Source organism: Trichosurus vulpecula, chromosome 9, assembly GCF_011100635.1.
Source record: "Trichosurus vulpecula isolate mTriVul1 chromosome 9, mTriVul1.pri, whole genome shotgun sequence".
Taxonomy (NCBI): Eukaryota; Metazoa; Chordata; class Mammalia; order Diprotodontia; family Phalangeridae; genus Trichosurus; species Trichosurus vulpecula.
Window position 1 is genome coordinate 169,318,551 of NC_050581.1, and position 144,179 is coordinate 169,462,729.

The 144,179-nt window shown below is 39.4% G+C and overlaps 1 protein-coding gene across 1 annotated transcript; it reads left to right on the top strand.

Annotated features, from left to right (window-relative positions):
- Positions 1–27,258: 27,258 nt before the first annotated feature.
- LOC118831474 (RING1 and YY1 binding protein) lies at positions 27,259–109,958 on the top strand. The gene is made up of 5 exons (XM_036738843.1): positions 27,259–27,307; positions 27,899–28,024; positions 107,197–107,373; positions 107,493–107,591; positions 109,396–109,958. The coding sequence occupies exons 1-5, from the start codon at positions 27,276–27,278 to the stop codon at positions 109,646–109,648; spliced, it is 687 nt and encodes a 228-aa protein (XP_036594738.1). The 5' UTR covers positions 27,259–27,275; the 3' UTR covers positions 109,649–109,958.
- Positions 109,959–144,179: the final 34,221 nt, after the last annotated feature.

The window sequence follows — 144,179 nt, forward strand, 5'->3', positions numbered from 1 at the left end:
GATCGATGGATTCTTTCAATTTCTATTTTGTCCTGTGGCTCTAGAATATCAGGGAAGTTCTCCTTGATAATTTCTTGAAAGATGATATCTAGGCTCTTTTTTTGATCATGGCTTTCAGGCAGTCCAATAATTTTTAAATTATCTCTCCTGGATCTATTTTCCAGGTCAGTGGTTTTTCCAATGAGATATTTCACATTGTCTTCCATTTTTTCATTCCTTTGGTTCTGTTTTATAATATCTTGATTTCTCATAAAGTCACTAGCTTTCACTTGCTCCAATCTAATTTTTAAGGTAGTATTTTCTCCAGTGGTCTGTTGGACCTCCTTTTCCATTTGGCTAATTCTGCCTTTCAAGGTATTCTTCCCCTCATTGGCTTTTTGGAGCTCTTTTGCCATTTGAGTTAGTCTATTTTTTAAGCTGTTGTTTTCTTCAGTGTATTTTTCAGTATTTTTTTGGGTCTCCTTTAGCAAGTCATTGCCTTGTTTTTCATGGTTTTCTCGCATCCTTCTCATTTCTCTTCCCTATTTTTCCTCTACTTCTCTAACTTGCTTTTCCAAATCCTTTTTGAGCTCTTCCATGGCCTGGGACCAGTTCATGTTTTTCTTGGAGGCTTTTGTTGTAGGCTCTTTGACTTTGTTGACTTCTTCTGTCTGTATGTTTTGGTCTTCTTTGTCACCAAAGAAAGAATCAAAGTCTGAGACTGAATCTGGGTGTGTTTTCGCTGCCTGGTCATATTCCCAACCAACTAACTTGACCCTTGAGTTTTTCAGTGGGGTATGACTACTTGTAGACTAAAGAGTTCTATATTCCACGTTTGGGGGGGATGTGCCAGCTCTGCCACACCAGCACTCCTCTTTCCCCAAGAACCCCCAACCTGGACTGGGCTTAGATCTTCAGCAGGCTGTGCAAGGAGTGAACACTTTTAATTGGAGGCATCAGAAAAGGTTTAATCTGTATTATTAACATTTTATCCATCACTTTATTAAGTCTAGACAATCAACAAAAACAATACATCAAGCCCTGATTTGTAGCCTTTGCCAATTTCCGAAGTGCAAAAGGTCACACTGAAAATTTAACAATCAGCTGTCTAGATTCAGTATTAATAAAATCCCGAACACTCCTGGGATTTTCATGGGTGAAGATGAGAATGGGGTTTATTCAGGAATGAGTTATGGCTTATATGAATGCAACAAGGTAGGAGATAATGCAAAGAATTCTTAGAACATGTAGCCCAATTTGGCCTGAAAAAAAGATTATGAAAAATCATAATGGTAAATGAGGCTGGACGGGTCAGTTGGAGTTAGAATGCAAAAACCAAACTAAGGAGAATGTATTTTATCTTACGGGCAATAGGGAGCCATTGATGGTTTCTGAGTGGGGGTTGGTGGCCAAAACTAGTCAATATAGCATAGACTGCTACAGATTTTACGGATGTGTTTCAGCCTAGCTTCAGACAGTGCTTTCAGGAAAAGGAAGGCTGACTGTTTTAACCATCTGACAATGTGGGTTTGGCTATTTCTTAAAGTCTATTAGTGCTAAGTGAATCTGACTTTTTAACTTAGCAGGAACCAGGTTTTGTGACAAAATAGGGGCCTTGGGTCCTGGAACCTTCGCCATCTCAACCCTTCATTATCCTGTTTTCCTGCAATTCATAATGTCATCAGTAACAGCAGGAAGGAACTTGGACCTTGTATCTGGGTGGCAGGAATCTGAGCTACCAAATGCTGAGTGGAAGGGAAAGGGCAGTGTCCTGGGCCCCAGCTTTGGTCAGAAGCTTAATTAACAAAGACAGAGGCAAAATTGGACAATTTCCAGTTCTAGTCTTTCAGTGGAGGCTGGCTGAGCATACCAGTCTCCTAGGCTGAAAGTTTAGGGACTAGTACTAAGATGCTAATGGATTACATATTCCAGGTGATATATTTGCATTTGTGTAAGGCATTGCCTTCCAGGGACAATGCCTTAACATTCAAAGGAATATTGCTTTCCTGGAGTGCCTGACAGCCTTAGAGAAGAGGAAGGGAGGATATCAGCCTTTTCTCTGCTTCAGTATGGTGTTTCTGAAAGACTGCTTTTTTTTTTTTTTCCAATTGCCCTGGCTTCTGGTGGAATTAATTTCACATTGACTTTTTCCAATTAAATTTTTTAATATGTCACTTTCAGTTCCTACAAATCTCCTCCTGACTTTAAATATCTGCTGGGTACCTGCTGAAGAAGCCCAAACCTAAAAGAATGTAAAAGCTCCTTGAAGGTAGGGGCTATTTCCTTTCTGTTTGGTTGATTTTTTTGGCCTATGCACCTCTAATACTTAAAATAACAGTACATCTTTTTAATACTAATGTTGTCGTATGGTTTTTGCAACACGGAGTACTGGAGTTTCTTAAGAGCTGAAATTAAGGATGATCTTAAGAATAACAGAGAAGAAGCATTTATATGGTAAGCATCATTAAGATGCAAAATGTTACAAATGAAAAATTATGTTGAAGTAGTGCGAAAGATCAATGAACCTAATCAATCAAGAAATACTTATTAAGAGCCTACTATGTGCCACCCCCTCTGCTAGGCATTAAGGATACAAGTAGAAAGAATGAAACAATCTCTAGTCTCAAGGAATTTACATGCTAGTATGACAGCAGAAAAGCACATATGAAAATAATGTATCCAGCTTTAAAAAAAAATGTGAATAAATACCTACGCACAGAAAAGAGTGAAAAAACCAAGGTAATTTGGAAGGGAGTTAAGGAATCCTGAAATCTTCATGCAGAAAATGGTGCATGAGCTGCCTCTTAAAGGAAGAAATATATCCTATAAGAGGTAAGGAGAGAGTATGTGCCAGGTAATAGGGATGGTCAGTGCCAAGGCAGAGAGATTGGAGATGGAGGATTGGGTGTTAGGAACAGAAAGAAGTCCAATGTGACCGGGTTGTAGAATTTTGGGGGAGGGGAGAGAGGAATATTTGATGGGGTTGGAAAGGCAGATTGGGGCCAGGTGAAGAACTTTAGAAGCTAAACAGAGGAATTTATATTTTGTCCCATAGAGAACAAAGGAAGGCAAAGGAGTTGGCGAAGTAGGTGAGGTCACAGAGAATGTATGATCAGGAAAAATGATGATCTGGTTACTTACCTAGAGGAAGGAACAATAAGACAGAAAGAATAGCCGATGGTTCTGCCGATATTCACAAAACGTGAATAAAAAACAAAGAATGTCCCTAAATATTGGGTGCCCCCTCCTCTTCCTCCGAAGATATGCCTAGAATATTTGTCCTTCCCCATCCATCTTTAGGATGGATTCATATTCCTATCAGCTCTGACAGGGACCCTTTCCTGTCCCCTGTCAAGGCAAGGGCCAATAGGAGTGTTCCCCCATCAACACACCAAGCCCATGCTCTTGGTAGGTCTCATGTTGAATACACACACACACATACACACACACATACTTACTGCCTAGTACAGCGGCTTACACAAGCAATCACTTTATGAATACTTTCTGAATTGAACTAAACCTATACCCTCACGAAGGCTTCCCACTAAATGGCTTAACTATTTATTAACACAATGCTTTTCACTGCAGGATCGCATGACTGCAGGCCATGAGGCAAAGCCATGGGATGGTCAGAAGCCCCGGATGCAGACGGGCTTAGCTGGGCAATAGCCATCTGAGCTGGGAAAGTTCAGTCTGAACCATCCTTCCCTGATTCTCTCCTTCAACTGTAATCACTAACATTCATGTGGTCATTAACATTGATTATTTCATTTGATCCTCATAACGATCTCATGGGGTTGGTACAACATAGTAGTCATACTACTAGCATACTGGAGCTAGGATTTGCGTATAAGTCTTCCTGATTCCTGTATCCACAAGGCCAACTGCCTCCCACTGTCCACTTTAGATTACATAGAAGATATACCCGGGATGGGGAACGTTGCTCAGAGTGTCAAATTATTTGTATATGTTGGTTACTTTTACAGAGTATTTTTATTTTCTTTTTTAGTATAAGGGATGGCTCTCCAAGTTGGGGAAAGGGGAAAGATACATTGTGAAATGTAGGTGATAAAAAAAAATCAATAAAATTTATTTTAAAAACCAAACATATGAGAGGCTTAAATCTACCATTCTAATGCTAATGATGCTCACTAACATGAAGAATAGCTCAAGATAGTGTTGGGAGGTAAGTGGGGAAAGAGAGAAAACCAGTTATTCTTCCCTGTATAAGCTCTCAGCCATCTCCTGGGATCTTCAACCTTAACAATTAATACCTTATTGTGAATTCATTGATCAGATTAGACCTAACCAGTCACCAAGTCAGCTAGGAGGGACACAGAAAAGGTAGGTTTTGAAATGAAGGGGAAAAGTCTAGAGTTTGGGAGGAGGGGTGCTTGTCTGGGTAGAAACATTTGGGGAAGGAGGGAGGACAGCAACATTTTTCTTTTTCAAAATTGAATCTAGGACAGAGCTCACATTCAAGGAGATCTTCTGAGGGTGTGTGATGAACAAGGGATTTTCAGTTTTCTTTCAAGGTTATTTTGTAGATAAATATCCAAGGTACAGACAGGGGGTTTTGCGGACTCGTCCTCAATCCTCCGATCAATAAGGGAGAGACCTGGGAGCAGAACTCAAATTCTTTGCATCATGAGCCTGGTGCCTTTCTCACTCAACTGTGACTTTCACTTCGAAAGTCTGTGAGCTTCCAGTGCCAGAATTTGTCCCCATCTGGTCCCTTTCACTTGGTATCTTCAGGAATCCCATGTTACTACATACAGGGTAAATTTCTGAAAGGAAAGATTTATGTCTTGGATTTTGAGAGTTTGTCAGCCTTAGTAGTTTAAATTCTGAAAATACAGCTTCACTAATGGAGTATTTTCAGGGGGATACTTTTGGAACAGACATAGGAAAAACCAGCACCTTGAATTCCTCAGAAGGAGAGGCATGATAGAAAAAAAACCAAGAGATAATCATAAATAAACTGGATGGCTAAATGGTTTCATGAAAATTCTTTCTGAGGCTGTAAAACCAAAAGAAGGTCATTAAACAAAAGACTATCCTGAGTGGGAATGTTATTTTCAAGTATTACGACCTGATGTTAAAATAAACTGCAATAAGGCTTATCATTTTATTAATCACCAAATGAGCTATGGAATTTTCATTTTCTATATTTCTTTTTTAAAAAATCATTTATTTATTTTTAACACTCATTTTTTAAAAATGCTGAGCTCCAAATTTTCTTGCCCTTCCCCCCCGCCCCATTAAGAAGGCAAACAATATTCTATCAGGCATATATAAAATCATGCAAAATATATTTCCATATTAGCCATGCTGCCAAAAAAAAGCAAGAAATACAAAGAAAGTGAAAAAAGTATGCTTCAATTTATATTCAGACTGCAGTTCTCTCATTAGAGGTAGAACACATTTTTATGATGGGTCCTTTGGAATTGTTTTGGATCATTGAGACTTATGTTTTAAGAGCACATGAACTGATGTGTTTATGCAACTTATTCATATTGGTTGACTGAATGTTATAATGGTTGACTGAAGTACAAACTCTGTCTCATTTCTGAATTTTCTCTCTCATCTTAACAACAGTTAGGAGATGTTAACTTAGGAGTCAGCAATTTGGGAAATTGCTGTTTATTCTTTCAAAGTTAACATTGGCAAGCTAGTGTTTAAGCTAGTTAGAGTTTGAGTGTGCAAATATACGTGTTCACACCAGCTGGCACGGGATCTACGGTCAATGACAGAATTCTCAATTACTTTGTGGTTTATAACACACTTGGTTTAAGCTTCTTAACAATACATGATCTACTGAGAAATTGTAACCCTAGATAGAATCCTTTGCCAGTACGCTGATATGCCCGGCTATACCAATGGTATGATTTTCATTTTCCTTCTGCTCTCTTCTTGCTGGCTTCCATCAAGTGTATTTTGTTTAGTTGCTTGAATAAAAATGCAGAGTTTCCCCAGGGCTTCATCATCCTCTCCTGCTTTTCAGTATTTTTATGATATTTATTGTTTTTCAACACTTTGCTAGGAGGTATCATTGCTATGCAGATGTTACCCAGCACTATCTATCATTTTCCACTTACCCCATTGTAGCAATCCATCCCCATATCATAGCGCCTATCCAAATTGCAGTTTGAGCTTTCCACAAATTGTTTAAAGGCTCTCTGGTAAAGATTCTTCTTGGTGGTTTGGCATCTTGCTGGTTGTTTCTGTGGATGATAATCAATATGTCCTATTAGGAAGACAACGCCATATATCACTAAATTTTGACCTTTGCTCCCCAGAGCAGTCCCAAGACGCTTATTCATGCACAGGCGACACCCGTATTATGTAACTGCAGTTCTATTTGCTAGGCTTCTTTGAATTAAATTTCCTGGGTTCCAGCAATGACAGAATAATGCAGCTAATGTACAGGCAGGCCTTTGATCTTAACAGAGTGTGTTTCCCTGGTTGGAATGAAAGCAATTACTCTTCCTCTTGATTGATGTCTTTTGTTTTTTTACACAGCAATCATTTCCCAATATGCCTGCCCCCACATCTGAATCTTCCCTTATAACAAAGAAAAAAGTTAAGCAAGCCTCTGAAGACCAATTGACCTCATCTGAGCCACCCCCTACACAACATTCTGTACCTGTAGCTCTCTCACGTCTCTACTAAGAAGACAGAAGTAAATTTTATCATCAATTTTCCCAGATCAAGTTCAGAGAGAGCAATTGATCTGAGTGCTGATGCGTTTTAGCATTGCTTTTGTTTACGGTGTTGTAGTCATTATACACACTGTTTTTGTGGTTCTCCTTTCTTCCCTCTTCATTTTATACAAGTCTTCCCATGCTTCTCTACGTTCCTCATAAGCATTATTTCTTATGATGTACTAATATTCTATTACTCTCATCTATCACAATTTGTTTGACTTTTTCCCAATTGATAACTACTCCTTTTCTTTTTTTAATTTAAAAATATTTTACTTATTTATTTTTAGTTTTCAACATTCACTTCTTTAAGATTTTGAGTTCTAAATTTTCTCCCCTTCCTAGTTACCTCCTTTTCTTTTTTTAATTTAAAAATATTTTACTTATTTATTTTTAGTTTTCAACATTCACTTCTTTAAGATTTTGAGTTCTAAATTTTCTCCCCTTCCTAGTTACCTCCTTTTCTTTTTCTAACTTAAAAATATTTTATTTATTTATTTTTGGTTTTCAACATTCATGTCTATAAGATTTTGAGTTCTAAATTTTCTCCCCTTCCTAGTTACCTCCTTTTCTTTTTTTAATTTAAAAATATTTTGTTTATTTATGTTTAGTTTTCAACATTCACTTCTATAAGATTTTGAGTTCTAAATTTTCTCCCCTTCCTAGTTACCTCCTTTTCTTTTTCTAACTTAAAAAATATTTTATTTATTTATTTTTGGTTTTCAACATTCACTTCTATAAGATTAAGTTCTAAATTTTCTCCCCTTCCTAGTTACCTCCTTTTCTTTTTTTAATTTAAAAATATTTTGTTTATTTATTTTTAGTTTTCAACATTCACGTCTATAAGATTTTGAGTTCTAAATTTTCTCCCCTTCCTAGTTACGCCCTGCCTTTTTTTCTAATTTTTTTGTTCCTACAGAGAGTACGTCTATGAATATACTAATATTCTTTTCTTTCTGTCACTGGCCTGCTTGGGACTATGCCCAGGCTTATAGGGCCTTTCTTCTTTACTTTTAAGATCCTTCAGCTATTTTAGATTAGGGTTGGTATGTTTTCATCCATTTATACAGGAACCATATATAATAGATCTGCTATATGCAAAGCACTGTGCTTTGTACTGGGAGAGTTACAAATAAAAGCATTGGGGCTCTTGGGGAGAACCCCTGACTTTATGCAATTAGTTGAAATAGGTAGCTTTACCTTCCTATACTGATGTGAATTAATGATGGGGATGGGAGTTGGAGTCAGTCCTTAATAACTCTTAGGGTAGGCCATAAAACAAGCACTTGCTTATATGCTAAAGTCTCAAAGAAACTATGTGGGTTTTTAGCACCTAGCAGTGAGCTGACAGGAGGCAGTTGCGTGCTACAGTGGATGGAGTGCCAGAGAGTGCCAGACCTGGAGTTACAAAGACTCATCTTTCTGAGTTCAAATCTGGCCTCAGATACCTACTAGCTGTGTGATCCTGGACAAGTCACTCAAGCTTGTTTGCCTCAGTTTCCTCATCTGTAAAAGCAGATGGAGAAGAAAAAGGCAAACCACTCCAGTAGCTTTGCCAAGAAAACCCCGAATGGGGTCATGAAGAGTTGGACACCACTAAAGTGACTGAACATGACCACAGCAGTGACATGCAGTAGAAGCTTACCAAACGATTATTGGTTGATTGCCTGGGCCTTCTAGAATCAGGCAGAGGCCTAAGGGAACTGCAATTAGCCCTAGCTCTTTCTTCCCATACAATTTTTATTTTTTAGTCATAGAAATTGATATTTGTTAAGGGGCTCATTAGTGCACATCGTGTTCTGCATTTTTGTATCACGTTGAAATACTTTAAGAAAAATACAGGAATTCTTCTCTTGAGCAAATGTTTAGTTCTAGCAATTGCCAGCTAATCATCTGGGGAGCCAAATGGTAAATCCTATCAGATAGTTGGGACAGCTAAAATAAAATAAGCATAATGGGTCCAATTGTTTTAGTTATAGCACTTCCAGTTCCTTGGTTGATTCCTGACTTGACTCTAATGACAACCAAATCTTACCCTTCGAGCTTCAATCAGTCAGAAAGCAATTGTGGCCTTGCATAAGTCACTTAACCTCTAGGGGCCTCAGCTTCCTCATCTATAGAATGGATGTGGAGGAGGGGAGAGTGGACTCCGTGATCCCAAAATTCTTTCCAACTCTAACAGTCTGTGAATCAATATAGTCATGTCAATGATACTATCCAAACACCATTTGTTGGCTAATATCTTTCCTCTGCTTTGTTGACTCTTCTTCATCTTCCAGTTAGCCGGTCAGTTGATAAGCACTTATTAAATACCTACTATGTGCCAAAAATTGTGCCAAGGGTTGGAGATACAAAGAAAGGAAAAAAAAAACCAGCCACTATTCTCAAGGTGCTCACAATGAGCCAACACGCACACAATTATATAAAAACAAGCTATAGACAGAATAAATGAGAGCTATTGCATTAAGTGGGATCAGGAAAGGCTTCTGGTAGAATCCAGGTGTCAAACGGCTGTCCTCTGGCTACTGGCCATGTAGAGCCTTATGCACTGCACTGCAGCCTGAACCAGATTAAAATATAATTGAGAAATGTTTAATAAAATAAATAAAAATAAAATATGACACAGATAATGTCAATTTGTGGTTTTCCAAGTCAATTGTGTTCAATACCACTATCTTAGAAACTAGGATTTTAGCCAGGATTTGGAGGAAGCCAGGAAAGCTAAGAGGTAGAGATGAGTAGAGAAAGTATTCCAGGCATGGGGGAATAGCCAGAGAAAATGCCCAGAATGTGGAAATAGAGTTTCTTGTTCAAGGAGTAGCATGGGGGTCAGTGTCACTGGATGGAAGAGAACTTTGAGAGGAGTAAGGTGTAGGGAGACTGGAAAGGTAGGTGGGAGCCAAACCAAAGCCCATTTTCCTCTTGAAGTTTTCTGTGACCTTTCCAGCTGCCAAACTAACTCTCCCCATAGGAGCTTCTATAGCAATTATTGTTTGCATGCCTCCTTTGGCACTTAAAACCATGCTTCATTATGTTTACATGTAATGTCCCCTGATAGATTGTAAACCCCTTGAATACAGGGACAACATCTCATATCTCTTTGTATCATCTGCAATCTTAGCATAGAATATTTAATAAATATGTGTTCATAAATTGATTGATGTTGAGTTTTCTCTTAGCCTCACAACTTGAAGAGGAAAAAAAAAAGAATAAGAATGGTCCTCCCAATTTCTGCTCATACCCCTAGACTTCACCATGCTTTCTCCTGATGTTGTTCCCAAGACTAGGACAACCAGGAGTGCACATACAACACAAAATAATTAGGACATGCTCAGGGCCCAACTTCTCGGTCCTTTTTGCCCTTCCACACCCATTACCTTATCGGGCCTTGGTCTACAAAATCAAAAAATCTCAGAGTTGAAAGCTATCTAGGTGGGCATCCGGTCCAACTTATACCCAAATAAGAATCTTCCCTCCAACATACTTGATTGGTGGTCAACCAGCCTTGGCCTGAAGAACTCAAGTGAGAAGCAGCTTACTCATTCTTAAGGCAGCCAATTCTATTTTGGGGCAGTTCTAAATAAGAGGAGGTTTTTTTGTTTGTCTTAGACTGAGCCTAAATTTGCTTCTTTGCAACTTTCATTCACCGATCCTGGTTCTGCCTCCTGGCCAGAACACATCTAATTGCTCTTTCAGGTGATAGCCCTTAAATACTTGAAGACAACAACCACACATCCTTCCAAGTTTTCTCTTCTCTGGGCAGAACCAACTCTTTCAAGTAATCATCATATGTCATCATCTCAAAGGCTCTTCTATGCCCATAATCATCCTGGTTGCCCTCCCTTGGTTATCCTCCAGCTTATCAATATCTACCCTAAGACATTGATGCCCATAGCAGCCCTCTCCCCTCCCTTGTGGCAGCCAAACATTGTATAAGATTTATTTTGCCATTACATACTACAAATTTCTATTATGCTTACAGTCAGCCCCTCTGGCTCACCCATCTTCCACTGAAACTGATTTCTTTGAATCCATATGTAAGACTTACACTTATCTCTATTAACTTTTTCCTATTCAGCCCAAAGATTTAGCCTATTGAAGTATTTTGGGATTGTGAGCTCCTCCATTATATTCTGAGCCCTAGAGTGCAGGAGAAGGCTCTTGGCTTTTCTTTGTAGCCTCAGTACTAAGCACAGTTCCTGGCCAGTAGTAGTTGATTAATTAATGTTTACTGACTCACTCAATCAATCATCCAACTTGTTAACTAGCCCTCAGCCTCATTAGGAGGTAAGTTCCACCACCACCACCATTATCAATATTGCTAGTATTTATATACCACTTTAAAGTTTGCAAACTGCTTTACAAACATTATCTCATTTTGTCATCACAACCAGAGGAGGTAGGTGCCATTTATTATCCCGCTTTTACAGATAGGAAACTGAGGCAGATAGAAGTTAAGTGACTTGCCCAAGGTCACACAACTAAGTGAAGTGTTTGAGTTGGGATTTGAACTCAGATCTTCCTGACTCCAGACCTAGTATTCTACCTACTGCACTACCTACCTACCAATTCCCCTGCGTAGGGATTGTTCCATTGTTTGTATTTATATTCCCAGAGCTTAACACATAGTAAGAACTTAATGAATTCTTGAAGATTGACTGAGCTCTCCTTGCTTTACATCATCTACAGATCTCAGAAGTATGCCATTTGGGGGTACCTAGCTGGTCCATGGTGTCTAGCTGGTTCTGGAGTCAGGAAGACCTGAGTTCAAATGTGACCTTGGACAATTACTAGCTCTGTGAACCTGGGCAAGTCACTTACCCTCTGTTTGTCTCAGTTTCCCCATCTGTAAAATGGGAATAAATAATAGCATACTGCCTCGTGGGGTTGTGAGGACTGAATGAGATATTTGTCAAAAGGTGCCTAGCAGAGAGAAGGCGCCCCATAAATGGTAGCTATTATTATGATAATGATGTTTAATATCTGGGTTATCGACAAAAATGCCAAGTCCAGATTCCTGGTGGACTCTGTCAGAGACCTCTTTTCAAGTAGGCACTGAACCATTAATTAACTCTTTAGGGATAGCTAGCTATTCATTGAGTTGTGAATATACTTAACTGTTAGATAAGCTAGTTTAAATCTTTCCATTTAATTTCATAAGAATAGCACAAGAGATTTTACTAAAATATAGATAAATTTATCTACATTATTTCCTTGATCTATTAGACTTTTTTTTTAAGCCCAGATCTGTAATTTCATTCACAATGGGAACTGGGAATGAGGGGACTCCACTTACCAATGTCATGGTCACCTGTTCCAAAATTTATAAACTTAGAGATTCCTGGGACATGGAAAGGTTAAATGATTTATCCAGTCTCATATAGCCAGGAAGTATCAGTCACAACTTGAATCCTGACTCAGAGGCCAGTCTTCCATGTTCCCTGACTACCACCAGCCTCATAAACTTACGGAGGTAAATGAGGAAATGGGGTAAGACTGGCTTGATCTGGCATTTGGGGATCCCTACAAGCTTTCCTAAAAGTTCACTAATGATCTCTAGTACTCTCTGCTTGGAGAGATCAGTTCAGTCAATGGTACACCAGCTCTGCTCCCTCTGCCTGACTCCACCAAATACCTCAGCTAACTATAGGCTACATGGAACCCCCTGTTGACGTCAGTAAACAAGTTATTTATTAAGAGCTTATACTGTGGAATCCTAACTTCACCACAACTGCAGGGAGTGCCTCCCCACCCCAGGTAACTATCCCAAACTGCAAATTGCATAAGAATTGGCAATATGCATCAGTGAAAGGAATTTCTCTGCCAGGAGCTCACTATAGAATCAGAGCACAGTAGATTTCAAGAGAGGTACCATTTCTCTTAGTTTCTTGCCTCCTTGGGTAAGCATCAATAGCGTTAGCTTTGAGAGAAGCGATATGATCAGTATTCTGGAATATATGCCTCTTTTTTTTTTTCAGGAGCCAAAATAAGACTTCAAAGAAACTGGAGTTGTGTGGTGAGCTTCAGAACCCCCCTGCAGGGTCAATTAGCACCTGTAAATGTTGATCTAAGCAATCACTTGATGGCTACTTCATTAAGTATGTACTTAAATTCTCCTGAGAACTTATTAGTTCTCTGAACAAGTTTTTCTTTTAATTGTTTCTTTTCTTCCTTTATACTTCTACCCTGAGGAAGGGTGTGGAAGTTTCCGTGAAGGCTATCCCAATGGAACCCATGGCTCTGGCCAACAATTCTAAGATCGAAAACAGTCTACTCTGCCCCCTCCCCCCAACTCCAACAATCTCTGCCTCTCCTCCCTTTCCCCAAGCTCATGGCTCCTGAGCTCAGCTCTGAGAAGCTCATCACAGTAATTGATTTTTCTCTTTCTTTCTTTCCTTCCTTTCTTTCTTTTTTTCTCTTCCATCCTTTCATTTTTCTTCCTTTTCTTTCTTTCTTCCTTCCTTCCTTCCTTCCTTCCTTCCTTCCTTCCTTCCTTCCTTCCTTCCTTCCTTCCTTTTTAGTTATAGCAATCTGACCATCTGCTTCGAGAGGAGTCATGATCTGAACTTGCTGGGGAGAACTTATACCAGTAATACTACAGAGCCTTAAAACTATGATCCTGGACAAGTAATATAGTGGATAGAGTGCTATACCTGGAGTTAGGGAGACCCTAGTTCAAATCCAGCCTCAGATCCTTCTTAGGGGTGTGTGTGTGTGTGTGTGTGTGTGTGTGTGTGTGTGTGTGTGTTTGTGTGTGTGTGCGCGCGTGCTCGAGAGAGAGAGAGAGAGAGAGAGAGAGAGAGAGAGAGAGAGAGAGAACGATGATGTTGGACAAGTCACTTAAGCTCTTACTGTCTGAGTTTCCTCAATTGCCAATACGGACCATAACAGCACCTAATTCTCAGAGTTGTTGGAAGGATCAAAAGACGATATTTGTTTAAAAATGAAAAGTGCTTACCCAAGTGACTGACACATAGTAGGTGCTATTTAAATTCTTATTCCCTTCCTTCCTAAAGCACTTGGCAAACCTTAAAGCACTATATAAATGCTAACTATTATTATATTAGTGGGATCCAATCATTGCAGGAGTAGAGGTCACCTAATCAGCCCAAAACACCTCCATGTGACTGACCGTTCTGTCTCAAAAGGTCAGCTGAATACCTGAAGCAAGAGGATAGAAAGGGAGGAGTTTAAGGAATTCTCATTGTGCCAGGGGGAGCTGCCAATAAAATGGGGGTTAACAGTGTGGCATCATTTAATATATGTGCACTTTTTAATGAGTATTCAAAGCTTATGGGGATTGAGCGTCCATTCCATTCCTTCACTTCTCTTGCAGGGGCTCTACGAAAGAATGAAGTACCCTTCACCATCAATCTACACAGGTGAAATCCTTCATGGAGTGAATATTTGCCTTCCATGTGATTTTTCCTATCTGCTGGGGGATGGAGCAGATGAAGATCCCAGATCCAGTCAAAGTCATCATTCTCTCAGATCATTCCCAACAGCTTCTTCTCATTTGCCTGAAAGTTCAGATTTTTCTTGCAAAGCTTTACCTGATTCTACATACAGTCTCTAGGGGTTGCCTCTACAGAGCCAGCATTGAATGAATGAAAGAAATATCATTCATTAAGTACTTATGATATGCCAGGCATTGCCTTGAGCAGTCCTAAAGAAGGTCCTCCTATCATGCTTGTAGTAAACCACGGCATTGTTTCTCTTCTCAGAGTGGGCAGCTGCCCCTTCCTAGCCAAAGTATCAGGAGGTTCATTTCTCCTTCCACACTGGAAAAGGAGCACCTTTTGGTGGTAGTAGTAATACTAATAATAATACTAATAATGCCTGCTTGATATAGTAGATAGAGAGCTGACCTCATAGACAGGAAGACGCGGGTTGAAGACCTGCTTCAGGCATTCACTGGCTTTTTGATTCTCTGTACATCATTTAACATCTCACTTGTCCCAGGCAACTCTCCAAGATCATAAATTGCAGAAAAGGTACTGATGTGCACTGGGAGAATGAATGTTTCAACTTTACCGGGTACCCCTTATACAGATGAAATTACAAGTCCAGCCCAAAATGATGATGATGAGGACAGTGCTTAAAAGCTTATGAGCCACTTTACATCTTTTATCTCATTTGATTTTTCAGTCCAGCTACTATAAAGAGCAACCTGATTCTGATTATCTGTGATCTTGGCATGTGGGCACCCCCATCCCACCATTACCACCCACACCTCATCTTGGCTAATCCATATCCCTGTCCTTCCATAAATGCCCTATGGGGAGTCCATTCGACATGTCCTAGGTCCCTTTCTTGTGCTCTTTTGACACTCTATGAAGACCAATAAATAATAAGAACCATCTAATTCAGTTATCCCTTGCTAGTCCTGCCTAATCAGCTCATAGTGAATACTGTGTATTTTTATCTTCACCTCTCCCTTTCCTGACTGTCCGCAGCATTTATTGTCCGTGTAATAATAACTCATGCCACTATAGTGTCAACATTTACAAACAGCCCTCCTCACACAACCCTGTGGGAGTAGTTATGCCATATTATCCCCATTTTACAGATGAGAATACTGGTCTGGCCAGGATTTAACTCAACTCAATTCAGTAAGCCTTTACTAAGCAGTTACTATATTTGAGGTACATTGGTTATGGGGATCAGATAGAACTGAATCTCTACTTTATTTTTTGTGGGGGAGTGCTGGGGTTTTTTTTTTTTTGGAGGGGGAAGGCAGGGCAATTAGGGTTAAGTGACAGCTAGTGTGTTAAGTGTCTGAGGCCACATTTGAACTCAGGTCCTCCTGACTCCAGGACTGATGCTCTACTCACTGCGCCACCTAGCTGCCCCATGGATCTCTACTTTCATTGGTATAGGGAACATAAAAGGAAAAACTCTATTAATGTAGATGGCATCTTCTCCATAATTTATAGTCTTAGGACAGTTGCTTGAGAAGTTAAGTGACATGCGCAGTATCACACAGCCAGTATGTGGCAGAGGTAGTATCTGTTCAGGTCTTCCTGGGCTACACCTCACTCTTCGATCAGGCACTGGTATACAAAGATTAAAAAAAAAAAAGACACAGTCCCTGCCCTCAAGGATTTTACCTTCTACTGAGGAGTGTGGCATGCATAGAGTTAGGTAAATACAAAGCGTGTGCTCAGCTAATATTTGAGGCAGAATGTAAACCCAAGTGTCCTTGACTCCAGGGCCAGGGAAAACCACAGTATCCCTTTGTTTCTCAATGTAATCAAGTCTTCCTTCAGTTTGGCTTCAGATTTTATCATACAGGGACCTGCTTTGTTCTCTAATTGTTTCATGCCCGTATTTTCTCACCAATGAGAAGGCAAGCTGCTCGAAGGCAGGGGCCACATTGTCCCCATTTGTTTATTCTCTGGAGCATCAACTAACCCAGTGCTGTCTATAGGACCCTCAATACAAGCTTTTCATGTATTTATTTGTCTATTTATTTATTTATTAGCTCTAGAGGAAAGCTCCTACATAGTTAACTTAGATTTTTGTGGCATCACTCAGGACTTTCCGTACCACTCTCCAAACACTTCCCTCCCCCCAAATCCTCCAGTTTCCTTTCTCCATTAGAATATAAGCTCCTTGGTGGGCAGGGACTGTCTTTCTTTTCTGCTTGTATTTTTATTCCCAGCACTTAGCAAGGGGCCTGGCACACAGTAAATGCTTAGTAAATGCTAGCTGATTGCTTTGTTCTCAAGTATCATCTTCCCTTAAATGATAGGCTTCCGGCAGCTTCTCCTTCAATTCTTATACTTCTAACCTGGAAGTTCGGCTGACTTCAGTGGGAACACTCACCACCAAAAGCCCTACAGGAGGCCTAGAAGGGATGAGAATCTGATGCCAGGCTTCCACATCAGGACACCGGTTTGACTTCCCTTTCCCCTGGCTGGGCTCACAGCCCAGTCCTGCATTTCAAGAGGCGTTAATAGCCTGGGGTGCTAGCTGACACTTTCCTCCCAAGGACCTGTGCCACTCCTATCTTTGCCCTTTTCCCACCACCTGAAGCCTTGAAGGACCAGAGGGCTGGAGCTGGCTCCTAACTCCCAAATAATATAAAAAAAAACAAACATTTAAAGAAAAACCTTTCAAAGATCTAACCAGGATGCTTAGGAGAGAGGAGCTGTCTTTGTACTGGACAGAAGTAGGGTAGGTTTTTTATGCACAGTAGATGGTTAATATGCATTCTTTAGTCATAGAGTCCCGTGGGGATAAGATGTTGAAGTTAATATTTATATTTGGCATCCAACATGGTGCATAAATAATGGCTTTGATTCCTAGTGCTTTGTTGTAGCTCAATTCAAGTACAGATCCATTCTGTGGACCTTTGCTCCCCAGGGTGGTGCAATCCAGATGTTCTGCAGGGGTGATGAACCTGGGTCAAGTTGGGGGGGGGCGGGGCAGGGTGCAAGTTGCTCCATGTTGAGAGCTGTTCCCTACCCTCTGTTCCAGAGAGAACCATGGACAGTATACTTGGACTTGATCCCATCTTCATAGCCAGAGTCCAGGAACAGTAGCAGCTGCAATTGCTACTAGGGATGAGGGACCATTCAGTTGGGAATTAAGTGGTTGGGGGGTGGGCAATGGGAAAAAGGAGGGTAGGGTTTGAATATGCTTAGCAGTCCATGCTTGGATTACACTGAGGGATTCTGCAGCATGAAAAAAATTAGTCTATTAATGGAAGCCCTGACTAACGTGGCATGTGTGACCAAATGAGCCACAAAAGTGACTGCTACATTTTATTAAAGACTTTGTAGAATTGGATTGTAGAAACAGGTTGTTCAAATCCTACACTCTTGCTTCAAAATGTACATATAGGAAGGTTGTAGTTTGTGTATTTGATACAAAGGACATATGTTCATTTTGTTCAAAATATGTTAGGGGGGAAAATGTCCAAATAGAAATAAGATGCTTGCATATGAACAAATACTCCAAAACCGCATTACACATTTCCAATTTAAAGAATCTCACTTTAGCATCACCCGTCAACGATGAAGAGAAAGTTTTTTTCTTTCACAGATTGTGGAATACTACTGATTGTTATTTCAATGGGAATTAAAAGAAACTATTTAAATGGAAATTTTTAAGAAGATATAATGTTTAATTGAAGGTCTTAGGACCCCTTTACATTCTCAAAATGAGGCAGTTAGGTGGCACAATGGATAAGGTCCAGAAGTCAGGAAGACTTGAGTTAAAGTCTAGCTTCAGACACTAGATATGTGACACAGTAGACACTCAATAAATGTTTATTCCCTTTCCACCCCTTAAAAATGATTGAGGACCCCAAGGAGCTTTTGTTTATGCAGGTTATGTATATAAAGATTTACAATATTAGAATCAAAGCTGATGCTTAAAATATTTATTTGTTTAAATAACAATAATAAATTCAGTATGTTAACATAAAAACTTATTTTTTATGAAAAAATAACTTTTCCCAACAAAGAAAGTTAGTGAGAAGAGTGGCATTGTTTTCCATATTTTTGCAAATCTCTTTAATGTTTAGCTTAATAGAAGACAGCTAGACTTTCTTATCTGTTGTGATACATTGTTTTACTTAAAATATATGAAGGAAATCCAGTCTCATACATATCAGTATTTGGGAAAGGGCAGGGTGTGTTAGTAGATAAATAATGTCTTAGTACTGTAGTGAAGCTAAATTTCACCTTGGACACTCAGTTAAAGGGTCATGGGAATCAAACTTTGAGATCTAATGGTCTAGTAGAAAGACCTCTCTACTGGGAGTCTAGAGGCTGGGGTCTTGCCCTAGATGTTCCACTAACTCGCTGTGTAACCTTGGGTAAATGACTTAAATTCTGTGGACCTCCATTTCTTCTTCTATAAAATGAAGAAGGTTGTATAATCATAGAATTGTAGACAGGGTTGGAAGGAATCTCTACCCAAAGCAAGAATCTCATTGACAACAGCCCGACGAAGAGTCAAGTGATCTGATTGAAGACCTCCAGTGACTGGAAATTTACTACCCCATCAAGGACACCCATTCTATTCCGAGAAAGCTGGACTTTTTAGGACATTTTAAAATCTGTTGAGCAAAAATCTACCTGCCTGTATTGTGTCTACTATTGTGTCTGAGTTCTGCCCTTCCTAGGTTGGATTTGATGACCTTTAGGGCAAATTTCTGCTCTAAAATTCTATAATTAAACTTTGTTCGGTCTAGCATTTATAATTAAATGACAAAAGACAAACATCAGTATTCTGAAATTATTATCCTCACTCTATTAGTGCCAGGATTGTGAGATGGAGGTCAAACCCTGGTACTGTCTGCTACCTGTTAAATGGTGGATCTCTCTGAGCTTCACTTTTACTCATCTATAAAAGAAGGGGGTTGACCTGGATGGCCTTAAGGTCCTTTTTTAGGTCTGATTCTATAAACCTATGACTAGATGAGTGAACACTCCAGTTTTGAATCTATGATAAAAACTTGCTAGTGAATGTTGGAGAAGTATGACAGATTTATGTTGAAATAAGCAACCCATCTTTTAGAAATCCCTAACTTAAAAAAAAAAACCAACTAAATGAAACCCTTTAAAACAGGAAATTGAAAAGAGATGAGCAAAGATGAGGGAGGCATCTAAGGAGAGAAGAAAGTTTGTATTCTCCAGTTGCTGAAGGTTAACTATTTTTGGTTTTAATTATACTAATAAAAATCACATGTACTCAACAATCTCTGGAGCTCCATTATTTATTTCATCCTTACAACAGCTCTGTGGGATAGGCAGGACAAGTATATTATGTTCATTTTATAGACAAGTAAGTTGAGGCTTGGGGAACACCCTTGACTTTAAGTGTTAGAGCCTGAATCCAAATCCAGGTTAGTGCTGTTACCACCACCCCCTCACCCTCCCAGCAAAGGCACCGCCTTCAATCTGGAATTGAAGTAATGGCTAAAATTCTCTAGAGACAAAGGCATGGCCATCTATGCTTGAGTTCCCTCCTGAGTCCAAAAGAATGGTCCCAGTTTCCAAAAAATGGAAGTGTGCATCAGAAGGTAGTGAAGACACTGAATAAATCTCTTGGGATATTTTTCCATTGTCATGAAAGTCAAAATTTTAAATGTACTCTAAATTGGGTAGGACCTATTGAAAGAATATTCTTCAGAATCAGTCATCAAATTTCTAAGTTAAAAATGACTTTCAGAAGTTGTTTACTTCCATATCTGGGAAAAAAAAATTTCATCTACAACATGCCCCTGAAGTGGCTATCCAGTCTTTGCATGAGGACCTTCAACAAAGGGAAACCGACAACCTCCTAAAGCAAGAAAACTTGAAATCAGTTTTTTTTTTCAATATCATGGACTCCTTTGGCAGTCTGGGGAAGCCTATGGACTCTTTGAATAAGGTTTCTAAATGCATAAAATAAAATACATAAGGTCACAAAGGAAAATAGTTGCATCGAAACACAATTATTAATTTTTTTAAAGTATATAAACCCTAGTTAAGAAACCTGGCTCTAACTGGTAGAAATTTTTCCTTCTGTAAGGAGAGTCGATCAGGGGAGTAAGCTCCCCAATCAATTGCATGAATTTACAGGGTGACGAGCCTTTGGGGTATCTGAGGGGCAAGGAATGTTCATTGGTAACTTGTTGAGAGGTCAGTTCTACTTGCTGGCTTTTGAGGACTGGGGCTGCCTCAAAATGATTAGCTTTGGTTCTGAGGAGCCTGAACTCCTGGAGGAGCTGTTCTTTCTTGGCTTGTAAAAAGTCATTCGAAGGCACTGCTCTTTCTTTTTCTTTCCATTTCTAGAGGTTGTAACAGTACAATGGAGTGGATCTGTGATTTGGGTGGGGGAAGGTTTTGGCATACAGTGGGAGCACCAGTTATCCTGCAGGGGATCTTCTCGGAGGGAATTTGATGAGTTATTTGTCCTATACCCAGGTCAGAGGGCTGACTTGTACAGCAGGACAGCTGGGAACCTTCACCAGACTTCTTCTCTTGGGATTCACCCTTCCCTGACATACATAGTTCACTATTTTTTAGGTCATTACATGTTTTCTCCTTCACTTGGTAGCATGGTAGGCTAAATGGGCTGGTGGTTGTTGTGGTTGAGTTGTGTCTGACTCTTTGTGACTCTGTAGGGAGTTTTCTTGGCAAAGACACTAGAGTGGTTTCCCATTTCCTCCTCCAGTGGATTAAGATAAATAGAGGTTAAGTGATTTGCCCAGGGTCACACAGCCAAGTGAGTGTCTGAGGCTGGATTTGAACTTGGGTCTTCCTAACTCCAGTCCTGGCACTTTATTTACTCAATCACCTAGTTGCCTCCAGCTGGGCTGGTGGTACATTATAGCAAATAGGGAAAAGGAAGGCAAAAGACTAATGCAACTATCTCAAAGGCAATTAATAAATGCTTCTTGGCTGACTAATTAGTATCTTCATTCTGATAGGAAAGATAGACAGCTAGGTGGCTCAGTGGATAGAGTGCTGGGCCTGAAGTCAGGAAGACTCATCTTCCTGAGTTCAAATCTGGTGTGACTCTGGGTAAGTCACTTAACTCTGTTTGCCTCAGTTTTCTCATCTGTAAAACGAGCTGGACAAGGAATGGCAAAGCACTCCAGTATCTTTGCCAAGAAAATCACAAATGGGGAAGAGTCAGACATGACTGAAACAATTGACTACATAACAACGACCATAGGAAAGACACTGTTCTCACTCCTAGGACACAGATCTTCTTCTTAATGCAACCCCATAAAGGTCCATTCTGCTTAGTTCCTAACAGGGGATGAAGCAGAAAAGAGACTTAGTTCATTTTAATAGGCAACTGGAAAGGGACAGCTCCTCCCACGAGTTTAGCCAATCATTTTGGGGGCGGTCCCAGTCCCCCAAAGACAATCACCCTCTTGACAAAGTAACAATTGGGCACATCCACATTCTCAGTAGGAACCTGCCTATCAGATGCCCCAAAGAAGCCCCACCTTATAAACTCAGTTGCTTGAGGAGCTCATCAAACTGATCAGGAGACATCACTCATTGACCCCTCCTTCACTTTTATCAAATCTAAATCTTGCTCTTTGCACCTGAAATTTCAGTCCTTGCTCATACTTGTGCCTTCTGAGGTCAAACAGAACAAATCTTCCTAGGGAAGAGATAGCTATCCTGCCTCCCCCAAGCCTTCTCTTCTCCAGGCTCAACATTCCTCTACAGACACCCCCCACCTTTTTTTTTAAACAATTACTGACCTCCCCACTCTAATCCTCCACTCAGTTGCCAAAGTGAATTTCCTAAAGAACAAGTCTGATCATGTCCCTTCCTCTACCCCCAAAATAAACTCCAGTGACTCCTCATTACCTCCAGAATCAAATATAAAATGCCTTTTGGCATTTAAAGCCCTTTGCAACTGGTCCCTTTGATTCCTTTCCAGCCTTTTAATCCACACACTCTAGGGTACTGGTGGATGTCACCCATCTTCCTACTGTTCATCTCATGAGACACTCCATCTGGCTGTCCTCCCTACCTGGGGCTCTCTCCCTCTTATCTCAAACCTCCTCACTTCTGGGGTCTTCTTCAATGGTCAGGTCAAATCCCAGCTTCCACTGCTCTGGTCCTATTGCTTCTTCCCTCCTTCCCCACCCCAGCTCTTTTCTCTCTGATGTTACCTTTGATTGGCACTTTAGTATGTATATAGCTACATATTTGCATGTTATGTCCCTTATTAGAATGTTAGCTTCTTGAGGGCAGAGACCCTCTTTTTGCCTTCCTTTATATCAGGAATGCTTTAGCACAGCATCTGGTGAACTATAAATGCCTGTTAACTGGCTGATTGATCTTTATATATTTAAGGACTGCAAAAGGCATGACATGCATTATCTCCTCTGAGACTCACAACAGTCTTGTGAAAGAGATACTACAAATGTTATTAGCCCCATCTTACAGATGAGGAAACTGAGGTTCATGCCTAGTACATGTCACACTGGAACCTAGGTCTCTTCTAATTCCATGTCCAGTGTCCCTTCTGGTGAAATGAAATTTGTGCTTCGAAAACTCTCAATGATCATCCCATCAGTTACAGCAGGATTGATGGAGGAAACTACTCACACAGTGGAAACCACAGATCCTTGTGGCACTGAAGTTTAGGTTTGCTGCCTGTATGCACAGTTTATATAGTACCTCACCTCAAAAAAAGCTGCTAAGTATGAAAGCCAGGTAGTAGTTGAAGCAGCACCAAGAATTCAGCCGGACTTTCCTCCAGTTAATTTGCTCATCTGAATCATCTCAAGATTATCCCTAAGAGAAATGAGCCCAAATCTCTCTGGTACTTAGTTGCCCAGGGAGATATTTCCCCCTTTTAAGCCATCAGAGAAACATTTGATGCAAAATAAGTACTAAGTCTTAGCAACTAGAATTGAATTCTTAACCTTTTCACATTCATTCATTCATTCATTCATTCATTCATTCAATCACTGCTAGCCACACCAGGGCATTTCAGGATATTGTCTCATCAGTTTCCCAGCACAAATACCCAGACCTCCCCTTCCCCTCCATCCCAAGATTACTCAAACTTTTGTGATACATCTATGTCTGTATCTATATCTATCTATCTAAAAATCTTAATTCCAATCAGTGTAAAAATCCTTGAACGGGGCCCTGTTTATTTTTTAAATGACATTTTCTTGTCAGTGGCTGATGATACCATTCTTAACATGGGTGGGGTATGGGGCCAGCCTGTGATATTTGGGTAAAGACTCTCACCTTCTCCCCTGTTGGTAATATTTTTGTTAGTTAATCCCAAGGTTTCAAGTCCAAGATCCAGGATATTCAGAATTTTATTCCTTTGTGGAGTGCTTTCAAATGTAAAGTAGAGAAGATGCTTCTGCAATTTGACAGTTTGTCTTCTGCAGTTACCTCCCCTTGCTTCCTTGCTCCTGCCTAGGCAGGGCTGTTCCTGGGCAGAAGAGCTTGAGGGAGGGCTTGGGCTCCTGGCATACTGCTCAGGCTGCCTGGATCATCTTCCCTTTCCTCCTTTCTGTGTGTGTGTGTGTGTTTTAAAGAGTGTTTTCCCTTCATCTTGTCTTCAGTGTGAGCTTTGTGCTACACAACGATGGTGGCAAGTCCTCCCTTTGGAGTTGAATATGGTGATCTCTATCCCCCTCCCTAAACTTGGTTAGCTCGATAACTAAAAGGGATCCCAATAGGTCACTCACTCTATCTGGCTCATTTTTAGCATTCCTAAGCTTGGACATGCCTCCACAGCAATAGCGATGTACTCCCAAACTAAACAGTACCCACCGCCATGATGGAACACACCTCCCCCAGCTCAGTGAAACTAAAATCTGGAGAGCCCTCTGAGTTAGAAGACCACCCCACCATCTTATATTCTATCCAATATGTTTGGATTCAATCCAACAGACTTTTACTGAACTCCTACTATGTGCAAGCCATGGTACTAGGTCAAAGGGATAGAAAGACAAAAAATAACCCTGACAAGGTATTCTGGTGCCAAAAGTTTCTTGAGGCTAATTTTAATTAGTATCCACAATTGAGATAAAGGTAGATAAATTACTCACCGACAAAGCCATGTGCAACAATGAATGGTTAACTACTGACACAGTAGTGTCCGGTTTTTTTTTTAAAGTCTATGATTATTTTAGACACTGTAGTTAAAATGACTGTTCATGTTTGGTGTGGGGACTCTTTTTGTGAAAATTTCAGGACAATATCATCTTTCCAGGACCGTTTTAGACACAAAATGTCCACACTGCCACTCCCTTCCCCCCCTTACTTATCTCTGTATTCTCCTCCTCCTCCTAATCCCTTTGTTCCTCTCTCACTCTCTCTTTTTTTATTCTTTGGCATCTAGAGGCAGGAAGGGTCACAACCCTGGTAGTTCTCTGGACTAAAGAGGTTGCCGACCCGTGCTCTGAACAGGGATGGTATTTCTCCGGCCTGGTGCAGGGTGTGCCTAGTTAGAGTACATCATGTGCTGAATAAGCTTATCTTTGACACACTCCCTCCCGCCTCCATTTATTTCTTCCTTTGCCAGCCCCCCTACTTCCTCCTCCCTTATAGCTCCTGCTTCAGATGGATGGATGGGGAGTCTTCACTCTTGTCCTGATTGGGTTATCCTTCTGCTGAATACTAATTATAATAATAACACCCTGTGCATAAACAGGGTCTAATCTCTAAGACACTCCAGAGTGCACCCAGCAGGCAGGTCCCAGCTTCCCAGTCTCCCAAATCTCTACTTTTCTTCCTAGTCTTTCTAGTACAATTGCCTAAGGAAACGCATCACCTAATCTTTTGGCTTTCCTGAAGGAAGGGTATTTATGGAAGCTAGAGGGTATTTATATTTCTTTAACTCATTTATAATTCTATTAGTAATGGGTTATAAACTTCACCACGGGCCCCCCAGAATTAAGGTGGTAGCAATTCAAGGGGATTGGGTCAAGCATTGTTTATGTATTAGTGGGTTACAGTATAGGACCATAGATTCAGAGTGGGAGGGGATTGCCAGATGCCATCTAATTATATAGTGCAAGGTTTATGTGCGTGATCTTACTTGAACCCCACAATCACCCTGCCAGGGTGTTGGTATTGCAGGTATTATTAGTCCCAAATTTAGAGCTCAGAGGTTGTGTTTTGCTCAAGGTCACACAGTTGGGCTGTGATTCAAACCCAGGGCCTTGGCCTACAAATCCAGCGTTCTTTCCATTTATCGCACCCCCATATCAGAAGCGGAATTTGAATCCAAATCTTCCTAAAGATGGATTCCAGCCAGAAATTTCCCCCTTCCCCCTTTACAAAATAATTCAGCCCCACCCTGCCCTTAAGGAGAAGGTTTTCATAGAAAATGTGAAAAATACTGAAGACAGTGCAGTAAAGCACAAAACTGAGTATTGCCCATGGTCCAAATGGATCGGGCAGAAAATGCCGAAGGGGTCGGGAAGGGGCCCAGAGAGGGAGGGATTCCAACGGGCTGAAGTTGTAGAGAAGGTAACCCTTGAGGGAGGCGTGTTGGCTTCACTCCTTCTTTTCCCTCCAAACGAGGGCACCCTCGTCTGCACCAGGCTTGGAATATGCCCCCCTCGCTCATTCCCCCCGGGCGTGCCCACACCTCCAGGCGTGCACACACCTCCGGCCCTCCCTCCGATCTGCTCCCGCAGCGGGCTGCTGGCTCTGTGGCAGGGTGGGCAAAGAGGTTTCCAGCCGGGGCTGCTCTTCTGCAGCAGTTGTTCAGCCTGGCTACTCGCCAGGCAGGAGTCCGGCCAGGTACAGAGCAAGGGTCACACGCGCACCGCCCTGCAGGTATCCCCTTTGTCGCGGTGAGCTCGAGGGGCAGAGCTGTGTCCGTACCAGGGTGGAGCACAGCCACGACCCAACCCTCCGTCCAAGGGGCGTTCGCTTGACCATTCCTCCAGAACGTGCGAGCGCAAGGATCGGGCGCGGACCCCCATGCGTGTCCTCCTCTCCCTCCCCAGCAAAGTGCTGCGGTGAACTATTCCCTTTCTCTGACCCTGGGTGGTGGTCCCCTGACAGCCCACCGTAGGGATGTAGGCACATGCCTCAGAAGCCATGCAGGCTCCTTTCTTTCCAATCTCTTGCCCTCCCTCCCTCCCTTCGTCTTCTCCCTAAGTCTTGCGGAGTCCGGGCTTGGTCATACAAGGGGCGCCTCCTCAAAGCCCCGGTACGTCCTCTTCCCCACCAAGTCCCGCTTGCGGATCCTCGGTTAGACGAGAATAAGAGAATGGCCACCTACAAAACAGCTTCCTGGGTTCCAAGTGTGGGCCGGGAACGCAGCCCAGGAGCTGAGTTGGGGGGGAGGGCGGGGATCACACACAGACGTCCCCCTACACAGATGTACACACAAATCTGCGTCCAGAGACGCACAGACACGTGCACAGACACATGCACACACAGACGGACATACATACATATACACACGCACACGCACACGCACAGCAATAGAGCCAGGCGCCGGTGCAAGCGCACACAAAACACACACACACACAACACAGAAGCAGGCTGAACCCTAAGAAACACACATGCACACGCATGCACACACAAGCAAAGGGGCCCATGCATGCATGCAGACATGCATGCATGCATGCACGCACGCACCCACGAGCCCCCCCCCCACCACCACCACCGCGCACACGTCCGCAGCTCTCTCCCCCCTCCCGCTTCTTCCCGGTCCCTCCTCTTTCCCTCCCCCTCCGCTGGAGCCTCCCCCTCCCCTCGTCGGAGAGGCCGCGCGCCGCCATTGGTCCGCCGGGCTGGTGACGCGCGGCGCTCGGCCCCGCCCCCAGTCAGTCACTCGGCGGAGGCGGCGCTGGCGGGGACTAGTCTCGTCCGGAGACTGGCAGCGGCGGCGGCGGCGGCGGCGGCGGCGGCAGCGGTAGCGGCAGCGGCGGCGGCGGCGGCAGCGGCAGCAACAGCGGCGGCGGCCGGAGCTCGAGCCCGGGCGGCTTGGGAGGGGGGAGGCGAGGAGGACGGCGGCGGCGAGGACGGCGGAGGCGGTGGCGGCCGCGGCGGCGACGCGGCGGCGGGCGGTGTTTCGTTTCTCCTCAGCGCGGCCCCTGTTTTGCGGAGGGGGGGGCGGGGGGAGAGCCCATCCATGACCATGGGCGACAAGAAGAGCCCGACCAGGTACCTGCTCCCGCCGCTCGGGGCCGGGGGGAGGGGCGGGGGCGCGGGCAGCGGCGGGGGGAGGAGGAGGAGGAGGCGGAGGAGGCGCCCACGACTAGGCCCCGCCGCCGAGCCCGGGCCGCGGCGGCGGCGGCGCGCGCGCGGTGGGGGGGGCCCGGAGGAGGAGGCGTCGCTAAGATGGACGTCGGCCCGGGGCGGGCGGCGGGGAGGCGGTGTCTGCCGGCCTCCCTGCCGGCAGAGCCGAGCACCGCCTCCTCTGCTGCCGCCGCTGCCGCCTCGGCCGCAGCCATGGCGGCGGCTCCTAGTCCCCGACCCTCCCAGACAAAGGGAACGGCTTCCCCAGGTGGGGAGGGAGCCAGGGCCGAGGAGGACGCCCGGGGGGGGCGCTCCGCCCCGGGCCCCCCCACCGCTGTCCGCCCAGCCAGGCCGGGGTGGGGGCGTCCCCGCCCTTGTCGGGCCTGGGCCACGCTCCCGAAGCGGGCCGCGGAGCAACTTCGGGGGGTGGGGGCGCCCGCTCCCTGAATTGGGATCTCACCCGCGCGTGTGTTTGTTGTTCTCTCCTCCCTTCCCCCCTCGCCCCGCTCCGCCCAGGCCAAAAAGACAAGCGAAGCCCGCGGCCGACGAGGGATTTTGGGATTGTAGCGTGTGCACCTTCAGGAACAGCGCGGAAGCCTTTAAATGCAGCATCTGCGACGTGAGGAAAGGCACCTCCACCAGGTACCCCCGGAGCTGCGGGAGCTGGGGGGGGGGGGGGCGCCCGGGAGGCGAGGACACCCCAACACACACACTTGTTGATCCGTCGTGGCTCTCACCTGTGTTTGGCTCGAGGGTGTCGGGGTGGAGAGCGTGGGGGCGCGCTCCGCCTCTCATTTTATCCGTTTTCTGAGAGCAGAGTGTGGCCCAATAGTGTCACAATTCAGGGTCGGACCGAGGGGCAGGACCTAGTTCCGCTTTTTTTTTTTCATCTCATTTCATAAATTGAGAACAAACGCGGTGGACTCGAGCCGCTGACTTCGCAGAAGCAAGCGCCCCTTTTTTCCCGCGCGTCCGTGGCGAGTTCCACGGAATTCTGTTTTTCCGTGGGCGAAATGGGTTCGTTTGTCCTGTTTGCAAACCCCAAGGACGTTTTAAGCGAGGATCCCAAAGCAGCTCTGTTTCCCTCCCTTGCAAATGCCGTAGAACTTGGAAAAGCTACAGCTTGATAGAGAATTGAATCTGGGCTAAAAAGGCTGAACTGGATCAGCCTTGGTGCTTGTTATTTCAAAATGGTGAAACTGATAACACCAAAATCTGGTGATGAGGTGTAATGCTGGGTTTTTGTAAGTCATAGAACGTTTACGAAGAAGTGCTTACAACAGTCCTGAGAACTGAGTCAAGAGTCAATATTAGCTGGATCTTTCTAGGTTTAACTGTGTGTGTGTGTGTGTGTGTGTGTGAGATAAAATTTGGAGAAACTCTCCGTGGTTACTTCGGAGTTTCTTGTTTCCTTCTCTGTCTTTGAACAGAACTTGTTCCAGTGTTATCATGATTTGGAGTTTGAGTTCCAACTGTTGTGGTTATCGTCTGATGCCCAGATGTTTGTGTGTATTCTGGGTTGCTACTTGGAGTTGATTGCCAAAATGTGTGTCTTATCAGGTGTCTCTTTTGTTTGGGTGGTAGTCCAGTGTGACCCTGTGTAGCATTTCAAATGCATAGTATTCGGTAACTGGCACGGTTTCATGATTAAAGACTTCTTTGTGCAATGCTTGTAATGTTGCGCTTTGATTTTTATACTTGAAGTTAAACATAAGCAGTTGGGCATACTTTAAGCTTATAACTTAAGGCTTAGTTTAGATTTGAGTGGTATACGTGAAAAAAATCACCTTTTAAAAAAAAGAAAAGGGACCATTGAAATTGTTATTTTAAGAGCTAATTTTCCCCTGCATAGTTTTTGATTGTTGTTAATTATAACTTTAGAAATATCTTGCTCTAGGTTGAATTTATATACGTATACTTTTTTTTCACTTAAATGTAGAATTCTGTCAAATGGCATCGAATTTTGTATGTTATTATAAGCAACAGCATGTGGATAATGAATTTTTTTTTACGTATAAAAACCTCTTTATTGTGGTTTTACTTTGAGGGTTACCGTAAATGATGTGTGTAGTACAACTCAGTGACTGGGAAACTCTTGAACTTTTTAAAAAATAGATTACTATTGTATTGAAACTTTTAACTAATTAGTTTACGTATCTGATTTATCATTGAATGAAAATATCTCCTACTAAAGCACATTTTTATTTCATTTTCTTGGATAAAATTTGAATGTCAGCCTTTTCCTCCCAAAGTTACATATAGTGACAGTGCAAATTATGGTTATTGTTTTTTGCCAATGTTGTGTGTACTTACAATGCTTGTTGATTTGAGTGATTTAATGCTCAATATGTTCAGACAGTAAATCTTTTAAGGGATCATAATGAAGAATTTGAATATTGTAGTTATGAACTTTGGGGTGATATCTTATATTTTGTAGCATTTGTGTCTACGCAAATTTAGTTTCGTAGTATAGTGTCTAGTGTTAGTATTTTTATGTAATTTCAATAACAAACCACTTGAGTTAATCTTAAGTCTCTTTCAAGTCATGACATTATTATATGACTTGTGATGTAACTACCCTGGTTCTAGTCAGGCTTATTGCCTATCCATTGATGGTGTTTCCAGGTCAGAATTATCTTGATGTTTTTGTAGGTTAGAGCTACTCTAGAAATTACAGTTAATTGGAATGCAAATAATATTTTGACAGTATGTTGTAAATGTTTCTCCATGTGGAGGAGGGGGCAAGTTTTACTTGATTTCAGCTCTCCAGTGTTTTAATGCTTGCTTATTTTCTTTGTGATAATAGTGGTAGTTGTGTTTGTTCCATTTCTACCTTTTTGCCTTGTTATTTTTGGGGACTTAGGATGATGATGTGTGAGCATGGAACTTTCTAATGTATATTCATCATCACAATTGAAAGTGATGTACTGTTTTTTCCCCTGTTTCTTGATGTTGCCTAATCATTCAACAAGCAATGTGTGCAATAATCCATTTAAAATCCTCAGAATGGTTTTTGGCTTTGTTAGCTAAGTAGGTTTTTCTGCCCTACTGACCATATAGAAATTGATGGAATTTTATTCTGCTGCGTTTTACAGGTAGACACCTGACAAATTGTATTCCCAAAAGTCACTTTAGAATTTATTAAGCACCTACTATGTACCAGGCACTGTTAAGCACTGGGGATGCAAAGATGGGCAAAAAAGGCTGTCTCTGTTCTGAAGCAGCTCCCAGGCTGTAGTTTTTAAAACTAGGAAAGTTGTAAGCTATAGTTAAGATACCTTTTGGAGGGGCAGCTAGGTGGAGCAGTGAGTAGAGCACCAGCCCTGGAGTCAGGAGGACTTGAGTTCAAATGCTGCCTCAGACACTTGACACATGGACTAGCTGTGTGACCTTGGGCAAGTCACTTAACCCCAATTGCCCTGCCCCTCCACCCCATACCTTTTGGAGAGAATGAGGATACATTCATTTCTTTGACTTGAAAATTAGAAAGATTCCTTGAAGGAATGCTGTCTCTGGCCATGCAGAATTGATTTCCACAAAATGGAGCTGGCTTTACAAATTTTTAAATGATATATCTTGTTTACCTGCCATCCATTTTTACCACTGGAATGAGACAGGTGACTTGGTCTGAAGTTTGAATTAACCTTTGTAAAAAAAATACTAAGAGCACCAACAAAATAAAGAGGGGATCAAAGAGTAAGAAAGATGTATTTGTAAAGGGAAGGATCATACCCTGGCAGGCAACCTAAGGATGTGAGAGCAAGGAAAAATTAACAGGCATCAGTCAGTCACCTAGAAGCTTTATTTTAATTTGTAAGACCTGGTATGCTGCTGCATGTTACTACCATATGTATATGCTCTCTGGGATTTTCTAGGTAAAAGAAAAGGGCATTGATTGGATATGGCTTTCCTCAGTATTAGCCCAAGACCTACAGGGTCACCTGACCCAACTTTCCTGCGCTTTTAAGCTATTATGTCTTATAGGTTGAAACTATAGGAAGACTTGGATACCCCATGTTTCCTGGTTTACATTCTCAGATACAAGGAAAATACTATTTGAAAAAATATAACAATGCCCCACCCCCAACTCATGTATTTAATCTTTTTGGTTGATTCTAATAAGTTGATGTTATCCAGTTTTGTGAATAATTGTGAATGAAATAGTACTGAATTTGTTCTGATCTCCTTTCATGGATACCAGTGTTATCTTCCTACTGAGAATGTGGATAGAAATGCTGTGACAGCTATCACTCAGTGCTATTCTTTTTATAAAGAAGCAGGCTCTTGAACCTAGACTGTTCACATAAAAATCTTCAGTCTGAAGGCTTTTTTGAGTAATTAACACATTATAAGCTTTTATGATAATATTGTTGTTTGAATTTTTAAATTTAATGTTGTGACATTCTATCCTTGTCACTTAAATGGTCTTATAGCTTTATTTATAAATTGAACTAAGAAAAGTACTCATAAAAACATTGCTATTATAACCCATAGATTTCTTCAGACCTTAAAATAGCAAACTAAAAATCAACTAAAACTTTCAACTTATTCTAAACATAGTTTAAAAAAATCTTTTATTCCTGTGGAAACCAGGACAACGCTATATTGTAAGGACAGGAAATTTTTTAAAATCACAAATAACTCCATTTACTTTCTTGGGTGCTCCTTTTCTGAATCAGTAGCTTAGATCTGCCTTTGGATCTTGTTTAAAAACAGTTTGGAACCATCCTTAGAAAATCAGAATACTCCCAAGTTGGAATCAAATATCTTCATGTAGTTTCAAACACAAATTTTTGTTGTTTCTCAGGAGCTTTAAGGGATTCATATGTATGTTGTGTATATGTATATACACACACATATATATATTCTTGTGAAAAAGATTGATTTTATAGATAACAAAATTCTCTAGGGAGAATGGAACTTTAATAAGATGTGGAGCTCAACTTTTATTTGTAGATAACCCACTTGGCTGCTTTTTTCTTATTAATTAAGCAAATTTGCATATAATAGAAAAATCTTTTTTCCATACAGAAGATTTTAAATTAAAGACCCTGGGAGCAGTTAGTGTTTAAAGCATAGTTCTTAAACTACGAAAGATGGTTCGTTTCCTACATCTTCACTTGGAAGTATATTACAAATTTCACATTGGTCATTTCAACCTTTGCTAATTATGACCGTTGTATATGTTGTTACTAACCTGAGGTAAATTTAATGTTAACTTTAAACATGTATGGTGACAAATTTTCAGAATTCATGAGATTAATCAAAGTAATCTTTTCTTCATTGACAGTATGATGAACTTAACACTATGTGGGATTACTGTCTAATTATTTTCGCAAATACTTAGCCACATGGATGGAGAGTTTGGTTAGGCTGACATAAATCCATCACCACTTACAAAAAGGAACTCAAAAGCCAATAATACTTAAAGGATCTTTGGTTTTATCAGTCTTAAAGTCTGAAGAAGATAACTTTCTCCACCTACACAGTCCCAAAATCCTGGTGCGTGGTCTTTGGAATGCCCACAGAAAGGCCCAAAAAAGTCATCGTTCTACTGCCAACTAACAACTAACCTAGTGATAAGACTGAATACTTATCTAGGCTGGTCCTCAGGACAAGTTCCTTGATATTTGGTAGGACTGGTCAAGAGTTTGTGTTCTTCTGGTCTGGCCATCACAATCTAGTAGTGTTACCTTACCTTCATGCCATAATGAGGTATTAGACTAACACTTTAGTGGAGGTATAGTTAAAGTAATACATACTTTTTGGGGGGGGGGAAGTATATTTTACCATTTTCTTATTTTTGTTAACTCATTTGTCTAAAGTTTATCCCTGCCATGTATTCACAGAATTTGAGTTAAAGGGATCTCAGCAGCCATCTGATCCAATCTGTACATGAACGCAATCCTTACTATAATATCCTCAAAAAGTGGACTTCTGGTCTCTGCTTGAATTCCTTTGGCAGATCTTAGTTTATTAGATCTGCTCATCTCTAAATGTAAGTTGTAGTGCTATCATAAAGGAAATACTTTTTTTAATGAGAAGAAATAAATTTTGGGGTCTTTAAAACTATTGATTTTAATTTGTTGTTGCTAGGAAAGAATGTTTTCTCCCTAAAGGAAGTTTTATTTCCTTCGAAAGAAAATTAGCCAAATATAGTATGATTTAAGAAAAAAATACTTATGGGATCTCTCCAGAATGCACAATGCACAATTTTTGTTCTTTGTGGACTATAGATAGATTCCTTTCTAAAGCATTATTTGATTTGATTCTGAAGCATTATTAAGGCTCTTTTTCCTCTTCAAATTACCTCATTTACTTACATGCACATTAAGTGTCTCTCTAGTAGAATGTAAGCTCTTTTAGGAGAGGGCCTGTTTCCTTTCCCTTCTTTATCAAAAGTGTTGGGGGCTCTATTTGAAAAATCTTCTAAAATATTTTGGCTTTTTGTACTGTAGAAGTCTGAATTTTTTCTTTTTCTTTTATGAGGTGTTTACAATAACTTATTGTAAAATTTGGATTAAGTATTTGGTCATAGGCTCTGTGTCATCTGTGGCTTCCACAAAACTCCCCCAAAATTCCCATTTAATCTCTTAGGTGGATCTGAGATATGAAACTGAGATGGGGAAACTCACGATGTGGAAGAGATAACTGTAGTCAATTATCAGTTCAACTATTTAATAATGTCAGCTATTTCAACTAGAATATTCTCTAGTTGAAAATGCCTTGCTTATGAATTTAAGTTTCTGGTATGTGAAATGCTGTGACAATCAAGAAACTTGAGGTGGGGAGAAGAATGTTTTGCTTCTTACTTCTTTATAAATCTTGTGTCTGCCTGTATTTTTGGATGGGGAGAGTGGACGAAGACCTGAGTGCTTGCATAAGAACTGTGACTTCTTTTCCTTCTGTTGTGGAGACCTACACAGACCTGGGAAAACCCTTGCTGCTGACAAAATTAGCTGAAAAGAGAGGCTTTTAAATTTTTTTTTTTAATTTTGTTTTTTGGAGGGGAGAAGGCAGGGCAATTGGGATTAAGTGACATGCCCAAGATCACACAGCTAGTACGTGTGTCAAGTGTCTGAGGCCAGATTTGAATTCAGGTCCTCCTGACTCCACAGCCAGTGCTCTACTCCGTGCACCACCTAGCTGCCCTAATTTTTGTTTTTCTAACAAGAGCCTCTTCAGCAAACTGAATTTTGGGGGCAATCCAAAGCTTTAGTACTAGGCCTCATGGATTTGCTTTGTTGTGCTCTGGATATTATAGAAGATTGGAGAATGGTATAGGAGATCTGCTACTGTTCTGCCTTGGTTGATTTAGATCTAATTTTAGAGAATTATCTATGAAGTGACTTGCCCAAGACCACATAAATAGTGTGGCAAAGGAGGCATTTGAGCTTGAAGCCAGCTCTGTTGACTTCATAGTATATCTGTAATGGAAAAGCATGGATCATGAGAGAGAACTTAAGAAGTAAAATACACAGCAATATGTATTTCAGACTCCTTGAGAATGCTACCTAATAAGTTTCATGATTTATTTTTCCTTTTCAAGTTGTTTCTTTTTATCATACTGTTTTTTATTCAGTGCTGTTTCATCCAAAAATAATCTGTCAAATTTACAAATGTGGTGGTCTGTCCCTTTCTAAATTTTTTTATGCCTCTTTTCCTTAACCCTTGTTAAGTGTATATTTTGCTCTCTAGAAACTCTTTGTGAATCAGGAAAGATTGGAAGTTTGGGGAAAAAAAAACAATTTTCTTTACTCACACTAAAGTAACTAGAATGGTGTTTGTGACCTCTAATCTCTCCTACTTCTTGTCTTTTCCATTCTGGATGTACTTGCCTCCTCTATACCCAGTCTCCAGGGTCCTTATGTAAGCACTGGGTTAGGTGCTAGATATACAGAGGCAAAAATAAAGTTGTCCCTGTCTTTCAAGGTTACCTTCCAAGGGTGGTGGTGGTGGAGTCAGAACATGCCACATTTTCATCAGTATAATCAAGGTAGAGGGTTAAGGGACTTAGAAGTAGGGATCGAACCTGTGATTTCACTGATAGAAGGAACTCCTGGGGGAGGAGGTTCCTTATACCAATTTAGCTTGGCACCTTTTCTGCTTTAGAGCATTGAGAAGTGGTGACTTGCCTAGGGAAATGCATAGTTAAAAAACATCAGAGGTGGAAATTGATGGCTTCTAGGCCAGTTCTCTGTCCAGTACTTTTTGAAGGACTATAGTATGCCAGGCGCTTCTATCCTTCGCTAGCATACAAGTTCATGTTCATTGTTTCCATGACACTATAAGAGCAAGAACCAAAAAGGCACAAAAGGGTTTGGGGGAGAAGGAATGCATTCCCAGCTTTGGGGAAGACATGAATGAATGGAGATGGGAGAAGACATCTTTAAGTTGGAAACAATTAATAGTCCATTTTGACTGGAATGTTGAATGCATGAAAAAGGGGTAATAGAAAAGGAACTTGGAAAGGTGGATTGGGGTCAGATTGTAGATGGTTTCAAATACCAGGTCGAAGACTTGATAAACTATCACAAGAAGCAGTATAAAGAGTAGAGGAAGGTTTTTAACATGGGAATTTTTGAACATAGGTTATGGTTAGTTATTTTTGGCAATAGTGTGAAGGATGTATTGAAGTGGGGAAGAGGTGGAAGAAGCGATATCCAGTTTGGAGGCCTTTATAAGCCTGAATTAGGATAGTAAACATTCAAGTTTTCAAGTATTTTGGGAGTGATTTTGAACTTGGGTGACAGAAATAGGCAAATTTGGAGGAGAGAGAGATTCAGAAAGGAAAATGAATCCAGTATTGGACGTAGTGAATTTAATTTAAATAGAGATGTCCAGCAGGCTAGGTGGAATCATAGGAGAGATTGAGCTAGATTACATTAGCTGATATTTATATAATGCTTTAAAGTTTATAAAGAACTTTAGTACATCTTTTTTGATTCTCAAAACAACCTTCTGAAGTAAGTACTTTACTGGTATTAAAGCCATTTTAAAGATGAGAAAACCTAGGCTATTAGTTTTGAATCCAGGTTTCCACTTAATAATGTCCTTTCTACTACAACAGGTACTGCTTTATAGATTTAGGAGTTTTATTTACATAGAACTGATAATTGAATGTGTGAGAGTAAAGGATGGAGGAGAGAAAGTAGCCCAGGAAGGAGACTTGGATAACTAGATAGGTGATGTTCCATCGAAGCAGCAGACAGGTAGGAGGAGAACCAGGAAGGATCAATATAATGTCACGTAATTTAAGGATGTGTGAGTAATTAGAAGGAGGGTAGTCAGCAGTATTGAGCTACAGAGAGATTAAGGACAGAGCAATAACGTGAGTATAGAAATTAAGGGATCAATTATAGGTGATGTCTGCTAAGGTATGAATTTCCCCTCCTCCCATTTCATGTTTAAGGAAGAGTTAGGTAGGCGATGGAAGTTGAGGAGGGGTGAGGTGTTGAAGATCTGGGAGACCAGGATATTGAAAAAGATAAAATGAATACTTTATAGTTCTCCAAGTAAGAGGGCAGAGTGCTTCATGTAGAGAGGAATACTCTGAGCTCATGGTTCTGAACTTGAGAAAGGAGGAAGAATGACCGGAGGCCATGACTTCCATAAAGATCTGGATAAAAATGTTAGGAAAAGAGCTTGTGGAGAGATTTTATCGAAGGAAATTTCTGGATGTTTTGCAGCAAGGAATATGCCAATACCCTGTTGTATCTACTGTCCTGGTAATACCCAGCTCCTGATCCTGGTCCTGGCCCTGGCTCTGGCTCACTCCCTGGACCATGAGGGCTTCTTTGCCATCCCCAGCTCTGGGTTTAAGCCAGTTTCTCTACCCATGTGGTATACTGCGATTTCCTCTCTCTTTGGTGGGAGAGGAGGAGCCAGCTTCAGCATAATTTTTTTTGCATTGTTTTGATTTGTGTTCTTCCCATTTGCTTTATTGTAGTCATTGTCTTGTGTCTTGTAGCTGCTTATTTCACTCTTCTTCAGTTCATGTTTTCCTATGGTTTTTTGAATTAATCATTTTCATAATTTCTTATTGTACTGCAGTAAATTACTGTTGGGCACCTAGGTGGTACAGTGGTTAGAGCACCTGGCCTGGAGTCAGAAAGACCTGAATTCAAATCTGCTTTTGGACATTAATTAGCTGTGTGGGCAGGTCACTTAACCTTGTTTGTCTCAGTTTCCTTATCTGTAAAATGAGCTGGAGAAAGAAACGGCAAACCACTCCAGTATCTTTGCCAAGAAAACCCCAAATGGGGTCATGAAGAATCAGACATAACTGAACAACAACAAATACTCTATCAACAAGCATTTAAAAGATGTTTACTATGTGCCAAGCACTGTGCTAAGTCCTTCTACCCAAGATTATAAAAAAAAGTTTGGGAATTATTGGCCTTGGTAGTATTTTTCTTAGAAAATAAAAGAAAAAAGTTTGGATATCCTTGGTGGGTGCCCCCCCCCCTTATTTTTTACAATGTTTTCACTCTAGGATCCGCTAAAATACTTAGATTCTTAGCATGCACCATAAAATCAGGCACTGCTGAACTCTCTATTAAAAACAAGCCAAAAAAAAAGCCCCAAAACCCAAACAATTAAGCAAACAAGAAAATCTAGACTCTTCATTGTTTACTTTGAACTTGTTTGGCCCTTACCTCAATTTGTTTTCCTGAAGGGAAGCCATATCCCCTACTTAAGTCTGGTTAGCGTACACATTTTTTATATTGATACTCAAAATAAACTTGACAGAAATTCATGCTGTTATTTTCACATGTTATGAACAAACGATATTTAGAAATCTTTAGACTTGACATTTTGGGGATTATTATTTGAGTAAGATTCCCTGTTGTAACTCAATTGGTTAATATTTTAGTGTACATGTAACTTCGGATTTTGGCAATGAAAGGAATTATTTTAACAACTTTTAATACACTAGTTCTTTAAGATATAAAACAAATAGCTTTATTTTAGTAGTAATCTTATTGTCTTATAGTACCAAATTGGAAGTATTAGTTAAATATGAAAAGTATTTTTCTAGGTCTAGTTTTGCATTTAAAATTATGTCTTACACAATTTATGATATAAGATGAAATATTTCAGTTTGTAGGTGTTGGATCATGCCAAGGTGTATAACTTTTTTTTTTCAAATTTATGGAAAGTTATAATGGTTTAGAGTCTGAAGCATATTATTTTATTGAACCAAAGACCTATTGTAATGTATTGAAGTTAGAGAGGACCACATTTTGGTCCTAAACATGTGCAAAAGTAGAATTAGTTCTCTCAAGATAAGTGATTTTTTTCCATCATTGAAAGTGTTCAAGCAGAGACAGGATGAATACATATTTATGGTTGGATTAGATGATCTACCATGACTTATAAGTTAAGAGTAACAGTACTTGAACTTTTTGGTCTCAAGACCTCTTTACATTTTTAAAAATGATTGAGGACCCTACCCTAGAGATTTTTTGTATGTGGATTATTGATGTTTACCATATTAGAAATCAAAAGTAGTAGTATGATAACGGGCAGCCGGGTTGATGGGGGGCCATGCTTGGAGAGAAGAAATCCTGAGTTCACATGTGACCTCAAACACTAGCTGTGGGACCCTCAGCAAGTCACTTAACCTTGTTGCCTCAGTTTCCTCATCTGTAAAATGAGTTGCAGAAGGAAACGGCAAACCACTTTAGTATCTCTACTAAGAAACCCCCAAATGGGGTCCCAAAGAGTCTGATATGACTGAAAACTTGACTTAAATAGCAACAACAAGAGTATGATGAACATAGTTTTGACCTCAGGGCCACCCCCATCCCCCCTGGAGTCCTCAGACCACATCTTGAGAATTACTGATTACTTCAGATCATTGAATTAAGTTAGTGCTGGCAGGGTACCCAGGCCACACCTTTCCTTTTGGAGATAAGAACTAGGTGAAATGACTTAACCTTTGTTCCAGTCATCTCCTATAAACTGGAAATGATGACAATCCTTGCCTCCCTGACTTGTTGGAAAGTTGAGATAATGTAAAGTGTTTTGCTCTTTAAATGTTAGTGATTGTCCTTTAGCTTCTTGAATTTACATTTTGGGCCTATAGTTTTTTTTTTTTTGGTGGTTCCCTTTATTTATTTATTTATTTTAATTTAAATTTATTTATTTAACATATTTAGTTTTCAGCATTGATTTTCACAACAGTTTGAATTACAAATTTTCTCCCCATTTCTACTCTCCCCCCCACTCCAAGATGGCATATATTCTGGTTGCCCTGTTCCCCAGTCAGCCCTCCCCTCTATCACCCCCCTCCCCTCTCATCCCCTTTTCCCTTCCTTTCTTGTAGGGCAAGATAAATTTCTAGGCCCCATTGCCTGTGTATCTTATTTTTTAGTTGCATGCAAAAACTTTTTTTTTGTTGTTTTTGAACATCTGTTTTTAAAACTTTGAGTTCCAAATTCTCTCCCCTCTTCCCTTCCCACCCACCCTCCCTAAGAAGTCAAGCAATTCAACCTAGGCCACACATGTATCATTATGTATAACCCTTCCACAATACTCATGTTGTGAAAGACTAACTACATTTTGCTCCTTCCCAACCCATCCCGCTTTATTAAATTTTCTCCCTTGACCCTGTCCCCTTTCCAAAGTGTTTGTTTTGATCACCTCTACCCCCATCTGCCCTCCCCTCCATCATCCCCCCCCTTTTATTTTTTTTTTTATCTTCCTCCCTCTTCTTTCCTGTGGGGTAAGATACCCAACTGAGTATGTATGGTATTCCCTCCTCAGGCCAAATCTGATGAGAGCAAGGTTCACTCATTCCCCCCTCACCTGCCCTCTCCCCTCCTCCCACAGAACTGCTTCCTCTTGCCACCTTTATGCGAGATAATCCACCCCATTCTACCTCTCCCTATCTCCCTCTCTCAGTATGTTGCTCTCTCATCCCTTAATTTCCTTTTATTTCTTTTAGATATCTTCCCTTCATCTTCAACTCATCCTGTGTCTGCTCTCTCTCTTTTACATATATATATGTATATATATAATATATATATGTATATATACACATACATACATACACATACATACATATACACATAGATATATACATACATACACATTCACTTATATGTATACATAAACATATATATGCATATTCCCTTCAGCTACCCTAATACTGAGGTCTCATGAATCATACACATCATCTTTCCATGTAGGAATGTAAACAAAACAGTTCAACTTCAGTAAGTCCCTTGAAATTTCTGTTTCTTGATTACCTTTTCATGCTTCTCTTGATTCTTGTGTTTGAAAGTCAAATTTTCTATTCGGCTCTGGTCTTTTCACTGAGAAAGCTTGAAAGTCCTCTATTTTATTGAAAGTCCATATTTTGCCTTGGAGCATGATACTCAGTTTTGCTGGGTAGGTGATTCTAGGTTTTAATCCTAGCTCCATTGACCTCCGGAATATCGCATTCCAAGCCCTTCGATCTCTTAATGTAGAAGCTGCCAGATCTTGGATTATTCTGATTATGTTTCCACAGTACTCAAATTGTTTCTTTCTGGCTGCTTGCAGTATTTTCTCCTTGATCTGGGAGCTCTGGAATTTGGCGACAATATTCCTAGGAGATTTCTTTTTGGGATCTATTTGAGGAGGCGATCAATGGATTCTTTCAATTTCTATTTTGCCCTGTGGCTCTAGAATATCAGGGAAGTTCTCCTTGATAATTTCTTGAAAGATGGTATCTAGGCTCTTTTTTTGATCATGGCTTTCAGGTAGTCCAATAATTTTTAAATTATCTCTCCTGGATCTATTTTCCAGGTCAGTGGTTTTTCCAATGAGATATTTCACATTGTCTTCCATTTTTTCATTCCTTTGGTTCTGTTTTATAATATCCTGATTTCTCATAAAGTCACTAGCTTCCACTTGCTCCAATCTAATTTTTAAAGTAGTCTTTTCTTCAGTGGTCTTTTGGACCTCCTTTTCCATTTGGCTAATTCTGCTTTTCAAGGCATTCTTCTCCTCATTGGCTTTTTGGAGCTCTTTTGCCATTTGAGTTAGTCTATTTTTTAAGCTGTTGTTTTCTTCAGTGTATTTTTCAGTATTTTTTTGGGTCTCCTTTAGCAAGTCATTGCCTTGTTTTTCATGGTTTTCTCGCATCCTTCTCATTTCTCTTCCCAATTTTTCCTCTACTTCTCTAACTTGCTTTTCCAAATCCTTTTTGAGTTCTTCTATGGCCTGGGGCCAGTTCATGTTTTTCTTGGAGGCTTTTGTTGTAGGCTCTATGACTTTGTTGTCTTCTTTAGGCTGTATGTTTTGGTCTTCTTTGTCACCAAAGAAAGAATCCAAAGTCTGAGACTGAATCTGGGTGTGTTTTTGCTGCCTGGCCATATTCCCAACCAACTAACTTGACCCTTGAGTTTTTCAGTGGGGTATGACTGCTTGTAGACTAACGAGTTCTATGTTCCACGTTTGGGGGGGAGGTGCCAGCTCTGTCACACCAGCACTACTCCTTCCCCAAGAACCCCCAGCCAGGGCTGGGCTTAGATCTTTAGCAGGCTGTGCACTCCTGCTCTGATCCACCACTTAATTCCTCCCACCAGGTGGGCCTGGAGCCGGAAGTAACAACAGCTGTAGCTGCCCCACCTCCGCTGCCCCCAGGGCTGGAAGCCGAACCTCGAACTCCTTCCACTCCCGGGCAGCTTTTCCCACTAACCTTCTCCGCAGTCTTTGGTGTTTGTGGGTTGAGGAGTCTGGTAACTGCCGCAGCTCACATATTCAGGGCGCTAGGGGCCCCATCCGCCCGACTCCAAGTTTGGTTGTTCCACGCCGCTCAGGTTGGGCTCTGCTCCACTCCGTTCCCAGCTCCTTGTGGGATAGACCTCACCCAGAGACCATCCAGGCTGTCCTGGGCTGGAGCCCTGCTTCCCTCTGCTGTTCTGTGGGTTCTGCCGTTCTAGAATTGGTTCAGAGCCATTTTTTATAGGTTTTTGGAGGGACTCGGTATGGAGCTCACACTAGTCCCTGCTTACCAGCTGCCATCTTGGCTCCGCCCCCGGGCCTATAGTTTTAAAACAATGTTTAGAATGAATTCAGTGTTGTCTCTCTCCTGTTAGAACATATTAAGAACAAAAAAGGATATTTTTGGTTAAACATAATGGAGCCAAAATGTTTTACATTTGTATTCTTCCTCCGGTTCTGTTTTCCTACTTATGTAGTTAAGGGAGAAGCCCAGGGTTTAACGACTCAGGGCCTAGGCTATTAATTGCTGTTTAAATGATTAACTATACTCCTGAATTATTTCTATAATCAGATGACCTATAACTTAAAAGTTAATAAAACAATATAGAAATATAGCACTAGATAATTTATTTTGCTTATAATGCCCTTATTTATCTATGCCCAATTTTTAAAAACTCTTGTTTATTAATATTAAAAAATACTGAGGACATACACTATTGCATCTCTTAGGTGGAACAGTATATTTGGTAACTACCTAATTGGTCTGGAATCAGATGGATTTGAAGTGCTTTCTTAACTAAGTGTTGGATTAACTAAGAAAATGTTTACACAGCTCTCTAAAAGCATATTTAATATATTACAATTAAAATAAAAGAATCAGAACAATGCCCCGAGTGGAATGGGCTACCCCTGAAGGTATCTCAATGAGTTCCCTTTCTCTCTTTGCAAGTTTTCTAGCAGACTGAATATCCATTTTGGGGGGGGGGGATGTTGAAAGGTCAGGTTTTGGTTCGGGTATGGGTTAGACTAGATGGTTTCTGCCATCCCTTTCACCTCTTACATATTTTTAAAAAATCATTTTTTCAATCAGCAAAAATATGCTTTCTTCCCACTCTAGACACTCCCCTCCCCCAAATGAAAATGAAAGAAAAACAAATCGCCTTTTATAAACATGTATAGTTAAGCAAAGATATGGACTTCCCTGCTTCCCTCCTCTCCCCCCCCCAAAAAAAAATTTGACTTTATACTCTTAAACCTATTACCTATCAATTAGAAGGTAGATGATAACCTGAGTAGGAGTCTTCTGGAATGATAGTTGGTCATTATTCTGATAAGTCCCTAATTCTTTAAAAACTTTATACCATATTGCTGTCATTATAGAATCAGATGGTTCTGTTTACTTTACTCTGCATTGCTTTATATATGTCCAGGTTTCTCTGAAACTATCTCCTTTATCGTTCTTTCCATCACATTATATACCATAACTTGTTCAGCTATTTCTCAATTTAGGTACCCTCCCTCAGATTCCCAATCTTTGCCACTTCACAAAGAGTTATAAATATTTTTGTGCATCCTGTTTAGTTTGCTTAAGACTAATCCTTCGCTTAATCTACTGTCCCTCTTATTGAGGGCTGCACAACCTGCAGCCCAAAGGATTTCAGGCAACCTGAGAAAAATGTAGAGGAAAACAAAATCTTCTACCTTTTTTTGCCAGCCACCTGATATTTGAAAGGCTTTCTCTCAGTAGAGAGAACTGCTTGGCCCTAAAGAGGGCAGAACTAGAAGCAATAGGTTGACGCTGTGGAAAAAGCAAATTTAAGCTTGGCATAAGGGAAAACTAATGGTGATAGCTATCCAAACATGGAGTTGCCCACTTTGTTAAGTAGTGGGTTTCCCCTCCCTAGAGGTCTTTTTGTTTTGGGGTGGGGGGCAGGGGAGGAGTGAGAGTCTTGTCACTGGGAGTTTTAGAGCTTCTCAGCTGTGATACAGTTATAACTGGACAGCATTTCTAGTGCCATGTGCCATTTCAATTTTTGTTACCAGTGCATTACCCATTATACCTACCAAAGAAGAGGGAAAAAATTACTTTTTTTTTTTGAGCTCTGGGCTGAGACTGAAACTTTTCTAAACAAGAGGAATCTTCCTCAAACCAGTGAATAGCTTTGGAAATTAGCTTTTGCTGCAAACTTGATAAGTTTTTAAAAAATGAATTCAACCTAAAATACAAGGCTAAATAGCGCTTATATGTGAAGCTTATAACTTGAGTAAAGTCAGTTCTATACCAACTAGTTGCTTGAGTCATTAAGCTGCTGTACATACTTGGTGAGCTATCAAAAGTTAAAAGAAGATACAAGATCTCCATTCTCACACGAATTTACAGAGGATGGTTTTTCTAGCTCAAACTACAGTTCCAGCAGTTTTCCAGACCTTGATGCAAGGGCAAAAGAAACATCCATATTTCAAAATTAATATAGCTGTGTAATTGAGGAGCTTCCACTTAATATTCAATTGGAAGTGATTAATCTGCAATGTAATGACATGATAAAAGGCAACTATTAAGAGAGGAATTTAATAGAATTCTACAAATGCCTTTAAAGTGATGAATTTGCTCAATTAAAATCATGTGCTCATGGATTGATACCAATATGTGGTAGTACCTATTTGTGTGAAAAGACATTTTCAAAGATGAAATACATAAAATCTCATTATAAATCAGCATTACACTAACATGAACATTTACAATCAATTTTGATGATAGATACAAAATCAGTATTCCCTCAATTAAGTGAAATTCTGTTCTTCTGTGTATACTTATATTACAAAAACATATACTCCATTGTTACTGTTATCATATTTTGAATTTCATCAGTAAAGATTTTGTGGAGGGTTTTTTCTCTCATAAGTAGTATCTATATAATGTCCTCAATTTTGCAAGGCATTCAGGCTTAAGTGACTTCCTCAGGGTCATACAGCTAGTAAATGTTAAGTGTCTGAGGATGGATTTGAACTCAGGTTCTCCCAACTCCAGGGCTCTATCCACTGTGCCACCTTGCTGCTTCATGTCCTCAACTTTTTGTCTCTTGGCCCTCAGACTAAAATATTTACTATCTAGCACTTTATGGAAAAATAGTGTACCAACCTTTGCTCTAATAAGCCTTTGCTTATTAGCAGCCTACTTGGATTATGAACCAGATAGTAGGATGCTTGGGTTAAAAGGGATCTTTTCTTAAATGATTCCAAATTACTTGATTTCTTTTTCTATTTCTTTTTTTCAAAAAAAAAAAAAACCTGAATGTTTAGATTCAGTTTTGTTCTCCTACTTTCCACAGTTGAGAAAAGCAAGGAAAACGAAATCCCTGTTTTGTATTCTGTAACATGTATCAGTCAAGCAAAACAAACTCATATATTAGCTCTGTCAAAAAAAAAGTCTCAGTGTCCTAGAGTCCATCACCTCTCTATTGAGAGGTAGACAACACGTTTCATATTGAGTTCTATGGAATTGTGGTTGATCGTTATGTTCATAGTTCTTCAGCCTTTTTTCCTTTTTTACATTAATTTTTAAAAATTTTGAGTTGCAAATTCTCTCCTTTCACTCATTGAGAAGACAAGCAATATGATATCAATGATACGTGTCAAGTCACGTAAAACATACTTGAAGTCTTTCTGTTGCAGTTGTATAAAACAGTGGTAGGGAGTCTGTGTCCTTGAGGCCACGTGCACGTTGGGTGCAGCCTTTTGACTTAATCCAAGTTTTACAGAACAAATCCTTTTTATATTAAGGGGATTTGTTCTGTGAAGTTTAGATTCAAAGGGCTGTACTTGAGACCACATGTGGCCTCGAGGCTGTAGGTTCCCCACCCCTGGTATAAATTGTTCTGGTTCTGCTCTCTTCGCTCCGCATCAATTCATACAAGTCTTCCCAGGTTTCTTTGAAACCATCCCTGTTCATCATTTATTACTGCACAATAGTATTTCATTACATACATATACAGACAGTTCTTGCTTTACATAAACTCCCATTATACATATTCAACTTTACTAATTATTCTGAAAAAAATCTGGCCTCTCATCTCCCCCATCAAAAATACCTTCCAAGTGAAAGCAGAAGATTGTAGAGAGATTGCTACCTCTTTTAAGACCACCTTTCTCACCCACCCCCCCAGCCAATCTGTCTTTCATCCATCTGTGTTGGGGTACTGTGTATTTGTCGATAGCTCCCACCTTTTGTCCTCCATCCTCTCCTGTCTGTCGGTAGACATGCCTGGCTCCTTTCTCACACTCCTTTAGGTTCTAGCTAGCCCCCGAGTGGCCCCTTGTGTTCCTTCTCCTTCAATCACTTCTGTCCCCGCTCCCCACATGCCCTTAAACCATGTGCCGGTCCCCATCCTCCAGTGGCATGCAGGCCCCTTTGCTTCCTCCTTACCTCCCTTTCCCACATCAGGGCAAATTCACATTGTGTTGCTTTACTCTTTTGCCACTACAGAAAACTACAATAAACATTTTTGTACGTATGGCCAAATTGTTTTTAAAGTGGTTCTACCAATTAAGAATTAAACTACCTTGAATTAGTGCACCTGTTGTTTCCATCATCTCCCATCTCAGCCAATTTTGAAATTTTCACTCCTTCCTAATTGCATAGGTATTAGGCAAGCTCTGTTTATCTGCAGTTTTTGAGCATTTTAAAAATTGATCATTTGAGCTTTTGAGAACCACTTGTTTGGGAAATGCTCTTGGGATATTATAGATTTTGGATGTCAGACTTTGAATAAGGCACAGTGTACATCAAGATTAATGGATGTATATCTAAATTGAACAGTTACATGTCATTTGGATTTCTTCTGTTTTCCCAACAGATTTCTTGCATGCTTTTTCATAATTAGAAAACTTTGTTTTGTTGTCCAGTTTTTATCTTATCAATAATGCCTGTTGGCATAAAAATATGTATAAAAAAACCAGTCATGAATGTTAATAGCTATTGCTCATTTATTATTTATTCTTTGGGGACATAGATCAACAGTCAACTGGATTAAGTGATATACAGTTAATCCCTTCCACGTCTCAACTTTTCCCATCACTGTTTCCATATGTCACAGGTCAGCATAAGCAATTAAATGGGAATTTTGGAGTAATTTTGTGGAAGCTGTAGACATGCGAAGGCCAGCAGATGACACAGAAAAAGTTTAGAAACCCAGAAATGCATAAAATATGTGTAATATTGTAAAATATCACGCACATTTTAAAAACCATAATAATTCAGACTTATTTGGTACAAAGGGAGAGCCAAAAATTTTTATATGGATTTTCCAGATCACTGGGGTGCTTCACCCCCAACCCCTGTGATGTGGTGGGAATAACTTAAGAATTAAGAAATTAATAAATCATTAAGAATCTTAATGATTTGATGCTTAGACCATTCTCAAATTATATTGCATCCCAAATTATACTCTATCTCAAATTATACTACAGTTTCTTTAGGAATAAATCCTTAGGAGGCAGAGAGCTTGGGATGGAGAGAAATAGGATAGATGCAGGGAAAGGAGAGAAGGAAGAGTAAACTTTTTAAAGAGTTTATATAATTTTTTATAAGTTTTGGACTTTGGATAGTAAAAGTTGTGAGGTGGTAAAAATGTGCCTGGGGAAACACTATTCCAGACCAAATAGGAACCAGTTTTGCGTGTGGGATTAATTTTCATTATCTCTGATGCTTCTCCCCATCAGCTGAAAGAGTATGTTTTGCATGACTGACACAGCTGTGTGTGTGTGTGTGAGTGTGAGTGTGTGATTAATTACAGTATTATAGTATTTGACTAAATGGAACCTTTCTGCTTCCTAGAAACTTTGGATTATATGAAACACTTTGACAAATATTGAACAGAGTGTTGTTTGAAGACACTTTGTCAAATCTTATGATGTTGATGTATATTGCTCCTGGTGAGGAAATTTCCCTCCACTATTGAAAATTTGCAACTGTTCCTCAACTTTGCTAGAGTTTGCTAGAGCACTAAGAGGACTTGCCATTATTTTCCAAAGGGGATTGACTTGAGTCCAGCTGGCTAATTAACTTCATTTTCCCAACAAGTCTGTGTGACAGTTTCCAATTCTTTGGCCATCTCAATGCCCAAGACTAAAAGTGATAGAGTTGCTAATTAAGTCTAAAATTATCTTAAGATTCTAGAATGCTTATATGTTCATAAGAGGTGCCATTTTGGAAGAGAGCTTGACTTTTTTCTTGTCACAGTAAATGAGACACAAAGGGGGCGAGATCTTGTATTCTCTCTACCTTTCAATTGTATGACTATAAGGATGTGACCATTCACTAAAGATAAACTCCAAATGGATATATAGGTATAGATCACGTCATAAACAAATTTGAGGAGCAAGAAAGAAATTACATTCCAGATCTATGGATAAAAGTAAGAGTTCAGGACTAAACAAGTGATCATATATGTGTACCCATATATACATATATTATGCGTGTGTGTGTGTGTATATATAGGTTATGTTATATATATATATATATGTTATATATATGTATACACACACAGACCCCATATGTATCTATATGACATGTTTTAATTTGGAGGACTTTGCCAGATTCTTAATATGATTTCTCTACTACTTTATTTCGTGTAACTGATTTTGGCACATAAGCTACAATATTTTCGTGGTGATCCTTTTGTAAATGTTTAATCGTAAGTACTACAATGTAAGGTGACCAAATGTCCCCTGAAATAATACTTTTTTCTTTTTTCCTTTTGATTCATGATAAAACCAATTTCAACTACACCTTTTGCTTTTTTTTTTTAGAAGAACTTGTGAGCTATCCTTTGATTTATTTTTTAATTTAAAAAATATGTAGTTGATTTCCCTATCACTTAACCCTCTTAAAAAGGGGGGGAAGGGGGGAAAGTTGTAACAGATGCATAGTCAAAGTAAATTCCTGTATTAATAACCATGTCCAAAAATCTAATTCTGCATCTTGAGTTCATCACTGAACTTTCTTTATTGGTCCTCTGAAATCAGTTGGTCATTGCATTAATCAAGAGTTCTTGATTTTTCAAAATTGTTTCTCTTTACAATGTAATAATTGTTCTATAAATTATTCTCTCTTTTCACTTTGCATCAATTCATACAAGGCTTCCCATGTTTACTCTAAACCAATTCTTTTCATTATTCCTTTTTTGGGGGTGTCAGAGGCAATTGGAATCAAGTTACATGCCCAGGTCCTGACTCTAGGGCCGCTGGTGCTTTATCCACTGTGCCTTATAGTATAAGCAGTATTCCATTATATTCAGCCCTTCCCTAAATGATGGGTAACCTCTTATTTTCCAGTTCCTTGCCATTACTGTAAGAGCTAGTCTAAATGTTTTGGTTTATATGGGTTATCCTTTTCTTTTTTCTTTGATTTCCTTGGAATGTGGTATTGGCATTACTACGTCAGAGCAGGGACAGTTCAGTGATATATAGCATATTTCCATATTTTTTTTTCCAGCATGGCTGTATCAATTCATGGTTTCCCCAACAGTGCGTTAATGTGCCCATTTTGCTTTAATATTAATTTCCTTAAGTATTAATAATTTGGGATATTTTTTCACGTGGCTGTTGCTAACTTGCCAGCTTTGTGCTTAACTGCAAATTTCTTTTGTCTTGTGATTTCGTTTATAGTGAGAAGGTCAATATTAGTAGGACTCTTATAGTAGACTTTTCACTTGTTAGTTCCTGGACAAGGATTTTACATTTATTTTTCAGTTTTTCTGTGAGTGTAGAAAATGTAAAAACTGTGTGTGTGTGTGTGTGTGTGTGTGTGTGTGTGTGTGTGTGTGTATGTGTAAAACTTAGGAACAAATGACACCAATTTCTCCTGTCTATATCTTGTTTGTACACAGTTGTTTGTATGTTGTCTCTTTGATTTGATTGTGAGCTCTTTTGGGGGACATGGACTGTTGTTGCCTTTTTTCCTATCCCCAGCGCTTAGCACAGGGCCTGACATAGAATAGTTGCTTAATAAATGCCTGCTGACTACAAGTAGGTCTCTTCTCATTTACCTAGCCTACATAGATTCATATTCAATTGGAATGAAGAGATTAGTATATACTTTGTGATTAGTATCTCCTATTTAATGTTCTTTTTAGTTTAGCTCATGCCATTAAATTTTTTTTTTTTTTGGGCAGAGGAAGGCATTTTATTACGCTCCTCGAGAGAGCAGGTGTAGTGCTCATGGGAACACTCACACTGATACAGCTGCAGGAGCAGGGGTAACCATTCCCTCCACTCCTGCTAGAGTCATGGTTAGTTTACAGTTTGTTTTTTTACATAGTTTTCCTACGTTATACAGTTTATATAAATAGGATAATAAGGATACAGAAGCAAAAGTGAAGTTAATTAGATTTTCCTTGTCTTAGTTTAGGATTAAACTATATTCTTTTACATCCCCTACTTTCCCTCTTTAACATATGCAAATTATGCAAATCAGTAGGCCTGAATTCTTGACCAAGACCAGACCCTAGATAAGCTTGAACAGGTTCAAGTGGGTTTGGCCTAATTCCCTAGACTGCCTTCTCAAAAAGTATGCACATGCTTACAAGCCTCTGACCTCTCACCTGACCGACCTGGTTTCCACTAAAGCTGGGGTGGGGGAGGGTGGGGAAGCACACCTTTAGTTCTGTGGAAACAAAACTCCTCCTCCCATTTCTTACAATTTCCCCCTCTTCTTTTATTCAAATTTTTGTTTCCACATTTTAAATATTGCCTTACTCTCTTTCTCATCTGAATTTTTCTCCTTAATCATCACCCCCTTAAATATGGGAAGGATTGATCGACACATTGACAAATCAAAGGGGGCAGTCCCCTTTGTAAATACAGATACAGAGACCCAAAAGAAAACGACAATGCAATCGTCCCTTTAAGATTCAAAAGTCTTTTCCCATAAGCTGTCTGGCAGGGAACATCAGTGAAGTCTTCTGGTCCTTGGTATTTGTTCCAGCCATCTCCAGCATCTTCTTCTTGCCTTCTTGTAGGAACCAGCTTTCTTTCCATTCTCCTAAAAAAGTTACCTTGGCACAATTTTCTAATCCTTATACCCTGATCATTTTTACAAATTCAAAATTGGAACTTTGGCCAGTTGCCATGTTTAAGAAATTTTACATCAGAACCCAATTCCTCATACTTTACATTAACTCTTTACATACTTTACTTAACATACTTTACATTAACATTTCCTCACCAGGAGGATGATGTTTCACTAAGGAATTAACAGCAGACTCCAGCACATACATAAATACATTAGATAACCAATTCTTAACACAGTACATATAACATCATAAACTTTTAGTCATGCCATGTTTCTTTGATGGCATTTACAAAATAAACCACAAGCCATTCTTCTTTTAACATTACTAATTGTAACAAAGCTTTAGACAAGCATGATATTAACCAAATAACAAAATATTCTCACAAGCCCTTGACCTAAAAAGTTTTTGGAGAGGCATGTCAGAGTTAATCCGCTTGGCCAGAGTCACACCAGCTAGTAAGTGTCAAGTGTCTGAGGCCAGATTTGAACTTGGGTCCTCCTGATTCCAGGCCTGGTGCTTTATCCAGTGAGCCACCCAGCTACCTCAGTTCACTTAAAAGTGTTAATTCTTAAAAGTGTAAAGATAGGGGGGTGGAGCCAAGATGGCTGCTGGAAAGCAGGGATTAGCGTGAGCTCCCCGCTGAGTCCCTCCAAAAACCTATAAAAAATGACTCTGAACCAATTCTAGAACTGCAGAACCCACAAAGTGGTGGAGGGAAGCAGGGCTCTAGCCTAGGACAGCCTGGATAGTCTCTGGGTAAGGTCTATCCCGCACGGAGCTGAGAGTGGAGGGGAGTGGAGCTGAGCAGAGCAGAGCCCAGCCCAGTGTGGGCGGTGCGAACCAGGCAGAGCATGCCCTAGTGCTCTGAATCAGTGAGCTGCAGCAGTTACTAGACTTCTCAACCCACAAACACCAAAGACAACAGAGTAGGTTAGTGGGAAAAGCTGCTGGGGACTGAGATAGAGTTTGCTGTTCAGCCTGCCCTGGGGGCAGCAGAGGTGGGGCAGCTACAGAACTACAGCTGCAATTGCTTCCGGCCCCAGGCCCACCTGGTGGGAGGAATTAAGTGGCTGATCAGAGCAGGAGTGAAGAGCCTGCTGAAGATCTAAGTCCAGTCCGGGTTGGGGGTTCTTGGGGAAGGAGGAGTGCTGGTGTGGCAGAGCTGGAGCATCCTCCCAGACATGGAACATAGTTCTCTAAACTCTACAAGCAGTCATACCCCACTGAAAAACTCAAGGGTCAAGCAAGTTGGCTGGGAACGTGGCCAGGCAGTGAAAACGCACCCAGATTCAATCTCAGACTCTGGAATCCTTTGGTGACAAAGAAGACCAAAACATACAGCCAGAAGAAGTAAACAAAGTCATAGAGTCTACAAAAAAAGCCTCCATGAAAAACATGAACTGGTCTCAGGCCATGGAAGAGCTCAAAAAGGATTTGGAAAAGCAAGTTAGAGAAGTAGAGGAAAAATTGGAAAGAGAAATGAGAGGGATGCGAGAAAACCTTGAAAAACAAGTCAATGACTTGCTAAAGGAGACGCAAAAAAATACTGAGAAATATACTGAAGAAAACAATACCTTAAAAAAACAGACTAACTCAAATGGCAAAAGAGCTCCAAAAAGCTACTAGGAGAAGAATGCAGAATTAGCCGAATGGAAAAGGAGGTCCAAAAGACCACTGAAGAAAAGACTACCTTAAAAATTAGATTGGAGCAAGTGGAAGCTAGTGACTTTATGAGAAATCAAGATATTATCAAACAGAACCAAAGGAGTGAAAAAGTGGAAGACAGTGTGAAATATCTCATTGGAAAAACTACTGACCTGGAAAATAGATCCAGGAGAAAATTTAAAAATTATTGGACTACCTGAAAGCCATGATCAAAAAAAGAGCCTAGATACCATCTTTCAAGAAATTATCAAGGAGAACTTCCCTGATATTCTAGAGCCAGAGGGGAAAATAGAAATTGAAAGAATCCACTGATCGCCTCCTCAATTAGATCCCAAAAAGAAATCTCCTAGTAATATTGTCACCAAATTCCAGAGTTTCCAGGTCAAGGAGAAGGAGAAAGTACTGCAAGCAGCCAGAAAGAAACAATTTGAGTATTGTGGAAACAGAATCCGAATAACCCCAGATCTAGCAGCTTTTACATTAAGAGATCGAAGGGCTTGGAATACAATATTCTGGAGGTCAATGGAGCTAGGATTCAAACCAAGAATCACCTACCCAGCAAAACTGAGTATCATGCTCCAAGGCAAAATATGGATTTTCAATAAAATAGAGGACTTTCAAGCTTTCTCAGTGAAAAGACCAGAGCCGAATAGAAAATTTGACTTTCCAACACAAGAATCAATAGAAGCATGAAAAGGTAATCAAGAAGAAGAACAAGAAAAAGAAATTTCAAGGGACTTACTAAAGTTGAACTGTTTTGTTTACATTCCTACATGGAAAGATGACGTGTATGATTCATGAGACCTCAGTATTAGGGTAGCTGAAGGGAATATGCATGTGTGTGTGTGTATGTGTGTGTATATATGTGTTTATGTATATATATGTACATGTGAGTGTGTGTATGTGTGTGTGTGTGTGTGTGTGTGTGTGTGTGTGTATAGAGAGAGAGAGAGAGAGAGTGGGCGGGCACAGGGTGAGTTGAAGATGAATAAGGGAGGAGAGAGGAATATATTGAGAGAGGGAGATAGGGAGAGATAGAATGGGGTAAATTAGCCCACATAAAAGTGGCAAGAAAAAGCAGTTTTGTAGGAAGAGAAGGCAGGTGAGGGGGAGTGAGTGAATCTTGCCCTCATCAGATTTGACCTGAACAGGGAATACCATACACACTCAATTGGGTATCTTACCCCACAGGAAAGAAGGAGGAAGAAGATAAAAAAAGTGGGGATGATAGAAGGGAGGGCAGATGGGGGTGAAGGTAATCAAAAACAAACACTTTCGAAAAAGCGACAGGGTCAAGGGAGAAAATTGGATAAAGGGGGACAGGTTAGGAAGAAGCAAAATACAGTTAGTCTTTCACAACATGAGTATTGTGGAAGGGTTATACATAATGATACGCATGTGGCCCATGTTGAATTGCTTGACTTCTTAGGGAGGGTGGGTGGGAAGGAAAGAGAGGAGAGAATTTGGAACTCAAAGTTTTAAAAAATAGATGTTCAAAAACAAAAAAAGTTTTTGCATGCAGCTAGAAAATAAGATACATAGGCAATCGGGTGTAGAAATTTATCTTGCCCAAAAGAAAGGAAGGGAAAAGGGGATGGGAGGGCAGTGGGGTGACAGAAGGGAGGACTGACTGGGGAACAGGGCAACCAGAATATATGCCATCTTAGAGTGGGGGGGGGGAGAAATGGGGAGAAAATTTGTAATTCAAACTCTTGTGAAAATCAATGCTGAAAACTAAATATATTAAATAAAAAAAATTAAAAAAATATATACAAAAAAATAGAAAAAGTGTAAAGATAGTTTCTACTGTCCTTGGAAAATTATACTTCACACGATTGATCTATCTTAGTGGAAAGAAATTTCATTCCAAGTTTCCCTACTGTTTATCTGCCTATATACCCAGACTCATAAACAAAGTAGGATTTTGTTTTTTAACCTTTAATATGTCCATTTAGCACGTGAGAAAAATAAATTAAAACCATTGTAACTATTTTTTTTAGAATTCCCTTTAACATCTAAGTCAACCAAGCAATTTATTAAGTGCCCACTATGTACTAAGCTCTGCGAATATAAAAGATGAAACAATCCCAATGAAGGAACTTAGAAACAAAGGTCTTCCCCATCAGAATATAAGATCACGAATACAAAGTGAATAAACATAAAATATTCAAAGTAGTTAAATATTAAGAGTAAGTTTTAAGCCACACTTTCAACCCATGTACTTTTACTTTTTGTCCTAAATATCATTGGCCCAGAACTAAAGGAAGAGGCTGTTAAAAATTAACCTTATGCCTTCCCTTTATCTTTGAATTGATCTTTCATTAATTTTGTCTTTCACTACTGTTTATTGATGTCTCGTGGTTAGATGTAGCTACTGAGAAGGTAAGACATTAAAATTTATTATAGATTACATCAATTTTCATATGTTTATCTTATATAGCATAAACCTTGGCTTTGTTACCGAGTGACTGGTTTTAGTAGATACATTGGAGAATAGGATTTGGATTCTGGTCACAGAATCTTAATGAGAGCATTCAGAAATGCAAATAACGTTCACTAAAGGCTAGCATGGTTTAATTAAGAACTGGTCATTCCAGAGTAGATTGTACATTGGGAAAATTTTTTTTCACTTGTACTTTTCTCACCTGAAAGAGTAATTTCTTGACTAAATGATTATTTCATCCGTTACAGGGTTTTGTGGGAAACCAGGAATTACTATTCTGGACTTCATTCTGGGCACTCAGAATGGTTGCTTAGTTAAGTGGAGATGACCCAACCTTGGGAGGCAGTGACTGTGCTGACTCTAGAGGATAATACTGAGCATAGTCTCTGTGTCTCAGAGTAAACAAGAACAGATCAAGTTCAGAAAGATACAGAGGTAGGATTGCTAAGAGGGTAGTTGGATCCAAATGGATGGTTGAGGGAAAAATTCTGTTGAGATCACTATGACTGCACAGGGAGCTCATTACTGACCTCAGATTTTATATAAAATAATGGGAGGAAAGGAAACCAAGGAATTCAGAAGGTCATATAAGGATCATCTAAACAAACCTTGACATCAATATTAACTGAAACCTTGGAAAGACAAAATGCTTGAATGTGGTACACAAGTGTAATAGGCTGTCATCACTTTGTCAGAAATTATGCATATGTGGAATATAGGAAAATGTAGGAAAAGTAAGCAGAAGCAGGAAAATAGATTACCCAATAAATAAAACAATGTTAATAGACAGAAAAACTGCAAACTGAAGACTATATGAAATTTTGCTGACCAGTTTTGACCTCAAAAAAGAGATGAAAATGACATTTCCTTCCCTTCTTTGTAGAAGAAGGGGAGGGGATATGGGCACAGAACATTGTAACTAATGTCAGACTTTTTAAATTTGTTAGCTTTTAAAATGCCCTTTTCTATTTGTTATAGAATATAGATGATAGTTTTGTGTGTTGGTGTGTAGAGTTACATTGGGATGTAAATATGTAAAATGTATGTAAATAATGATGTAAAAATAAGATAAATTTTAAGGGCTATATGTTAGGGAAGAGGAAGTAATAGGAATAAAGATTGATGTTTTGCACATATAGAAAGATGATAAAGGGTAAAAGTCAGAACTGGTGAGTTTGTTTTTCTTTTCTCTGCTTTATCCTTGGACTAAAAAGCATAGAGTACCTGGCTGTTGCTTTCAGTGAATTAAAATAACTTTATGTAAGAACTACATCCTAATTTATTGAAATAACTTGAGAAAATTACTACTACTCACATTTATATAATGCTGCAAGTTTAGCGAAAGTGTTAACATACATCATCCTACTTGCTCCTTAAAATCGTCCTGGGAGGTATTTCAGATAGTCTTAATTTCCATTTTGCAGATGAGAAAACTAAAGCTGATAAGCGCTAATAAGTGTCACCAGATGGTGCTCTTTGAGAAATCAAAATGAGAGCAGAAGAATCATAGGACTAGGGGTTGGAAAATTTTTCTTGAAGGGTAAGAAGGTTAACACTTCTAACTTCCTCTGAGATTGTCAGTTCCTAGTAAAATTCCTGAACAGATTATTAAATAACCTGTAAGTACTTTAACAAAGGAAGCTGTGATTACTAAGGTAGGTTTGTTAAGAACCAAGTCATGCAAGATTAATTTCATTTCTCTCTCTCTCTTTTTTTTTTGGCTAGCTAGTGGATTCAGGGGAATGCACAGTGGAAATGGTGTATCTAGATTTTATCAATGTGTTTGAAAACTCCCTGGTTTTCTTTATTGAAAGATGTTGAGAAATAAATGAGACAAGTATACAGCTAGATGGGTTTAGAGCTGATTGGCTAAATCAACTTAGAAATGAAAAAGCAGCAGAGCACTGTCTGACTCTGTACAACATTTTGAACAGGGACTTGGAGTGAATGCTTTGATGGACACCTAAGCAGTGACTTGCCCAGAGTCACATAGGTGGTAATTGACTTGGTATTTGAACTCTGGTCTTCCTGAATCTAAGTCCAACACTCTATCCACTAAACCACCTGTGCACACTACAAGTATGTGTGTGGGGACTGGGATTGGGAGTGGGGGAGTCACTAAGGGTCCCATAATCATAGAGTTTAGAAAGCCGGAAGGCACTTTAGAGGCCATCAAAGTCCAGTCCCTCCATTTACTTGTTTCAAAGTATTTGAACTACCAGTTTCTGAATCCAAAGACAGTGAGTGCTGTTTCCTCTCTCAGAGGCTCTCTAGCCCAAGCCCTCCACAGAATGAATGTTATCACCATCATCCTTAACAAGTGCTCATCCAGCACGAAGAAGAATTCCAGTGCATGGGGAACTTGCTATATCCTGGAGCATATCATTCCGTTTTTGGGGCCATCTCTTATTGAATTGTGAGAACTGAACTTTCTCCCTGTAACTTCTGGTTCTGTCTTTTAAGGCCAGGCAGAGTAAGAGTAGTAACAACAATAATTTATATTTTCTTAGCCAGCTTGGCAACCTTTCCTTTCCCTTTTCCCAATATATCCTTAGCATAGTTTCATCTTTCTATTCTGAGCCATCTCCTCTAACAATAAAAAAAGAAAAGGAAGAAAAACAGTTTGGTAAGACAAACTGATACATTACCTGACCTGAGACTGACATATGCAGCCTCCCTTCTGTGCAAAAAAGGAAAGAGGATGGAACACCATATAATGTTCTGTGTGTTGTTTTTTCTTTCCATCTATATTGTTTAGGCATTGTGTTCTTTGTATATTATTTTTTTTGGTTTGGTTTGAATCTTCTCATGTTTCTCAGTATTTATATTCATCATTTCATCTATTACATTCATGTATCAGAATTTCTTTATCCATCCCTCAATTAGTGAGCATGTAATTTACATGTGTTTTTTTTTCCTTTGCTACTACAAAAAGTGCAGCTTCTGTGTATTGGGCCTGGGGGTGGGGGTGCAGTTTAAATCTTTGTGTGTTCTTTAATCTCCTTGGGATATATACCTAGCAATGAGATCTATTCTACTTTATATCTTTTTCTTAGCATTTTTCCAGATTGCTTTCTAGAATGCCAACTAAGTAATCATCATGATTTTATGACATGACTTGTCATAAACGAGGGTACTATGACATTAGTTCTAGTAGGTATGATTTGACTCAGTAATCTGAGTCTATATTAACAACTGCTTCGTTTTACATTTGAGTTCTGTATATTAAGTTTAATTTCAATTTTTGGTGGGAGTAGAAAATAAGATAGGTTTGTCTGTCAGAAATATCAATCAATAGCCAACTTACATTTGTGGTCAGCAAACAGCCTGGATATTTGAAAACTCATTGATCTTGAAGCTTCATCTTAGTGATTAATTTCAATCTTTTCCACATAGAAACCAAAATACCCAGAGATATTTAATAGAGGACCCATCAAGGAAGAAAGTCAATCTAGGTTTTTATCCCTTCTCCTTGAACTTCAGTTAATTCTGCATATAGCTGTGCAGAAACAGGGAAGTGACCTGGCACAACAGCCCTTTTTTTTGTAGAAGAAAAAACAAAAATATAAATTAGGAGAGAGGATTTATAGTAGAGTGATATAGAATGTCAGTTCCTCAGAGTTGGACTGTTAAAAGTAATGTAGAGTTAAGTGAGAAAAGTTAGCTTAAGTGTTCATATCCTTTATTCAGCTTTTCCATTAGAGAGCATTTTAAGTTAGCCCAAGGAGGTCAAAAGATTCAGATATACTAAAATATACATAGAAACATTTTATGTGAGTACCCATTGATTAGAAAAGGACTCATCAAATTAATCAATATAATGAACAATTATAAAAAATTAAACAAGTATCAATATAATGGAATAGTATATATACACCATATGTATTTTAAGAAATAACAAATAAAGAGGCGGAGCCAAGATGGCAGCTGGAAAGCAGGGACTTGCTTAAGCTGTCCCCTAGGTCCCTCCAAACACCTATAAAAAATGGCTCTGAACAAATTCTAGAGCTGCAGAACCCATGAAATAGCAGAGGGAAGCAGGGCTCCAGTCCAGGACAACCTGGATGGTCGCTGGAAAGGGTCTATCACAAGGAGCTGGGAGCGGAGCTGAGCTGAGCATAGCTGAATGTGGGCTGTGCCAGGACCAACCAGACCAGGAGGCGGGTGGAACAGACCGTAGGACCCTGAGTCATTGAGCTGTGGCAGTTACCAGTTTTTTCAACCCAGAAATGCCAAAGACAACAGAGTAGGTCAGTGGGAAAAGCTGGTACAACAGAGTGAAAGGAGTTTGCGGTTGGCCAGGGGCGGGGGGAGGGGGAGAGCACTGAGCTCTGAGGCTGCTTCCAGAGCTACAGCTCCCACCCAGTGGGAGGAATTTAACCTCAAGGGTCAAGTAGTTGGCTGGGAACATGAACAGGCAGCGAAAACAGACTCAGATTCACTCTTAGACTTTGGAATCTTTTTTTTGGTGACAAAGAAGACCAAAACATACAGCCAGAAGAAGTCAACAAAGTCAAAGAGCTTACATCAAAAGCCTCCAAGAAAAGTGTGAATTGGTCTCAGGCCATGGAAGAGCTCAAAAAAGATTTGGAAAAAGCAAGTAAGAGAAGTGGAGGAAAAATTGGGAAGAGAAGTGTGAGTGATGCAAGAAAACCATGAGAAACAAGTCAATGGCTTGCTAAAGAAGACCCACAAAAAATACTGAAGATAATAACGCCTTAAAAATTAGATTGGAGCTAGTGACTTTATGAGAAATCAAGATATTATAAAACAGAACCAAAGGAATGAAAAAATGAAAGGCAATGTGAAATATCTCATTGGAAAAACCACTGACCTGGAAAATAGATCCAGGAGAGATAAAATAAAAATTATTGGGACTACCTGAAAGCCATGATCAAACAAAGAGCCTAGACATCATCTTTCAAGAAATTATCAAGGAGAACTGCCCTGATATTCTAGAGCCACAGGGGAAAATAGAACTTGAAAGAATCCACTGATCACCTCCTCAAATAGATCCCAAAAAGAAATCTCCTAGGAATATTGTCACCAAATTCCAGAGCTCCCAAATCAAGGAGAAAATACTGCAAGCATCCAGAAAGAAACAAATAATTTGAGTATTGTGGAAACACAATCAGGATAACACAAGCTCTAGCAGCTTCTACATTAAGGGATCGAAGGGCTTGGAATATGATCTTCCAGAGGTCAATGGAGCTAGGATTAAAACCAAGAATCACTTACCCAGCAAAACTGAGTATCATGCTCCGAGGCAAAATACGGATTTTAAGTAAAACAGAGGACTTTTCAAGCTTTCTCAGTGAAAAGACCAGAGCTGAATAGAAAATTTGACTTTCAAACAATAGAATCAAGTGAAGCATGAAAAGGGGAACAAGAAAGAGAAATCATAAGGGACTTGGTAAGTTGGACTGTTTTGTTTACATTCCTACATGGAAAGATGATGTGCATGATTCATGAGACCTCAGTATTAGGGTAGCTGAAGGGAATATACAGATAAGTATATATTATAGACAGAGGGCACTCAGAATATATGCCATCTTGGAGGTGGGGGGGAGGGTAGAAATGGGGAAAACTGATGCTGAAATGCAGAAATGCTGAAAACTAAAAATATTAAATAATAAAATATTTTTAAAAAAATAACAAGGTGGATACAGACTTACTTAAACTGATGCAAAGGGATGTAAGCAGAACCTATGGAAGTACACAAGAACAAGAAGTACAAAGCAAATGCAAACAAAAAAACAGCAACCAAACATTGGTTAATAAAAGTTATAACCAATGATGATAGTCTCTTCACTTGTTAGAGAGGTGGTAAACTTATGCAGCTATATAGTATTACCTTTTCCTTAAAAGTAAAGGAATCAATAAAATGAAAAGCATAAGATATTCCTTTGGCAAGGACTGCCCCTCCTCCCTTTTCAAAAAATCGTGTCCCCACTTCTTTGCTCTGTACTTCAGAGTATATTGTTAATGAATATTTCAGTAGATTTGTTCATAAGAGATTTTAGCTCTGCCAGCTGTGTGACCTTGGGCAAATTGCAGTTCCTCTCTGGGCTTCAGCTTCCTTATCTATAAAATGTTGGGATTAGATTAGTCGTTGTAAGGTATCTTCTAGGTAAATCTATGATCCTAATTTACTAACTGGATTTATCAGTCTTGAGTGAAATGAAAGGTTGGTTTACCTAACAGCAGTGCCTTCTAGCACTGTCCTTGTGACTTCTAGACCAGGGCTATCCAACCTTAGGTTTTTGTTGAAACAATAGACAATATATTTTAATTTGCCATTTTAATGAGAGCTCTGGGGTATCTCAGCTTCTTTTACTAAAGCATTTATGTAAATTTCTATGCTTGTAGGTGGGCTGCATAAATCACGCTGCAGGCCACATTTTGAACAACCCTGTTCTAGACTACTTGCAAGAAACCATAGAGAAATAGGAAGAGTATTCTTGTGCTACTATGGTTTTTTTTTATTTTGGCATATGAAATTGGATTAAGTAATATTCAAGTATAAATAGAGCACAGTTTTATGATTCTTATCTTGTGAAAAACCTTCATACCTTGGCAACGTCCAGAGAAAGTGACTCCCTGGTTAAATGTTTGTTTAGCATGACTCAAACTTCATTTAAAGTTACTGAATATGAAAGATGGGAAATAGCAATATCATAGAACATCACAGAAAGTTTAATAAAACTTGCTTGAATCAAAGTTGCAAACTGTGATATAACATGCTCAGTATTGTTTGAAAAACTATTGAATTTTGAGGAATTTAGCTGTGGTATCTTTTCAGTACTAGATGAAATAGTATACTATTTTGTTATACTTAAAATAAAGAGGAACAAGTAACACAGAGCTTTCTTTGAATGTAAAATTGAATCAGGTGGATTGTTACTAATGAAACGTGTTGGTACACCTTTCTTGCCAGATTGGGTTTGTTTTGAATCTTCATTGTGTCTCAGCTTTAATAAATCTTGTTTTCAGGGTCTTAAAACACACTATTTGTTTTCATAAGTTTTTGCAACCTTTGTTGTTAAGACCTAGGTCCAAATTTCTCATAACTTATCTGTAAAATAGGGATAATAATCTCCTTCCCTTGAAGGTGGTTGTTAAGATCAAATGATATAATGAATCTTAAGTTCTATGTAAATGTCAGCCCTTTAGTTAGATCTTACAGAAGTAGATATTTAAGCTGGTGCTTGCCACCAGTTGGAGGTGTTTTTTCTATTCCAAAGTTTGAATGGGGTGCAGGATTATGGAAAGCACTTATATATATATATATATATGTACAGCTCCCTTTGAGTCAAGTCTTACAGTGTGATTTTATTACTAGATTTGAATTATTGTGGTTGGTTCTCCATGTATTTTGCATAGCTAATAAGTGTTATACTTTTTCAAATTTACATTGAGAGGAACCTGCATTATCAAGACGCCAGGGATCCAGGAACATTAAATACTACACATGGACTCCCATTTTGCTCTACTGCTGTCCTAAATTTTATAAAAATAATAACAGAAAAGTCTGTTTCGCTGAAGGTATGGTTCTTCCCTCAGCTGTTTTGTGGGACAAGTTATTTTAGAGCTTTTGTAACCTCAGTCATTACATGATTGATATAACATTTCTGGTTTACTGTACCTAAATTTATTATCTTAAATCTGAAAGTATCCAAATTAACTCAACAAGTATTTATCAAGTGCATTCAGGAAATATCACAGAATAAATATATCTTATTTGCTTATCTCTGCTTTTACCTGTCCATCTCCCTGTTTATCTACCTTTCTCCAAAAATAATTTTAAACCAATAGTTTTCACTGAAAAGTTTTCAAAGAAATTTTCTTCATCTTCTCTTAAGATTAGGAAGTAGAAGTATTATTATCTATTGTAGCCCAGTTTTGGACTTAGGTATATTAAGAACTAGGGGGAAAGCTATTCTCAAATATTTCCTATGTAATTTCTTTGTCATTCAAGTAAGGAATGGTTTGAAATTTGGTTTCCTTATATATTGTCAGCCTGCAGCTTCATTCAGCTTCTTTGTAAATTTTCTTTCATTAGCTTGAACTTTTTATTTGATTAGAGTTCTCCAAAATATGGAACTAGCTTTTCCCTTGACATGTGTTTCCAGTTCATCTACCTGCTTAAATATCCCTTAGTGTAGAATATGTTTGAGTATGTTTGTGATTTTTTTTAAAGTTGCCCATATGTTTTGCCTCCAAAGGCACTTTCTTTTTGCAAGGTTTCCTTTGTTTCTACTATAGTCTTACCATACTGATTATTCTACTTGATGACTTTGTAGATAATTATGTAGCACCTAGACCACTTTGGCAGGGCTGGAATGCTTTACCTGTTGTCATTATCCTTTCTGAAACTTACCTGACAAAGATGTACATTCACATGTGTGAGAAACAGCCTGTCTAATAGTGTGAAGTAGGTGGTTTTTTTTTTTTTTTTTTGGTTATTTGTCCTTCCTTTTCTTTTTTCTTATTTTTTTAAAATTTAATTTATTTAATATATTTAGTTTTCAGCATTGATTTTCACAAGAGTTTGAATTACAAATTTTCTCCCCATTTCTACCCTCCCCCCACTCCAAGATGGCATATATTCTGGTTGCCCTGTCCCCCAGTCAACCCTCCCTTCTGTCACCCCACTTCCCTCCCATCCCCTTTTCCCTTCCTTTCTTTTGGGCAAGATAAATTTGTACACCCGATTGCCTGTGTATCTTATTTTCTAATTGCATGCAAAATTTTTTTTTTTGTTTTTGAACATCTGTTTTTAAAAACTTTGAGTTCCAAATTCTCTCCCCTCTTCCCTTCCCACCCACCCTCCCTAAGAAGTCAAGCAATTCAACATGGGCCACATGCGTATCATTATGTATAACCCTTCCACAATACTCATGTTGTGAAAGACTAACTGTATTTTGCTTCTTCCTAACCTATCCCCCTTTATCCAATTTTCTCCCTGGACAATGTCCCTTTTCAAAAGTGTTTGTTTTTGATTACCTTCACCCCCATCTGCCCTCCCTTCTATCATCCCCCCTTTTTTATCTTCCTCCTTCTTTCCTGTGGGGTAAGATACCCAATTTAGTGTGTATGGTATTCCCTCCTCAGGTCAAATCTGATGAGAGCAAGATTCACTCATTCCCCCTCACCTGACTTCTCTTCTCTTCCTACAGAACTACTTTTTCTTGCCACTTTTATGCGAGATAATTCACCCCATTCTATCTCTCCCTATCTCCCTCTCTCAATATATTCCTCTCATCCCTTAATTTGATTTTATTTCTTTTAGATATCATCCCTTCATCTTCAACTCACCCTGTGCCCTCCCCCCCCATATATATATGTACACACACACATACACACACACACACATATATACACATTTTTGTATATACATATAAATATATATGTATATACATGCATATTCCCTTCAGCTACCCTAATACTGAGGTCTCATGAATCATACACATCATCTTTCCATGTGGGAATGTAAACAAAACAGTTCAACTTTATTAAGTCCCTTGAAATTTCTTTTTCTTGTAATTTTTTTTTGATTACCTTTTCATGCTTCTGTTGATTCTTGTGTTTGAAAGTCAAATTTTCTATTCAGCTCTAGTAGCTCTATTCAGGTAGTCCAATAATTTTTAAATTTTCTCCTGGATCTATTTTCCAGGTCAGTGGTTTTTCCAATGAGATATTTCACATTGTCTTCCACTTTTTCATTCCTTTGGTTCTGTTTGATAATATCTTGATTTCTCATCAAGTCACTAGCTTCCACTTGCTCCAATCTAATTTTTAAAGTAGTCTTTTCTTCAGTGGTCTTTTGGACCTCCTTTTCCATTTGGCTAATTCTGCATTCTTCTCCTCATTGGCTTTTTGGAGCTCTTTTGCCATTTGAGTTAGTCTGTTTTTTAAGGTGTTGTTTTCTTCAGTATATTTTTCAGTATTTTTTTGGGTCTCCTTTAGCAAGTCATTGACTTGTTTTTCATAGTTTTCTCGCATCCTTCTCATTTCTCTTCCCGATTTTTTCCTCTACTTCTCTAACTTGCTTTTCCAAATCCTTTTTGAGCTCTTCCATGGCCTGAGACCAGTTCATGTTTTTCTTGGAGGCTTTTGATGTAGGCTCTTTGACTTTGTTGACTTTCTCTGGCTGTATATTTTGGTCTTCTTTTTCATCAAAGAAAGCTTCTAGAGTCTGAGACTGAATCTGGGTGCATTTTCGCTGCCTGGCTATGTTCCCAGCCAACTTACTTGACGCTTAAGTTTTTCATGCGGGTATGACTGCTTGTAGAGTAAAGAGTACTATGTTCCAAGGTTGGGGGGATGCGCTGTTGATTTCAGAGCTATTACAGCCAGCTCTGCCACACCAGCACTCCTCCTTCCCCAAGAACCCTCAGCCTGGACCGGACTTAGATCTTCAGCAGGCTCTTCACTCCTGCTCTGATCAGCCACTTAATTCCTCTCACCAGGTGAACCTGGGTGCGGAAGCAATTGCAGCTGTAGTTCTGTAGCTGTACCACCTCTGCTGCCCCCCAGGGCTATGGCTGAACCCCGAACTCTATCACCCTGTCCCCAGCAGCTTTTCCCACTAACCTTCTCTGTTGTCTTTGGTGTTTGTGGGTTGAGAAGTCTGGTAACTGCTGCAGCTCACTGATTTCAGGGCGCTAGTGCATGCTCTGCCTCGCTCCTGGTCTGGTTGGTCCATGTGGCCCACGCTGGGCTCTTCTCTGCTCCCAGCTCTGTGGGCGAAAGACCTCACCTAGCAACCATCCAGACTGTCCTGGGCTGGATCCCTGCTTCCCTCTGTTATTTGTTTTGTGGGTTCTGCAGTTCTGGAATTGGTTCAGAGCCATTTTTTATAGGTTTTTGGAGGGACTTGGCAGGGAGTTCACGCTAGTCCCTGCTTTCCAGCCGCCACCTTGGCTCCCGGTGTTCTTATTTTTTAAAAATAGAGTTCAGATTTTGATAATCTTTAAATTTGAACCTAGTTATTTTATTGAATAAAAGAGATTCATTTTCATTTAGAAAATTTGAATCTACAATTTTTGAAAATTTTGAGTCAGAATTATAAAGTGATTTTTGCTTGGCCATTTAATTTAGATTAGGTAAAAGGGGGTACTAAAGCCTTTTGTTCCTGTTTTTTCTCTAGCTAAATAGTGTGATTACTCTTGTCATTTTTTTTCAGGGGGAAGGAAGGGCAATTGGGGTTAAGTGACTTGCCCAAGGTCACACAGCTAGTGTGTCAGGTGTCTGAGTCCGGATTTGAACTCAGGTCCTCCTGACTGCAGGGCTGGTGCTCTACTCACTGTGCCACCTAGCTGCCCCTGCTCTTGTCATTTTAATGGAAGTAAAGGACCTAAAAGAATTTTTTCCACCTTCACTTTTTCCCTGGAACCCATGTCCAATTTTGTTAGATTAGGGTTGCTGTAGGATTTGCAGGTTCCTTACTCTCTCCTCTTAATTTAAGAGATGGATAGGCAGCAAGAAATATAAATAATTTTCAGTCATTGAAGTATTTGGTCCCTACTATAGTACTTCAGAGTACTGGCAAGGGAGATTACAATCATCAAATTATGTAGAATTCTCCAATATCATAAACGTGAAGGAGAAACTACTTAAATTTGGAGGAATCAAGAGAATTCAAAACCTGTGTGCAAGAGAGATTCAGTATATAATTTATGGGGGGAGGGGGCAGTTTTCAAGCCAAAACCAGCTTGTACTAGCCTTAGTCAAATTTCCTTTTCTGTACCTGTGTCTTTTTGTCTGTATAATGGTCAGATGATGGCTTTCTTTTCTTTCTTTGATTTTGTGATTGTTTTGATCAATCACGGTTTAATATACAACTACATGTAAAAAGAAGGGAAATAGACTAGATGATTTTTTAAGTAGGATTGTCACATGCAGGAAAATCCACCTTGCTCTTATAGCATCAAATAATTTTTAATAGTAAAAGAAAAGGCACAGTGGAATTTTGTATTCTCTGCAGTTATGGCTATAAACAAATTGCCATAAAATATCGTTTGCGAATGCTTATGTTTGCTTCTGTGATGTTCACCAAGGATGCCTTCTGTAGAAGTTATATGAAAACACGAGAAAATTGGTTAGTTGTTGTTGATAATCTCTCAATGCCCCCATCCCCTTTAAGAAAAAATACCACCCCAAAGCTAAACTAATTCAGAATTGGGGAAAGAATACACTTGGTTCAGTGTGGAAAATTTTGAAATACTTTTAATTATACCAAGCGTTTCTCTGACCTAATTTTCATCTTTAATAGCAGTATCCTATGATATATCCAGGAGTCATGGACTATCACAAGGTTTGGTAAGAAAATCATGGGTGGGCACATTGGCAATGATACATTGTATGAAGTTGCATAAAAGAGATGATTGGAAAGAGAAGAGGGTCATAACTGGTGCTACATTGGTCCCCAAACACTCTTTAAGAGATAAGAGGAAGTCACAGGATGAGAACTTGTGGAAGTAATGTAATAACCACATTATTTCTTTGCTGTTTAGTAAGAAAAGAAGTTTATAAAGAAGAAAACAAATTAGAAAATATATGGAATGTTTAAGTGGGAGGAACATGAAACAGATTCATTCTTGTTTTGTGATTAATTCATGGTGACACAGTGGTTAGTTAGTGCCTCTTTTTTGAGACTTCTTTGTAAATATAGTTCTAGAAGACTTGCTGGGTTGTCTGGACCAAAGGTATCAAACTCAAATAGAAATAGATCCCCTCTGCAGGCCAAACATTGACCTAGAAATCCAGAAATCAACATTGTATTTCTGGTTCTGGTTTCCCCACAGTCAGCTTGACACCTCTGGTCTAGACTGAAGAGGTTTTGTTTAACCCTTCCTCTCCCCCAGCTGCCAGATGAGAGAGACACGACTCTTATTTTCTCACCTTTGGGGGATGAAAAAGGGGTCCCTGATCAATTAAAATGAAATGTGGATTTAATGATGTTCACCCCCGAGTGTGTGTGTGTGTGTGTGTGTGTGTGTGTGTGTGTGTGTATAAAAGAAGATATTTTGTTATGAAATAGAAAATAGTATAGAGTAATTGGATTTAAACTTAGTGTTCCTACAGAACTTCAACTTACTAAATGAAAATTTCCTTAAATTCTTTAAAAATTTACATTTTTGTTTTTCGTTGTCCTTGTGATAATTGACTTTGATTCGTTAGTATGAAACTTGAGGCTGGGTTATTTTATTATAGAGTTGGTACATGATAGAAGTTCAGTGTATGTGACTGTTAGGAACACTTGAGTTTACCACATCTTGACTCAGTTACAAACTGAGTGATTTGGCCTTGTGGGTACTTGACCACCTATGTGTTTCAGCCTGTACAAGAAAGGGGCTGGATAATCGAGATGGTTTCTAAAGCAATTCATTCCTATTAGTAAATTATCAAATAAACTACTACCTTAAAATTGGAAAGGTGGGTATTTCACCAGGCGTTAGCTCTTGAACCTTTGTCCTGACTAATGACAACTTCCTCCTGTGTGAATGAATAGCTACCAGGTACAGGACTACTGTGGATGGCATGCAGCAGCACCAAAAAAGCATCTGTATTCCCCATCCACACATGTAGATATGACTCATTGAGCATATTTTTCATATTTTAGAATATTAAAAAAATATTCTTATGTTGAAAAGTAATGGTGAAAGAGATGTAAAATTCAAAGGATGGGAGGGAGGTTAAGTCTTATGTGGTGAGAAGTTTTCTCCCCTTTGGTCCTCTTTTCATTATTTCCCTTTACATTCTAGAAAATTTTATAGAGTTCTTTAAAGTATCCCTTTGATAATTTGATTGGCATACATTAAAACTGTAAATTAACTTGAGTATGCCAGCCCAGCTCACCTTTTCAGTACTGAATATTCTTCCAGCTATTCAATTTGAAGGAATATTCAGTATTAATCAAATATATTTATGTAATTATATTTTATCATATTCTTTGTTTCTCATTAAGGAGCACTTAGTGACAGATTCTATACAATTATTTTGCGGCTTTGCTAAATCGATCTGCAGTATTTAATGTATTTTATCGTTATTTGGGGTTTTCTTTTTTGATGCTGCTTGTATTTTATTATATGGAATTATTATATGTTATCATAATGGAGGGGTGTTATAATTTCCAATATTGAAAAATAATGTGCAGAGTGAGTGTCTTTGCTTTGCTTTTGTATATATTGAGGGTGAGATATGTTCGTATGTGTATAAAACTTATTAAAATAAGTCTGTAATACTTTGATGTTAGTAGCCAAATTTCTGTGAAATGTAATTATCCAAAAATCAGTTGTATAATTCTGAAAAGCATCTTTTTACCTCCTTGTGCTTTCTCCTCTGAAAAGCAAAAAGAAAGGTGAAGAAAGTGGTTCATTTTAGAGACCATTCATGCAACTTTTCGTCCATATTTGATTTGTATGCATTAATTTTAAAATGGATGCATTATTTATAACTGTGTGAGAGTATCTGCAGCTGCTCACACAGAACACTATAACCTCTTTTTACTATATTTGAATTAGATAGAGGAAAAAAAATATTTTAATTACTAAAAGTAAACTTGGTGGTATGAAAGAATGGGAAGTAGATACTGAGTGATTGACAAATGGAGTAACAAATTATGATACATGAATAATGGAATATTACTTTGCTGTAAGAAGCAATGGACATCATAAATACAGAAAAAGCATGAAAAGACTTGTACTACTGATACAAAGTGAAGTAGTGAAATATGTTGGAGAGATAGTACAGTCAATGAATTAGACAATGTAAAGGCAAAGAATAATAACCACAAAGCATTTGGAAATGGATATTATGAAATTACATAGAAGCTTGGTCCCCTACCCGGCATGTCGGTCCCCCCCCCACCCCCCCAAGAGATGAGAAAGATAACTTCTCCTTTTCTCTCCATTGTGGAAGTCTGTATCCACAGAAAGGGAACGTGTCAGACACAGAAAATGTACAGTCCTAGTGATTAAAGGGTCACAACATACATATTCATTTGTAAAAATGTTGACATTAAAGATACCAGTATTAATTGGTCTTAGTGGTTACAGAATGAATTCAATCAAAGATAAAAACCAGGTCAGGAAGCATGATCTAATAAATAAAGCCTCTCTTATGCTAGTAACTAATAGCATACCTGACCATAATTTTCTATTTTATAATACAACTAATGAATTAAGATTCTAGCAACTTGTTTTCTAAAAAGTAATAAAAGTTTTGCTTAATCCTGAAATTTGTGAGTTTTACTGACTTTTCCATTTAGGAGAAATTTTTTGTTATTTGAAAGACATTTTAAAAAGCCCCTTTTTTGAAATAACCCTAAGATGTCACGTCTCCGTTTTGTAACAATCTAGTCGAAATTCCTTGCCTTTAGTAGTTTCTAGTGATACTCTACTGACAATTGTCACATCCTAAGTTATTTTAAGATGTAAAGTTTCAGATGGAACTTAATTATTAAGTGCCTGCACCCTTAAGGCACTGTGCTAAGCACTGGTGGCAGAAAGAGAGTTTCTGCTTTCAAGAAAGTCACAATTTAATGGGGAGATTACTATGCACAAACAAGTTAGATGCAAAATGAATTAGAGATAATCAGCATAGGAAAGGCACTAGCATAAAAGGGATCAGGAAAGGTTTTTTACACAAGCTGGCTCTGCCAGGATGCCAGGAGGCAGAAATGATGTGGGCAAAAATTTCTAGGTATGGGGGGACAGCCAGTAAAAATGTTCCCAGAGTACATGGAGGGGTTTTAAGGTGTGGGAAGAATGGATAAGTCGTTTGGGGGGGGCTTTGAATGCCAATCAATTTTATAGCTCATCAAATATAAGGGTCAGGGTACCATTGGAGTTTATTAAATGGCATATGTGTGTGTGTGTGTGTGTGTGTGTGTGTGCGCGCGCGTGCAAATGAGACAGATGGACATGGTCAGAACCGTTTCTTTTTTTAAATAGTATTTTTATATGCAAAGATAATTTTTGACATTCAATTTTAGAAAATTTTGAGTTCCAAATTTTTCTCCCTCTTCCCTCTTAAAGTGGTTAGCAATTAGATATAGGTTATATATACGTGTGTGTATATGTGTGCAATCATGTAAAACATTTCCATATTAGTCACATTGTTAAAGAAGAAACATCAAAAGAAAAAAAAACATGAAAAAATAAAGTGAAAAAAGTATACTTTGATCTGCATTCAGACTCCATCAGTTCTTTCTCTGGATGTGGGTAGCATTTTCCACAATGAGTCCTTTGTAATTGTCTTAAATCATTATATGGCTGAGAAGAGCTAAGTCATTCATAGTTGATCAAAATACAATGTTGCTGTTATTATGTACCATGTTTTCCTGGTCTGCTCATTTTACTTTGTATCAGTTCATAGAAATCTTTCCAGGTTTGTCTGAAATTTGCCTGCTCATCGTTTCTTAGTGCACAGTAGTATTCCATTACCGTAGTTTGTTCAGCTGTTCTTCATTGTTGGGCATCCTCTCAGTTTCCATTTTTTTTTTGCCACCATAAAAAGAGCTGCTATATTTTTATATATGTGGGTCCTTTTTCCTTTATGATCTCTTTGGGATGTAGATCTGGTAGTGGTATTGCTGAATCAAAAGGTATACACAGTTTTGTTGCCCTTTGGACATAGTGTCAGACCCTGTTCTTTATGAAGATCACCTAGGCAGCTGACTGGAATAGGGAAAGACTTTGGACAGGGAGACCAACCAGCAAGCTATACCAGTAGTTTGGGGAAAGGGTCAGTGAAGAGGTTAGGACTAGATGAGTAGATATGAGAAGCCTGAAAAAAAACATTAAGATCTACTATTTGCGATGCCTTGTGTGGTAAAGAGAAGGGAAAAACCATGTAAAAAAACCTTAAATTAATACCTGAAAATATTTTTAGAAAAATTATATTCATTGGGCAAGTTTAGTAACCTTTCTGGCAACAATCATCCATAAAGTGACTGCAACACAGCATAATAGATGGGATTTAGAGATTATCTAATCTAACCTCATTACCTTTCCTCTCATTTACATATGAAGATTGAGACTAATAATAATAACAGCAATAGTAGTTGGCATTTATACAGCACTTCAAGTGTTTTGCGAATAATATTTCATTTTATCTTTATAACAAGCCTGTTTGTGTGAAGTGGTTGCCATTATTGTGTTCAGCACCAAATACAAACTGGGTGCTTCATAAATGCTTGTTGATTTCTAACTCTTACCTTAAGGTACTAATGATATTTCCTACTGAGAGGTACAAAGTGCTTATAGTAAAGGGGCTTGAAGGGAATGAGTTAATTCTTTTCAGACCATGTTACAATTTGGAAACATTACATGGGAATAAACTGGAGAGTAAGCTTGAGGGCAAATTTTAGTATCATCTTTTATTTGGACAGCAATTGAATTTTAAGGGTGGATGACATTGCTCTAAACTAAGAATACCCATTTTTTAATGTTTCCTTATGATTTCTCAACAGGGTTCTTTAAGGCAAGTAAAAAAAATAACATGGATTTGTTGAGAAAGAATGCTTAATAGACCAAAGGAGTACATGGAATTGAGGAGTAGTTACCATAGATTTTTTGCATTGTACGTGATTGAAAATAGTGAATTATTTTAGTTTATATTTATTTAGTTTATTTTAGTTTATATTTATACTCAGGTCTAGCAGTAGAGTTGTAATTTATTCCTTCAGAAATGAGTAAGCTCTTATTTTTTGAAATTACCTATCTAGATCAATAAAGTGACTAAAATTATTTGGTGGGGGTGGGGGAGGGATGGTTGTGATATGATCTGTTTCAAAAATGTATATCTACTTGCTTCAAAATATACTTCTCCATCCTTATTTTACCTTACCTCCCATTAATGCATTTTCCATTGCAGCCAGACAGTTTGACCTGACACCTTTTTTGAAAAAAGTGTATCTAAAGCATTTTTATATCTGCATTTCAGAGTCCTCGAAGCTCTTTTCTATGCCACCTTATTCCAAGGAGCCTTCTTTGGGACCTCATCATTAGTGCTCCCTTCCTTCAGATATTCTTGAAGCATTTGGGCCTAATCTTTTCTTTTTCTTCACTCCCTGGTCATTTTAACAAGTACGAGGCACATACTGTGTTGTATGAATTTACTTGGAACAATCAATTTTGGTAGGGTTTCGTTTTGTAACAGCAATAGTTATTGGGTTACTCAACAATAGGATAATTTAATATGTGATTCATAAAACTAGGCTGAGTTGATTTTCCCACCTTTAGCAAGTTCTATCAGTTGAATGCAGGATTTCATGCCATAAATCGGGTTGTTTATAATTTTTCGGGTTTTTTAAGAATGCGTGTTACACCACGAAAAGGTGCAGACAGGTTTTAGGGTGCAGCCAAAAATTGTTTTGTTCTTTGACTGTTTAGCAACTTTTGGTGAGGGAGTTAAACATTTCAGGGATCATTCAAGAACACTAGGAGCAGGATCAGTCACCATGAAATACAAAGGAAAGCATGGTTGAAAGATTAAAAAACAACAAACCAAGAACTATATATCTATGATTGGAAATAACCCTAAATTAACTAACAGACATTCAGAGAGATCTGGCAGGTGGAAAGTATTTATTGCTGTATAGTGAGTTAGAAGCAGCAAGAAAAAAAGTTTTAACAGAAAAAAAGCCAGCTGATTTACCGTTAACACAATGACAAAAATGTTTGTTTTTGCCCAGACAGCATGAAGACTGGAATACTGTAGATTGGGAAAAGGTAATTTTCACTTAATGAAACCCACTTTTTCAATCAAGACCCAGCATCCCAGAACCCTTTAGGGCCAGCCACTACCATTCATTCAAGAAGCTTATTGTGTTGTTACTATGTGCCAGGGCACAGTGCTAAGTGCTGACAGTACAAAGATTGGCAAAAAAACCAGTCCGTGTTCTTAAAAGACTCGATGTTCTAATCAGAGAGATAGCATGTAAGTAACTAGGTACATACAAGATATATACGGAGTAGATGGTAAATAATGTGAAAGGGGAAGCAGCCAGAGGACTAGGAAAGGCCTCCTGTAGAAGGTAGGATTTGAACTCTTACCAGGAGATGAAAGACTGGAGGATTCCAGATATGAGAGGACAATCAGTGCAAAAGGCAGCGTCAAGAGATGCTGTTTAATGCTGTCAGGACTGTAAGTAGGACAGTGTAGCTGGTTTATAAGGCATTTGGAGGGGACAAGATAAGAAGACTGGAAAGGTAGGAAGTGGTGAGAATATGAAGAATTTTAAATGCCATAATACTTTGTATTTGATTGTAGAAGTAATAGGGAGTCACTGGGATTTATTTGATAAACCTCTTATATTGAGGACCTGGGTGATGCTGGGGCCATATACAGAATAAGAAAAACAGGGAGGAGAGAAATGTGAGTTTAGTGAACAGCCATGGATGTTTATTCTGTTTCGGATTTGTTGAGTTTGAGGAGGCTATGGAGCTTTGAAGTGGAGATGAGCCCAGGAGAGAAAGGAGGAACTGTGAGTATGTTGAATATTGGGAGCTGAATGTAGCCAGGGAAGGGAGAGAGAAGAGATAAAGGCCTAGGACTAAAGAATGGTCTTGGTTTTATCAGTATCTGGAATGTTCTCCTCCTATCCTCTTTTGTTTTTTGTACTTTTTAAAAATAGCTGTTTATTGCTTTTTTAAATTTTTACATTGCCTACATTTCTCTTGTATCCTTCTCCTCCTCTCCTTCTAGAGAGCTCTCTTTTATAACAAAGAATTAAAACAAACAAAAAGAAATAGAAGTATTAGTGGAAGAAGCAAAGAGGAAATCAGCAAAAACCCATCAACACATAGAAAAGAAATCTGACGTTATATGCTGAGTTCCACTGCCCTTAGCATTTATAGGTAGCCCTTGGCCTGCAGGGGATCTTGAAAGGCCACATTCAGGGAAGGGCCATTTTCAGGTGTTTTTGTCTTTTTTTTTTCCTGATAATTCTTTATTTAATATTTTTAGTTTTCAGCATTGATTTTCACAAGAGTTTGAATTACAAATTTTCTCCTCATTTCTACCCTCCCCCCACTCCAAGAAGGCATATATTCTGATTGCCCCGTTCCCCAGTCAGCCCTCCCTTCTGTCATCCCACTTCCCCCCTTCCCCCTCCCCGTCCCCTTTTCCCTTACTTTCTCATAGGGCAAGATAGATTGCTATGCCCCATTGCCTGTATATCTTATTTCCTAGTTGCATGCAAAAACTAATTTTTTTAGCATCTGCTTTCAAAATTCTCTCCCCTCTTCCCTCCCCACCCACCCTCCCTAAGAAGGCAAGCAATTCAACACAGGCCACATGCAAATCATTATGTAAAACCCTTCCACAATATTCATGTTGTGAAAGACTGTATTTTGCTCCTTCCTATCCTATCCCCCTTCATTCAATTTTCTCCCTTGACCCTGTCCCTTTTCAAAAGTGTTTGCTTTTGATTACCTCCTCCCCCTATCTGCCCTCTCTTCTATCATCCCCCCTTTTTTATCTCCTTCCTCCTTTCCTGTGGGGTAAGACATCCAATTGAGTGTGTATGTTATTCCCACCTCAGATCAAATCAGATGAGAGCAAGATTCAATCATTCCCCCTCACCTGCCCCTTCTTCCCTTCCAACACAACTGCTTTTTCTCGCCACTTTTATGCGAGATAATTTACCCCATTCTATCTCTCCCTTTCTCCCTCTCTCAATATATTCCTCTCTCATCCCTTAATTTGATTTTAGTTTTTTTAGATCTTACCCCTTCATATTCAGTTCACCCTGTGCCCTCTGTCTATGTATGTATACACACACACACAACATGTATATGTGTGTGTGTGTGTGTATATTTATATATATATATATAAAATGTGTGTGTGTGTGTGTGTGTGTGTGTGTGTATTCCCTTCAGCTACCCTAATACTGAGGTCTCTTGAATTACACACATCATCTTTCCATGTAGGAATGTAAACAAAACAGTTCAACTTTACTAAGTCCCTTATGATTTCTCTTTCTTGTTTACCTTTTCATGCTTCTCTTGATTCTTGTGCTTGAAAGTCATATTTTCTATTCAGCTCTGGTCTTTTCACTGAGAAAGCTTGAAAGTCCTCTATTTTATTGAAAGTCCATATTTTGCCTTGGAGCATGATACTCAGTTTTGCTGGGTAGGTGATTCTTGGTTTTAATCCTAGCTCCATTAACCTCCAGAATATCGTATTCCAAGCCCTTAATGTAGAAGCTTCTAGATCTTGTGTTTCTCTGATTATGTTTCTACAATACTCAAATTGTTTCTTTCTGGCTACTTGCAGTATTTTCTCCTTGATCTGGGAGCTCTGGAATTTGGCGACAATATTCCTAGGAGATTTCTTTTTGAGGAGGCGATCAGTGGATTCTTTCAATTTCTATTTTCCCCTCTGGCTCTAGAATATTAGGGCAGTTCTCCTTGATAATTTCTTAAAAGATGATATCTAGGCTCTTTTTTTGATCATGGCTTTCAGGTAGTCCAATAATTTTTAAATTATCTCTCCTGGATCTATTTTCCAGGTCAGTGGTTTTTCCAATGAGATATTTCACACTGTCTTCCACTTTTTCATTCCTTTGGTTCTGTTTGATAATATCTTGATTTCCCATCAAGTCACTAGCTTCCACTTGCTCCAATCTAATTTTTAAGGTAGTCTTTTCTTCAGTGGTCTTTTGGACCTCCTTTTCCATTTGGCTAATTCTGCTTTTCAAGGCATTCTTCTCCTAGTAGCTTTTTGGAGCTCTTTTGCCATTTGAGTTAGGCTATTTTTTAAGGTGTTGTTTTCTTCACTATTTTTTTGGGGGGGGTCTTCTTTAGCAAGTCATTGACTTATTTTTCATGGTTTTCTCGCATCACTCTCATTTCACGTTGGGCTCTGCTCCTAGCTCCATGCTGTTGACCTTGCCAGTGACCATCCAGGCTGTCCTGGGCTGGAGCCCTGCTTCGCTCTGTTATTCTGTGGGTTCTGCAGTTGTAGAATTTGTTCAGAGCCATTCTTTATGGGTGTTTGGAGGCTCCTGGGGGAGAGCCCTAGGCAAGTCCCTGCTTTCCAGCTGCCATCTTGGCTCTGCCCCCTCCTATCCTCTTTTAAGAATGTAATTTTCTTTGAGACTAACACTGGTGTTCTTTTTTTGTCTTTGTTTATTCCTAGTATCTACACACTTAGAGGACTTAGTTCCACATAGCTTGGTTCCTTGCAAATAATAGGCACTTGACTTGATAAATATTTGTTATCTAGAAGATGCATAGAAGTTTATGGTGTAGGATTTTTGTGTCCTCTTGGGGAATGAATGCCACTTGTATGTTTTGGAAAAGAAATAACTGCTTATTTGGTGCTTGAATTCTTTCCAGTATTGAATAGCCCATCATGGTAGATGATTTTAATTTATTACTGCCATATTCAAACAAGAAACCTTAGTTTCACATTTGTCTCATTACAGCTCTTAAAACTCCTCCACATGGTCATGGCAACATCATAGTCTTTATGGTATCATAATATTGTAAATGTATCAGAGCTAAGCCCTCATTCTTGGCCTTTTGTCCTTATTTGATTCTTCTTTCTTCTTTCTTTTTTTTTTTTTTTTTTGACTCTCCCTGCCTCTTTGCCAGTTTTCATCAGTTTTTTCTCTTCTGTAAATCTGTCACGTTGGAGCATGTTATTTCTGCCTGACAGTGCTTTCTTTTATGGTCATTGAAATATCCCTTAAAATGCAATTTTACAGTCCTTTCTCCCCTTTCTGAGAGCCTAAATTTCTATAGTTAAACATAAGTGCAAAGAATCTACCATTACTACCCTTCCCCCAATGTACATCTGTCCGTTAGATGTACTTATTTTTGATTGCACATAATAGAAACACTGTATATTTGTTTACTGTGCAAGTACTTATTTCTTGGCAAACTCCTGAGAGGATAAGGGCTATTTTTTTAGCTTGATCTATTTGATAATAAACATGGAGTAAACATATTTTAAATAGTTGAGGTAGCAGGGAAAAAAATTGAAAGCTGGCAAATTACTTGGATTATCGAAACTAGAAGGAATGGCTTAGCAAGTTTTCAATGCCCTGCATGGATGGTATGGTTAAAGACATGACAAAGTAGTAGTGTGATTTTCCTTGCCACTAAAGCAATTTTGTCTACTGCCCACAGTACATATTTGTAGTTTAGTTCCTATAAACCCTTTACACTAAAAACGCTAAAACGTTTTTAGTGCAATATACTGAAAACAAGTTTGGTTTTTTCCCTCTGATAAATTTTGCCCATAGGGAATAATTGCTTTACAAAGACATATTTAAGTAATGTGCTTTATTGAGTGTTAGTGTTTGAAGAAAGTAATAAACATGAATGGAATTTGTTTAAATGATATCCTCCACAAGATGTTCTTCTTGTTACCAATATTTTCATGGAACACACAAAAAGGAAAAAAAATTCCAAAGAAAATCTTGATGTTGTTTGAAACTATTAGCTGAAAGTTTTGGAAGCATAAGTCTGTTGCTAAATAGGTATTGTTTCCTTTAACGTATTTCTGAAACTCCATATGACACATTGTGTTAGGCCGACAATTCTACACGTGTTGTAAGTCAGGCATACTGCCAAGTGCTCAACATTTAGCCAGCAGGGGAAAAGCATTAGGAATCCCAATAATCCACACATCAATCTCAGTATACTCTGGTCAGTGAAGACTGAAGAAGTGAGCTGTGGAGAGATTGTGGGTATTAAGTGGGATGGGTAATGAAAGGCTCCTTTGGCATTGATGTCAGACTCTCTAAATGGAAAATGATTTAAATAATGGTGCCAGGATGGTTGGAGAGATTTACAGTTGGCACAGGTTTATACCTTAGGAGATAGAAATTCTTAGAACTAATTTTCCTCTTTTTGACATTGTAACAGTCAGATAAGAGCTAAGTCATAATTGGAGAAATGGTAAAATTACAAGGCACTTTGTTTTGAATTAGATAATAAACCTTTTTTTTTTTAGCATATAGACTTGCAAACTCAGTGATGTAATATCATTATGTACTAACCTGAGATATGCAGTAGAGGCAGCCTAGTAAATGGATACAGAACACTGCACTTGGAGTCTAGCAGACCTGATTCAAATTCCACCCTAGTATTTTAGTAGCTGTTTGACCCCGGGCACTTGATTCCTGTACCCTGTTCCTCCTGTATATAATAGAGATAGTATTTCCTGTCTTACAAGGTTATAGTGAGGGTCAAATGGGATACTAGTAAAGCCTGTATAAAGCTATTATTACCAGTAGAGATGAACAGAGGTATAGGTAATCCAGAATCTTTTATATAGGTATTTTAATTGACATTGAAACAATACACTAAGTATGCATCTCTGATCCTTTTTTTAAAATACATATTGCCATTCCTCCAAACCATTGAAATTTTGCAGGTCATTTAGTCTGATTATTATATGTAAATCATCAAAAGACCCAAAGTCCCATCCAGTAGCCTATTTCAAGCAATGCTTAATATTAATATTAATAATTAATAATAATTTAATAATTGAATTTATTATATATAGGATTTGATAATAATTTAATAATTGAATTTATTATATATAGGATTTGACTTCTTATGTTCTTATGAATTTGATTATTTCAATAGTGCACACACAATTGTAATGTTTTGAACCTTCCCTCGTATTTTTGAGATATGTGTAAAATTATGGGTGTGAGCTAGATGTTTTCTAAGTTTGACTTTTTAAGATCCTGTGCTCATAGACCTCTTATAAGAGGTAGGAAGTAGCAAATGAGGGAGTGAGGATCAAAATGATTTAAAAACCTGGTCTAGGTAAAATGTCTTAAAAATTAAGGCAGAGGCTTCTTTTATGTTTGCCCATTAAACTGCTTCTGAGGGAAATCCAACAGTTTGAGAAAAAGAAATGTAGGAAATGTGTGGATTATTCTCTGCAGTTCATTAATTTCTTTCAGCCTACTATCTATTGTACCCTAAGGTGTGTGGAGGTACAAAGAAGCAAAACCACTTGGCCTTTGCTTTCCAAGAGGGTTGTATCTGTTTGGGGGAAACGATACGTTAAAGGCATAATAAGCTAAATAAATGAAAGGTCAAGTGGCAGAAGACTGCAAGACAAAAAAAAGTGTCTCAAAGGCAGAAAATAGGCTTTATTGCCAAAGAAATGGTACAGTTAAGTGCCATAAGAGCTCAGTGGGAAGAGAAGTCATAGTAGCCAGCTTGCAGAGAATCCAAATTCAAGAACTGAAAAAGATTGTTAAATATTAGTTTAGTAACCTCATTTTGCAGAGGAGGAAACTCAACTTTACTCAGAAGTAAATTACTGATTCTCAGTTAAATTCAATAAACTTCTACTAAAAGTAGGGGAGGAGTTGGTGGATAGTCTGGGCCTGGAAAAAGCTCATAATCTGCTGGGAGGTAGAAATGCAAATAAATTTGTATTATCAAGTGCTAATAAATGCTTTGTGATTCATTCATACAAAAAAAGAGGGAAATAAAGACCCTATTACCAACTTTGGGGATAATTGAGATTATAAACATGAAAGCATTCTGAAGAGTGGAAGCCCTAGCCAAATGTAATAACCGCCTGAGGCACAGAACTCCAGCTCTGGGTTTACTTGAATCTGCTGTGTTAAGTTTTTGGGGTAGCCTACAAATCTCTTTGGTTCATGCTCCTAACAAAGGTTTCTCCTGGGGACAATCAGGATATGGCTTGACCCGGAGCCCATCACCAGTATTATTAGTAATGTCTGGGTAGGTTTGTTTTTCCAACGTCTATCTCACAGGGTGTGGGTAGAAGATCAAATGTAATATTGTAAAGCCAAAGCCTATATAAAGCTATTATCAGTGGAGATGAACAGAGGTATAAGTAATCCAAAATCTTTTGGTGATGTTTTAATTAATATTGCGAACACAGTAAGTTTTCATCTTTCTGGTCTGATTTCCCTTTCTTCCCCCCCAACCCCCCACCCCCTTTATTCCAGTGCTTTCCCTCTGCTAATTATTTTCTTCTTATCCTGTGTATAGATTGCTTTGAATTTGTAGCTTGTTTCCTCCATTCGATTGTAAGCTCTTTGAGGGCAGGGACTGTCTTTTACCTCTTTTTGTATCCCTAGTGCTTAGCACAGTGCCTGGCACTTAGTAAGTAGTCAAGAAATATTGATTGAATGATTGTTACTGCCATGCAACTGAAGTGATTGAGCTACTTGAGGATCAGTGCAATTGTCTTTTGCCTTTGCTGGTATCCCCAGGTAGTGCCCAGGTTCCCTCTCTCGTTTTACCTTGACTTAGTCCCTCTCCTATCTGTTTCTCTGTTTTAGTGTCTTTCTCTAAATTCATCTAATATTTCTTCAGTTCATAAATGAATTGGGACGTGAAAAATAGGAATCAATTTATAGCTGAGAAACAACACAAGCAAACCTTTTGAGGCGAAAAAGTCTGGGCTTTTTGTGGAGAATCATTAAAAGGAGAGGAAACTGTAGTCTTAAATTCCTGATTTAAGGAGTTTTGACTTAAGGTAAGGAGAAACCATTGAGTTTTTAAACAGGGGAGAGTGACTTGATCAATTTTCTTTTTTTCTTAATTAGCAGATTATTCTGTTCTACTGTTTGGAAAGTGGATTAGAGGTGCATAACGAAGGTCAGAGATCCCTATAAAAGTCTGTCATAGTAGTTAAATTAGGTTTAAGGTGAAAGGGTCTAGACTAGGGTATTGAGTGGGAATGGAAAAGAGTAAATGGATGGTTAGAAAAGATCGAAAAATTGACAGTAATTGATGAGTAATGTTTCAATATTGCAGTGGCCTTTTGATGCCTTACCTCTTTTCAGTGACTCCATATCCCTGTCTCAACATTGGTGCTCTCTGTAGCAAAAATAAGTAACCATGGCTGTCTTGGGAGTAATACATTTTACCTGGACTTTGGACGCTAAAGGACTAATTTAGCCAACTGCTGTTTAGTGACATAAATGCAGAGCCTTTAGTCATGGAGACCTGGAATTTGGGAGTAGGCTTAATTCTCTTAAGGCTGGCTTTGGAACAGAAACCAGTATGGAGATGTGTAGCTCTTCCTGACAGAAGTTTTATTCTTTGACCTGGCCACTCCCCACCCCATCCCCCACCTTCTGGAAGGGAGAAAAAAAAAAGGCTAGAGAGCTGCACCTGTCAATGCTGAGTGTTTGTATTTGGTAAAAAGAGTATTTTTATTATTTATACCATTGATTCAAGTTCTCCAGATCTTGATCAGCCCATTATCCATCAAACCATAGTTCGTTCACCACCTCTGCTGAGAGGTGAAAATCATATAAATTTTTTTATGAGAGCATTCATTGATAGGATTCTGAATGCATTTTCTTGAAAGAAGAAAATATTCTAAGGAAAATTAAGCATCAGTTCACTTCCTTGGACAACTTTTAAATATATCCTGTTTTTGTACTTAAGGGATCTGTGATTTCCTTTCTTTGGATTCTCCATTTCTCAACTTTTTTTTTTTTCAAATCATCTGGTTTAACAGGTGATATGTTCGGTTCTGGGATTGTTTATAAGGAATAGGCCTGTATGTGAGACATTTTCAGATTGGTAGGGCAATCTCCATTCCATCATAAGGCATTGCTTAAGACTTGACAGGGCCAGCTAGGTGGCACATTGGATAAAGTGCCGGGAAGACCATCTTACTGAGTTATCTGGCCTTAGACACTTACTGGCTGTCACTTAACCATTTCCTCAACTGTAAAATGAACTCTAGAAGGAAATGGCAGAGATTCTTGGGAAAGAGAGGAGAACCTGCAAACTGAAAATATTTCATGCACTCTTTAGTAAAAAGCTTACCTGCTCTATATGGCTTTATAGGATTAAGGACTGGAAGAGACATGATATCATTTAGTCTGGGCTTCTCAATTTACAAATAAGGAAATTGAGTCCCAGGGACCAGAGAGGTTGTGACTCAGTGTCACATATGGTAGTATAAATAGAAAAGTATAGATTTGAACTCCCCCATGTCTTTCCAGTTCTTTAGTATCCTTGGCACCATCCTTTTCTAGTATAGGTGTAAACGGTTAAGTGATTTTCTTTAAGTAAAAACATCTTTTTTTTTATGTTTACTAAACATTTTAAAGTCATATTACAAGTAAAGGGACCATAAACTGTGTCTAGTCTGCTAACTCTTTTATTTTATAGATCAAGAAACTGGATTATAGAATAGTTAGGTATGCCTATCAGTATAACCAAGACAAGCATAGATGATAGGAAGTAGAAGTAATAGTGTCTTTGGGATTTCTAATCCAGGAGTTCTTAATGTTTTTGTGTTATGGGCCCCTTTGGCAGTCTGGTGAAACCAAAAGAATCATGTTTTAAAATATATAAGATTACAAAGGAAACCAATTATATTGAAATAGCTATTGGAATATATACTTTTTTAAATTCATGGACTCTAAGGTTAAACCTGCTTGTAGTTCAACATTTCTTATTTTACAGAGGAAACAACTAAAGCCCAGAATCATAAAGGTAGTAACTAACAAGTAGCAATTGGATGAATAAGAGGCCTAGAACTTATGTATTAGTAACACTAAAATTATGTTAAGTGGCAATAATACAAATAGCTTACATTCATATGACAAGTTAAGATTTCCAAAGCATTTTGCATGTAATTCTCACTTGATCTTCAACCCTGTGAGACACTGTTAAAAGTATGGTTTCCCAATATATCATAGTTCTTCCTACTATTTCAAGGTTGGAAGGAAACTTGCAGAAACCCTTCTTTGACTGATAAGAAGTACTTCTCCAGCTTGATAGAAGTCAGTTCAATAAACAGCGTATAAAGGCATTATACTTCGCTCTGTTGATTACCAGTGGCTTCCCTCATTCAAAAAAAAATGTCCCTGCCCTTAAGGAGCTTGTATTCCACTAGAGAACCTTGGGGGTGAGGAGATTTTTTTGACTAAAATTTGTATTTCAGCCAATTTTTCTACTCTTTCCTCAGTGGTAAAGTATCTTATTTTGTCAGTGAGCCCATTCATTATCCCACCATGAGGCAGATTACACCCCATGTAAATCTCTCATCCCCTCCACTGCCCACCTCCATTTCTGCTCACCTTGATGTTTTTTATGTCATTTCTTGACCAGAAGTAATCATTAATAGAGAGTATGCTGCAGTCTCAACTATCTATATCTATCTGTAATATGGCCTGTATGACAAGATTGTTGGAAACACTGCAGAATTTCACATATACAGTTCATCTCCTTATATTCACTACTTAGTCCTGGTTCTCTTACCTGTCTGGACCACTGTTTTCTTTGCTGGCTTACATAGGTATCACAGCGTTCCTTAACTATGGGTTTCCCTAAGGTTCTGTCTTAGGCCCTTTTCCTCCTTCTGTACTTTCACAGTAACCTTATCAGTTCACATGGGTTTAATTGTCATCTCTATGAAGATGACTCCCACATCTACATATCCAGCCCCAGTCTTTAGCGCTACACCATCAGTTAGTCTTTTGCTTATTTCAAACTGGATGTTCCAGAGACATCTCAAACTGAACATGTCTAGCTCCTCCCTTCTTTCAAACTTCCATACTTAGGTCAGGGTCATCCTTCCATTCTCTCAGGTTCATAACCTAGGCATTATCCTCAACTTTTCACTCTCACCCCACATATCCAGTCCAGATTTACCTTTATAGCAGCTCTCATTTTGGATTCCTCTCCACTCAGATAGCTGCCACCTTTGTTCAGGTGTTGACACAGGGGTAGAAAGCTTGACTTGGAGTTGGGAAGATCTGGATTCGAATCCTGGCTCTGTTTATTTATCAGTAGTGTGACCCTGGGCAAGTCATTTAACCTCCCCTAACTTCAGTTTCCTCATCTGCAAAATTCGGTACTTCACAGTTGATGTGAGGATCAAATCAAACTAGGTAATGTATGTACTACACTTGGCATTCCTTAAAAGTCTATAAATGCTAGCCAAGTAAACTAAACTATTTAAATAACCTCTTAATTAGTCTTCTTGCTTCTCTCACCATTGTAGTCCATCCTAAACACTACTGTCAAAGTGATATTCCTTAAGCATAGATCTGGTGATGTGATTTTCCCTTCTCAGTCATCTCCAGGGGCCTCTGATTGCATCTAAGATAAAGTATAAACTCTTTTTAGCTTTGAAAGACCACATAACCTGTTTTATGTATATGTGTACATATATGTTTAACTATGTATGTGTAATATTATGTATTAACCTATTGTTGCTGTATATATTTTTATATGTACTTGTCTTTCCTGTTAGAATATAAACTCAATGTTAATTGCAATTGTTTCATTCTTTGAACTTAGTGTAATCCTTAGCGCATAGCATGCATTCAGCAAATATTGGTCAGTTGATTGATTGCTTGGCATAGCTTCTTGCTCATTGCAGTGCCTACTTATAGATGAACTAATACATCCATCCAAATGCCACAACCTAGGTAATATACATACTTCTGCTTGATTTTCCCCTGTGAATCTCCTTACCTTGTGGTAGTATCTTGATGCAGCTTGGTTTAGTGGATGGTGTGGCAGTCAGAAAGTTCCGAGATTCAATGCCATCTGAAGTGCATTACCTGGGAAAAGATTTCTGAGACTCAGTTTCCTCCTCTGTAAAGTGGGGGTAGTAACACCTACCCTCATAGGTTGATTGTGTAGATCAATGAAATAATGTATGTAAGCTTAGAGGGTAATTTCTTCGTTTTTCCTTGGATTGATGTTCACACTCGAGTTATCTCTCTGGTAGCATCTGTCCTGGAATCATTTCATCAAGGAGACCTTTCCATTCCATCATCCTTATAAAAGATTTCATAGAAATGAGAAAAGAGATGGAGGTTCCCATTTTTGATGTCACCTGTGTGTGTATATAGTGATGTTATCCTATTATTTACATTCTTTTGGCATCTTCTCTCTTTTGAGATACTTTTGAATTTCCTGAGTGTCATTAAAATTGAAATTGAAATCTTCAACATGGATTTCTTTCTTTTCATGTTCACATCCTGACACTTTTTTTACCTAACTCTTCTCACATGTCATTTCTACTTCCTCAAGTGGTATGAAGTATCCCAATTTGGTCTTCATTCAATCAAGTCACTCAGTTTCTTTGAGCCTTGGTTTTTTTTTAATCTTTAAAACATATATTACTTGTACTACCTCTACTTCACAGGGGTGAGAAGAAAAAGCCTCTTAAGCTTTACATACTATGCAAATTTGAGTTAACTATTACTATGTAATTGAAGTAGGTTTTAGTTTAAAGTAGGTTGAAGGATAGGTGGTAGGCAAGAGTGGGGGCAGAAAAATAGCTTGCCCAGCTTCTCCTCAGTTAGGAGTTCATAGGGTAGCTGTTACTATGACATCACTAACATATCACTAACATATCACTTATTCCATCTAAAAAGTTCAGCATTTATTAGTTTTTACTTAATCTATTTTTTGTAGTTCTTAAGTTATTTCATATCACTGTGCTGTGTGTTTTCAACTGGTTTGTGTATTACCTCCAGAGCAAGCACCATTTCTTCTATATGTTATGTATCTCCAGTTTGCTATTTGTTCTTCATATGAAGCCTCTGGTTAATGTTTGACAAATGTTTATGATACACTAGATATAAACATTAGGATGAATCATATTATTTGAATCTTTTCATAGCAGTGGATATGTGTTCTTGTTGATGAAAGTCTTTTTGTAAGTAAAAAATTACATTCCATTTCATCCATCCTTATCAGCCTTTTACAGGTTAAGAGTTTAGCTCTTGGCGTATTAGCTTTATAAGATCTGTTATCCTTAATTCTTGCCCATTTCCTTTTCTGTTCATTTATTTTCCCAATTATATGGCTTTAAGAATTAGAAAAAGGGTTTGAAAGACTTTGAATGTATAAAGGATTGTATAGTTACTCTTTTTGTAATTGAAAAATAATTTAATAAGTAAAAATGAAATTTTGAGGCATTTTGCAAAACACAGAACTTTGTCCTTGCCAACTTTATAAGTTTATAAGGAAATTGACTTTCTTAGTTATAAGTAGACTGGTTCAATTTGACTTATTACAGAAAGCATTTCCTTTATGATTTTGATGTTGAAGCTTCATATTGTCGAAATCATGACTCTTGGAGACAACTGGGTATATATATCATCCCTTTTGATCCAGATAATCTATTTTTTAAGCTACAAAGCAAATACATTAGTTCTTACATCTTATGTTAATAGGTATGATTTTGTAGGGAACCAGAATTCCCCCTTGATACCTAATCTTGTCATGCTTTTTTTTTCAAAGTTTAAGTATTCTTATTAATAGTACCACAGTTAGACTCTTTTCTCCTTTAGACCTTTTGACACTTGTATAGGTCATAAAGGAGTTCAATAACAGTTTCTTGTAGGACATAAAGTTTACAATTTCCAGTGATTGTGATCAAGTTCCTCATTTTCCTATTGCGTATAAAGCTTTCTGAACTAAATCCTTTTTTGAAATAATTGTTTTCTTTTGGGAATCCTTTTATGAAAAACCTTTGTTCAACCATTAGGTTTTAAATACATTCAGATTTAGACAGCACACAGTTAGAAATCACATTTCTATACTTCTAAATTAGGAAGAGGAACCAAACTCTGGTGAATTAGCGAACGGAAACAAATCTGTTCACCGCTTTCCTTTTCTAAGTCAGGTGTCAATCCTTTAAGAAGTCATTTTTGGAAGTATTCTTATAACTTCAACCAGAACCCCAATTGGTTCTTTGTTTTACAAGTCTAATGCACTTAAGTGCACTATGAATTGTTTTATCCTTGCCCTTTTACCCAAACTCAACTTTGCCACTTTTGAGAGTTAATGAAGGTAGCTACAATTCCTTGTCTTTTCAGCAAGCATTTGTTAGGTACCCACTGTGTGCAAGTCACTAGGGTAGGTCCTGAGGATAAAAAGACAAAATTGAAAAGCAGACCCTATTCCTTAGTTGTTTATTTTACTGGGAAGCTTACTTACCAATCTCTAACACAATCCTTTACACAGTAATCTCCTTAAATGTTTTTTGAATGAATAAATTTGCTTTTAGTAATATGAATTGGACAGATGAATTCTCCAAAGGGCACATGAAATATCTATCTATCTATCTGTCTATCTAATCAACCCTGTAAGAGTCCTAGGTACTGGACAGAAAAGCTTTTAAAATCTTCTGTTAGTTTATTAGATTATCTAATTGTCACCTTTTAGTCCTGAGAGAATGAGATTAAGGTAAAATACAAAGGAGTGTAGATGAAGATAAGATGAAGCTAGAGCCTTTTTTGGGCTTCTACCCAAGTGACCTTATAATGGTAGCAATGATTTGGAGCTGGGTAATTTAAGAGGGGGATGAGGTATTCCGTTAATTGTTTTGTGTTTGGGGAAAGGATTGAGGAGCATGAGATTGGACCTCCTTGACCCTAAATGATTTGTGAATTGATTAAATGATCAAGGAGTGAGAAAGAAAATGAATTTTTCCAAGATCACATAGATCACAGGTCTTCTGACTCCAAATGCAGTGCTCTTTCCATAATCGCATATCACTAAGTGGTGCAGTAGATAGAGTACCCACTGTCATTGGCCCCAAATAGCATCATGAAGAGTTGGACATGACTGAATGACAACAATACTAATATTATATTATCCTGATTCTCCTTCCCTTTATGGATTTAACCATCACTATGACTCTACTTCTGTCTCAGCCCCCTAAACACTTATGTTCCCTGGGGCTTAGCCCTTGGCTTTCTGATCTTCTCTGTTTCCTTGGAGATGTCAAGTCTAACCAGCCAAACTTCATGAGAATAGTGTGGGAGAGTGTTTGCCTAAAATCGAAGCAAAGCTATACATACAACATTCTCCTGATCTAACATTTCCCATAGTGGAAAAAAAGGGTAAGTGGAAATATATGGAAAAGTAAATAGACTGCTTTCTTGATGAAGTAAATAGGCAAGAATCCTTGTAAAGAGAACTGTTTCCCTTAATTTCTCTAGGATAGCTTCCTTTGTGTAGGTAAGTAAAAGTAAGCTCTGTAAATCTGTTAGACATGCAGACAATTCTTGCCGTACCAAACAAAACACCTTTAAAAAAAACAAAGGAGCCCTCCAAGTAAAAGCAGAACTGGACCAGGGAGAGAAGGGTCTTGGCTTGAGACCTCTGGCTGAGAGAGAGGAGACCTTTGTCCCACTTTTCCCATATATCCTAGCCCTTCATGTCTGTCTTTTGTCCTGTGGTTACCACTCATTGCCTTCCTCTCTTATCTGTGGCTGCCCTGTTCTCCCTTATCTATCCCTCTCTAACCTGTTCTGGGCCCCCATATCCTTTCAACCATGTGCTGAAACCTTCCCTCCACTAGCAAGCAGCCCCCCTCTTCCCCATGTCCCATGCAACTTATAAATGGACTGCTTAGCTAAATCAAGAATTTTCAGTCCTGGACAATCGTGGTGTCAGAGCTCTTGTTCAAGTTATTCTGCCAGACAGTACTGTTGATGGCATTGATATATATCAGTTTGCCAACAAGCATGTATTAGGTTCTGACTGTGTGTCAGTGTGTTAAGCCCTAGAGAAACAAAGACAGACAAAAATCCTTGTTATCAAGGAACCCACAATCTTATGATGTGGAGGCAACATGAAAATAACGGGCAAACAAGATATTTGGTAGATTGTAAAGGAAGACACTGGCGTTGAGAGATTGTGAAAAGCTGTTTACAGACGGTGGAATTTCAGGTAGGACTTGAAGGAAACCAAGAAGCTGAGATGAAGAGAATGGTCTGAGAGACAGCCAAACCAGGAAACTCAACGTATCCCTAAACACAGTTCCTTATCTTTTCCCCAACTCCACTACTCTTCCCTCTTTCTTTGAAAGGCATCCCCATCCTTCCAGTCACCCAAGTTCACAACCTGAATCTTGCTCTGCTCTCTCTCACCCCACATATCCAATCAATTGCCAGTCCTTTGTGAAAAGTTGAGATCTCTTAAGTTAAGATTTGTTTTCAGCTCAGATAACCACCACCCTGATTCAGGCCTTCTCACCTGGACTATTGCTGGGCCTCCTGCCATCGATATTAAAATTGTTTTCCTAAAGCACCAGGTAAACTCACTGGCTCCCTACTGCCTCCTTGGCTCGACTGCAAACTTCTCTGTTTGACATTTAAAGCTATCACACTCTGGCTCCCACTTAGCATTGCAACCTTAATTCTACATTGTTTCCCTTCTCACATCCTAGGGGCGGGAGACTGGAGGCCTTATGTGACCCTCTCAGCCCTCAAGTGTGGCCCTTTGGCTGAATCCAAACTTCACAGAACAAATCCCCATGATAAAAGGATTTGTTCTGTAAAACTTAAACTCAGTCAGAAGGCAGCACTTGAGGACCTAGAAGCCCACGGGTTGCCCACACCTGCTAGTATGGTATTACTGATTTGTTCTTTTCACACAACACTGCATATTTTCTCTCATGTCTGAACTGTGAATGTTCTTCCCTCTGCCACTTACCTAATTTCCATCAAAACTCAGATCAAATAGCACCATCTTTGTGAGGCCTTAACTGTTTTCCCTACGTACAAGTGTTAGGGGCCTGCACCCCCACCCCCTTACCCCTCCCTTGGATTTATTTTGCATACACTGGTTTGTCCATTAGAATTGTAAACGGGCCTTTAAGAGCAAGGACTGTTTCATATTTGCCAGCATCTAGCACGTATGCATAGGAGGCACTTAGCATAGCAATACTTTCTAACAGATTTCGTTCCTGGAAAACTCCAGATCTCAAATTCATTAAGATGTGTCATAAAACATGTTCTTTATTCCCAGAGTAAGCCAGGAGACTCAAATATCCAGGATCTCTACTCCCCAAAACAAAAACCACTGCTACAAAGGCACTTGTCCTATTGTTCCCATGATAATCCATGAATATGTTTTCTTTGGCATTTTTATGATGACAGAACATTATATATGTGGTATTGCACTTTATTTTGTTAAATGGTTCATTCGAAGGGCTGACTTTGACACCTCTTCTATAGACTAATCCCCACCCCCAATTTAGCTGTTTAATCATATACCTCTGGTTTTCCAAATTTTTTCCAAAAATTATTAATTGTGATTCTCTTTGCAACTGTCTGCTTTTGTCATGAACTGCAATGTAGAGACTGCTAAATACATTTTGATTGGGATTTTTGACAGCTATTAAACATTTTCAAAGCAGATTGGATAATTTTGGTATACTGTTTCTGGAGGGAAATAATTTATCTTGTTTACATGTGAAAATGTTTATTCTCTATGTAGCTTACATAAGAATAATCACAAAAATTATAATATTAAGCAATTAGAAAGGTCAACATTTTTCAAATAAGGATTCAAAAGGAGGCAGCAGCAGCTAGGTGCTAGAAGCTTTCAAGGGGTGCTGTGTCTGCCTGAGTTTAAATCAGGCCCCCTACGCTTACTAGCTGTGTGACCCCTGGGCAAGTCACTTAACCTTTGTTTGCCTTTTTCTACCAGAGAGATTTCCAAGAAAATCCTATGGAAGTATTGGGTGCTCTGTGATCCAGGGGGTCACTGAAGAATTGAACATGACTGAACAACGGCCATGCTCTAAAAGCTGGGGGATGCTGCTACTCATGTTCTTTTTGGACTTTGTGGTGAACATTATTTAAGCTTCATTTTTTTGGGAACTAGTTGTTGCGTTATACTTATGCTATTCTTGTGGTTTAGCGGCTTTACCGTCTGGAAGAGTGTAAGGGGGATGGCCATTGACAGACTTTTTCTTAAGATGCTGTGTCTTTGTTAGATCTCTGCAGAAAGGAAGTAACCATCTTATTGAGGTTTTCTTCAGTTGGTTTAGTCACCATACTTTTAGATGAGCATATACAAGTAACTAATCTTTGTCAAGATTCAGGTGTTGGAGGGAATCCTTCCCCCACCCCTCTTTTTTGCATTTAGTTTTTTTGGGGGGGCTGCCATTTTCTTAAGTTGACTTTTTAACTGAAGGAAAAGACTTTATGCATCCCTATTAAATTCTGTCTTACTAAATTTGCCTATCAAGTTGTTTTTAAATACTTTTATGCCATCTGCAAATTTTATAAGCATACCATATATGTCTTGTTTGAGAAACGGATAAAAATGTTAAAATATGTAGGGTCAAACACATATCCCTGGGGTTCTCCATCTTGAATCCAGCCATTCAATCAGTTCTAAATCCAGATCTACCTAATTGTTCTATGAGTTTGTAACTTTTCCAGAAGAATAAAATAAAATAAGACTGTATCTAACTCTTTGCCACACTTTCTTCTTCCACCACGTACAGCCTTCCCTATTCTTGATCAAGCCCTACAAGTGGATGGAGAGAAAGTGGAGGAAGCAAGTGTAGATAGTTGTATTCTTGTTTTGTTTTGGTTATTTTTAGTAGTGTAGGCAATGAAAGGGAGGAGAAATGTAAGAAGATGACTTGAGGGGACAGCCAGATCAAGCGAAGGGTTTTTGAGGATGTTTGGGAGACCTGGGCATATATAGGCAACAGAAAAGGAGTCTGAAATGGAAGATTTGGAGGAGGTAGGGAAATGACAAAGGGGACATGGAATGTTATTCAAAGGACTGGGCTCCAAGAGCATGGGAAGATGGGAGTGGATTGTCATTTAAATCTGCATAGTCTGGCCCTTTAACCATTTTTCCAAGCTTACTCTCTTCACAATCCAGCTGCCATACTGGCTCACTTGCCTAATTGCTGTTGCCCACTCAGGTCACATTTACTTTGGCTTCCTACCTGCTTGGAATACTCTCTTCCTGTTGCTAATGTCCTCCTCTCCAAGACTATCTTGTATTTGACTTGTATATATGTGTGAGGTCATCCCTCATTAGAATATATACTGCTGATGCCCTGGACTTCAACTCCACAAGCATTAATTAAGAGCCAGGCATTGTGCTAAGGGGCTGGGAATACAAAGAAAGACAGAAAGAGCCCCTGCCCTCTAGGATCTCATAATATAATAAGGAGAAGCCATACAAACAACTATGGATAGATATAATCTGAAATAAATTAGAGATAATCACAGAATGAAGATGGAAATGCCTTTTTGGACTACCCCCTCCCTCCTTTTTACATATCCCCAGTGTGGCACATAGCAAATTTCAATGATAGCTTATTGACTTTATCAATAAAGGGGAGCTTTTGGTGGTTCCAGAAAGCATAGTCAGAGGGTAGGGGCAAAGGAGAAGAAATGGGGGGGGGATAGGAAGGTCTTTTAAGTGGAAATGAGAATTTGGGGGGGTGTTGCAGCCTGGAGGCTTGCTGTTAAAGATGTGTAGTAGGAGCTTGTTAGCCATCAGAGGAAGTACCCTTTGGTGTATAGGAGAAGTGATGGTGATAATGGTCAGAGAGGACCATTTTGGTGTAGTCTAGGACTAAGTCTCTTTAAAAAAAAATACATTAAGCGAAACAACCTGAGGGAATTGAAAGGAGTAAATGGGACAGTTGCTTCTGGGATCTATATGAACTGTGTGTGAAGGGTAGAAAGGAAAAGGGAAATGGGAGAGCATCTTGAACTATAATATACGTTATGTGGGATATACTTAAAAACAACCTCTCTAAAAGTTTTAAAAAGGAGTAGATGCCATCCAGTTTTATGCTGCGCCTTTAAATTTACCATGACACATCCTGGAGAGAGGATGGTGACATCCCATTGCATTCATGTATTCCAGGTATCTAGAACAAGGATTGTCAATTTAGAATGGTTTAAAAAATTTTAAATATAATAAAACTTTCTTTTAAAAAGTGAAAACCGTTCTTAGCTCCCTGGCTGTACAAATACAGTATGGCACCCTGATCTAGAACATAAGGCACTTAATAAATGCATTGGATTGAAAATGATCATGCTGAAATCAGGTGTTATCTACCTTTCTTCCACCTTGTATTTCTACCTATATAAGTTGTTGAGGATTAGCTACAATTAAAGAAACTCGAAAGGTCATAGTCCTTATTTTTTAACTGGCCTACCCGTATAAAATCCTTAGCATGAAGCACTTCTCAGGGTACTTACCGTATTATGCCTTCCTAAGTTGACTACTTAAAGGTCACACAATTTGGCAAAGTTTGGGCAACTAAACTAACTCTACTCTGACCCCGCAAGACAAAGCATAGGGAATGTCATATGGGAAATCATGGTTCTCCTTGCCTGATGCATATAGATTGATGTATCTGTGTTCTCTGGTAACCAGTAATTCTTAATTCAGCTGAGCAAAGTATAGAAGGGCACACTCACTAGGTGGGAGATGTGATAAGACATGCTCTGGATGTCCCTGACCTCAGGAGCATATAATGAGATGGATGATAACAAATAAAAGGTTAGTAGGAATGAGTTGGTAACATGATGGGGAAGATTTTAAAAGTTAATAAAATTCTAGACTGTATTGAAGTATCACAGTATGTAGGACTAGGAGGACTGTATTTCATGCGTTTTATTTTTCATTTCAGTGGGGTTTTTGCTTTCAGTTCTGCCTTGATTTTCAGAATTTTTACTTTGGTATTGAAGTAGAGTTTTACATTTTCTTGCTTTTCCAGTTTAAAAAAATTTTAAAGCTTTTAAAAATTAAAATTTTAATTGCGTTTTAATGAAGCTCTCGGGAACTTTTTGTTAGATTTGGCTAAGTCTGGAAGGGGAACATTGAGAATCTCTTATAATTTTTTTTTTCTGTTTTTCCCTGTAATTGATTAACTTATAGAAACATGCCATATACCTTAAGGACAGTCAATTCTTATCAGTCACACTGGTTATGTTGTATGAAATTGATGTGAACACTGAATTTTTGAATACTAAACCATTGCTCCTAGGGGAAATATAAAAGGTTGTTAGGGTCCTGCCTAGCCTCTGGTCACAACATTTACTTTAGCATTTTTCTGAGTGGCCTCACGTGTAGTTTGAAGTAGTACTGAATTGTTAATTGACCAATTGTTATTGGCCAATAGCACTGTAACACATGCCTGAATGAAGCTTATCTAAGACATATTTTCTCAGTAAGGCACAACACAGCTTTCTTGTGCTTAGGAGAACTAGACAGAACTTTAGTATCATGCTTGAGGGTCATTTTTGATCAACGAAATCACTAACAAAAAGCATAAAAATGCAAAAAAAAAATGTGGCACTAAATAGACTCAGAAAAGGTTACTTGTTTATCAGAGCATTACCTTGTTACCTCACCTAGAAACACAGGAGTCAAAATTCTACTCATGTACACAAATGACCGCCAAAGTGCAGGGTGTATTTTAGAGTTACAAATACATTTTAATGCAATTTCTTTGCTTATTTCTTTTTATTGTTGTCTGAGGTTTCCAATTTCACCCTTGCTTTATTTCATCTGAAGCATAATCAGTCTCTTCCCTCCCCCACCCCCTTGCCCTACATTATGTGAATCTATAAATTTCAAGTGTTTATTTTAAACATCATATTGTTGGTTTCTACCTTTCTAATTCATGCTTTTTATTTTTCTTTTTGGGGGGCAAGTTCATCCAGTTCATGTTTACAGTTATGATTTAAGTATTTCCTTTCATCCTGTTTGCCTGTACTTTTTCTTATTTCCCCTTCCAATTTTTTTTAACATAAATAAAATGAAAGAGGAGTTTGCTGAAAACTAGTGTTTTCACTCACATGTTCCCTCTTCTCTTGCCTTTGCCCTGCCTCCATCATTTTTACTCTTTCAGGTGGGGCTCTCCTATGCCCCTTCCTTCCCGTCTCTTTCAATATTCTTAAGTTCTTTGTCTTGTGTGCCTTATGAGTTTCTTCCTTTCTCCTCAGTACAGTTTCTTTTCCTTTTCGTTTCGTTCTTAAGACCATTAAAGAACCAAAACCAAAACACCCCAGACCACCTCCAGACCATTTCTGCCTTATTTTATTTAACTTTCACCCTGAAGGGATTCTGGAAGGACACTTGTTTTTCTCTCATTAGACTGTAAGCAATTCTTCATCATAGATAATTTCTGTTGATAAAATGTATTATCTTGACTCCTAGATTTGTATTTCGAGATTTTTGTTTAATTCTGGCTCTCTGATTAGGAATGTTTGGAAGAAGTCTGTCATTCCCCACCTTACCCCTCATCCACTTGCAGTAAGATTATGACCAGTTTTGCCAGATCTTTGTTGTATAAGCCTGTTATCTTTTGCCTCTTGGAATATTATTCCAAGCTGCCCCTCTCTGCTTTAGCACGGCAGCTGAGAAGTCTTGTGTGATCTGTGGCTTTTTGATACTTGAACTCCCCTTGTGAGGTGGGAGAGCTTATGGAGTTTTTCTTTTTGACTTGACAATTTTGGATTTTGGCTGTGATGTTTTTGTGATTTTTCGTTTGGGAATTTCAGAAAGTGACCAGAGAACTCTTTGTTTTTTATTTGCTCTCTAATTCGAGTAGATTTGAGTAGTTTGCACTTTTAATTTCTTTATACTTATAGACAATATCCAGGACTTAAGGTTTTTATTATTATTATTATTTTTGTTTTCATCTTAATTTCTTCCAGGTACTTGCATAGCCCTTGTGGCTTTTCTCTGAGACTGGATGTCTTATTTGTATTTCTAGTGCTTAGCACAGTGCCTGGCAGTCAGTAGGTCCATAAATGTTTATTGACTATTGTTGTGGGTTTTGGGTGCTTGTTTGACCCTGTCCTGGGTCTAGTTCCCATCAGCTTTGTCTTCTTCCTACAATGGCTTGTCTTTACCCAGAGCTTCCTCAATATTTTGGCAGTGTGTAGATGATATGTGAAAGAAGCTGCCAGTGTAGTTAATGGTTGAACATAAAGAGAAGCAGCATTTTATAGGATTGTTGCTTGGGGCATGAGGAGGAGAAATAATAGAGAAAAGTTGGTTTTGTAGGGGTGTTACCATTGGTTTGTGATAGCTTTGTTACTATGTGAAGTAAAGGTGAAAGGAAATTTTACTTTTTGCATGCATGCATAGGTGCCATTTAGAATTCCTCTATTCTTCAAATACAGGGATTTTCTAAGAAAAGACTTTAGAAAGAAGATTTTCTAAGAAAAGGCTTTAGAAGTCATCTAGTTCAACCTGTTTTCATCTTACCAACAAGGAAGCTGAGGCCCAAAATTTCAATCGACTTGCTCAAAGTAATGAAATTAGTCAACAGGAGTCAGTATTAAAACGTAGGTCCTCTACAGTTATCCCTTCCACATTGCAAGTTTCCCCATTGCATTTCTTGAGTCAGCATAAGAAATTAAATGGAAATTTTGGGGGAGTTTTGTAGAAGCCACAGGCAACATAGAAATGCTTTAGAAACTCAGAAATGCATAAAATTTGTGTATACTATTGTATTAATACCAAAATATTTTATCTTTGAATACTGTAATAATTCAGTTTTCTTCTCTAGTACAAAGAGAGGGCCAAAAATTTTATGTGGACTTTCCAGATCACACGCTCAAACCCACCCCTCCATGTGATGTGGAAGGGATAACTGTACTGAATGTAACTCTAGATCTAGTGCCCTTTCCACACTCAAAACTTTGAGAGGAATGGATTTCTATAATCATAGGAGATCTTTGTGATTATCTGTTTTAACAACTCTAACATCAATGCGTATGTATATTTATTTTGCTGTTTGCATTGAGATGTTAATTCCAAACAGACTTTACTCTGCCATGTTGATGCATACTTTGAGGTAATACAAGTTGGTTTTATTATTAGCAAAGGTAAAAATAAGCCATTAACAACCTTCTGAGGGAAATAAGACAATTTTGGGATTCAGTGAGTTTTTTTTATTCTAATTTGTGAACTGTTGCTACTTTTTCTGATCTCCATGAAGGTGCATTATTGATAACTGAACAAATATGATTTTTGGAAGCATTTAAAGTCATTGATTGAAAAGGTGAAGTACCAAATGGAATTGTATTGGTATCTGTGATAGCAAAATAGGGTGGAGCAGGAGGCTGCATGTAGCACAAAGAAGACGACAGTTTGGCTTTCACTTTCTGAGCCACAATAATTATTTTATAACCCTAGCTTTTCCCACATACATAGTAGTCATTTAATAAATGTTTGGATTGAATTTTTGAAGTTGCAGTTGGCTGTACGTGATTCAGACACTAAATAGTAGCTCCCAAATAAAGAGGTAAATAAGAGATCAAGGCTGAGTACCAGGTTCTCTTGAATTGAGGTCTAAGCAGGGCAACTTATACGCATAACACATGAAGAACAAGGCATGCAACAAGAACTCTAAAGCACTCTACACTATACATGGGTTTAATTCATGTGAACTATAAGGAAATTTTTTTCTGGTGTGTTTCATCTTTACCTTTCTTTCCAGAATGAAGCAGGGGCCAGTAGGCTCAGCAGAGTTTACTATGTAAAGATACATTCTGTGATAACTTGTCTCCTGGCTTGATTCTCCTTTCTAGTTTCATTTTCCCTTCTGGCTTGATCCAACATTTGCTTTTCTACTCAGGCTCTATCTGACTAGTCCAACTTGAGATCCCACCTTCTTTTCACTTGCTTTGTAACCTCAGAAATAGTGTGGGTTCGGTTCCAGACCACTGCAATAAAGCAAATCACATGAATTTTTTGGTTTCCTAGTGCGTATAAAAGTTATATTTTACATTATATTGTAACATTAAGTGTGCAGTAGTATCATGTCTAGAAATACAATGAGCATACTTTAATTTAAAAAATAATTTATTGCTAAAAAGTGCCAACCATCAGCTGAGCCTTCATCCAGTCATATTCTTTTTTGCTGGTGAAGGGTCTTGCCCCTCAGTATTGATGATGGGCTGACTGATCAGAGTGGAAGTTGCTGAAGGTTGGGGTAACTGTGGCAATTTCTTAAAATAAGACAAAAGTTAAGGTTGCTGCATCAATTGACTCTTCCTTTCACTTAGAACACTTAGAAGCCATTGTAGGGTTAATTGGCCTAATTTTCAATATTGTTGTATCTCAGGGAATAGGGAAGCCAGAGGAGACTGGTTGGTCTGTGGAGCAGTCATAAAACACACAACATTTATCGATGATGTTTGACATCATATGGGCAGGGATCATGGTACCCCAAAACAATAGTAATATCAAAGGTCACAGATCATCACTACAACAGATATAATGATAATTAAAAACATTGAAATATCGCGAGTATTTCCAAAATGTGACACACAACACGATGTGAGCACATACTGTTGTAAAAATGGCATGGATTCACTTGCTTGATGCAGAGTTACCACAATTTGAAAAAAAAAAACCCACAGTATCTGTGAAGTACAATAAAGCAAGATACCTGTATACCTAGTTTGATTTCCCACTGTTTTCTTGTCTCCACTTGTGGTTCTGGTATCCACATACCTCTAAACTGCAGTAGCCCTGAGTACAAATCTTCCTTTACTTTAGGTGGACTAATTCACAGTAGTACAGATAAATCAAATTCCAGTTTTCTGTTAACTTCTGTCATAGAAATTTCACCCCAAATTTTTGGGTTCTAGACAATTTAAAAATGCACTTGAAGAAAAAGAAGTTTGACCAAAACCATAATATTTAAAAGGATAGTGCACCATTTCTTAATAATATAAATCCTTTATTTAGGTTTGGGGAGGCACTAGAATCTGGGGAGAGAGCATTCTGGCTCAGAAAAACCCTCATGTAGGAGGTGGTACTTGCATTAAATCTGGGGAGTCTACAATAAAGAGGTGTACATTTCAGGACAGAGAGGACAGCCAGTAAGAAGGCGGGAAAGATAAGTATGTGAGAGTCAGAAAGTGGTTAGGCCAGTTTGACAGGACCAAAGTCTAGACAATAAACCCAAAGGTGTAGAACAGATTCACAAAGGATTTTATGTGCCACGTAAGAGTTTGGCAAACAATAAGAAATAAGAATTATATAAGATACTGTTAAGAAACAATAAGTTTCTTAAATGATGTAGTCCAGGACAATGCTTTAGGAATATTTGACCAGGTGTATTGATTGGAGGGTGAAAACTGGAGTCAGTTTAGGAGATGATTGCCATAATATTCTAGGGAAGAAGTATTTATTGAGGGCTTGAATTGTAGAGTGGTGGCAGTGTGAGTAAGAGGATATCTTTAACCCATCGGATGAAGGCAGATGTGACACAGGAACTACCTTGTGACTAGTTGAAATAATCAGACATACCTCTGGACCTATCTGTTAAAATAGTCCATTGGTAAACCATTCTAGTGGTGGAGGACTCCAAGTTCAAAAGCTGAGAATTCCAGCTCAAAAGTTGGATTCTATCTTCTGAAAGTAGTTGGGGGGGGTAGAGTTTTTATTTTTCCTTCTTCTCCCTCCTTTCTCTCCTGCCCCTGAAGTTAACCCCATCTTTGGAGAAACTGGACCAGTAGGAGACAACACATACAGCCACGAGCAGAGTGCCATACTGAAGATAAACAGATGTAGAAGGATAGTCACCTGAGGAAGGAGGCAGCTTCAAGGAGATTCTTTGATCTCTTGTGCCAAAGAGGAATGCTGATTATAGACTCAAAAATGAGACTTCTGGGCCATAAAGCAACAGGAGTTGTGAGTTACATGCATACCCTTAAGTTGAACTACTCTTCCTGTGAGCATTTGTGGGAGAGTGTGCTTTAGACTTTTGGGGGAATGTTTTATACCAACTGTTCTTACTGTATCTTCTTAAAAAGCTTTTTCTAAAAGCTAAAAAAACCCAGAATCACCAAGAAGTTGATAACTTAAGAGTTTAAAAGGATTGTAGTATATTTGACAGATAAACTGGGAGGTTAGAAGGGATGTGATTTTTGAGGGAAAGACTGTTCTGTTTTACATTTGTGTAATTTGAGATGCCTTTGGGACGTGCAGTTGAAAATGTCCAGTAGGCAACTGGTGCTTTACTGGAGTTACAGGAGAGATAGCATTCAAATAGCATTCCAATTCTGAAATTCTCTGAGAAACCATTGTGGCATTTGGGGAATTGGTCTTAAATTATGCTCATTATCAACATTAGAAACCCTTGTTTTTGGAAATAAGCACTTCATAAATTGGAGTGTTTTTGGATCATATGCTTATGTGGAATGCAGAGGAAACTAAAGTCCCTGGCTGGCTGCCTTTTTTTTTTTTTTTTTTTTTTGAGGGAGAAAGGCAGAGCAATTGGGATTAAGTGACTTGCCCAAGGTGACACAGATAGTACATGTGTCAGGTGTCTGAACTCGGATTTGAACTCAGGTCCTCCTGACTCTTAGGGCCGGTTGCTCTACTCACTGCGCCACCTAGCTGCCCCTGCTAGCTGCCTTTTCTCTGGCTACAGGTATAAGTTAAATGGAGTAGTCAAAGGAAAAAGGAGGCACTCTTTCAGAAATGTTTTCTTGTAGGGTGTGGGAATAATGCTGTTAGTGGTTTTTAATTTTTTTTTTATTCTAACAGTCAGCCTTTATTTTCAAAAAATCATAAGCTCTCATTTATAGATGAGGAAACCGAAGCTCAGAGTGACTTGCCCAAGATCATAGAGGTGATAAGTGGCAGAGTTTTGAACAAAGTTCTCTGACCCTGAGTGGTGTAAACAAAGTTGAGGCTTTTAGGGAAGCCTCTTGGAAGAGGTTGTATTTAGGTTGATTTCTGTTGTTACAAAGGACAAATTTTCTTTCATTGGGGACAGGCTAGTTGGCTCCATACATAAAAGTTGTGACACAAATCTAAGAAAAGAAGTTGCAGCCAGATTTTTGAGATCCAGAAATGTTGAAACTGCTGAAATAGCTGTGGCTGAAAGGAGTGGGTGGGATGAAGAATGGGATAAACAGAAGAGATACTAATCAATGGGCAAGGAAATGATAAATCTTAGGCTACTCCAAGGACATAAAAAGAGTTATGACACTTACCTCTTTAACTAGGTTCTGCAAAATCACTCCCATGAAACTTGAGCATTTCACTAGTATAAAAAGCCATCGGTAACCAACAATTTGTTCTGCATTTCAGTTTGTTACCTAGAGAACAGAAGTGACCATAAACACAAATTTGTGTGCTAAAAATGCTAAACATTGTTGTTCCCCCTTCCCTAATAGTGGGGTAGTATAGTATAAAAGTGCCTGACACTTAATAGGTGTGTAATAAATGTTTGTTGAATTGAATTGGGTATTAGATTATCTCTTCTGTTTCAGAAGTAATTGTAAAACGCAGCTGGAATTTTGGTGGCTTTTTAACTCTGTAGCAGAAGATTTAAATTTATATGAATAGTTATTTTTCATGCCTAGATCTTCCCATCCATTGAACTCAAGAATTCTAACACTATGGATATGGTGTTTTAAAAAATGAATTTTAATGATTTTGAAAATTATGAGACAGATTAGCTTTTAAAGCCAACCTTTAACGTTTTTAAAATTTATTTTATGCTTAATTTTTTAAGGATAAATAAATGAAAAATCAAGCATTTCTATAACATAGTAGAATAGAAAAAAAGTTGATTGCACATGAAACTGTAAATCTATTATGTACAACTTGCTATTCTTTTTAAATAAAGTTACATAATAACTTTTCCTTTTTCTTCCCTCTCCCCTCTCACCTGACCTATCATTTTCATCAAACCAGTCTTGGTGTTTGCCAGTGTTCTGACCCAGTGCTAGTTTTAGCATAACAATTAACACCAACACAGGTGTTCCACCAGCCAGCGCCACACCATCCATGCCATAACCATCAGTTACAGCAATTGGAGAAGTTCTGAATGCTGTGGATAAGTTTGGGTGTATACATTGATAATGAGGTTAATGTGTGCATTGCCAGAGCTAACTTAGTGTTTGGGAGGCTCCAAAGGAAAGTATGGGAGAGCTGTGGTACTGACTTCAATGTTGTATGCCTGTAAACCCTGGATAGTGTACCAGCACCATGCCAGGAAACTAAATTGTTTCCATTTGAATTGTCTTAGGAAGATTCTGAAGATCACGCGGCAGGATAAGGTACCAGGCACCGAGGTCCTTACTTGAACTAAACTGCCAAGCATTCAAACTCTGCTTCAGAGAACACAATTCCGATGGGCTGGCCATGTTGTTCGAATGCAGAGCGTATGCTTGTCAAAAAAGACTTTTATGGAAGGCAAGCATTCACATAGTGGTCAGAAGAAGCAATACAAGGACACGCTCAAGGTCTCTCTCAGGAACTTTGGAATTGATTGTGTTACATGAGAGACACTGGCACAGGACCATGGGGTTCCCACATCAGAGAAGGTGCTATGCTCTATGAGCAAAGCAGAATTGAGACAGCTCAAAGGAAATACAGGATGCGCAGAGTATCCGCCCCAAATGTTCACATGGACTATTTGTGCCTGACCTGTGGCAGAACATTCTGAGCTTGTATTGGTCTAATCAGCCACAGTAGACAAATTAAACTTAACTCCAGCATAATGGTGTCATTTTGGTCCCTTCAAGAACGAAGGACAACAACCACTATCAACCTGTTTTTAGTAAGCATTTTTCGAACGTGGGTTCCTGATTCCAAGATCAAGATTCCTGGGGAGTATTAAAAATATTTTTCTCTTGGAAAATTCTGAGTTATGAAATCAAAGAATTAATAGTTCCTCCATTTTCGATGTTATATAGCTTGAGAAATTGCTTGGGGTAGCTGCTGTTATCCTGTTTTTATTTTGTTTTTAAAGACACAGGACCAAAACAGATCAGATTGTAAGTGCTACTGGTACTGGTGAAACAGGCTTCTCAGCAGATAAGATACCCAAATCTTATGTCTCATTAACCCAATAGAGATTTCAGTTTAGAACTTTGATTTTTGCTGACAAACAGGCCAATTAGACTGTAATAAAATGATTCTGGATGAATTGACTAAAATAAACATGCATCAATATTCAGCCAATGAGGACCTCACAGACATGCACGATATCTTTTCGTTTTTGTATTCCTAGCACCTTCCATATATTGTTGAGTTAAGTGCAAAAACACCTATTTGAGTATGCTGGGAAGATTGGTGGTATTGGTCTAGTTGTGTTTATATTTTATTGCATATGATTTGTTTATGTTAAGAAATTTGTTGTATATATTTAATGTAAGATGGGTGGTTATCCATGTGACCTTCAATAGCAACAGTAACTTTTACATTAACACTTCATGTATAGTAAAGTATGTCAGATTCCAGATGTGCTAACTGGTTGTGTCCCAAAAGTTCATTTGTAGCATACTTGACATAGTAAGACTGTTTGAGGGAAAAAAATTCTACCTACATTATAGCTTCTTGAAGGCCTGTCTTTGTATTTTCCTCATACTAATGCTTGTATGCATGCCTAAAACTTCTGTGGAATGAATTCCTCACCTCTGCCACAGTTGTTAAAAATGATTTTCCTAAAGTCTAAGTCTTGACCATGTCACTGAATAAATCCCAATGTCTAAACTCCTGTTTGGCTTTTAAAAAATAGTTATTTTTATTTTATTTCTATTTTATTTATTTTTAGTTTTCAGCATAAGATTTTGAGTTCTAAACTTTCTTCCCCTCCCTCCACTCTCCCCTCCCTAAAGACAGTGATAATACTTATTGCTCTCATTATGCACGTCATCTTTTCACCTCACTAAGATGTAGTAATAACATTCTAAGAATCTTTTAATATGGGATATACATATAAAATCATATTAAACATTTCCACATTAATCATAAGGATGACTAGAATTAGAACAAAAGGGAAAAAAAACTATGAGGAAGAAGAAAGAAAATAGTATGCTTTGCTCTGTATTCAGACTCTATACTTGTTTCTCTCTGGATATGGATAGCATTTTCCATCAAGTCTTTTGAAATTGTCATAGATCCTTGTATTGCTGAGAAGAGTTAAGTCTTTCAGAGTTGGTCGTCTCACAATGTAGCAGTTACTATGTACAACATTCTAGGTTCTGCTCAACTCACTCAGCATCAGTTCATGTAAATCTTTCAAGGTTTTTCTGAAGTCCTGCCTATTCATCATTTCTTATGGAACAGTAGTATTCTGTTAGTCATATGCCACAACTTGGTCAGCCATTCTCCAATTGATGAGCATCCCCCCAATTTCCAATTCTTGGCCACCACAAAAAGAGCTGTTATAAATATTTTTGTACATGTAGGTCCTTTTCCCATTCTTACGATCTTTTTAGGGTACAGACCTGGTAGTGGCATTGCTGGGTCAAAGGGCATGTATATTTTTTTAGCCCTTTGGACATAGTTCCAAATTGCGCTCCAGAGTGGTTGGGTCAGTTCACAACTCCGCCAATAATGCATTAGTGTTCCAATTTTTCCACATCTTCTCCAACATTTATCATTTTCCTGTGCTGTCATGTTAGCCAATCTGATAGGTATGAATGATATGGAGTTGTTTTAATTTGCATTTATCTAATCACTAGTGATTTAAGAGTCCTGTTTTGCTTTTGAAATCCTTCACAAACTGGCACCAACCTATCCCCCTGTGGATGCCCTCCCAATTTTTGTTTTCCACACGCATATATACGTATTGTTTCCCTTTATAGAAAGAACTCCACTTGAGGGCAGGAATTGTTTCATTGTTCTCTTTGTATCCCCAGTAACACTATGCCTGGCAGACTAAACCACTTTAATAATTGCTTGTTCAGTACTTGAATGATAATGAATGTGCTCACAGTGGATTTCATTAAAATGTTTAACTCATTGTACAACTAAATTGTATTTGTGTCATGATTTCCTTTGGGAGGCAGATTCTTAACATTTATCATGTTGGAACTACTGTGCAACTTTTTATCCTGTTCTAACTTGTATTTCATGCTAGAGGAAATAGTTAAAGATCCTTTGGATCTTCTCATTTACTACCAAACTTTCATCTTTTATTTTCTTCCGTTGTTGAAACCAGTTAGGTTATAGCCAAGGCTATTCCACTCTTCTTCTGTTCCTTCTTTTCTCTTGTCAGCGTTGTGGCAAAACTTTGGCCCTTGGGTAGAGAGATAAGGAGAGCTGCTGGCAGAAAGCCCATGAGCTACTATGTTATCAAAGGTGGTTAATTCCAAGGCCAGCATAACGAATTTACTTGATGTGTGCCCTTTTGAAGGGAGAGAAAAGGAAGATTTTCCCCATTAGCAAGAGCTTACAAATTGGCATGAATGGGCTTAGAAAGACATGGAAAATGGATGGAAGAAACAATTTTTCTTCAGTGTTCTACCTTTGGAAAATCCTATCAGAATACTTCTGGGTCATAGTTTTCTCATATAAAATAAGGAATTGGTTATTAAGCTTCTTTCAGTAGAATTTTGGTATTTTGATTGTATCTTTAAATTTTTCTTAGTTAATTTATTTACAGATTTTTACATTGTGGAAATAGGTTGTTTTCACATCTATGGTTCCATTATTTGCTAGTTGTGGCCCTGATTTCCTTTATTTTTAATATGTTGTTTCACGTAAGAATGTATGGATAATTCATTTTACATAGAATATAGTGTGGATATGCAGTGCCCAATTTGTTCTGAAGGAACACGCGTTGAGAAATGTGGTTGGCACTATTTAGAACGTGTAGACAATGCTTCTAAGAGACAGTGTCAGTTGGAGATTGGCACAGACATGACTGTTGATGGCCCTGTGAATATGCCATTTGTCTTAGGTTTGTTAAAGTGATTTTTTTGTATTCACCCCCTACTGGGAATGAATATAAACCTCAGTTACCTTTTCTTGATCAGATGTGTTACTCATGCACAAAACTGCAGGGGAGCATACTTGGGCTCAATACACTAGTTTGGGAGATTAATGGCTGACTCACTTATAATTTCATTTTTTAAGCGACTGTAAGAAAAGCTTATTTTAAGTCTGTAATCAATGCAATTTTGACACCTCTAAGAAAGTAGTTTTTAGTGTTCCTATACAAGAGGAAGCTTTCTTTCAGAATATTGGGAAATTTGCAAGAGCGTAGAATACTATTAAAACTGAAATGAAGAAAAGTTTTCTAGTTTGTATGTAGTGGGTTGTACTTTGGCAAATGTGAATTTTAAAATATTTATTCAGTTTATTCAAATTAACCAAGTAAGTGACAGTTGCTTTTTTTTCCTCCCTTTATAGAAAACCTAGAATAAACTCTCAGCTGGTGGCACAACAAGTGGCCCAGCAGTACGCCACTCCTCCGCCACCTAAAAAGGAAAAGAAGGAAAAAGTGGAAAAGCAGGAAAAAGAGAAACCGGATAAAGAGAAAGAAATTAGCCCTAGTGTTACAAAGAAAAACACCAACAAGAAGACAAAGTAAGTCCCAGAGCAAGCCAGAAATTTGTCGTTCTTAACTGACCTGATTAAATTGTAAATGAAGTCATAAATTAAAGCATATTTTTGTGTTAAAGCATACTTTTGCTCCTTCCTTTTAGACCAAAGTCAGATATTCTGAAAGATCCTCCTAGTGAAGCAAACAGTATACAGTCTGGGAATGCTACAACAAAGACCAGTGACTCAAATCACACTTCAAGGTAAGAAATTAGCACCAAATTCTCATGCTAATTCTATGATGTAGCCAATGAAAAATTTTATACCTGTTAAGCTGCAGAGGCGCAGACAAGGATGTTAAAATTTATTGTCCACAAATGACATTTGCTTCACTGGCCAAAATAGAAAAACAGAAGAACCAGGAAAATGTCATTAATAGAATTTTCTGGTGGCCCTTAAAGTTGTAAGGTACAGTTGATTTCACCATTTCACATCTGAAATTATTGGAGAATGTGTTTTCTGCAAATAAAAAACATATTTTTGCCTAGTATCCAAGATTGCACTCTGTTTGAATTGAAGCTTTTGCATTCCTTTATAAAGTATTTTTGTTTTCAGGCCTCCTTAGGCCTATTTGCAGACATAATTTCTCTCAATTTCTTCTATAACCGTAGTAGGGAAATTTAGAAAAAATTTAAGGTGTTTTATCAGTAATATTTGTGTTTTGAATTTGGAAATCTCTTTCTTGGTACTCTCATACAGTTATCATTGATTAAAGGATTCCTAGAATAATATTACTACATCTTAGTGAGGTGACAAGATGGCATGTATAATGAGAGCAATAAGTATATACTTAGGTGCCAAATGAAAACAGACAATTGCTCCAAAAGTTTAAAAGGAGAGATTGCAGTTGGGTGGGTCAGCTGGATAGGTTTCATGGAGAGTGTACAGGACTTTTAGGACTTCAGGTCGGTGAAGTCATCTTAGAGAAGAAGGCAGAAACAAGAATGTTGAGGAAATTACAGTAGCTCTGTTCATAGGATGGATTGTGGAGCAAGGGCAGACTAGAAGGTAAATGAATTGGCAGAGATGTAGTTTTTGGTGAATAGTAATGTCACTAGGAATGGGAAAAGAATGGTATGGCTTGGCATACCTTTGTGGAAGAAAATGGGATAGAAAGCTCTCAATGAGGAAACGACCTTTTCCTATGCAAGGTGGCACGTTTTCTGCAAGTCTCAGAGAGTTGCCTTGGGCATTGAGAGTTTCAGTTACTTGCCCAATATCACATAGCCAGGAGGGATCAGAGGTATAGGGTTTGAACACAGATCATCCTGACTTCAAGACCCTTCTCTCTAAGCATTAATAATGATAGCAATTATTAAATAAATAGCTGGCATTATTTTAAAGCATTTGTGTGTATAGATATGTAGTAGAAAATATAAATAGAGCTTCTTGAGGTTTGCACAGTACTTTAAATATATTATCTCATTTTATCCTTACCAGCTAGTCTGTGATAATAATTATCCTTAGTAGCTGTGTGACCCTGGGCAAGTCATTTCATCCCTGTTTGCCTCAGTTTCCTCATCTGTAAATCATCTGTAAAATGGAGATCATTAACCACACCTACCTCCCAAGGTGGTTGTGAAGATCAAATGAGATAATAATTGCAAAGCACTTAGCATAGTGCCTGGCACATTGTATACATAGTATTTATTAGGAGGAGACAATGAGCAACATTGCTAGTGGAGGAATGGTTTCCTCTATGCCTCAGGGGCAGAACAGTATAGTCCTAGACTAGAATGGAGTAAGTCCATTTTCTTTTGGTACCTACCAACTCACCTTTGTAACTACTAACTCTTTCTTGAACTGAGATGGTATTTTGATAGAAATGTTATGTATCTTGGTATCCTGCTTAATAGGGGTGAATTTCAGTTCCTGCAGAGCCCCCTGAGTTGAATGGAATTTGGGAAAATGGCCTGAATATCTTTCTTAGGTAAATTCTCAGCTGAATCAGGAACTTGTGTGTGAAGGACACTGAATATAATCTATCTCTTATGATGGTTCTTTTAGGCCCAGGCTGAAAAACGTGGACAGAAGCACTGCACAGCAATTGGCAGTAACAGTGGGAAATGTCACAGTCATTATCACAGACTTTAAAGAAAAGACTCGTTCTTCTTCGACGTCATCATCAACAGTGACCTCCAGTGCAGGATCAGAACAGCAGAACCAGAGCAGCTCTGGATCGGAGAGCACAGACAAGGGCTCCTCCCGTTCCTCAACGCCCAAGGGCGACATGTCAGCAGTAAATGATGAATCTTTCTGAAATTGCACATGGAATTGTGAAAACTATGAATCAGGGTATGAAATTCAAATCTTCCACCTGCCCATGCTGCTTGCATCCCTGGAGATTCTTCTGTGGACATCGACCTAGTGATGCTACCAGGATCATTTCTGCTTGCCATGGGCATCTGGCCAGCAAGGAATTTCGCACCCTGACGATTACTCTTGACACTTTTATGTATTCCATTGTTTTATATGATTTTCCTAACAATCATTTATAATTGGATGTGCTCCTGAATCTACTTTTTATAAAAATCTGCTGTGCACAATTTTCCATGTACATTACAACTGTTGGGCGTTTTTTTGGGGGGAAGGGGGGTGGGCAGAGCGAGGGGAGGGGGCTTTATTTATTGCATTCACAGACTCCATCCTTTTCAGCATATCCTTTATGTTTAGTTCTTTCTTCCAGTTATACTATGTACTATCAGTTTTGATATAACTATATATATAAATATAAAAATATATATATAAAGGGTTATTTGAAACCAATACATGGCAACGCTGGTGCTTTGATACACTGTGAAGTGAAAACAACATTGAACAGTTACAGATCTGGGACAGTCCCTTCTATAAAAGTGCTGAAACTAAATTGAAACCAGTCTTATATGAAGTGTGTTCCAACCTACGTGGGAACTTAAGTCCCTCGTCTGTCTAAAGAGTACTGGATGCTATAAATTTATATTTTTACGCAATGTGATCACAAATTACAAGACTGCTCCAGATATCCATCCTGCATTTGCAATAGAATAACAAGTCACAAGTTCTCTTGCCCAGTTGGAAGTGCTTGATCATTCAAAAGTAATTTAAACTGGCTTCAGAATGCCAAGTAAATTATGGTTACATGTTAGCATTGCTAATTCTTGCATAGCCATTCATAACAATATGGTATTCTGTAACTTGAATTCCATCCATTTTCCAGACCTGTGTTCATGACTGAGGTAATTATTTAAAAAAAAATCTATAAAGTGTCTGTTAGTTTTAGGATTTAAGACATTAAAATCAAAACTGTAATTGTAGGGCTGGAATGTTTTTCGGTCAATACAGTAAGCAGTTACTTGTTTCCATGTAACATTGCATAGTGATTTTTGTAATTAAATTTTGTCTTTCTTTTCCCTCTTCTCCCCATTCCCATTCTCTTCTCTCTCCGCCACCCTCTCACCACCCCCCTTCCCAACCCTAGATGTGCTTGTTTTCTGAAAGGGGATTATGAACTATATATGTTTAATGCCAACATGATGATTTTCAATGTTTGTAGAAATTTGTTGGTATTCTATCGTGGGAAGCTTCAGTTGTGAACGTTGTTCATGCTAGCATCTGAGACACAAGTGCAGCTCATACTGATGGGGCTAGTTTTTCCCTCTAGATAAAAGGATAATCTGACTTAAGGAAATTCTTCCAAGCCTCTTAGAGTTTACTTTGCAGTTTGGTTCCTGTTTATCGTCCCTTGAAAACACTAGTGTGACTTTTTTCCTATTTTTTTTTTCTTTTAGCCTTTTATCTATATCGCTTTTTATACATTTACTCATGTGGCCCAGAGTGCTTCTGAATCATTTCAAGCACAGAGCCAGTTCAATATATATGGTCATGCTTTAGGTACTCACATGTGAGAGCAGCCGATTTGTAATGATGCACCAGATTATGTTATGATAACTTGGTTTGGGAAAAAAATAACTTATGTATATGGAGGCAACTGAGTAAAAAGTAAAATTATCAGCTTGATTTTTGAGTAGCCAACAGGCAAGGTTCCTTTCACATTTACATTAAAACTATTCTGTAGTCACTAATGCGTCATAATTTAAATTATATTCTCAAAAGTATAGATTACAAAGCAGTGCCATTTGTTGCTATGGTCCTAGTCTAAAATGCATGGACAATGTTCCCCTCTTTTAAAATTATGCTTGTATCAAAGATGCAAGTTGTAATTACCTTTTTTAAATACGTTTTTAAAGTATTTATTAATGAACCAAAGGAAATCAGATGCTTTCCATAGCATCAGAATATATAATACATAGTGGTTTGACTGAATTTTAAATCCACATTTTAATGTTAGCGGGATATTGCAAAGACATTCCTTCTAAAGTTTTAATATTCCTTTTATTAAGGGTCTCAGGGAGGGTAAACTGGTCAGCCATATTTATTTTCCAGAGGTGTATGGAAATGCTAATTTTTTTATTTTACAAAAAAAATCTTAAAATACCACCAAACTAATGTGTATGTTGCACTGCTTTTACAAATCAGTAAGTGTTAGTTTGCACTTTGTTCAGAAACACTGTGTCTATTTTTTCGAAATTAGTTTCATGTAAAGTGAATGGACCCCTAGTTTAGTGGAAAAGCTGATTAACCAGCTACTCAGAGGCTGCTAATTCATTCATTGCTATAATGTCTTGGTTTTTCAGTTTTGCCTCCTTGATAAATTAACTTATTTTAGGGAGGGGAAAAGAAAGGGAGGAGGATTGCTTTGGAACAAATGGAATAAACCTCTGCATTGACTAGAAATTGCAGCTAAAAGTGGAAGTTGCTAGCTAAGCAGTCAAATTTCATTGTTGGGCCAGTCCTTTAGCTGCTGTTGTGTATTCTGTTAAGGTAGTCTAGGTACTTTTAGACTTTTAGTTTCTGAAATTGATTATCCCCCTCAGGCATGTATTCTGGAAATGGAATTCCCTTGATTTCCTGCTTTCGCAGCACGTAAAAACACTAGTGTAGATGATACGTATATGTGTGTATGTATGTGTGTATATTATACATATATACAGGTATATACATGTATGTGTGTATATGTGTGTGTACATACATACATACACACGCATATATTAAGGACCAGAAATACTTGGTATTCAGTGGCACAGAACGCAGGTTTAAAAAAAAGCACAGTGTTATGCTTGCAAGTTTGGGTTTTTCTTAATGCCACACAGTCTCTCACACGTGTGTGCGTGCACACACATAGACACACAGAGCTTGCTTGACTTGCTCTACCGGAGTCATGCAATGAAAAATGTAAACATTTAACAGACAAAAATATTTATTTTAATCAATACCTTTCAGTTTAAATTTGGCTAAGTATAAAAAGATTGGCAGACGCTTCTGTGAGTTTCGTTCCACTAAGATGTTCACCTGCCTTATCCAGACCATTCTCAGTCTACTTTTTTAAGCTACCATATCTTAAATTATTGAAAATTTATTAATTGCTGAATATATAATAACCTTTGCTTGTATGTAACCGAAAGTGGTTTAAGAGCCAACATTTAGAAATGTATGACAATGGAGCTGAACAGTTTTTAATGCGCAAGCAGTTCTGTTCTTGTGTATGACTTGTAACCTTAATTTACTGTGTAAAGATGGTTACATTATTTCCTTAGCTTTGTTTGTTGGAGACAAATAGAGAATGCTTGTTAAGTATGTCAAAACATAATCTTATCTTGTGAATTTTTGTTAATGTATTATACGAGCTATATTTTTCATTTGCCCAGAAAGACAGCTTGTATAACGCTTTGGAAAGTTTCTGCTCTGTAAAGTCTTTAGAGCTGACAGTCTGTTAGGTTTGTTTTTATCTTCATGCTAAAGTGTCAATTGGTGGTTTTGTGAACTGGTCAGAAATTCACAGGTCTTAAATGTTTTGGGAAAATTTATATCGGACACTGCTCTTTGTCTAGCAAATAAAAGATGTTAATATATTCCTGTTACTGGCATGTGCACGACTATGTTATTAGAAGCCACTTTATCATTTTCCTGCTTTAAATAGAAATGTCTATTTATGAATTCTGCTTGTAGTTTTTTCACAAATAAAATAGTAAAATTTAACTCTGGAAGCTTTAATTTTTTTATAGATTTTCATCTTCAAAAAAAGTGACTCCTCAGTTTTGTGGCAGTTTTTATCTATTTATGCTAAAGAGGCTTTTTTGCACAACTTTGAGGTGCACCAGTAATTCTCCCCCAGAGTCAGATTGAGCTTCCGAAGTGTGCAACCCTTCTGCCTTATCTCACTCTTCACTAAGTTGAGCTGAGTTCACTTAGGTTTTACTATAGCACATAAAGACCCTGGATTAGGAGCAAAGAAATTTCCCATTGACCAATAAACATGCCTGATATAAAAGTATGCAGAGTATCCCTTAGTCTAAAGAATTGAACACCATCAATAAGCAGAGAAGGGGAAATTGCCCTCATTTCAGGAAATAGCATTCAGAAATTCTAAATTAAAAGACAATCACATAAATAACTGCCTAATCTCAGGCAGTTATTTACTTGAAAAATAAATAATATAGAAATTGATTCACATACTTGCCCTGTATTTCTTAGAGCATCCAAGTGAATTGGAAACTGAAAAAGCAGACACATATTAGCGTGTAGGTAGTGCTTAACTGCTTTTTTTGGAAACCATCAGATATCAAGTATCAATGGACAGTTATCAAGTCCTATCCTTAAGGGGATGTCAGTATTACCAGGGCAGTCCTACTGGATGAGTATTGTTAATTAAGAGGAAGCAATTTCTTGGCTATATTTGATTTAGAAAGCTTTCAGAGAAAGGGCAGGGGGTAATTATTTTTAAGTACTTTGCACCCATAAAGGTAGATTAAATCTTCCATTAAGTCACCAAAAAAGTAATGTATTATTTTTTCCTTTATTGATTTTAATAGTCATTTCAACAAACTAAATAGTTCAACTCCCTACAACTTAAGAATTCCCCATAAAGAGCTATTTTCTATCTAACACCAATTATTACATAGAAATGCTAGTAAGGTTTCTTTCTAAACCATATAATCAGATGAAAGGATAACCTAGAAAAACTTAGCTATATGAGAGAAACTTTAAATTTAGATAGTTGCCACTATAATAAAAATTAAAAGTCACACTGAATTCTTCAACCAGGTAGTCTCAGATGTCCCTTCCGGTCCTCCTACTCTCCCTGATGTGTAATTGTTCCTTATCCATTCTTAAAACATTCCATATGTAGAAATATGCTAAACAGCTGGTTCAACCTTTCAAGTCAGTATTTGGAAACGAACTTGTACTACTTGAACAGAAAATTAGCCGGCATGATTTTGTTTTAGCAAGTGTATGCTTTTAGGTCATTGCTTCCTGCTCTTCAGGTGAAAGTCTAAGAGTTTTTGAGATCTACAACAGGGCTATGAAGGAAGCTGGGGAAGGGTGAGATCCAAGTATGTGTTAGGGCTCCTCCTGGGCCATTCATTATGTGGGTCACTTTGGCTTATCCTTCTCTAAGTTCATAGGGAACAGCGTATGAACATGGACATGGTGGCTGAAGTACCTAAGGTTCATCTTCCTCTTTTGGTTTCTTGACCTTGTAGGTAGTTAATGGAAAGATCCCTGAGGCCCAGGTCTAGTAGAAGAGAAGCAATGTTGCCCTTAGCCTTGACCCTAACAAAGCCAGTAAGTGCTGGGGGTGGGGAGGAAAGATGCTATTTTTAGTACTAATACTCTGAATGCTCAAAGTACTCCCCTGTGGCCTTCCCTACTACTTACACAGGGAGCAGCTGAGACGTAAGTGGAGCTGGATGTCGCTGGGCACAAAAGGCAACTTGGCTGGGGCAGGCAGTAGATGTCTTCTCCTTCAAACTAGACCCCAAGTTGGCACCTCACTGAAGTTTGGGGTGATGGAAAAGGGAGAATTCCATTGAGTTGGCTAGCTGAACACCCAGCAGGTTAGGAATGGGATAGAAGATATTCTTTCACTACCTTACCTGGGAAATTGAGGGGCTTGAATGAGATGTTTCCTGGTCTGGATCCAATGACCTTGGAACTTGGACACCAAGGTCATTGTGTCAGGACTGCAGGTTACCAGGCCAATGTCCCAAAATGTCTCTTCTACTATACACACTTGGTTGGTTCTTTAAAATGAAGATTTGCCCAGTCAGGAACTGGATATGTTTTAAGGGCCAAATTAGGGTCAAATAAAGCACCGAATCTTCTGCACAATAGGTGCTAAATAAATGCTTGTATCCTCCTTCCCTCCCAATTTATGGAAGAGCATATGTTTGTAAATCAGGAAAGGAATTGTTGGGTTCTGATTGAGAAGGTAAGTTAGAAACAAAACCATCAGGCAGATAATTAAAGCTTCTCAATAGTAATATATAATCTGAGGTCACACCAGTCACAATCCTATTCATTGATTCAAAACTAGACCTGCACACTGGGACCTTAAAACCAACCAGGCTCAAACACTTGCCTGGTTTTAACATCTCGTTATTTGTCCTTCATTTTTGAAGAAGCCCAATGATATCACAAGGTGATGACTTGCACAGGAATTGGATTAAGGTCAGTCAGGTGGAGTTGCACAAAGTCATCAGCCTCACTCTTTCTTCCAGTCATCCGAAGTCCAGTGGCAAGACAAACGTCAAGACGACCGGCGGTGGCCCAGGATGCAGTGGATGACTTTGGCGTCCTCTGACCAAACTCCGAGTGTCTGTTTCAGCTGCCTTCATTCAAAGTGTTCTCATCCCCACATTCTGCCAGGGGAAGCCTTCACATGCTGGAGTCAGACATCTCCCTAACTCACCCACAAATCTGTGCCCCATCAGTTACCCTCAACTTGATTTAGAGCATCTGCCATGATGGTTTTACCAGTGTGTGGCCACTGTGCGTGCTACAGCTTCTTGGAGCCACAGGTTAAGAGTTGGGTGAAGGTGCATGAACAACCCTGAAGAGGGCTTGGCAGGCCCTCACACCAGAGGTGTTGTTGGTCCTCTCTGAATATCATATACCTCCTCAAATCAGAGCTGTAGGGCTACAAGGGACCGTGGAGACCTTCCTTTCCAAGCCTCTCTCCAAAGAAAGGACTTCCCTAAGGTTGCCTAGTTAAATGGCAGATCTAGCATTCAAATCCCTTGGATTGTATGTGTCTACTTAACACATCACAGTTGGGCTTTTTAAGAGAGGGCCTACTAGTTCCCTTAGCCAGAGAATATCAAATGACAAGGCCATTTAAAAGATGTTGACTCTTTAAAAGATGTTGAAAGAATAGCAGAAAACAAACCAACAGCAGCTGAAGGTTGAATATGCTTCTTAAAAAAAAAAAGGAAAAAACAAACAAAACACTTCATCTAGCTGCAAAGAGAACTGCTAAACATGTCCTAGGTTTTGCAACCAGCAGATACAGCTACTAACCACTGGATTGGCTATTGAAATGCTGAGGGAGAAAGGGCCACAAATAATAGAGATCTTTTCAGCCACACTTAGTAACAGCAGCCCTGGGCAAGGGGAATAATATGTTACAGCCACTATGGGATAGAGAAATATAAATTGTATTCATTGCATCTTTCCTTTTAAAGGAATTTGTGGAGTTACTCAGAAGTCAACAGTGGACATAGATCATTGGCTCGGATTATAAAAATTTACCGGGGTGGAAAATATGTGAAATTGAGGGATTCCCACATGTTAAGACCTCCTTATAAATTATACTATAAAGTTTCTGCTTCTCTTGCTTGTAGAGATAATTTTGACAATGCAAACTAAGTCAGCAAACAAATAGGGTAATAAAGGCAAGAATCCAGAGCCTTCTTCCATTCATCTTGAAACAATAAGTGGTATGTTTGCTGTTAATCATTTTACTCTGGAGAGACAGATCCAATCCTCATGTGTGTGCCTAGGAGAGACTGAAATAACTCTTGTGGTCTAGTAAACACAGAATTGAGACTACAGATATCTGACCATTAGATATTTGTTCTTCTAAAAAAAACCCAACAACAACATAGGGATACACATAGGGATACACATAGGGAAATCCCTCTAATATCTAGATTATATTTGAAACAAAATAGAACAGAAACTGAAAACACAAAAGTGTGGAGAGCAATGAAACTCAACCAATCAAGCAAGCATTTATTAAGCGTTTACTGTGTACTAGGTACTGTGCTAAGCCCTCGGGGCACAAAGACCAAAGTGACAGTTCCTGACATCACATTTTAATTAAGTGATGAAACATTTTATCTTTTTGTCTCTTTCATCTCAACCCATATGTCACAAAAAACCACTAGCATCAGCAGCAGCATATCTGTTTTGAAGGACCAGAGCAGTTGGGGACCATGAACAAACTTAGGAGCCATGTCAGTTCTCCCCTTCAATTTTCCACCAGTTCACCCAAGTTAGATATAACTATGCCCTCATCCAGCTTCACAATGGGATATTTAAGTTTCATATGGGAGAAGCTACAGTAATAAAATGTGATATCTGTACTCCTAAGTACAATAGACACTTCACTGTGTTGTGTGAAGGCTGGTCTGGAAGAGAGGCATGATCTCTGCCTTCTGGGCTGCTAAGCCAGCATTTTTGCTAGAGATTTAAAATTATACATCTGATGGTCAGCCGTTGTCTTGAGTTTTCCTTCATCTATTCAAATTCCTACTTAAAATTAATTACTCTGGACTTCTTGGTCATATAAGTCTTTCTTCCAGGCAGCTGACAACTAGTGGTCACTGTCCATTTGTGCCTAGGAAATTTCCCATATTGTTCCCCCCTCTGACACATCTGGAACTTCTAACCTGGTGCTAGTCCCTAAAGTGAGATAAGAAGAGCTTACGTGTATACAGTGGGGAAAATAAATCTCTCTCTGCTGGGAAATAGAGATTGAAAGGTAATGTCCATATAAGTGATCTGGCTGGCTGGCTACTGTTGCAAAGGTTCATAAGCACAGGTGGTATCTTCTTGCCTGCTTAGAAGCAGGGGCTGGTCTGGCTCAACCCTATCGGACTAGATCTAAATTGGGACTAGGTCTAAAAAGGGTCTCAGGAGGTGTTAGGATTATCTGGGAGGTGTTACAACTTGCTAAAGATGTACTGAGCTTAAGTTGGAACCTTTATAACCCATCACTTAACCAACAAAAACTCATTGACTAACACATTGACTCATTCATTCATTCAATAATCATTTAATTGCCTGCTATGTGTTCAGGTTACTCTGCTAAACTCCAAGGATCCAAAGATAGAAAAGACAACGGTCCCTGCGTTCAAGTACTGGGCACAGTGGAAGCTGGGAGTGGACAGCTTAGTCAATACAAAATATATTCCAAGAGGGTATTATTCCTGGCTGTGTGGCCCTCGGCAAGTCCCTTGACCTCTGTTTGCCTCAGTTTCCTGTTGAAGAAAATGGAGATAGTAACAGCACTTACTTCCCATGGTTGTTGTGACAATCGAATGAGTTATTCATAAAGCACTTAGCACGGTGCCTGATATATAGTAAGTGCTGTGTTAGCTATAAAGATAATTCATTATTAGCAACTTGTAGGGGAGGTGTCGGGAAAATCCTCAAATAAGAAACACATCTCTTGGCGGGGGGCGGAAGGAAGGAAAAAAATTTGCATGATAACTGTATTATATATTTAAAAGGAACAGCAAGTTGTACATAGTAGATTTGCAGTTTCATGTGCAATCATCTTTTTTTATCATACTGTGTTATAAAAATGCTTGTTTTATTCCATTAATTAAAAAAAATTAAAAAAAGAAACATATGGGGTTTGACCAGGCAGAGGGAGAATTCCAGATGATTGAGACAAAACTTCAGGGCTGTAAATGTGTAGGAGTCAATCTAGGGCAGATGGGGTTTTTTGGAGTATAATAATGGATAAGGTAGGTGAGAGAAATAAGGAGAGACCTCTCGATCTTTGAATCCCAAGTAAGGGAATTTGGACTTGGTCCCCAGGCCCTGGAGAGCTCTCTCAGATTTGTAAGTGAGGGTGTGTTGGTTCCTAGTAATGGGTATATTTCTAGGGCCATTGTCTTTTTTAGGCACAAGTGAATTGCAGGGTATTACTGGAAGAGGGGTACCCACTAAAATGGTAGATGGTAGTTGTTGTTGAAGTGTAATGGGTGGTTAGAGGTAGTGGGGAAGTCTTTCATCGAAAGAAGACAAAGGACAGACTGATCCAGGTGACTGGGGCCTCTCCTACACACTGTTGTTCACATAGCAACACCAGAAATTGGAGGAGTATTGCTTACTTCAGATGGCTTAAGGAATGCAGAGTTCTGACATGTGGCATGTATTAGTCTACTTGCATGATTTACTTTTCAAGAAGCAAAGAGCAAATATATAGAATTGGCAATCTTTTATATTTTCCTTTGGATCCCTAGGACTTTGAGGCACCCATCATTTGAAATGGGTGATACATGCTAAAAAAGAGAACTGTCCTTTTTTAAAAATTCAACGTGACAAAGGCCAATCTTTGAAAGAATGTAAGTAATCTTTGTTTCATACAAGTCTAACCAGGTCAACTCAGTAGCTTTCTTCATCCTGGGGGCTACAGGGATGAGAATATGCGGCGTTGGCCAGCCACTTTCATGCTGGCTTTCCACATAATGAGTTTTTAAAAAACATTCAGGTTAAAAAAAAGAAAAATAAGAACCAGAAATGCATGAGTAAAGAAGGTGAGTTCGTAATGAACCTTAATTGTAATGTGAGATTTCTCAAAGACACGAAGAATCAAGGCAAGTATTTAATGTCATCTTTCAAAAAGTAATCCCAAACAAGCTCTTAAAAGTTTGTAAGTCAAGTCAACAAGTACAAAATACGTCCTATGTGCCAGGCACTTGGCTAAGGCTGGGAATACAAACACAAGCAGAAAGACATTTCCTACCGTCAAGGCACAGCTGACATTCTAATGTGGGAAAAAGTGAAGGAGAAAAAAAACCTTTAATATTGCTCAAATTACATACCAGGCACTGTACAAATATTATTTTATTCAATCCTATGAGGTAGACACTGTTATCACACCCATTTTGCAAGTTTTTTATACTCCATTTTTGAGGGAACTGAGGCAAATGGAAGTTAAGTGACTTGCCCAGGGTGACACAGCTAGTATCTGAGGCCACATTTGAACTCAAGTCTTCCAATTCCAAGCCCATCTACTGTACCAGCTAACTGTCTAAATCATGGTAAGCTGAAAACTGGGAGGAGATGAGGGGGAGGAGAGAGAAGGAAGAGATTAAGGGACCCATGAGGGTCATTGTAGAGAAAGTCCAAGAGAACCAGGAGTGCATCTTAGAAAGGAATGATGATATACCTGGTTGCGGAGTCCTCCTTTTAAGGTGGGAGATTCTAGAAGAAACCAGCCAACAATAAACAGTAATTATCCAACTTCAGGGGCTTTTAGTCAAGTTCAACCTATAGAAACACCTGGTTTTATATAAAACGTCCAAGTGTTATCTAGTATTCACTTTGTAGATTGGCTCTCATCTTTCTCATTATTTTAGCTAACTTAGATCTTTCAAGAGTTTATGGCTTAAGCCACTGTTGATGAATAGAGATCACATGTTTTCTGCTCCACTCCCAAAATATTAATGGATTGATTGGAAAGATACTGAATGATGCCTGCATGGTTGGGAAAGAGCACTACCAAGTCTATATCCCAAAGAGATCATAAAAAAGGGGAAAAGGACCCACATGTACAGAAATATTTATAGCAGCCCTTTTTGTGGTAGAGAAGAATTGGAAATTGAGGGAATACCTATCAATTGGGGAATGGCTGAACAAGTTGTGCCATATGAATGTAATGCAATCCTATTCTTCTTTAAGAAATGATGAGCGGGTGGATTTCAGAAAAACCTGGAAAGACTTACATGAACTGATGCTGAGTGAAGTGAGCAGAACCAGGAAAACATTGTACACAGTAACAGCAAGATTGTGAGATGACCAACTTTGATAGACTTAGCTCTTCTCAGCAATGCAATGATCTAAGACAGTTTCAAAAGACTCACAATGAAAATACTATCCACATCTAGAGAAAGAACTATGGAGTCTGAATGCAAATGGTGAGGGCTATATAGAGGCACGGAACTGTGCACCCATTGTTAGATTTGGTTGATGTGTTGGTGAGTTTTGTTGAACTGTTTGCCTCCCCTTTACAACATGGCTCTGTCCCCAGTGGCAAGTTCCTTTAGATGAAGGACCGTTTTCCCTCTGTATTCCCAGTGCTTAGCCAAGTGTCTTAGTACTTAATAAATGATTGTTAATGAATTTATCAACAGCTTTGTAAGAGGTAGTCTATTACTTCATCATGAGGACCCTCCAGTGATCTGAAAAAGTAGAAGTAATTCTGAAGAGTTGGCAGAACAGATTTACAGAGCCAGCCTACAGCACCATTCCCCCCAATCTATTCCCCAGACAGGCATAGTGGATAGAATTCTGGATTTAAATTCAGGAATACTTAGGTTCAAATACAGCTGCTGTGGAAAGAGTGCTGGACATGAATTTGGGTAGCTGTACTATCCACCACCAGTGTGACATTAGGCAAACCACTTAACCTCTGTTGGTTGGAGTTCTCTTTACTGTATGAGTGAGGAGGTTGGACTACGTGACCTCAAAGGTCTGTTCTAGTTCTAAGTCTATATTCTGCCATCCTATGATAGTTACTAGCTGTGCTGACCTTGGGCAATTCACATCATCTTTCTGATTCTATTTCCTCACCTATAAAATGGGGATATTAATACCTGTAGCAAGCATCTGATTTACTTGCCAAACAAAGAGACCACTGCTAAAGGCAATATAAGGTTAGAACATAAATTTATTTATAAAATTTTACAGAGAATTTTACAGATGGATGATTATGAGCAGTGTCCTTGACTAAAGCAAAGCAAATCAATGGAGGATAAAACCAGTTTAATGATAACTATGCAAGACATCCAATTAAGCACTCATCCCAAGGGTATTCAAGGTTGAAAATGGGAAGAGGATTACAAACAAAAGAAAAATGGAAAAGATCTGGAAAAATCATTTTACCAAGCTATTTTCCACATCAAAAATGGTAGACTTATATGGGCTCACAATCCAAGGAAGTAGACATCGCATTAAAGAGAACAAACATAGGAAAACAGCCAGATTGAACTATGAATGGATAAAGGAAGCAATATAATTGTGAGGGCATTAAAAGACTGTTATAAAAGATGTCTAAAAGAAGGCAAGATGTCAAAGGAATGAAAAAAATCTGATTCCTTATAAATACAAAAAAAGTAACCTGGAGAATATCAATAACTGCCAACCTATATGCCTACTCTCTTGTCTTTATCAGTGTTATCTATACCTAAATCAAGGTTATCCTCCATGAAGGAATTAGAAGAAAACAAACTTTCTTCTTTTCTTTTTCTTTTTTTTTTTTTTGCAGGGGGGAAGGCAGGGCAATTGGGGTTAAGTGACTTGCCCAGGGTCACACAGCTGGTAAATATGCCAAGTGTCTGAGACCATATTTGAACTCAGGTCCTCTTGACTTCAGGGCTGGTGCTGTACTCACTGTGCCACCTAGCTACCCCTAGAAAACAAAATTTCAAAAGCAATATTCAACAAAGTGTAACATCTTAACCACTTTGTAATTAACAGATATAGAGAATATAAGATTTAATTGTACTTATTATTTATTAATTATGAAAAAGCATTTAATACTGTACAAAATGAGGCTTTATAGGCTTTTCACAAGGGGTCTCCCATCCATATATCCAGTTTATTTGAGGTTCTTTAGAAGATAATAACAATAGATATAGCCCTGTTCATTGACTATCTGCTAATAAATACCAGGCAAATCATAAATCAAAAAGATGGATGTTTGGCAATGTTATTTACCACCGTGAGGGAGGAGAGCTAGTGCAGAATCCATGACAAAGAGAGATGCTCTGTGTATGCTGAGAGTCTCCAAAATCTTCAAACATTCCTTTTTGTGGAGGACATTGTGTTTATTTCATCAAGTTCTAGAACATTGAAAAGCCTCCTGGAAGAGATCTATGATTGCTCAAAGGAGTTCAGCTTGTCCATCTACACAAAAAAGACCAAGTGGATAGACAATGTCTGCTGCCAAGATTTCAATATGCCTTTGCACATACTCCTATAGAGTTTGTGCAAAAGTTGATAAAACGGAGACAGATGATACAGAAAGACGAGATGTGATCAGAGTTGAATAGGAGGAGGAGAAAACATTGGACTGCTCCCAGAAAACGCCAAAGCTCTTTTACTGACCACAAGCTTTCCATGAAAGGATAGGCCAGTCTTTTCCATGCTAACATTGTTGCTGTTTGTCAGTGAGACCAGGAACACTACAAATGAGTTATCACACAGAGAACAATGGAGAAATACATCATACAGTTGTGCCGGCTATAACCCATAACCAAGAGGAAACTGAAGAACTGCAGGAAGGTGCCTTATGAATGGATTGGATCACAGGAAAAGAAGTTGGGCTGACCATGTGGCAAGAGTGAGGAGTAACAGGAGTACAGTCATAGTGTTTCCTGGCTACCCTCAAGATGTAAGGAGAGGAGGAGGACCTCTACATGTCCAATTTCAGTTGCACAGGGTGGGTAGTCATGGAAAAGTCAAGATTTGTATCGTTATAGGAAATTTCTAAAATGATGACATTACAGACCCCATCCCCCAGATTGTCATGAATTTTAAATGAATTAATAATGTATGTAAAGGCTTTGGGAACTACCAAGTGGTTCAGAGATGCCCCTTATCTACTATTATCATTGTCATTATCACCAGAATAAGCCTCAGAGTCTGTGCTTACAAAATGGATTGCCCCAGGGTCCCGGTTCTTGGGGGAGGGGTGAAAAGAACCAGAGATCTTTCCATGTCCCAGCACTGGTCCCTTAAGCCCTCTGCAATCCAAGTCAGCAGTTTCTTGTAACAAATCTTAACAGGTCTTGAAATAATCCATCTGGCACCAATTCTTCCTCCCCAAGATTCGGAACAGATTGCTTGGAGTACATTAAACAAGGGCGGGGGGCAGTGGTGGGGGGGAAGCACTTCTTAATAGTTGAACAAAACGAACCTGCTCCTTAAGGAAAACTGGAATAGAACACTGTTGTCAGAGCCAAGCTCCAATCAGCTTCAAGTGTTGATGGGGTGAGGAAGGTGAAGGATTAGGGAGAGGAAGGACCTGTGACATGGATGGAGAGGGTGTTTTGCCCCTCCCTGGAGTGGCATCTCTCTTGGCACCTTAAGTGATCAGGCAGGAGCCACCAGCCAATGGCTATGCACAGGATAAAGATACTCTGCCACCCAATCTGCTGGCGGCAGCTGCACAGAATTCCTTTGTAACAAGTCACTGGTCTTTGTTGAAAAGTGGGACTAGTGTGTTTTGGGGTTTCCAAACTGTATAGGATGGAATGTCTTCAGCCTGGGACTGCTTGCAGAGTTCTCATAGCTGTAGAAGCAAATGTTCATTTCAAAGAGAAACTTTTTTTTCTTTCTGTCACACACATAAGCCAGTCCCTGAATCTTTGTAGATGACCTGTTTCCTGGTCAGGAGCTCTAATTTGCCTGATGGAGACGGTTACTCTTTTTTAAACCAACTCAAAAGCCTCTCAGGCAAGAAAAAAAGAAAATATTGAGGTTGTTGTTGGTAACTAATCTTACCTCAGACACTTAGTAGCTGTGTGACCCTTGGCAAGTGACTTAACCCCATTTGCCTCAGTTTCTTCATCTGTAAAATGAGCTGGAGAAGGAAATGAGAAGTCACTCCAGTACCTTTGCCAAGAAAACCCCAAATAGGGTCATGAAAAGTTGGATACAACTGAAAAATGACTGAAATACCAATATATACAACATACTGAGGACCAGGAGAAGCAATGTGGTCTAGTGGTTAGAACACTGGCCTCAGAAGCCCAAGATCTGGCTGGGTTCATGTTCTGCTTTTGGCACATACATGCTGTGAGACTAACCCCTCCTCTCTCTTAGCTTTCCCACTATCTTCTCAATCACTCAGGCTTACAACCTGGGTGTCACCCTCAACCCTTCATTCTCTCTTTCCTCTTCTATTGAATCTGTTGCTAAGTCCTATCAATTTTACCTTCACACTCTCTCTCCTATGTGCCCTCTTCTCTCCTCTGACAGTGCAGCCATGCTGGTGCAGGGGCCACCATGCAGGTGCAGGCTCTCATCATCTTGTACTTGTCCTATTTCAATAGCATCTACTCTAATCCATCCTGCACTCAGCTCAGGTCTGACCATGTAACCCCTACCTTCTTATTCAATAAACTTCCACGGCTTCCTATTATCTCTAGGGTCTAATACAAAATCTCCTTTGCTGTTGGGGTCCTTTCATAGCCTGGCCCTTTCCTTGACATTTTCTGCCTTACTCCCCTTCACCTACTGTGTGATTCAGTGTCTGGCCTGGTAGCTGAATCTTGCATAAGAACTCCATCTCCCAATTCTGTGCATTTTCATCAGCTGTTCTCCAACCTACAAATCTCTCCCTCCTCTGTCTCCCTCCTGGCTTCCTTAAAGTCACAGCTAAAATCCCACCTTCTGACTTCCCTTAATGTTATTGCCTTCCCCCTCAGATTATCTTCTGTATGTATCTTGTTTGTATGTATTTGTTTACATGTTGTCTCCCCAACAGATCCTGAGGGGGGGCACAGCCTTTGCCTTTTTTTGTGTTCCAAGCACTTAGTACAGTGGCTGGCACTTAGTAGGTAATTAAGAAACACTTGTTGACTTGTTGAATAAAAGCCAAAGTAATTTGTGTTGGGAGGTAGCATTAATCATGGGGAAAATTGGGAAAGATGACCAACTGGGTCAGTTAACATCACAGAGAGTGTCTAAGCCAACAAGACTTGAGACGTAGTAGTAGTAGATATAGTCACATGTAGTAGTAGTGGTAGTGGTAGTGGTAGTAGTAGTAGACATAATCGCATTAAAAGACATTTAGAAGCAACTTCTCTGCTAAAGCTCAAATGCAATGGTCTTCATGGGGTTGAAGGAAGGGCAACTGATGATTTCATTATTTGAGGGAAACAGGAAAGCTAGGAGGTAGTGGAAACGAGAAGGGAGAAAAGTCAGGCATGGGGGACATCAGCAAAAATGCCCAGAGTGAGGAAATAGGGTTTTATGGGGTTGAACAAGGAGGAGGAGACTATAGCAAAGTGGGATAGCAAGCTGGGGAGTGGGGAAGCAGGGAAGCAGCCTCAAGGCCACATGTGGCCCTCTAGGTCATCAAGTGTGGCCAAATTTGGTCAAAGGGCCACACTCAAGGACCTAGAGGGCTACATGTGGCCTTGGGGCCACAGGTTCCCCACCCCTGGAAGGTATAAGAAAACTGGACAGGCAGGAAGGGGCTAGATTATGAAGGGCTTTAAAAGCCAAACAGGGTTTTCTTTTTGATCCTGGAGATCGTGGGGAGCCACTGGAGTTTATTGAATGGGAGGGGTGGCTGACTTGGTCAAACCTGTGCTTTAGGAAGATCAATCTCACAGCTAAGTAGAAGATAGATTACAGTGGGAGAGACTTGCAGCAAGTAGAAGTAGGTTATTACAATACTATGGTCAGTTAACAAGCATTTATTAAGCACCTACTGTGTACCAGGCACTGTGCTGAGTGCTGGGTCCAAGCATGAGGTGATAAGGGCCTGCACCAGGGCAGTATAGGCCCTCATCAGACAGGTGTTAAAGCAGAGAAAGAGGCATATAAGAGATGCTGCAAAGACAGAATGGGTAGGACTTGACAACATATTAGATCTGAGGCATGAGAGACAGAATGAGGAGTAGAGGATGCCACCAAGCTTGTGAACCTGAATTACTGAGAAGGTGGTGATGCTCTTGACAGTCTAGAAGAGGGTTTGGGGAGAAGATGAGTAGTTTTTGATATGTTGAGTTTAAGATGCCTGTGGGAAGTCCAGTTTAAATGTCCAATGGACAGTTGGAAATGCAAGACTAGAAGTCAGGAGAGAGGGTAGAGCTGGATAAATAGATCTGCTGGAGATTATAATTGAATCCATGAGAGCTAATGACATCACGATGAAACAGTATAGAGGGAGAAGAGAAGGCCTAGGCCAGAGCCTGGGGGACATGTACAGTTAGCGGCACAATGAAGATGCTACCAAGGAGATCTGAGGATTTGTCAGACAGGTAGGAGGAGAACTGGGAGAGAACAATGTCACGAAAACCTAAATAGAATGTGAAGAAGAGAGTGATTGACAATGTCAAGGGCTACATAGAGGTCAAGAAGGATGAAGATGGAGAAGATGCCATTAGATTAGGCAATTAAGAGGTCATTAATAACTTTGGGGAGAGGAGTTGAATGGTGAGGTTGGAAGTCAAACTGCAGAGTAAAGAAGAGAATGAGAGAAAAGTGGAAGCATCGATTTTTTATGACCTCAAGAATTTTACCTATAAAAGGGAAGAGAGATATAGGATGATAATTAGCTAGAATGGATGGATGGATGGATTTTTGAGGATGAAGATGTTATGGGCATGTTTACGGGCAGCAGGGAAGTTGTTGGGAAGAGGTGATGATTTGTGAGGGGGGTCAATCTGCTGGATGAGATAGGATGAAATGGGGTCACTTGTGCATGTAAAGGGGTTTGCCTTGCTAAGGAGAAGGTCCACCTTTTCATGTGAAGCAGGGAGAGGGAGGAAGTGGACAAAGGCATCTCATTGACATGAAATGAGGAGGATTGGGGAAGGAAGAACTCTCATTGAATGTCCTCAATTTTGTCAGTGAAATACGAGGCAAAATTCTTTGCTCACTCACTAAGGTGAGAGAGGAAGGGAAGGAGGAGGGGAGAGAGTTCTCAGGAGGGATGAAAAAGTTTGGAGAAGCCACTGTGGTGGTGGGATAGTGAATCAATTATGGAGATATAAAAGAATTGCCTTGCTACAGTGAGATTTTGCAACATATATTTATAGTGGACCCAGTTATCATGGTTTTGTCATTTTCTCTAGCTTCATTTAACAGCATGGGAATAGGAGCGAAGAGTGAGGTTGGCTGGAACAATTCTACTTGGGGTTTGGCAGGACAAGATGAGTGATAGGGAACAAAGGACTTGAGAGAAGAGGATAGGGTCCAGTTGAACAGTTGAACAGATAGGGAAGAGAAGGGAGTATAGCCAAACAAGGGTGATGGAAAAGAGCTGAGGAGCCAAGGGATTGGGTGTTATGATGAGGATGAAGAACAAGATTAGGGTTATGAGCCCAGAGAGAAGTAGAATGATAATAGATAATGATCAATAAAGGAATTTCCTGAATATGGAAGTAGTGTCTTTGTGGATGACAGCAAGATCAAGGGTATGGCCATCTTTGTGTGTGACTAAGGTGGCATGGAGGAGTAGGTTATGGGAAGTGAGGAAATTAAGGAATTGGGAAGTTAAGGTGTTTGAGGGTGCATCAATGTGTGTGTTGAAATTTCTTAGTATGAGGGCAGGAGGTAGGTAGGAGAGAAAGACTGTGAGTTGAGACTCTGAACTCACTGGAAAAGGCAGAATATCTCAGAGTTTCATAAATAACTACCAGAAGCTTGATTGGGTGAAAAATATGGCTTGAATGAACCTCAAAGGAGGTGAGGTTACTGAGTGAGGGAGATGGAGGACCTGAAAGTGGCGATAGGGAACAAGGAGTGTTCTAACTCCTCTATCATGACCTGTGACTCTGGGTATATCAGAGACAGTGTAGACAGTGCTGAAAAGACTAGCCAGGGAAGCTAGGTCATCAGGAGGGGGCAGGGCTCAGTGAGTGCCAGAAGAAGGAGGGGGAGAGAAAGGAAAACCTTAGGATGAAATCTAGTTTGTTACCCATAGAGCAGGCATTTCAGAGAGTACCGGGGAAGTGGTGGGTAGATCTTGAGTGGGATATTGCAAGGGTCATGTTCGAGGAGCATTTATTGTATTTCTTTTCTTTTCTTTTTTATTTACTTCTCTAGGTAGACCGCATTTCCCTCCAGTAGAATTGTAAAAGAGCAGTGACTGTCCTCAGTTTAGTATAACGACCGACACACAGAAGATGCTTGATGAAAGGAATTGAATTGAATTGGGGACAGACCCTGAGTCTCACCCATCATTTTGCCTATGAATTGCATTTTCTTCTCCTGTTTGTTTTTGTGTATTCTTTTTTTTTCCTATTTGTCTCCAGAGTGGCAAACCACCGTATTAGCAAATGGCCAGAGGGCTGTGTGGGTGAGCTCCTTCTTCCCACAGTCAAACCCTAATTGGCTGATTCAGCTTGGTAATTATCCCTGTGCCTGCCCCTGGAGCCTGGGTGTTGGTTGTCTTGGCTCTCTGGCTGATGGCATCTCAGGTATCTGGCAGCGGCAGCCTTCCAGCTGTTTGCTCCCCTGCTCAGCTCCTCGGAGAGCTTGGTAATTAATGCCAAATCCTTGGCATACACCCTCCTGTGCTGAGTTCCCATCATCTAATCTCTTATAGGATGCCTTTCCTCTCTTTAAAGTCTCTAGTCTTTGGATCTCGAGATCAGAGGTTCAGAGGATACTCCTGGAGCTGGAAGGGAGCTCTGAGCCCATCAAATCCAACCCCATTATTTTACAGATCAGGAAACCGAGTTTAAGGGGGAAAAAGAATATTGATGCTCAGAGGGATCAGGACCATCGGGGCGGGGGCAGGGGGGTGATAAAGCGCACAGCTGAAGATGACTTGGTTAACTCTGCAATGGACTGCAGTACCTGTCAAGTAAACTTGTGGGCACTTAAAAAACAAAATCATAAATAAGATTATTGTTTGTCCTTGAGAATAGAAGTACAAAAATATCCCTCTTACCTGCCTCTTATTCCCTCTCTAAAGCCATTGCTGGAGCAAGTAGGTTGCTCCTAAGGGCTACATTGGTGAACTGGATTCAGTTGCTGGTCAGCTCCGATAGAAACAACAGATCCTAGATCTTTGGTTGGTGGACCTTCTGACCTTTCAAAATTCAGTCTAGTCCATTAATCTGCTCCTAGAGCAGGAGAGAATAGATACAACAGAGACAGAAAAACAGCCCTGTTTTGCTCATGGCCATGTGTCAGCCTATATATGAGGAAGCAACTTGTCTATTGGCTAAACCAGGGGTGGGGAACCTTTGGCCTCCAGGCCACACGTGGCCCTCTAGGTCCTCAAGGGTGGCCCTTTGACTGAATCCAAACTTCACAGAACAAATCCCCTTAGTGAAAGGATCTGTTCTGTAAAACTTGGACTCAGTCAAAAGGCCGGACTCCAGGACTTTAAGGCCACGTGTGGTCTGGAGGCCACAGGTTCCCCACCCCTGGACCAAGTCATACCTAGAAGTGAATTTGCTGGGAGAAAGGGTTGGTAGTCACCACTTTAAGTATCAGTCCATTTTCCCTAGGGGCTGGGCTCCTGGTTTCAGAGGTATTTGCATTTTGGTTCCATGTCTTATAAAAATGACTATAATTTGCATAGCTCTTTAAGGTTTGCCAAACACAACATGAATACGATTACATGATGATATTTTTCCCTTTTCAGCAACACAGTGAGGCAGGTGCTATTATTATCCCCATTTTACAGATGAGACAGAGGCTGAACAGCTTTCCCAGGGCCACACAGGTAATAGATATTCAAGGCAAAATTTGAATTTAGGTCTTCCTGATTCTAAATCCTGAGCTCTAGCTGACCAGGAAATCATCATCTGCTGCTTTTGTTCTAAATAAATATCCCCAATAAAGCTAATCAACATTGATGGGTTAATTGATATTGAGGGAAGCTCAATTGATCAAAATGAAATTGGGGCAGCGAGCACTGGTTAGACGAAAGAGGAGCTAGGGACTAGTTGCTTGATATTTAGGGAGGGAGGAGAAATGCACGAGATGGGGGCTCATGAGCAATAGCCTTCGAAAGACACTTCTAGCCCCTCAGGATTACCCCTGGAACCAGGTAAAGAGATGTAGTTAGATAGGCTTGGGGGACCTGACCTGCTAGTGTGAATAAGAATTAGTAGAATGAGTCCAGGGCTTGTACACTACAACTTATTTATTCTTGCATTTCTATTTGTCCCTTCTTCCTCATAGAATGTAAACTCCTAAAGGGCAAGGATTATTTAAGAAAAAAAATTTGCCTTTTCTTTCCCCCATGGCTAAAACAGTACCTGACACAAGAATAGGCATTTAACAAATGTTTGCTGAAAAGAAATATATAACACAATGACTACAAAATATGAATGAAATACATACAAAATATATACAAAAATATAAATGAAAAGGAACTTGAACTTCAAGTAATGGAAAAATCAAATCTCCCTCTGTTTTTGTCATTTACTCAGTCATTTTTCAGTCATGTCTTCATGACCCCATTTGGGATTTTCTTGGCAAAGATACTGGAGTGGTTTGCCATTGCCTTCTCCAGTTCATTTTACACATGAGGAAACTGAGACAAACAGGGTTAAGTGACTTGCCTAGGGTCACGCAGCTAATAAAAGAGTCTGAGGACAGATATGAACTCAGGAAGATGAGTCTTCCTGACTCCAGACCCATGGCTCTATCTACCATGCTGCCTAGCTGCCCTCTTTCCTTACAGTAAAGGGGTGAGGGACTACGTTGCCAGACCATGCTTCTTTATTGAGTGTTTCTACTTAATTATCTTCATCACTAGATTAGGTTCAGTGGTTCAGTCTGGTGGAAGGTGGGAAATGATTGTAAGGTAAGCACAACATACATCAATAAAACAAATTTTAAAAGAAAGAAAAATGAAACCAAAAATGTTGAACCGGTGACCTCAGCTCTGAATGCTCTTGCTCCCCAGAGCTCATCTGTGTTATATCACCTTCTTCCAACTGCCAGAAACAGCTTCTTCCTCTTCCTCTTTTGAAGTTTATCGCTTTTGGACTGCATGCTAAGGTTTCATTTCCTGTCTCCTCTTTCTTCTCTTGGTGGTAATTATGTCCAAACAAAGAGAAGAGTTATTGCTGAAAAAATATCTCTCCATCCCGTCCTAAATACCTAGGAGGCTTCTGAGGGTTTCAGTGCATCCTTAGGGAAGAGTGTACAAAAGATCCATCTCCCTGAGGACTAGCGCCTCTGCTGTGAAGGCTTGCCAAGCTTTTTTCAGGGCTTCTCATCTACCTTTGGTGTCCATTTGTCAGCCGTCTCTCACACCTGACTCCAAGAAGCTGTAGCATGCACGGCAGCCACGCTCTGGTAAAACTGTCTTGGCAGATGGGTTAAACCAGATAACTGACAAGCCTCAAATCCATCACTGAGTTAGAGGGATCTTTACCCCAAGCATGTGAAGACTTTCCCTGGTTGGGTGGGTGGATGAGAAAAAATTTGTTCCAGTGGATACGAAGGGGACTGAAGCAGGCACTGTGGAATGCTTAGAGCTTGGTCAGACATCAAAGATCATCCACTGCATCCTGGGCCATTGCCAGTTGTCCTGACTTTTGTCTTTCCATTAAACTTCAATGACTCTGGAAGAGAGAGTGCGGCTGCCAACTTTGTGCAACTCTGTCTCACTTAAATCCAATTTATGAGCAAGTCAAGACACCACCCTGTGACGTCATTGGTTCTCTTTGAAAATAAAGGACAAATAACAACAAAAGATGCAAAGATCCAGCCCCAGACCTAGAACTCATTGGGACCAAAGGCAGCTCCCCAGAATACCAACTTTTCCTTTAGAAACCTCCTAAGAGTCTCTGGAGAAGTCTGTCCAAGGGAACTGATTTCACTTTGAGCCCTAGGGGCTTTCATTATTTACTCCTTAAGAAACTTTCACTGGATCGTAAATAGGACCATAAAATTCAGGTTGGAAAGGTTATAGAAGGCATCAAGCCCAATCCCCTCATTTTACAAATGAGGAAACCAAGGCCCAGAGAAGGGAGATGACTTGGCTCTTTCCACTAGATCAAGTTGCTTTACATACTTGCTGATTACCTGAATTCCAAGAACCAAGTCTCCTGCATTTCCTGGGACATTGAATTGGTTGGCTCCTTGGGTTCAGAGATATGATGTGCCCAAATCTTAATTCGTTGTTACCATATTCTACCTCTTCTATCATTGACACCATCTATAAGTTTTCTTTCTAAGACTCTACTTCTCTCTTTTATCTTCTCCTCTCCTGTCTCCATATACTCCAGGATCCAAGATTGAATTTTCTGGAGTTTTTTTTCTTCTATCCTTAATATTTTTCCCAAACTTTCCTTTTTTTAAGTTATGAATTTGAAAAACATTAACAAAATTTTCTGCATACAAAAACAGAGAAACAATATGATATGTGAAACTGTCACTATTATATATATTATTTCTTTCTAAAAAGTAAATATTAATGGTAGTAATACTCCTTTCCCACTTGTTTATGTCTCTCTTTTGTGCATTTTAAATTTTTTTCCTTAACTTGTTTTTTAAGTATCACTCTACACTTCCACTTTCCCCTTCTTTCCCATCTCCTTTCAGGATCATAGCTTTTATAGTTATAGAAAATCTTAGAGGTCATTAATTCAACTCATTCAAATTATCAGTGAGCAAACAGAGGAACCAACAAAATTAAAAGACTTGCCTAGGGTGATATGATTAGTAGGTGTCTGAGGCAGGATTAGAACTCATGTCTTCCACACCAAAGGTTAGTATGCTATTTGCTAAAGCCAGACATCCTTCATCACAACAAATAAGTACAATAAATCAGGGAAAAAACACACATATTGGTTGTGTCTGGAAATATATATCATAGTCTAGTCCAACCCCCTCCTAGTCCCTCTCTGCCAAGAGATGAGAAGCAGACTTCACCCCTGGTCTTTTGGAGTCAGGGCTGGTCATTGCTTTGATCAGAATTTTTAAGTCTTTAAAAAGTTGTTGTCTTTTACAATGTTGTAGTCATTGTATCAATTGTTCTCCTGGTTCTGCTCACTTTATTCTGCATCAGGTCACACAAGTCTTCTTAGGTTTCACAGAGTATCTTTTATTCTTTTGAAGTGGGGAGGGAGAATGGAAGAATCCAAAGAACAACAGGCATTTAGAAGTACATATAAAACAAATCTTCTTAGCCTTTGACTAGATAGCCCTACATTTCACAACCAATGCTATACTAAAGTTCCTCCTATCCTCGTGGTCTTTTATTTGCTCCATTCCCAGCAGTTGCCCTAGTGTCCCCAACAAGGAGAACATCTTCCCAAAAGTCTCCTCTCATCTACTTGTCTGTGTTTCTCAGTCTAAGGTCTTTGTCTCATTGTTTGCCATAAGGAAGCTTTCTAAGGAAATGGCAAGGTAATTTATGCTCCCCTGTCGTGACCAAATATTCACCTGCCTAGCAGGTAAAAAGAATCATTCCTAATTTCTCAAGTTCAGAAGAATCTGACTTGACACATGCCATCATCCTCTACTCTCCTACCTTCTGTATTACTATAGCAGGCAATACCATCCTCCTAGTCCTTCATGCTTGAAAACTAGGAGTCATCCTGAACTCCTCACTATTTTTCACCCTCCCCACCTGCCCCCCCCCCCATATCCAAGCTGTTGGCAAGACCTGTAGATTTCACCTTTGAAACACCTTGTGAATACGGCTCTTTCTTTCCTCTGACATGGCCACCACTATGGTGCAGACCCTCATTCCCTATTGCAATAGCGTGCTGTGGGGTTTGCCTGCCTCAAGTCTCCCCCCACTAATCCAGCCTCCCTTCAGCCACCAAAATAATTTTCGTAAAGCGCAGGTCTGAAGTCACTACCTACTTAAAAAACTCCAGTGGTTCCCTATCACCTGCAGGATCAAATACAAAAGGCTCCGTTCAGTCTTCAAAGTCCTTTATAACTCAGTCCCTTCCTGCCTTTCCAGTCTTCTTACACCTTACTCCCAAACTCTGGCTCCTGGCTGTACCTCAAATAAGAGATGCCATCTTTTGGCTCCAGGCATTTTCTTTGGTGACCCCCATGCCTGGTATGGTCTCCCTCCTCTGCTCTGACCTCTCTGACTTCCTTTTGAGTCCCAGCTAACTCTTACCATCTACAAGAAACCTTCCTTAAGCCTTCTTAATTCCAGTGCTTTCCCTCTCTTATTTCCTATTTATCCTATATATAGCTCGCTATTTGTTTGTATGTTGTCTCCCCCATTAGACTGCGAGCTCCTTGATGGCAGGGATTGTCTTTTGCTTCTTTTTGTGTCCCCAGCACTTAGCGCAGTACCTGGAACATAGTGGGTGCTTAATAAATGCTGATTTATTGATCATCTTTCAAAGTTCATAACATTCTCCATTGCATCATAGAAATACTAAGTTTTAGTGATAGTTTTGAACAGTTTTCAGTTAGCCATCTTCTGGTTCAAACTCAGAATCCTTGGCTTTTTGGCTAACCAATGAGGTCTTAGACTGAGAAATGAGAGATCTGGGGTAGGCTTGGATCTACTACCAACTAAATGTGTGGTCTTAGCTTCTTGGGTCTCAGTTTCCTCATCTGTAAAATGAGGGGGTTGGACCAAATGGCCTCTAAGGCTCTTTTCAGCTCTAAATCAATGGTTCTGTGATCCCTATCATCATCTCTTGTGCTGACCTCCAATGTATAAGTTCACACACCAATCCTCCATAAACTTTCTTTTCTGAAGCCAGTTATCTTTAGATAGTGATTGCAAGAGACATATAGAGCTACTCCTGGGAAGGTGTTGTTTCCTAGCTCCTGGGAATGCAGCTATTCCACTCCTTAAAGTGCTCAGCCAGTGCCTGGCACATAGTAGGTGCTTAGTAAATAAATACTTGTTGATTTGGTTTGACATGACTTAAAGTTGATAGGAGCATAAACTTTAGGGCTGGGAGGGATCATGGAGTCCAACTCTGTCATATTTGTAGTTGAGGAGAATGATTCCCAGATTGGTGATGTGGCTCGCAGAAGACCACAGTTTCCCCCCTAAGAATACGAAAGCTCCCATAGTTGTCCCCCCTTTCATTCAGCTCTTCTTGTCCCCACAGTCACACTGCGGATAACAATAAGGGGAGATATGGTAGGACGGCCATCATCAGTGAATGACTGCATTCAGAGGATGAAAGATGGTTAGAATGTCATCTTCAGCTTGGTTCTAGTCCTATGCTCTGTCAGCAAACTAATGGCATTATAATGGGCTAGTTTTTTAATATTTGCAATTTAAACCACCTTGTGCTTTATAGAATAATACAGGCTTGTCGAGGGCAGGAGCTGTCATTTTGTCTTTGTTTCACTCAGGACAGCGCACAAATTCCTTACCGTGGTGTGGAGGTAGCTCTGGGTGAAATTGGGTGACCTTTTACTGAATCCCAGGCAGTTATGATTCATAGATGGAGCACCCGTAGTCATCATAGATCCTTGAAATACAGAACTATAAGAACAGGCCGGCACACAGCAGATATTTAGCAAAAGCGCGCTGAAATTAACAACCTTGTGAAAAATTGTTCCGAATCACTAGTAACAAGAGAAGTCCAAATCGAAACAAACTTGAGGTTTCACTTCACACCGAACAAATAGACCAAGAGGACAAAAGATGGAATGATCTCTGTTGGTGAGGCTGTGGAAAGGCAGACACACCTATATATAGCTGGTGGGGCTATGAATTGGTCTAGAATTATTCTAAAATTTTCATATCGCTTAACCCAGAAACCCACTGCTAGGTATGTACCCTGTGGAGGTTAATGATAGAAAGAAAGGTCCTACATATGCCAAAATATCCGTAGTAACTTTTTTTGTGTGGCAAAGAACTTGAAGTCAAGTAGATGCCCATTGATTGGGAAATGACTAAACAAATTATGGTATATACATGTAGTAGAATATTACTGAGTGCTATGAAATGATGAATATAATTGGAAAACATATAAACTGATAGAGAGTGATGTAAACAGAACCAGGAAAATAATACACAGAATGACTACAGCAATATAAAGGAAAAGAGCAACAACAGAATGGAAACTGTATGCTGTATAATTATAATGGTCAAGCTTAGCCCAAAGAAATGAAGAGGGAGTTAATCTACCTACCCCCCCCCTTTTTTTCCACAGAGGTAGAGGATCATGGGACATCATATATGCCTTCAGATTCTGTTGATTTGTTGCTTAGTTTTCTTGAACTACTTTTTCTTTCATTTTTTGAAGGGACGCCTCTGAGTCAGGAAAGGAAGATGGATATATTCAGAAATGAAGGTGATGTGAAAGCAAAATATATCCATAATTTAAAAAAAAACCTCATGCACATTGAGCACATTGATGAATCAGAGGAAAAGACAAATTGGATTTAATTTAACTCATCAAAATTTAAGTACCTACTATGTGCAAGACACTATTTTGGGTGCTGAGGATACAAAACAAAAAAGAAACAGTTCCTGCACTCGAAGTGTTGACATTCTATTGAAGGAATGGGATACATATGCAGGTAACTAAGTATTGTATCAAGAAGCAGGGAGCTCTAACAACCTGGGCTGGGTAGCCAGGAAGTGCAGGGGAGAGAGTGCTAGACTCAGGAAGACCTGAGTTCAAATCTTGCCTCAGACACCAGCTGTGTGATCCTGGAAAAGTTACTTAATTTCTCAGCCTCAGTTTTCTCATCTGTAAAATGAGAATGCCTCAGACATATTCATGTACTTCACAGAGTTGTCAGGGTTAAATGAGATAACACATAATGTACTTTGTGAATTTTAAAGCATTATGTAAATGTTAACTATAATAATCATAATGACTGTTATTAATATTACCAGAAATGCCTCTGGAAGGAGGTGGCATTTGGTCCGTGCTTAGAAGGAAGCTGGAATATCAGGATGTGGAGGTGAGAGAGACTCGTGAAAATTCAGAAATGCAACCTTTAAAACAAATGTATTCCATGAATTCTAATTGCTAACAGTGTTGCCAAGCAAAAGCACTAACAGCCCCCCATTAAGGAATAGATGACTCATTATGTAAGTTTTCTTTTTTTTTCTTCCTGTATCCCTAGTTCCTCGAAGGATGCCTGGCACACAGTAGGCATTTAATAAATGCTCGTTGAAGGAATTAACGAATGCATGTTTGCGCACCAATTCTTCCTACCAGAAGAGAAAAACGCTTTTTGGAGAAGTTAAGCATTCCTTCTACAATCTTGGCCACACTGTTAATTTGTTTAGCGAATTCCTTCTTAGATTGTCCCCAAGAAGAGGCGGGGCAAGACAGACTGCGGCAGTGTGGGAGCCAGGATCATAATTTCTGCAGCTCCCCTGTACCTCGAGGCTGCCATTGGGTTTTAATTAAACCCGGTTTACTCCACTTCGATGACTTTATTGGCCTTCAGAGGTTTCAGGACTGCTCTTGCTGGCCCTCTGCCAGAGAAAAAACTTTGCAGAAGAAAATAAAACCTTGTATTTCTCAAACTTGGGAGGGAGGTGGAGAGAAGGCAACAGTAAGGGGAAGAATAAAAGGTGGGAAAACACATCAGGAGAGAGGACTTGACAAATTCCGAGATGCTCGTTTTACTCTTGTCGTTTGGCCCGATGCCAGGAAACTTAGATAGCAGACAGAGTTGCTGACCCTAAAGACTTTCTCTTGACTCTACAGGGTTTAACTTTTAGAGACTCAGAGGGGAATTCAACCTATCTGAGACACCAGGCAGACTCCTGAGGGAGCCCGGTCCTTAGCCCAGAGGGGATGCTGGGGGGAAGAAATAGAGAGGGAAGGGGGAAACCAGGAGGGATTATTCTCGCAGAAAACAATGGCTTCCTAAGCGTGCTCTTTTACCGCTTCAGGATGTCAAGTGAGAATTGGTTTCCCCAATCTCCAAACGTTTCCCCCACCAGCCAGTCACCAGAGCCTGAAATTTCCAGCCTAAGCTAAGCGTTTGTTTCCCCAGGAGGCGCCTATAAAAATGTAAATACCTCTCCCCAGAGGGGTAACACATTAACCTATGAATCCCTCTGGAGACAGTAAATCTGCAGAGACCAGGCACCCCGAGGGAATGATACAAAGGGACTGGTATGTCTGGTTGAGGAGGAGGGGAAAAGTTTGGGAGTCTGAGGGGCTTCCTCAAAAAAAGCGGCATTTTAGTCAGTTCCGGGAATCCTAAAACCTGAAAGGGACTAGCCTAGTGGTTAAAGTCAGGAAAATTCAAGTTCGAATCTTTCCGGAGATACTTGCTTAATGACTCTGGATAAGTCACTTAACCACAGCTTCCATTGCTTCACTTGGCTGTGAGAATCAATGAGATGATATATGTAAAGCCCTTGGCAAATCTTAAAGTGCTACAGAAATGTTAGTTACTATTGTTTAGTCCTGGGGTCCTCGACGTTGGTTATCCAGGGCGAAAAAAGTCACCCTTTTTTCTTCACTAACCTCTAGTTGAATTGAGCACTTCTTTCAATTAGGTAAAAAACTATTCGGAGAAGGGGTCCACAGGCTTCACCAACTCCCAAAGGCGTCCAGGACACACAAAAAGATGAAGAACCCCTTTCTAGTCTAACTCTCTCATTTTACGGAGGCCCAGAGGTCACAGGATCATAGATTTAGAGCTGAAAAGGACCGAGCCCCTCTTTTCACAAATGAGAATATGTGTACTTTCTACATAGTTGTTGGGTCATTTTCTCCCCATTAGACTGTGAGTTTCTTGAGAGTTGGATGGGGGTGGGGCTGGTTTTTGCCTTCCTTTGTATCCCCCCCCACAGTACCTGGCACACAGTGGGAGCTTAAATGTTTACTGTTTTTTGCCTTTGTATTTTGAGCGTTTAATACAGTGCCTGCTACATAGTAAGCGCTTAATGAATGTTTGTTCATTGAATGAAACCCAGAGAGGGGGAACATTATTTGCCAAGGGGCATGGTCTAGGTGTTGGACTTAGAGGTAGGTAAGAAAGAACGCAAGTAAGGGCTTTGGGAGAGCCTAGTGCTACCGCCCTCAATCAAGTAATCTTCCTTGAAGGTCCCAAGCGCAGCGTTTAACTGGCCACTCAATCGTTTCACACCTCTGGCTCACAGAGCCCTGAGCACAGCGAATGAATGAAGGAGTGAGTGAGTGAAACCACAGGCTTTGGCAGCTCCGCAGGTTCCCAGGATGGTGCCCAGGGGGCTTTCCCGTCTCTGCCAGGCCCTTTCTCCCGCCTCCTCCCTCCTTGAGACGGCCCGCGAGTCTTCCCCGCCTTTCTCTGGCTTTCTCTAGTGCTCAGTCCTGGCCTGTAGGCAGCTCTTCCTTCTGCTCCCCCTAGCTTGCAGCCCCCTGGATGGAAGGATGGGGGTGGGTGGGGGAGGGTCTACAGCTCCTCCCCCACCTCTCCCAAGCCCCAGGATCACCTTTCGGAAGCTGCTAAGCCTCAGGTTCTTGGCGGGGCTTCGGAAAAGCCCGGAGCTGGAGCCAGAGCCGGAGTCCGTAACCCTGGCCCGACTCCACCCGCCTCCACACCCGCCCCGGCCCCCGCCCCAGCCCCGGCTGAAGAACGGGCCATTGTTCCCCAGGCCTCCCGCTGCATTAATCTCCCGAGCCGTTGGTCCTCCGGGTTTTGGGCTTGGGCTCCGGGGAGTCCCGAGAGAGCCAGTGGCCCGGGATCCGCTCTTCTCGGCTGTGCCGGACTGGTTGAGCAGAACTGAGCTGGGCAGAGCTGAGCCCGCCCGCCAGGGCAATTACACCGTCTGTCCTCGGGACTCTTGGCGGGGATATGAAGAGGGGATGGGGGTGGGGGGCGGGCGGCTGGGACGGTTAACCCTTTCCTTAGCCAAATACTGGGGTAATCAGTCCGGTCGACGAGGAAAATCAGACAGTCATGCATTAAGCGCTTACTGTGTGCTAAGTGCCAGGCACCCAAAGAAAAACAAAACCCACCGACCCTGCCTTCAAGGAAGCCCCATTCAAAATGGGAGTGGAGTGGGGTGTCTAACATTCAAACAAGTTATGTACTGCACATTGGCTAAGTGGGAAATATACTAAGGGAGATCAGAAAGGCCTCTTGCAGAAAGTGGGACTTTAGGTGAGAGAAGAAAGTAAAGAGGGAGAGCATCCCAGGCGTGGGAGACAGTCAGGGAAAAGCTGGAGGGATGGGGCGGGGGGAGCGGGGAGTGTTTTCTGTAGGAGGAACCACAAGAAGGCCTGTTCCTGGGTTGAAAAGTAAATGGAAGGAGATTTGGGATTTGGGATTCAGAAGAAATCTGGATCCTAATCTAGATGTCACCACGTGGGCAAGCCCCGTAGTAAATTCTCGGTGTCTCACTTTTGTCTATAAAGTTGCGTTGGGAATAGCTGGTCTTCTGGCTCTGGCACTTACTAGCCGTAGGATCACGGGCGAGTCACTGAACCCCTCACCTTCAGTATCTCTATTGATAAAATGAGTATAATGATTGCCTTTTTGCCTCATGGGTTTGTGAGGAAGACATTTCGCGAACTTTGTGGTGAAATATGTTACCCAGGAAAGAATCCTGGCTCTGAAATCAAAGGACCTGGGTTCGAATCCTACTTTTGGTGCTAAGTACTTCTAGTCCATTAAACATTTTTCAGTTTCTTTGGAGTCTCCTGGTGTTATAGCACCCCTCCACAAAGGTAGTTCTTGTCTGAAGGCACATGTGCTAAGGGCATATTTAGTTCCATACTTTTGTGGCAGGTCATGTTTTATAAAATACACGTCAAGGCAATGCACGACCTGTGGCAAAAGGAGGATTTGGAGTTCAGCCTCCTAACACAAAGAAGCACCTTGTAACAAGAGTCGATAAAACCAACTCAAGACAAATTGGGAAATGGGCAAACTTTGTCTTCATTCTTCCTCCTTTCTCCTCTCTTTTTGGCCTCTTGTCACCATGCCCTGGATGCCCAGGGCCTCCCCCATCTATGCTCAGGCCACCCTCTGTCCTCTTTCCCTGAAATCAACCACCCCACCCATCAACAAGCATTTAGAAAGCATTAGATGGATTGAAATGCTCACTGATTATTCTGGAATTTAGGACTAAGCGCTGGGGAAGCAAAGTAAAAGCAAAACCAGCCCCTGCCCTCTGGGAGCTTTGTGGTGTCTCAGCAGATCAAGATCCGACTTGCTAGGCTTACCAAGGTAACATGGTGCTCCCACATGTTGTAGACCTCAGTTAACATAGATGCCTAGCTCATTAGCTTCTGCGCCTCCACCAAACACCACCAAACTCTATAGAGTTAAAGAGGAGGCCATTTAGAAGCTTTTCTCAGCTGCCACCTGCTTTCACCAAGTCAGGATTCTGAGGACCTTGGCCTCCTAGGATCATAAGTCTAGAATGGGAAGGGGCCTCAGGGACCATCTGGCCCATTCCCCTCCTTCTACTGATAAGGAAATAGAGTTTAAATGACATTCCAAGGTCACATAGATAGTAAGCGCCAGAGGCAGGATTATCCAAGAACCTGGGTTCAAGCCCCCTGACCTCCTTGGACCTCAGTTCCCTCACCTGAAAAATGATGGGCTTTGGCTACGGGATTTCTAAGCTCCCTTCTAATTCAAAATCTATGAAGCTAGACATGTCTGTGTGTTTGAATGGAAGGAAAGAGGTGGCTTTGTATTGGGGGCATGGGAGGATTAGGGATGTCTGAGTGACTTTTAGTGACTTGAGGACAGGGTGTAGTTGTCTGTCTAGCTAAAGAGAGACATTGTACAAAGATGTATGAAGATTCTGGCAGAATATTCTGATAGTCCAAGTGTTGAAGAAGTAGAGTGTTACCTCAGTGATATATTAACAATCACCAGAAAAAATCTCCCTTCTCCCTGGCTTGAAACATGTCTATTCCTTTGGAGATAAATAAGAAGAATGGATATTGTCTCCAGAAGAGGCCACTTTTAAATGTGTGTGTGTGTGTGTGTGTGTGTGTGTGTGTGTGTGTAAGAAATGTGTTAAATATATGTGTGTGTATATGTCTGCATATATATGTAGACATCTCTGCCACATGTTGAATTATCATAAGATCAGAGATTTGCAGCTGGAATCAATCTTAATCCAACTTCTTCATTTTACAGATTGGGAAACTGAGTCCAAAAAAGCTCAGTCAACTTGCCTAACACCAGTCAGGTGGTAAATGATAAGAGGTAGAATTTGAACTCAGGTCTTCTAATTCTAAATTCAGTGCTATTTTCATTTAACCCAATGTTCTTCTAGAGGCACATGTGCAAGAACATGAGACTTGTCCTTAAATTTCTTGGCTCTTCTTTCACATAAGTATCAAGTTCCAAAGTATAAGGAAAAAAAAATATAAACAAACTGTGAGTGTGCTCCAGCCAGCCTCCTGGGCCAGAGCTTGGCGCTTTGCTCCTCAGTGAGTCCCTCCTCCTTCTGGGCTGTGTTCTCCAGCTTGCTCAGCTGGGGAGGGGTTTTCTGTTGCGGCGCCTGCCCTCCAGTCCAGCTCCTCAGTGGGTTTAACATCCTTGAATTTCTCCCTTGAGATTGGTCCTCTATTCACATTTTTGGCCTGAAGCTCTGAGGTGGTGATGAAAAGTATCGGAGCAGAGCTGCCCAGGGAGGCAGGCAGTGCTTCCCAGAGGCTTGTCTGGGTCTTTTGATAGCTTGATTCCTGGGCCTCTGAGAGGACTTGGGCCTTCTGGGGTCAGTGCTGAAAGAGGCAGCTTCGGGGAGGCAGGAGGAAGAGAATGGGGCGTGTCTTGTCTCATCAATTACCTAGAGACCGGCTTGCATTGCATGAACTAAGTCAATTTCTGACTTTGGCCCAAAGGAGGAAGGGCTACTTTTCTAAACAAGCTAATCACAGAAAGTCTCAGGCCTCCTTTCAGTTTTAATTAGGGCTATATCTACATAACCCATGGCCCATCATCCTGAGGCTTGGGATTTACATACACCAGGTTAAGCTTGAGGGCGTCTCCAAAATTATGTCTGTTTGATTGATTTTCTCCCCTTTCCCAGATATTCCTCTGGGAACCTCAGAATAGAGTTCACGACTAGGTCTCCAAAGATGTGGGTAAAAGGGCCCCAG

Coding starts and splice junctions, on each gene's coding strand:
- LOC118831474 (XM_036738843.1), top strand. CDS start 27,276: ATGACCATGGGCGACAAGAAGAGCCCGACCAG. Junction 27,308..27,898: donor GACAAGAAGAGCCCGACCAG/GTACCTGCTCCC, acceptor CGCTCCGCCCAG/GCCAAAAAGACAAGCGAAGC. Junction 107,592..109,395: donor GACTCAAATCACACTTCAAG/GTAAGAAATTAG, acceptor TGGTTCTTTTAG/GCCCAGGCTGAAAAACGTGG.